Source organism: Clytia hemisphaerica, unplaced genomic scaffold (assembly GCF_902728285.1).
Source record: "Clytia hemisphaerica strain Z4C2 unplaced genomic scaffold, Clytia hemisphaerica genome assembly, whole genome shotgun sequence".
NCBI classification, from domain to species: Eukaryota; Metazoa; Cnidaria; class Hydrozoa; order Leptothecata; family Clytiidae; genus Clytia; species Clytia hemisphaerica.
Window position 1 is genome coordinate 410311 of NW_027103384.1, and position 101638 is coordinate 511948.

The following is a 101638-nucleotide window of genomic DNA, read 5'->3' on the forward strand; positions in this document are numbered from 1 at the left end:
TTTCATAGTCTTCCTAAAAGAGTTAACATCATACTCATAACTAAGTAATGAAAGCGGAAAAGCGGAAAAAATTACTTGGTAAACTTTAAACTAAGCATAGGAAAGCAAAGGGGAAAGAGAAGAGATAAATGCTTATCTGGAAATCAATACCCCATGTTGAGTTATATTCAAAGAAAATGTATATGAGATAAGATAAGAATCTTTTGTTTCGTTGTAACATGTAAATGTATGAAAATACCTATTGGTTTCTATTGAAATGTTATGTTCTTTAAAATGGAAGAAATAATTTTTTTTAGTTTATACCACTTTAATTTCAGAAAATTATTTGGACGCTGCTATTTTTAAAGAAAACCTATAGAATACATAAGGTAATATATTACGTTGGTTTATAAAAAACTGTTTATTCGGGTATTAACTTTTTGTACATCTGCTTATTATTTACAATCCTGTCTCACAGCCCGAATTGAACTTTTTTCCTCAATGGGGTTGAAAATTTCCATCGAAATCCCATGGGGATAAAAATTGTTCCAAGGGTAAAAAATCCAGTGGGGATGGTTTTGGAGTGCAATTTTTAAAGATGGAATTTCAAGAAGGGATGAAATCAAAGTCAATTTCCCAGTGGGGCTTAAAGGGTAGGGCGATTTAGGAGGTACCCGATTCCGCGATTCCGCCATTTTTTTCTCCAATTTCCATCAAACCATTTAAAAATGAACCAAATTTCCACCACCAAAAACTCCTTTGAAATTCAAGATTTTTTAAAAAAAATTCCGCGAATTTTGAATATCTCTCGCCAATTCCGAAATTCCGCTTGTTTAATTTTTCGTCTCCTTCGGAGAACCCAATTTCCGTAAATTTTGGCTAAATGCCACCACTCCGACCAAAAAAAGGACCGATTCCATTCCTCTGCCAACCATGAAAACCCCCTTAAATTTGAGGATATTTTTCCACCGGGGACGAAATTTTTGCTAAATTTTTCACTGGGCTGGTTTTAGGAGAGAATGGCGCTTTAGGGGGGGGGGAGGTTAAGGGTAGGGGTTTGTTAAGATCCCACTTTAGATCTCAAGATTACCAAAGTGCGATAACCTTATATATTTGTTGATATTGATAGATGGAGATAAATTTGTATATCATCTATTTAGTTTGTACTTTTAACCCTTTAACTGCCGTGCGTATTTTTTAAGGTTCGACCTATTTGCCACGGGAAAAAAATAAGGTTCGACCTATTTGCCAGATGTCAGCATATGCCGACATGGGCAAGAGGTAGCGATTTTTACTTCATTTTCTAAATAATATATGAAGTATCAGCCAAGGACAATAATTTTGAGTTGAACACTGTTGAATAGTTATTTTTCAACATAGAAAAGCTTTTAACTATTATCTTTTTTCATTTCAAACCATCTAATACAAAATCTTTGTAGAAGTGTTAAATTTTGCGGCAAAGAAATGGAAAGTGACCATGTCAAGGTAGAATATAAAATTGGCTAAAATTACTTATTGTCCACATGAACAATATGAGCAATCTGATTGGTTCCAAACACGGTACATAAATGCTGTATTTCATATTGTACCATGCAAGACAAGACCGTATTCAAAAAAGGGGTCCGGTAGGAGAGATCATATTTTGTATGACCTGATGTCAGATTGTGATTGTTTTCTGCTACACAAATCCGTTACAAGAAAAGGGTGTGTTCCTGCAGATTCAAAAATCCTTTGCAAAGGAAGATGTGAGCTATCAAACTTGAAAAGAAAATTGCGGCGCAGATGTTTTCTGTTTCAATAACAAATTTTAACTAGGTAATACTGGTGACTTAAGATTGAAACAAGATAAAATTTTAAGTTTTCAAAGGTTTTCATAGAAAATCTTTCTACTTTCTATTGATTTTTTTTTATTGTCTTGATAACACTTCTGCCGTTACCGCAATTCTTCCGAGATAACAGATTTCCGCTCCAGTTACGTTCTCATTTTTATTCTTCAAAATATTTACAATAGAAGGATGTAGTGATTGTTTTGAGTTTTCTTTCCATATTTTCCTTTTCATTCGTATCCTTTGAATAATATTATTGGTAGTTAAATTGTTTGATATTATACTGATACCGCAGTGAATATATCTTCAAAATTGCCAGCGGTCATTCAGTATGCTCACATAATCAGACGAATCGGAGCTTGAACTAAATTGTTTTTTTACAATATGAGTTTTATTTAGTAGTGATATATGCGTCGTCGTATCATAAAGCGTGTTCATGGCTCACCCAGTACAGAAGAGACAGTAGATGCAAATGTCTAATAAAGGTTTAAAGTTCAAGAGGGGACCCTCTTTCAGTTTTTTGTCATATACAGAACTCAAATATTTTTCCTTTGCTTCCTTTCCTTTGAGTTTAAGCTAATTTCCGAGATTTAAAAAAGGGGGTCACTGCCGCCTCTGTCCGAACTGTGAACTACCCCTATAGGGTATAAACATTTTACTCTTAGTAGCCAATACTTCCAAGAAGTTTTTTCCAAGCAGTTCCAATAGGCAAGCCATATATTTTTTTCATTTTGTTCACTACTCTCGCTACGCATACTTTTATGGTCTATTTTTCACGGTTTTACGACAAGACGGTGTCAAGAAAAGACGTGCCAATCGATTTTGGATAGCTAAATATAGGTTCTTGGACTTAGCGTCATTTTGACGTTAATTGTGGAAAAGTTGATATGTGAGTGGCCCCTAAAAACCATGATATTCCAGTGCCGATCCGATCTGTGCGCGCAATCAACGGAGAGAAAAGTAACCATGACGATAATCCAAGATCTTGGATTAAGTTCAAAGTTGATATTTTTATTCCCCTCGTTGAAAACACAACTAAAAAGTGTCAGCAAGGCTCTTTAAAAACAGGACTTTTTTCGGGACACCCTGTATTTACTCTTCATCTTTGATTCTTTCTACATTGATCAGATTGACACATGCGCGATAAAATCTATATAATTGGTCGTCAGAGGTTGATATGTTCTTTGAAAACTCAACCTCTGATACTCAAGGTACTAAATACCTCAAATGCACCCTCTGAATAAGAACAGGATAAGAATAATTTGAGGCTCAAAGTGAAAAAATAGAAGAACAGATGAGCCTCAGGCAAAACTAATAGTTCTTATAAAAAAGAGTGTACTTGCAAGCAACACCAACATTTTGATAAACTCGATACGCTTTAGGGCGGGTCACCCAGGATCTGTGAGATTAAAAGTGGACGTCTCCTTAAACGGTTGGTAACAGAGACACAGTTTTTATCGTCGTCGGACATGACGTCATCAAGCAAACTTTGAAACAATAACAATCAACAATTATAGTTTTTTTGAGAAAGATATTTTTGTATTTTCAACTTTTAACAAACAGCTCTATTTCCAATTTTTAAATCACTTTATCATTTTCTTCATCAAGATAAGAAACTAACTTTTCAAAAATTTTGGGCCTGATTTTAAGTGGATTAGATTGAAAAACAATCTCTGTTTGAAGATAATAAGCTTTTTTCACAAAAAGTGGTCTTAATTTTCAAGTTAGTAAACAACCTGCTACGCCAAAAAGCATAAGCATCCAAAGTAACGTTTATCATTGCTTTAAAACTTAAGTAATGAAAATTGGTATGAATCTTTGAATGAAAAAGGTATTTATTAAAATGTTAAAGGTTTTATTTTTACATAAGTGTTCCTGTTTCATATCAGACACATGTTCGATATTGGGACAGTGTCTGCCTGTTGTTATATTGTGCTGATAAGCAAGAAAATGTTTTTTCCTCTTTCTGACCACTCTTGCTCCACACCCATATCAATTCAATATTAAATAGCTTGTAAATTAAAGTTGATGAGTAAGCAAACGATATTACTCTTTTACGCTATCTTTTTAAGAATTTTTATGATGAAATTGGCCAACAAATTGATGAATTGAAAAAAAACACCATTCTTACAAAAAAGCGTGTATTTAAAAACATGTTTTTAACAGTTTTTAGAATAAGATGATATCGCTTGCTTACTCATCAATTTTAATTCACAAGCTTTTTCACATTGAATTGCCACGGATGTGGAGTAAGATTGGTCAGAAAGAGGAAAAGAAAAACATTTTTTTTGTTTATACCAGCACAATATAACAAAAGGCAGACACTGTCCTGATATGAAATATGTGTCTGATATGAAACGGGAACATTTATGTAAAAATAAGACTTTTAAAGGAGTATACGTTTTTTATTATAAGAACATTCAAAACCATTGAAGCCTTTCGGATGTTCTTAACTTTTTGAGTTTTAAGGCCTAGAAACGCAGGCCCGTAGGAAGCAATTTATTATTGAGGGGGCATAAAAGTTGAAGTCGAACAAAAACGGCGTTTAAGCTAAGGGTTTGGGGCTGGCCCTGGTGGGGTACAGGGGGCGAGGCCCCCGTTAGCTGGCGAATTTTCTAGAATTTTTAGATAAAAAGACACTATTTTTGAACTATTTTCCAACAACAGATTGAAACAATTTCATAGCTAACTTTTTAACCATATACAGCCTGGAAAATAACTATCTTTCGGTGGCCGAGCAGACAGGTTCGATTATTTTATCAAAACAAAAAAGACAACAATGAAAAAAATTATTTTTGAAAAATTATTGGGGGCAACTGCCCCTGCTGCCCCTGCTGCCCCCCCCCCTACCCGGTTGCTACGGGCCTGGAAACGTTATTGATTTCCCGATTTTGGTGTTCTTATAAAAATACATTTTTCTCTCAAAACCACAAGGCGTTATCTCTGAAAATACGAAGAAAAAGAAAAAGACATTCATTATTTAGTTTTTATCTTTGTGCCTGCCGACTATACCAGCAAATGAACTTAAATTTATCAGAGATCTTTCGATAACAATTGGTTTTGTTATTGATACAGTCTGGTAAAATACCGGAAAGGGTATAAATACAGGTTATTTATATTCCTTTTCATAAAAACAGACGACGTTTTCTGATTGGACGAAGTCACAACAATCCCGACTGGATTTCTTTTTTAGCTGAAAACAATAGAGTTTGCTCACCACACTATACTTTCGATTTATTTTTTTCCCCGTAAAAAATGTTCCACCGCGCCTGTGAGCCTGTGAAGGGTGTTCATATGAGTAAGACTTAAAGGTTTTGCTCTTAAATAAGAGTGATATCGTTTGCTTACTCATCAATTTTAATTTACAAGCTTTTTCACATTGGACTGACGCGGATGTGGATTAAGATTGGTCAGAAAGAGGAAAAGAAATACAATTTGTTGTTTAATTCAGCACAATATTAGCAATATTACACTAGGGAGACACCGGCCTGATATGAAATATGTGTCTGATATGAAACGGGAACACTTAAAAATAAAACCTTTAAACTAATAAACACTGCTTTGACAATAAATGACGGAACAAAGTAAGACAATCTCACCAAATGTTTACACAGCTAATATAATATAGTTTTGGAAAAATTATTCAAGATATTTTTTCACATCAATCAATATTACTTCTTCTTTACGCTTTTTGATGTTTCTGCACATTTGTGATATGATAAGATGCGAGTTGCGAGTTACAAGTTACGAGTTACGAGTTGCATTTAAAAAAAAAAATCGCGAGTTGCGAGTTACAACTTGCATTTTAACACACAAAATTCGATGTTGGATGAAATTCGACGCACTTGCGATGATTTGATTGATGGAAAATTAGACTAGCTTTAGTTTCTAAATTGGGAAGCAGTTAATACAACATGTTTTCCTGCCTTTGGTTTTTAGACCCAGTAGGACCCTCTTTTGATTGAGAAACTACCTCCAGTGTTGGTATAAAGCTCGACTGATGGATGGCTATAGTGATTGTCATTTGGCTCCCTTCACTCCTAGGATTTCAGACCGTAGAAAATTTCAAATCTCCCATGTTGTAAATTTGCCATCTTCCATTGGTGTTTGATTGCCAGTTGGCATACCCCGAAAAAATCTTAGTTGGATTACTGTTGCAGCGGTATAAAAGCTTGAAAATTTACAGAAAAAAGGATAACTTTTTTCGAATTTTTGTTTCGATTAGAGCCTATTAGAAAATATACAGTATTTATGATGACGGGCTTCTCCTTACAGAGAATATCCGGTCCTGTATACACTCTTCTCGAGATGCATAAATTTATTGTTGTCCTCGTTTTCAAACAGATTTCATTGCTATGAAATTATACATTTAAACCAATTTAAATTCCCAAAAGGCAAACATTAACTCTAAAACAAAAGTACTTGAAATTCAAAATGTTTCATGAGGTGTAAACAACACAATTATCATTGTGAATATGTAATTTTATAGCAATGAAATCTGTTTGAAAAGGAGGACAACAATAAATTTATGCATCTCGAGAAGAGTGTATTGAGCGCCTCGGTATTTGAGTCGTCTCGTTGGAACCATCTTACGCTTTAGTTTACACTGCTTGTCGGCTTGCGAGACACCGACGGATCAAGTGCGTCGATCCGGTGTGAGCCACTAGGGAACAAGGCCGGCGCACTCTCACCTCATCCACCATGAGTTGTGGAATCGATACCTAGCACTGTCACAGAGAGGCTTCTTGAGTTTCTGTCTACCCAATTCCCCTCATATGGCATAGGTTGGCCCAGGAGAAGGTAAATTCACTTGCCAAGTGAATCACATCACCGAGTGCGAATCGAACCCCGACCTCCTAGACGGCAGTCAAGTTGATAGCCGCTACATTACTACAAAACACACAGTATGTTTTTCTTTGACTGTTTGTACTAGTTTTTTGGGTTCAGTTTTTATACATTTTCTTTCGCTTCGGAGAAGTGAATTTAGAATCTTCATCGACAGATCTGTATTGCTTTTTTCATGTATGGCGTGTGAAATTGTAGCAACTTCGGTCTAAAGTATATAAGTATAGAAATTTCGTTGAGTCGAAAGATTTCAAAGACTTGCTAACTATGCAAAGGGATATTTCTGTCTGAATTACACGCTTTAAGAATGGTGTTTTTCAACAATGGATATTCTTAATTTTTTGGGGAAAATCATTTTAAAATATTCTTACTTCATTCTCAGGTTAGGATCCTAATTCAGACTAGATTTAACATTTAATACATACGTCTCAAGCATAAAATGGCATTTTTGTGAAACTAGTGAAGCCTTACTTAATAATTGGCAATTCATAATTGAAAATGCTTTAGAAATGGTATTATTAGCTTCAGTTGTCAAATTCCATGATGGTAATATTCTTAGCATATTCTTGATTTTTGGCAACTTTATCTTGAATATTCTTATAAAATATATTCTTATAAAAAAGCGTGTAATCGGTAATGTTTAACTCAAACTCATTTAGCTCTATTCCGCCGCTCCTTGGACCTTCTGAGATCAAAGGTAAAATGGTCAATAAAATTGAAATCGAAGTTTTCTTTTTCGGAAGGAAATATTATCCAAAATGAAAACATTTTCATTTACAGTATGTGTCAAAGTTGAGTCGCTGGTATAATTATTCTCTTTTAGTTTTAGTAAAATCTTTCATTTTATTTTAGTAAACTTCTTTCTGGTCCTTTTTTTTTGCTGTTACTTTTCTATTGTGTAGTAAATCTTTCAAGTAAAAGTTGTTATTACATATTAGAAAAGGAAAAAAAATCATACCGGTAGTATACATTTTTTTAAACTGAAAACTTCAAATACAATGATTTAGTTAAATTAATATACGTGTTATTTGTGATTTGTAGTGAACACTCTAAAAGTCATCATTAGTTTAAATATTTTGAAGGTCAGCTCAAATAAATGTTGAAGTCCTCATTTCTATTTTTCTTATAAAAATTTCTTGTACTTTTTGATGAAAATTTGATTAGGAAAGATATTAAGAGAGATATCTTTCTCATCAAATATTCTAATTTATATCTCAATGGATAATTTTCTTTTTTTATTTCAACTGGATTGCTTCATTGTTACTTTGTTAATGAATTTTACCACACAGAATATTATATTATATTATTGAAACTAAACAGGTTCGGGATCCAATTTGCACGCAACTAAATTTGAAATTTGTGAAAGTTTTGCTTTGCACTTGGCTGATTATCAGGTTATAGCATTATGAGCTATTTCTTTTGGTATGAAAAGTTGGGCATCTTAAATTTTGTGAGTAGTGATCTCTGTATTTGAAATGGAAACAACACTGTGTCACAGACCCGCTGGGACCCCAGCCCCACTGAAAAATTCGGCCAAAATTTCGTCCCCGGTACTAAAAATACCTCAAAATTTCACCCTACTGGGAAATTGACTTTAATTACATCCTTATTCAAATCATTGTAAAAAAATTGCACTCCAAAACCATCACCACTGGATTTTTAAGCTTGGAACAATGATAGAATCTCTATCTCCATTGGGATTACGGTGGATCATTCGACCTCCTTGACGGCAGTCAAGATTGATAGCCACTATACATTACTACAAAATACACAGTATGTTTTTCTTTGACTGTTTGTACAATTTTTTTTGGGTTCAGTTGTTATACATTTTCTTTCGGAGAAGTGAATTTAGAATCTTCATCAACAGATCTGTATTGCTCTTTTCATGTATGGCGTGTGAAATTGTAGCAACTTCGGTCTAAAGTATATAAGTATAGAAATTTCGTTGAGTCGAAAGATTTCAAAGACTTTCGAACTATGCAAAGTAAGAGGGATATTTCTGTCTGAATTACACGCTTTAAAGGGACCCCTCGTTTGTTTGTGATATTTAGGAAATCAAACTATATTGGTCCAAAAACCCCTAACAACATATTCAAAGAACATAAAACTTACTGCTAGTTCCTGTAGAGATATCGAAAAATTCCTCTGAAAATAGTATGGCGTCTCCGTCTGACTGAAACCAACACAACCGGGGCTCATTGGGAGTTCTGAAGCCGATATCGATTCTCCATAAACCTGCAACTCGACTCCAAGCAAAGGGTTTTTCTTAGGAGAAGAACGCGGATTCTAGACTGTTCAAACCAGAGCTGGCCTCTACACACGTACTGTAATATTCTGGTGCATTTGTGTCAACAACTTGGTGCGACAAGAGCGCGAGAAAATTCGAAGGCCTTCAGAAGCCAGTTGAAATTTCGGAAAGTTGAGTGAACATCAAAATTTATAATTTGTAATTATGGAGCGAAGAAAGAGTTTTACATGCTAATACTTTGGGAAGTTGCTTTTCATATGATTATGAAGTGAGTGTCTTGTTATCATTTTTAAGCGAGGGGTCCCTTTAAGAATGGTGTTTTTCAATTATGGATATTCTTAATTTTTTGGGGAAAATCACTCTAAAATATTCTTACATCATTCTCAGGTTAGGATCCTAATAAAGACTAGATTTAACATTTAATACATACGTCTCAAGCACAAAATGGCATTTTTGTGAAAGTAGTGAAGCCTTACTTAATAATTGGCAATTCATAATTGAAAATGCTTTAGAAATGGTATTATTAGCTTCAGTTGTCAAATTCCATGATGGTAATATTCTTAGCATATTCTTGATTTTTGGCAACTTTATCTTGAATATTCTTATGAAATATATTCTTATAAAAAAGCGTGTAATTGGTAATGTTTAACTCCAACATCTTCATTTAACTCTATTCCGCCGCTCCTTGGACCTTCTGAGATCAAAGGTAAAATGGTCAATAAAATTGAAATCGAAGTTTTCTTTTTCGGAAGGAAATATTATCCAAAATGAAAACATTTTCATTTACAGTATGTGTCAAAGTTGAGTCGCTGGTATAATTATTCTCTTTTAGTTTTAGTAAAATCTTTCATTTTATTTTAGTAAACTTCTTTCTGGTCCTTTTTTTTTGCTGTTACTTTTCTATTGTGTAGTAAATCTTTCAAGTAAAAGTTGTTATTACATATTAGAAAAGGAAAAAAAATCATACCGATGGTAGTATACATTTTTTTAAACTGAAAACTTCAAATACAATGATTTAGCGGTTAGTGTAAAACACAGGTCACAGGTCACAGGTCACGGGTCGCGGGTCACAGGTCACGGGTCACAGGTCACAGGTCATACAAATTACAGACCGGAAAACTGTAACGCACTCGTAACATACAACCCATAACATACAACTCATAACAAAAGTTCCTGAAAATATTATATGTAATGGAAATGTAATATCAAAATATGGTATTTTAGAAGACTTAAACGACAAATCATCAACCCCAAAAATTGACAACAAATGACACTTAAATTATGTAAATAATGATGTTATCTCAAAGTATGAGGTTTTGTACACCAATTAACAATAAAATATTTATCATGCGCAATAGGATGCCGACGCTGCAAGTGGATATAGATTGACAGGTTTTGAAAACAATAAATACTCCAAGAGAGCTGTTTTAGAGAGATGAAAATAGTGACGTCATTTTATCAAAAATACGAAGCAGGGGATAAAAATATTAAAACATTTGTGAAATATAATCCCATTGACGCTATTTTCATCAATTCTTGTTATCATACCCAAGGCGATGCAGGAGATAAAATGAGATATGACATTAGTGATTGTGAAATAGCTATTTTCCTGTTAGGGGCTGTTTAATGCAAAGGTGAGATCGATATTCGAATATTTCTTTATTCTTTGTATATAACATTCGTAACATGCGTATAACATTGAAAAGATAACTTTTTTTGCATGTGTGATATAGATGTAATATATAATACAAGTATTACAGGTCCGTCTTATACACGGCATAAAACGCGACATCACGTGGTAAACACGTGGGTAGATTTTTAGCTTTAAAATAGTTCTAGATCAACAAAATACTTTTGGAATTATATCATTGACATTAACAACTGTTTTTCAAACATTTTCTTTGTGTTTTACAGTAATCAAAGCTGACCTGTCAACACTGACCTGTGACCTGTGACCCGTGACCTGTGACCTGTGACCTGCGTTTTACACTAACCGATGATTTAGTTAAATTAATATACGTGTTATTTGTGATTTGTAGTGAACACTCTAAAAGTCATCATTAGTTTAAATATTTTGAAGGTCAGCTCAAATAAATGTTGAAGTCCTCATTTCTATTTTTCTTATAAAAATTTCTTGTACTTTTTGATGAAAATTTGATTAGGAAAGAATATATTAAGAGAGATATCTTTCTCATCAAATATTCTAATTTATATCTCAATGGATAATTTTCTTTTTTTATTTCAACTGGATTGCTTCATTGTTACTTTGTTAATGAATTTTACCACACAGAATATTATATTATATTATTGAAACTAAACAGGTTCGGGATCCAATTTGCACGCAACTAAATTTGAAATTTGTGAAAGTTTTGCTTTGCACTTGGCTGATTATCAGGTTATACCGGGTGCGCCACAAAAAAGTTTCTCTCTTTAAAACTAATTTTCCCAAAATCTAAAAATTTTAAAAAAACCATTCCTATTCCATTGGAAAGAAGAAAGATAAACTTAAATTTTGATGGGTCATTTATTAAATTTGGTTGATGAGATCGAGAGTTATGCTATATTGAATAAAAAAGTTACTTTTTGAAAGTGCTCAAAAACGTTGAAAATCGACCTATCAAATTAAACAGAAAAATAATAACATAATGCATCAGTATTTTCGTTTCAGTCATTAAAAATGATAAATAGGTGTCTAAATGACCGTTTGTTATATAAAGGAAGATAGAATTTTAATAAAAGGCAGAAAATTCGTCGAAAAAAGCCAAAAAATCTGGTAAAATTCATAAAAATACATCAAATATGGGTTTCAAGGTACATCCAGCCTTACATATACTTTATCCAGTCTAGAACCAAAAATCTGAGGAAAATCTCCTTAAAAGTAAATTGAAATGATTTTGATGAACCTTTTAAACCCTTTCGTTCCATCAGTTTCAAAATTTATGTGTTTAATTACTGAAAAATGGTCTTAATCATTTAAAGCCTCTTGCGATTACCAATTTTAAAATAAAAATTTGATAGGTCGATTTTTAACGTTTCGGGCACTTTCTGAAAGTAACTTTTTTATTCGATTGAGCATAACTTTTGTTCTAATGAATCGAATTTATTAAATGACCCATCAAAATTTAAGTTTATCTTTCTTCTTTCTGATGGAATAGGAATGGTTGTTTCTTAATTCTTAGATTTCGAAAAAATCAGTTTTAAAGAGAGAAACTTTTTTGTGGCGCACCCGGTAGCATTATGAGCTATTTCTTTTGGTATGAAAAGTTTGGCATCTTAAATTTTGTGAGTAGTGATTTCTGTATTTGAAATGGAAACAACACTGTGTCACAGACCCGCTGGGACCCCAGCCCCACTGGAAAATTTGTCCAAAATTTCGTCCCCGGTACTGAAAATACCCCAAAATTTCAGCCCTACTGGGAAATTGACTTTGATTACATCCTTATTCAAATCATTGTAAAAAAATTGCACTCCAAAACCATCACCACTGGATTTTTAAGCTTGGAACAATGATAGAATCTCTATCTCCATTGGGATTACGGTGGATCATTCTATCTCCGCTGTGGGAAAAAAGTTTTACCAGGGCTGTGAGACAGGGGTGTATGGAATTTTATCAAAAACTTTATATAGCTTTGCAAATAAATTTTGAAGCATTATGACCTACATCAGACATCAGACTTTAAATATTATTTTACCAATTTTCCGTTTGAACCTATAAATGTCATGATCCATTGACTTTGGCCACGGAAATAGATTACTCATCGGTTACATACGGTAAGATAGCATCATTGGCTCCCCGTATTGGTATCAATGAGGAGTTTTTGCAACGGAGTAAAGATTTTTCATCGGTTATCTAGCGCTACGGCATGCATCTAGCTTAATTCTCTATTTAACGTAAGTGTGAATCTGAAACCAAATTTTGTGTTGTTATCTAACAGACCCGACTCTTAGTAATGCTCTTGGTCAACTTCAGTTTGTTTTTAATCTGATTAGCTGATAATTCCGTTTTCGAGCTACAAAATTTTATCTATCATGGTCTGGATTTCTTTCGGCATAGTCTGAATTTAAAGGTTACAGAGTAAGCAGCACGTTACAGTATCATCGACCTTTGAGATCAGAGAAACATTATGTCATATTTGTAGCATCTTCGAACTTTTAAGGAGAATCAGCCAAAAACAAGGCACAAAAAATAACAAGTCTGTCTCTGATGAAATATTAAGATAGATTTATTGCTACTTGTTTATAAATCAAAGCCATACAGATCTTATCTCTAAAACGAAGGAAGAGTTCGTTCTACTAACTGTACAAGTAAGAAAGAAATTACATACACGAGCATACTGCGTAAAGTTTTAGTGAAATCGGATACAAAGCCTAAACGCTAAATAAACAAACACTCGTTAAGTTCTATAGATAATCACTTCGTAAAACGTCTGCAAAAACTTGTCGACTGTCTTATGTGTACAAAGTATGGTCTTTAGCGAAAAAATGGATGTGCGTAATGCTTTCAACACAGCTCCACAGCAGAACAAGGACCAACCCTTCAAACCAGGTCAACTATCTGAGGAACAGATCAAACATTTCTTTAATAAGGGATGGCTTATGGTACCTAACTTGATTGAACCTGAAGTTCTCAATGGTGTTAAGGAAGGCATTGAGCGACAAATTGATGACCTGGCAGATCGATTACACACAGCTGGTAAAATTCAACATAAACATGAAGATAAAGGATTTTGCCAAAGGATTACTCATATTGAGTATGAATTCCCAGGAGCTGCTATATTGTTACACAAATCTGGAATACTTCCTGGTGGTGCGAGAGAACTTTGGTCACATGAGAAGATATTGAATATTGGTGAACAGCTTATTGGTTCTGGTGAAATTGCTGGCCACCCTGTTTGGAATCTAAGAGTCAAGCTACCTGATTACGAGGTTGGAGTTGTACCTTGGCATCAAGATAATTCTTACTTTGAGGATGAAAGTATGAAAACTATGATCCTAACCGGCTGGGTACCATTATTGGATACAGCTGAATTCAATGGTGGTATGCAGATGATGGATGGTACTCAATCGAGTGGGAAATTGGCTGAACATTTTTGTTGCGCTGGTGGTACCTTTTATTTGGAGATTGAAAAAGATGTGATCGAAGAGACTTTTGGATGTCGATTGGAGAATAAAACAGTATGTGAAGTACCGTATGGCGGAGTCCTATTTTTCAGTAATATGATCGTTCACCGAAGTTCCACAAACAGGTCAGTAGATTATAAATCCTTGCTTATCTGAGCATCGATTAATCGAAACTTTGAATAATTCGAACAGATTCTTAGGCCCTTTCAAACACCCCATTCTCACAGACCCACTTGAAAAATTGACCAAAATAGATACCGTCCCCAATGAAAAATTATAATTCAACTTTTGTTCCCACTAAAGATAATCAAATCAACCAATAATCCCCACTGCAAAATAATTAGCTATTTTTCTGAATTCTCTGACTTGAAAACAAGGCAATTTAAATTCCCCATAAAAAATATAAAAACGTCGATCCCCATTGAGTTTCAGTCCATTATTTTTACTCCCACTGACTGAAAAAATCTTTCCTGGTCTGTGAGAATGGGGTGTGTTCAAGGTGAAGCACCTGTACACCCCTGTGTCACAGACCCGCTAGGCCCCCAGGCCTACTAGAAAACTTGGCAAACATTTCGTCCCCGGTAGAAAAAATACCCTAGAATTTCAGCCCCACTGAGAAATCGACTTTAATTTTGTCTCCACTCGAAATTCATTGTTTTGAAATTTCACTCCAAAACTATTCCCACTGGATTTTTTAGCCTTGTAACAATGTAATTTTTATCCCTATTGAGATTGAAAGGAAAAAGTTTCACCGGGGCTGTGAGACAGGAGTGTACTCTTAAAGTGCTTTTTAAGGATCTTACTGTAATCAAAGAAAATATTTTTTCCAATTCCAGTTCAAATGAACTTTCGAACTTTTCTTATTACTCCGCGAATTTCGGCTTTTGAAAACATGTACACTGAAGAGATAGATCGTAACAAGAGCTTTCCAGTACAACCCAAATTTAACCAGTTTTGTAATATTGTGATAATTTAAGGAAGGGATGGTGCAATTTATGTAGAAATGAATGAATTAAAAGCTTACCTAAAATAACCATTTAGCTGGTTTTAAGTCACTGGTGAAAATAATTTTCTTCTATCAAGTAAAAAAAACCTCAGAGAAGAATATATTTCTCTTCCGCGGAGCAAGAAAAATATTATTGATCAAGAAAACAAGAAAAACAATCTTAAGAAAAAACTCTTAAATCATAAGAAAAATAAACTCAAATTAAGAATCATTTTCTTAACTGGTGAAAATAATTTTCTTCTAAGAAGAATTGTATACTTCTCTCAAGAGAATTTTTCTCTTCTGCCCAGCAAGAATATAAGAAGGCTTTTCTTCAAGCGAGTAATTTTTTTTTGAATATTTAGTGCATTTTTCTTTTCGAAATTTTCTTCGGTAAAAAATTCTTTTCTACAATGCTTATTTGTCTTATTGTTGTCGAAAGAACGGTAGCTGCTCATTTTAGTTCCAGGTCAATTCAATTATTAATATTATGAATTTCTGTTGTATTCTGTATTTGTATCTTTCACTTTAATTTTAATGTAACTGACTGAAATACTACATGATTTTAGTATAAATTGATTTAATATTTGGCAGCTCTACTCCACGTCATCAACAGTAATTGTTAAAATCGGTCAATTGATAGTTACAAAAAGCTTTCATCTCTTTAGCCTCGTCAATCTGAAAAACAATCAAAATGAGCATATTAAAATTTACTTGTTTTGGAACCTGGATTGACCTATGAGTAGAAACGAGAGCCACTAAAAAGCTAATACGATAGATATAAGCAGGAATTCTATAAACAAAGTAAAATTAATCAGATAAAAATACACCAAAGATTCGAAAGTGCATGGCAAAAGTAGTTTTTACCTACTTTGAATGTAGGTAACTTGTGGTAGCTTGGATGCTTTTTTGGCGTTATCTGTTCTATGATCGTCACGTTGTTTTCTGTCAGCTGCGTCCAGTTACCATCGGTTGTCCTGAAAAAAGGAAAAGAGAGAACGACAAAGAAACTTCGATTTTTGTAACCCTGATCTTAATTGAAGCAAGGACAAAAAATATCTTACGTATTTTACAAACAAAAAACAAATCTGACGAAACATGATGTTTTAAGTCATTCGAGTAAAAGGATAACCCGCCAGAAGGCTGGCAAGCACAACAAAATTAGCTCCCGTCATAAGGCTAGCAAGCACTGAATTACGTTTACTCAAATAGAAAAAAAATTGATGATTATTTTATTTGTATAAGTTTTAGGTCATTCGAGTAAAAGGTTAACGTGCCAGAAGGCTGACAAGCACAACAAAATTAGCACCCGCCATAAGGCTAGCAAGCACTGAATTACATTTACTCAAATGGAAAAAATTGGATGATTTTATTTGTATAAGTTTTAGGTCATCCGAGTAAAAGGTTAACCCACCAGAAGGCTGACAAGCACAACAAAATTAGCACCCGCCATAAGGCTAGCAAGCACTGAATTAGATTTACTCAAATGGATAAAATTTCACGATCTTAATGGTAAAGGTTTTAGAGATTTTGGGGCATTGGAATGAAAGGTTAATCAATGAGACACAAGCACAACAAAATAAGCACCCGCCAGTAGGTTGGCAAACAATCAATAACACTTATTAAACAAGAATAAAATAATAAACTGCTTAACTAGAATTACCTCTAGGGCTCTAGGGGAACAGATTTAAGATTTGGTCCCTAATATGTATACAAATTTTGAAATCATAAAGGAAAACTAAAAAAAAATATTCTTACCATTTTCAAAAGTCTTCCAATCACACCACATATAAATTTTTAAGAGAGAGATATTACGCTCGTATTACACTTTTTGTAAATTCACATTTGCTGGAGCCACGCTTGGCTAATTCAATTCAGATAAATAGAGCTTTTGTTCAAAAGCCACAATAGAAATAAAAAAATGTTTTAATTCCATTGTGAAGGCCTCAGGAATATTCTGAAGAAAAAATTACTTTCGATAACTTTTCAGAAGAACTTTTTTCTTGAGAAAAATTCCAAGAAAAAATTTCTTTAGAGAACTCAAGTTTTCTTCTCATAAAGAAATCTTTTCTTTGAGTTTTGATCTGAAAAATTTCAATAATATGCTAAGATTAATTAACTCGTACAAAGTTTTTCCCATAGATCAATAAGAATGTTTTTCTTTAGGAGAGAAATGGTATCTCAAACAAGAAAACCTTTCTCCACTAAGAAAAGTATTTTCACCAGTGTGTACTTGGTTCTCAAACATGAATATATATTAAAACATTTCAAGACATGTTTAGGGATATTTATCAACAGATTATATGAAACAAACAAATTCTTAGACCAATTAATGTTTTTCACAAGAAAAGAATATTTACCTTACACGTATTTATTGATCGATATTGCAGATCAAACGATGTTAGATGGTCTATGGATTTACGTTGGCAAGACCCAAGACAACCTACCGGCCGTCCATCTGATGAGAAGTTACCATTATTTCGAAGCCAACAGACCCCTGTTAAAGAAATCGATTGGTCTGTTCTCACCAACCGACAACAGAATGATCGAAAAGTGTTTTTAGAATCTGAGAAATTGGCTGAGGTGGAATTCGAAACAAGACTCGGTGGCCCGTGGATGAAACGGTGGCCCATCAAACATCATAATAGAATACAGATTATGAGAATAGCAAATTAATAATATCCTGAAAATAAATTATTTTGGAGCTAGGTTGTAAAATCTCTTAAAATTCTTTTATCCTATTATCTTTAATACTTTGGCATTTTCAATTCCTGGCTTCTATTTCTTAAACAATTACGTATATCTTCAAATACTGTTTACGATACTGCTGCAACACAGTGAAGCCTTGAGATGTTGTTAACTTTTTGAGTTTTAAGCCTAAAAATGTTCTTCATTTTCCCCATTTTGTGGGTATTTTTATCCATTTTCCTGAGAAATCGGATGTTTTAGTCCCCGAAGCCTTAAAATGTTCTGAACTTAACTTAACTTGTTCTTAACGTTTCGCCATCGAAGTCTCGTTTTCTTATATAGTTTGTTCTTATAAAAAAAACGTGTACCGTATTAAAGTCTGATTCAAAAGATTTGGACAGTCGGAAAATTTTTCAATATTGCTCTTGGTGCAATCGAGTGCGATGAAAGATAAAATAAAGTTGATTATTGAATTAATTTTAAGCCATTGTAACATTTCAAAAAATTCGAAAATGAAGTTGAAATCATATCATTTTTTATTATTTTTTATCTTCATTTTCGCACGAAAAACTTTACTTGGGGAGGGGGTGCTACCCTTTCCGATTGACTGATGTTGGCGCGGCTGAGGCTCATTAAATGAAGTCTACGTTCAACTTTTAGAAAATATTTATTTTGTCCAAAATTTGCAGAAAAAGTAGACCTGAATGCTGGACTAAAATCTCTAAATTTTCTCGATTGGTTTTATGATTTCTTTTCAAATTTTTGCGTAGGAGTCATCTGAAAAAGATTGAATCAGTACACTTCAATCACGAAATTGTTATGAACAAGTAATGAACATTTTAAGGCTTTGCAGAATCGAAGACAACCAATTTGTTAGGAAAATGGTCTAAAAGATATTCACAAAATGGTCAAAATAAGAACATGTTAAGAACATCCGAAGGAATGTTGAATGCTCTTATAAAAAAACGTATACTTTACAAGATCAGAATCAAGAGCTTTGATAAAAATGTCAAATGTAGTCTTGGTATAAAAATATTTTATCAGGGAATTAAGCATCTTTTTATCTTTTACTTTTTTAGTACAGGGTATATCCTCCATATGTTGGCGAATTTGACAACCCAGCTGGCACACAACGTTGTTTTAACGTTCAAATAACGTTATTTGGACGTTATGAATGTCACATGAACGTTGTTTTGAGGTTGTGTGCCGGCTGGGAAACATGTCAACTAACCGATTTCTTTATACTTTCAGTTTCATTCCAAATGAATAGTATTCACTAACCAAAAGAATATGTCTAATTCAACTCAAAGGGTTTTATTAGATTAACAAAATCTTGATGAAATAGGTTTCATTTTGAAGAGGAGTAGTCCCAAGCTTACGAGGTTAAATTCACTTTTTTATTTCATTTTCATTTTCATTTTCAAATTTTTGCTTTTTTTCATTATATTTCTTATCTATTTTTTTGGAAACCATTTTTCATTTTTCAAGTGAAAAAGACACAGCGATAGTATAGTATAATAGCTACACGTTTCTTTATAAGAAAATCAAAAAAATTTTAAGCCTTTGAATGTTTTTAACTTTTTGAGTTTTAAGCCTAAAAATGTTTTTAACATGCTCTTATTTTCGCCATTTTTTGAGTATTTCTGTCCATTTTCCTAAGAAATTAGAGTCAGAGCAAAGCCTGTTCTTAACTTCTAACATTTTGACCATCAAAGCCTAATGTTTTTATTTAGTTTGTTCTTATAAAAAACGTGTATTTTATCATATGCTAACCACAAACATAAATGTTAGTCTTTTTCAAGTTTTGTTTTTCGTTTGAAATTTCTTCACTCGCGAAAAATCTTATAGTCCTGTTTGTGTATACCAGTGTTAGATTCGGGTGTTTTGAGGGAAAGAAGGGTTTCAATAGACACCTACTCATTTTTATGAGTTCTTTGTGTACACCGTTCTTAATTGGTAAACATTTCAGGAAAAATAGGGAAATTTTACGGCTTTTATGAAAAAAAGCTAGAAAACGTAACTATGCGTTAGATATTCTCTTGGAAAAAAAATCCGAAAGTAATTGGTTCGGTAAACTTTGAAAAGTATTAAGTCAATGTAAAATACAACATGAAAGCGAAATTATTAAATAACATAAATGATTGCGATATTACCCTGGTGGTATTTTGTTCTGTTTTCTATTATAGACGTATAATCTTTTTGGATTGGTTTAAAAGTTGATAAAGATAAGAGGAGCCCCTAACGAGGGAGAACGCTGTCATCTTTTACCCATACAACTTGTATGTAAGTTAACACTCTCCTTCTTGCTATCACTTGCCGAAAGTTCCCAATATTTAATACTTTCTTGCATATCTCGCAAGTATAGTTTCAAAAAAGGCTTAATCTTGTTTCGACTTTATTAAATCATTACTTGAAAATGAATATTAAGTTGTATTAGATTTTGAAAAGTCACGTTTCGAACCACAGTTATAGTTTTACTAATGCTAACCTAGGACAAATCATGAAAATTTGAATTCTGGAAATAGATTACAGATTTTTAGGTAGGTAAGTGAAAAGCCCGGGGGTGCACTCGACTCAAAAACGATCATAAGTGCGGCCCAAAATTCGGCCTATGAAATCGGACCCTTACAATGGAGAGAAGTTAGCAAGATTTGAGCAAATTTGAGAGAAAAATCGACCCTTACGGTGTATTTTCTTGAAAAGTTTTTTACACCCTTAAAGTGCAATTTTCTAATCTTTGCTGATACAGTGCACTTTAGGAAGCTTTGAAAATATACCCTTAATGGCCGCACGTATGGTAGGTCATTTACCTTGAGTGCCCCCCCCTGGGTGAATGGTTAACTACTGATAAAAGTTTTTGGCAAACATTCTCTTATAAGAACATCTAAATTATTGAAGCTCTCGGATGTTCTTAACCTTTTTATTTTAAAGCCTAAAAGTTTCATCTCACACGAAGTGCGTTAATCAAAATTTTCTTTTGAGCCAAATTAATAGCCTGGTCCCTCCTACTTTTATTGATTTTTAATCCATACTGTAATTAAGTTTACCCTAATCCGAAATCTATAGAACCGATTACCATGCTATTCGTCAAACTATGATATGTTGTTTTTGCTTTAATACATCATCCATCAAGCTTAGTTAACGTTACGTTAAGAAGCTTTCGTTTTGAATTTTAGCAGAGATTTGTAAAACTAAGCAAAAACATGTAATGAGCTGTAATGGACATTTAGGTTTACTATTCATCCTGGTTCAACGATATGGTAAAGGTTAGTGTCCTTATTGGGTTTTTTTGTGGAAGCAAAAAGACAAACTGTGGATGAGTCTGTCTATAGTACTTCCAAACTGTTGCAAAATCTCTCTGTTTTTTTCTAAGGTTTCGTTTAAAAGCGATGACGTAATATTTTGATGTAAAGCATGGAAAAATCGTTATGATTTTCAGTTTCAATTTTTTTTAATAATGACGAACAAAACTTTTTAAATCAAATTTCAGATAAGAGTAATTTGAGATTTAAGGAAAAAAGTGATTATCGTAACGACATATTTTCTGATTAGCAGTTATTTTTTAAATGATTCGCAGATAAAGGAAATTTCAAACACCAAACCAAAATCAAGACATATGTTAGGATTGTCTTGGTACATTTGATTCAAGATTCTTGTTTTTTACACCCCTGTCTCCAACCCCGGTTTTCCAACCGGTGGTCAATTGTTATTGAGATAATGGAAATTTTCTAATTTCAAACTTTTATTATTTTCAAACTAAGAAAATTCATGATGGGTGGCTAAAGAGTCAGTTTCTTCTCTTGGTTTGCTTGCTAAATGAACGAAAATCTACTTTGCTCTAGCTAAAAAAAGGTTCGAATCAAAGAAAGCGTTTTTGAATATTTCTTCTGACGGGGACTGAGAAATAGTTCGAATTAAAGAGAGTAGTTATTTTTTAATGTAAGTGGATTCAACTCGATAACCTTTTGGTAATGCCTAGTTGGAAGTGATCCAATCGGTTCTTTAAAATTCACTTTTCTACAAATCTTCTTCTTTAGTTAGCTATGGGAAAAAAATATAATTAATTTCATTCTGTAAATTTATTGGATGTCTATGGAATCTACATTTTCAATCCATTTCGATTAAGTAGTGAAATTATGAAGTTCTTTCAGCCTTCATTGGGGGGGGTTTCATGGTTGGCGGAGGAGCGGAATCGGCCCTTTTTTCGGACGGAGTGGCGGAATTTGGCGAAAATTTAGACGGAATTACGGAAATTGGGTTCTCTGACGGAGACGGAAAATTAGACAATTTTAGTGCGGAAAAACGGAATTTAGCAAAAAAATTTGCGGAATTTCGGAATTGGTAAAACATTTTCAAAATTTGCGGAATTTTCGACAAAAATATTGAATTTCAAAGGAATTTTCGGTGACGGAATTTTGGTTCAATTTAAGACGGTGTGACGGAAATTGGAGAAAAAATTGGCGGAATTACGGAATTGGGTACCCCCTGAAACCCCCCCCTTCATTTAACGTCAGGTTGACAAAGCGAAAACTAAATCCCCCGGCTAAATCCAACTCTAAATATATTTAAATTTCTTAATTTCTTTTTCCAGTGAACAAAAAAGATACAGTAAAAACGAAAAAAAAGAATCATCGTCATGGCTGCACCTCCCGATATTTTACAACTCTCTAAAAGTCAAGTGCATTTATTTGAGAAATTTTGTTGCATCTATGAAGCCCTAAATGGACAGAAGATCGAATCACAAATACAAACAGTTCAATTGACAACCAATTGTTTCAAATCAAATTTCACACCAATGGTACGGTGGAATCAAATCTTTTATTTGATGTACAAAAGCAATATGACTTACAATGAAGGTTAGTTAAAGGACATCGGCTAACGTATCTCCTACCATTTGCTCATACAGGGTGTGCTGAACAAAAGCCCTGTCTCAGAACACAGGGTCAAGTGGAAAGTTTTGTACACCATTTTTAAACAAAAGAAGGAACTACATTTTTCTCTTTCTGTGCTGCGCGAGCAAAAATTTTGAGAAATTCTTTTGTTTATCACCTGCTTTGTCAGCACACAGGCGGCGCCATTCTATATTATAAAAATAATACCTTCGAAGCATCCAAATAATTAAGTTTGAATTTTGAATTGCATTCTTTCTGACTTTTTTGTCTTGTCAATGACCATCAAGTCTGGATTTTTCAAATCAGAGGAATGTTAAAAGATGAAAAACAGCTTTTCTGATTAAACTCAAAGATCACTTCTATTGAAATCCCTATTGTAAAAACGTTAATTATAGGTCATTAAATGAAAGTCCAGAAAAGACGGCTCGCCATAAAAATCGGACGGTTTCTACATGATTTGACGATAAAAATGAAAATTTATTTTTCCTTTTTTGCCGATTACTAGTTCAAATTTTAAGAATAAGGAGCAATATTTTACCAATGTATAAAAAAAGAAATTCTTAACGCAATGATATTAAATTGGTTCTTGTAAAACTGCCAGAAGTCGAGTAAAATCAAGATGAAGTTATAATTTTCTCGAGCTCTAGCTTTCCATATTATGGTGCGGTTATATCAGTAGAATCGCTAGGAAATTCTGAGCAAGAAGATATAGGTACCTTTTCGTATAGGAGAGGTGTACCCAAAACATAAGCCCTAAAAGTTAGCGCATAATCAGGCTTGAAACAAAAGAATTTTGTCACAACACCTTAATTATGCAGATTTTTTATAGCGACAACAAATCAAACCTATTTACTCGACATAAACTCCCTTAAGGGCAAGAGACCTGGTATATGACGAGCCGTTTTTCCATTGTTTTCAAGAAGCTGTTTTTCCAACTCTTTACATTCCTCTGCTCCTACCGTTATATCCTAATTCGCTTCGCTCAAACGGATATAACTTATTTTCTTTTTGAACAAACTAGGGAATCAAAGTATTCAATATGGATTGCCGTGTATTTCGAAAGCACTGAACACGAGTAATCATAAGTGACTAGAAATAATAGAGTATACAAATAACTAGTATATTGGAAGCAAAACCTTTCCTGATATAAAGAGAAATCAAATGTCTGTAAAATTTTACAATCCTACAGGCGTCGTTAGCTGAATAGATCTTTTTGCTAATAGACCGTCTTCACCCCGGATGAAAAACCTGTCTCTCCACGTAGGCGAAAGTAGGAGTTCTCATTTTGAGCTATTTTGACAGGGGAAAATCGTAATTTGCTAACGCCCTGTTAAATATTCCTATTCAAATAGTACAAGTGTTTCAACTGAAGAAAAATATAACATGTTAAATATTTTGCTGATTATCAGAAGCTACTTTCGTTTAAGACTAGAGATTAGGGTGTGTCAGTGAACTAATACACGCACTGATAATCTAATTTTTTGTTGGTCATTTATCTTGTATGAGGATACGGTTCACTGATTTGATACGATGAAAAATGGCTGTTAAGGTACCTCTGGGAATTATATATATATCTATAAATCAATATAACTTATATCCATATGGGACTACTGTATTGAGAAATCGTGAGATCATATAGTTATTAAGGTTCCTTGGAGAATATATATCATTATCTGTTAGCCATAAAGCTTCTATTCATACGGGAGTAATGTTAGAGAGAATTAGCTAAAATGTTTGTAACTATTCCCTAGTGTATTCATAAAAGAAAATACATTTTGCTTATACAGCATTTTTAAACAAAAGAAGGAACTACATTTTCCTCTTTCTGTGCTGCACGAGCACAAATTTTGAGAAATTCTTTTGTTTAGCACCTGCTTTGTCAGCACACAGGCGGCGCCATTCTATATTATAAGAATAATACCTTCGAAGCATCCAAATAACTAAGTCCTCTCATTTGAATTGCATTCTTTCGGACTTTTTTGTCTTATCAATGACCATCAAGTCTCGATTTTTCAAATCAGAGGAATGTTAAAAGATGAAAAACAGCTTTTCTGATTAAACTCAAAGATCACTTTTATTGAAATCTCTATTGTAAAAACGTTGATTAGGTCATTAAATGAAAGTCCAGAAAAGACGGCTCGCCATACAAATCGGACGGTTTCTACATGATTTGACGATAAAAATGAAAATTTGCTTTTCCTTTTTCGCCGATTACTAGTTCAATTTTTACGAATAAGGAGCAATTCTTTTACCAATGTATGGCAAAAGAAATTCTTAACGCAATGATATTAAATTGATTCTTGTAAAACTGTCAGAAATCGTGTAAAATCAAGATGAAGTTATAATCTTCTCGAGCTATAGCTTTCCATATAATGGTGCGGTCATGATGCAGTTATATCTGAACAAGAAGATATAGGTAAAAGTATATTTTCGTATAAGTGAGGGTGTACCCAAAATATAAGCCCTAAAATTTTGCACATAATCAGGCTTGAAACAAAAGAATTTTGTCACAACACGCTAATTATGCAGATTTTTTATAGCGACGACAAAAGAAACCTATAAACTCGACATAAACTCCCTTACATTCCTCTGGTAACAGTAATAGACCTTTTCATAAATTACTTCACGAACATCACTGCCTCATGTTCAAATAATTACCATGGTGATTATGTCTCTTGAGACATTAAATAGAAAGTAGTTTTAATAAAATCCGCTGGGAGTTAATCACCTTTGCAATAATTTCAAAACCAGACAAGTGATGTTCGTGACGTAACTCATGAAAAGGTCTATTACCCACTCATTAATAAAATTGTCGTCTCCCTTTCAATCAATCTATTTATCTTGATTTGATTAAATAGAGTTGGGATTTGTCCTCACAGTTTCTATGCTGTTCTAACTCAGAGTAGGTATATATACAATTCAAAATAATAAAGATTTTTTATCTCCTCTTTTATACAGATAAATGTATGTCAATGTGTCGTGAAGAAGCAAACACCATTAGTTATTTCTACCACGTGGCATATATCCTCATGTTCATCCTAACAGTCAGTAGTAATCTCCTCGTCATCTTCGCAATCCTCAAAACAACAAAATTACGATCCACCATTGCAAATTTATTCATCCTCTCACTCGCTTTCAGTGATCTTTTCGTTGGATTATTCATCATCCCAATCAAAATCAAGAAATCGTTAAACAACATGCATTTTTGCTTGAATGATGAATGGTGCCGATTCTACATCACCACAGACAATGTTTTCTTTTCAATATCAATTACAAATCTTCTTGTTATTGCTATTGATAGATATATAGCTTTACATTATACATATGCATACCCTCGAATCTTAACTCGAACACGTGCCAAGATTGTTATTGCAGCGCTCTGGTTTTACGGTATTATATGGGGATTCCTTGCAAATATCCCTTGGGATGATTCTGGAAATGATGCAATAACTATCAATAGAGGATCGTGTGTTTTGGAAAACTCGTATTATATTTATTCTGTTTTTGTGTTGGTGTTCAGTATCCCGGTCATCGTCATGGGTGTCATCTATATCCGAATCTTCCTAATCGCACGACATCACGCTAATGATATCGTGAACTCGACATCGTTGTCACATAATAACAATAGTAAACAAAATGGAGACACGCATCACGGAGACATTTCCCTCATAAAAGAGAAAAAGCCCAAACGACGAAGTATTTTGAAAGGGATTCGATCGTCATTTACATCAGGGTTCACAAGGAGACACGATTCAGCACAATACTACAAAATGATTTTCAAAGCTAGTAAAACGGTGGCTACAGTTTATGGCACATTTGTCGTTTCATGGGCTCCAGTTTGCATTATATCGGCCACGTTACACGCATGCGTGGAATGTTTTGGTGCTGAACCGACGGAATCTGGTCACAAATGGTACACAGTCGTGTTCGTCAATTTCCTACCTATTTTAGCGAGTATGGCAAACCCTTTTATTTATGCAATTTTGAGTAAGCAATATCGCCGTGCATTTAAAAAGATTTTACTTGGAGTTTATCCAAAAAGCTTCAGATGGATGCGGGAACAAAGTAATTCATCGAGTAAAGCTAGTAAAAAAAGCTACGCGGAATCTGTACTTCTATGAATTGAGACATTTAATCTTTACTAAAACAGCAGAAATGTGTAAATATAAAATGATAAAACAATATAATTCTCTGATCAATCTTTTGCTCAAAGATTCTCAATGATGGAGAACAATTGAGTTTTTCAGTCATATTTTAATCTAGAACGGTCACTATTTTTTGTTTTAAAATAATCAATAATAGTGTATAGTGTAAAAAGGACCTTCGATTGTGTTTCCCCTACCATGTAAGGATATATAATGGATAGTATATTTGCATTAGCAGCCAGCAGTCTTTGGTACCTGCTGTGGATTTTGATACACTTTCCATTGGTTATGATTCTTTGAAGCTCCTTATCCACCCGAAATCATCAAATTCAATTAATTTTTTTTATACAATTCCTCTTCTCTTTTCACCATCAACAGTATGATTGCTCTGTGAAAAAGTTCCTGTAAAGCTGCTTCTTCCAATAAATCTTTTGTTGCAAATATTCCTTTTTGTCACTATATTTCTTTTTCTTATTGGGGTAATGTAAATATTTTACTGAAAATGATAATTTCACAACTATACAATAATTTACTACAGAAGATAGGAAAACAACTAATTTTGATCTAATTATTCTTAGGAACATTGTACAACGAAAGCTATAATGTACCATAACTCGGGGAAAGTGTGAACTTAAAAGATAACTTAATACTTTAAATTTCTGAGGATGCCAATCTTTTTATTCTCGTCCCTAAAGCGACTTAAACACCACTTCTTTTTTAACAATATGGACCACGTTCCATGCGTATTATGGCTTTCATAATTTATGATGGCGCTAGATAATTCGCTTCTATAACTTAAATAAAGCCTGATTGAGATTTGGCCGACAATCTGGGGGCAATTGTTTGGGGTGATTTATTCGGAGGGAGGGGGGGGGCAATTGTCAAGGGGGAGGGGGTTAAATTGAAAGGAAAAGGAACCGAAAAGGAACATAAGCTCACTACAGCCCTATATCAGAGCCATGGAATGAAAATTTCCATGAAGATCTAACTGGGGGTCTAGAAATTCTATTGTTCCCAGTTTAAAAAAAATTGTGGGAATAGTTTTGGAGCAATTTTTCTATCGAGTTCAATTATTCCCGATGAGGTTGAAATTGTAAAGTGTTTTTTCCACTAGGGACGAAATTTGTACCAAATCTTCCAGTGGAATGGGTCCCACCAGGCCTGTGATACAGGGGTGAATTCAATGTATTCCAACCAAAGAAAAATGTAAACATATTATACACAATTCGGATGTGGAAGCAAAGTAATTCATCAAGAAGTTAAGAAGTCCTCTTATGACGTCATAATTTGAGATTTATGACGTCACATACGTCGTAACTCGGGTATTCCGGGCCTCGTTTGTTCTTTGATGTTTGACAGTGTTTTCAGTGTTTTTTTCCCGTGGTTACTTTATCCCCGATTTCGTTTACAGATTCAATCGGGATTTCTGATTTACGCCCACACCACCACCCGCAAACACCTTAGAGTGGAGAGATGGGCGGGGGTTAATGCACTATTTCAAATCATCCATTCTGCACTACTTGACCTAATCTAAAGAATCATCGATCCATTCTCCATGTACCACGCTCTGCTCTGTCTCTGAAGGGGTTTTAGAGCAGAGTATCGGAACCACCTGTTCGGTACCCTGAGTACCAGAGCGCAGAAGCCATGTTTTCATTGAGAAAATATCAATTATTATCGATATTTTATTTCTTCGAGCTGTGATACCCGGGGGTGGGGGGGGGGCACACAATTTCGAAAATATGGAATGTGCTTTTCAAAATCGTATCCTTACAGTGCAGCTCAAAATGGCTGAAAATGTACCCTTTCAGCAACCTCGTCCCCGTGTATCCCAGGCTTTATTTACGCTACTGTAAAAAAGAAACTTGGGAAAATTTTCTTTATTATTAAAGAAAAACTGAGAAAAATATTTTTGTCAGCTGTAATTATCAGGCAATAGAAACTTTTTCAAACAAACGAGAAGTGAAACCTTTCTTTTTATCAATTATTTTGAATTTGTTTTAAAATTCGAACCTTTGTAGTGCAATCTCACAGAAACACACCCTTACAGTGCATTTTGGGATGCTGAAAACCCCACCCTTAAGCGCGGCACATGACGTAGGCCAGATCATATGAGTGCCCCCCCCGGTGTGATACTCACGGTACCTGTTCGGAGATATTAGAATGACCGGGAGCGGGAAATACTTTTAGAATCCTGCCTCAAAAATATTTCTGAGGGTAGATTTTCTCTTACTTAGGTTACAATTCCAAAAAGATTTTTTGTCCAAGGTGTTTTGGTGGCGCGTTATAGTACACTCTCACTAATTTAAACTTCATTCGAATATTTCTATAATTCGAATAAATTATCCCCTTTCACATTCGCATTCTAGAGAGAGTAGAGATTTTATTTATTCGAATTTATTTTCGGCGAATCTAGACAGATTTATTTGTGGTGCTATTGCACTTATTTGAATAACATCTTTTTTGCGGCGATAAATTTCAACCAATATTAGGATCGTAAGATATCAACTTTTTCAATTTCATTTGCAGTGAAAGAGCTGGAGTTTTTGGTGACCCCCAGAGTGAAACAGAAATCCACATCTAAAAACATTTTATAACAACATTTCCATCTTCAATCTCTATAAAGCCTGTCAAATTTCACAACCTTCACAAGAAGAAATAAAGGCATGCTTTGTACTGCTGACACAAAGTTGATGATTTTCTTTTTACTCTCGGGTACCTAATAGCCGTCCCCCCCCCGCTAATTAATTTTTCGAAAATTTTCCACCCAGGACATTCTTATTCCAACCCCCCCGCTTATTAATTTTTGGGAAAATGTTTTTGAAAGTTCCCTTTTTTGTCTTAATTCTGCTGTATTAGCCTCCTTTTCAAACATTTTCCACCCAGGACATTTTTATTCCAACCCCCCCGCTTATTAAATTTTGAGATTTTTTCCAACCCCCCTGCTTATTCCAACCCCCCCGGCTATTAGGTACCCGAGAGTATAAATAAATTAATAAATTATCAAAATATACTATTTTCAAACACCAAAAATAAAAATAAAATATTCATCGGATTAGGCGAGACGTAATTAATTTATTGTTCTGCGGGCCCTCTCAACCCTGTTTTTCCCGAAATAAAAAAAAATAATGAAATTGAATTTGCAAAACTAGAGGATAGACTTTAAAAGTTTTTTGCATATATTTTTAACTGAACAAGTTGAAAAAGTTGGAATTCATCCCACAAAACTTAGATGAATTTAAAATACAACAATGGAAATGTCACCAAAGGCACTCATCAATGAAGAGGAAAAGGTCAGCTGCTTCAAAACGTAACAAATCGATTTAGATTAGATTAATTACGATTAGACCGACTCTAGATTTTAAGAAATTATTTTTGAATCATACCGACCGACCGACCGAGAGACCGACCGAATTATAAATCATAAAATATGATAACGATAGGACATTTGGATCAGTTGATCAAGCTATCCATCGTAAAATTAATCCAATTTGAAAACATAGTTGGTATACTGTATACCAATACAATTCTTCTCGCCTTCTTTACATGGTTGATAATCATTACCGATACAATTGTCATAGGATTTCTCACCGTTACGGAAATAAGTATCTCCTGCTTCTGGACCTGACCAACATTCACCTAGAAACGGAAAGACAAAAACAGTAAAAAATAATGATACACTCAGATCAAGTAATGACAATAATTACCTAATGCAGAACATATAGAGAGCAATTAAAATTATAAACCTTAAAATCAAATCAACCGGATATGCTTGAGATCAACCTCGTCCCCGTGTATTCCAGGCTTTATTTAAGATAAAACCTTTACTTTGATGCTTTCAAAAAATAGATTCAAAGATTTTGACGCAAATTTGATTTTTCCCTACTGTGCTGTGCTGTGGGATCTTTGAAAATTTGAAGTGATTTCAAAAAATTGAATATTTGGAGCCCGAAAATCTGGGTTACAAACATTCGAAAAAGTTGCAAAGTTTAATAGAAATTACTAAGTAGAAAAAAAACCGTGACATATGTAGAATATTCTTTCAGGGGAGCAGCTATAAGAATAATAACTCCTCCGGTTGATTTAAAACTTTCTAAACGACAGCATGTGCCGCCAATTTCAAAATCAGACCCTTACAGTACAGCCCTTTAGCAATGCATTTTATCGAACATTTCTCACCCTTACAGTGTAGTTTTATTACCATCCAAAAATGAGCCTGAGATGTCGACACAATGTGCCCAACAAAACAAAATGGGTTTGAGTGAAAAATATAAAGATACATCAGAGTTTTACTGTCCGACTTGCGATTCAGCAGTCCCAAAAACACTCTTACAGTGTTTCCAGCTAATAGAAGACTCTTGTAGAGTACTCTATCAAAAGAACACCCTTCCAGTGCATTTCGAGGGTCTCGAAAAACCTACCATTAAGTGCTGCACATGCCGTGGGTCGGCCATATAAGTCCCCGCCCTCCCCCGGTGCCAATACTCAATCACAATGTTCGCAAAATTCATAAGTTTGAAGTTCAAAGTTGTGCATGAAAATCTCAGACTTAAGCTTCTAAATAATTTCAGTACCGTAGGAAGCATTTTCATTTTGGGGGGGGGGTGTGCATAGCACTACTTCGTCACATATCACTAATTCGTCTTTTATTGTTATTTTCTCTTTTACGTCATAATAAATGCATGAATAATCGCATAAATTATTTCTGATTGATCTTGAGATTAGAGGTGGTTTCTACTTGCTTTTTTATTGTATTGTTCTGTAACACATTTATAGCTGTTGAAATTAAACAAAAAAATTGTTCTTTCATGTGAAGGTGTTAATAAACAAATGAAACAAGAAATAGTCTATGGTTGATCTTTCCATGATCTCTTTTTTTTCTAAAGGTGTTTTTAGATAAATTAGTTTTCACAGTGATCTATCTGTGGAAGTTTTAAAAATCGAAATTTTTTCAGCTAGTTTCTTTCGTATCTCTAAAAGTGATGATAAGGTAACAAGCCAAAATGTAGAAGAAAGAAGTTTTTTGATACATACATCAACCAGGTCACAAGTTCTGAGACACTTTCGTTTTCGACAGATCACTCTATCCTATCCTGATCACGGTTGGCATCCCTTAAAATCGGTCATACCGGTTAAAGGTCGCCGTAAAAATCTCAATAATATTTTTAGGGTTAAGGTTCAGAAGAAAGAACACCCTAAAGCTTAAAAAAAATTGAATGCTCTTAAAAAATCTCGTCGGGCGTTTCGGCCGCAAATGTACTAAAAGTGCAGTTTGGTGGGGTTTTATGTGAAAAATATCTGAATGTTTAAGGAGTAAAGAGTCGCGACAAAGTAGTGTTTGGTGTTTTGGTGCAAACTATGAGCATCTTTGAGGGTAAAAAAAAGAGTGACCAAGTAGTGTTTGATGTTTGGGTGCAAATTAGGAATATTTCTTGTGAGTAAAAAGGCGTGACCAAGTAGTGTTTGGTGTTTTTGTGTGAAAGTATGATCATTCCTAATGAGTAAAAAGGCGTGACCAAGTAGTGTTTGGTGTTTTTGGTCGAAATTATAAACATTTTTAATGACTAAAAAGACGTCACCAAGTAGTATTTGATGTTTTTGATCCAAACTATGAACATTTCTAATAAGGAAAAAGGCGTGACCAAGTAGTGTTTGGTGTTTTTGGACAAAACTATGAAAAAATTTTCATGAGTAAAAAGTGCTTCGTGTTTTTGGTCGAATCATAGTATAAGAAAGCCGCGGCTGGAATGATAACATCTGAATTTCTGTTGTTCTATCTCTGTCGTATTTGATGACTATTTGTTGATCAAGAAATCAGTAATGTAGCATCTTTAATGGTAAATTTTAATAGTTTGTCGTTAATACTTACTTCTCAGTGCGTTTTAGACATTAATGATATGCCCTTGATAATACACTTGTATTATAAAATCATTGTAAAGGAAAAATCAGTAGTATGTATATGATAGTTCTACTCCAGCATGCTCAAAGTGAGTGACTCAAGGTGTGAAAAACGACTCAATGTGTGAAAAATGACTCAATGTGTGAAAAACGACTCAATGTGTGAAAAACGACTTAATGTGTGAAAAACGACTCAATGCGTGAAAAACGACTCAATGTTTGAGAAAATAATGCTGAAAATGTGTGAAATCAAATATTCCAAATAAAAAACGACTCAATGTGTGAAAAATGACTCAATGTGTGAAAAACGACTCAATGTGTGAAAAACGACTCAATGCGTGAAAAACGACTCATTGTGTGTGAGAAAATAATGCTGAAAATGTGTGAAATCAAATATTCCAAACAAGACAAGTGTGAAAAACGACTCAATGTGTGAAAAATAATGCTGAAAATGTGCTCCCACAAACCTAATTTAAGCTATGGGTAAATATTCTGTCTTTTTCATTAGCGAGAAAAATGAGCTTCGTTCGAGTTTGCTCTAAGATCTGGAATACTTGGTTCACTACTAGAGGATTTCTTTACTCCCTTGGATTTATATTTCTTACGCTATCCCTCTGTTAAACAATGGCAGCACCAAATCAAAAAAGAAGTTTATCCTGTTCAGATGCTCCAAAGAAGAAACGGTGTTTCAAGAGCAGAATTTCAAGGTGGAAGAATGACCGAACCTTAAATTTCAATGTCGAAAACTACTTTGATCAAGAAGAGGAATTCTTTATCATAACTCAAAAAACTTAGTGGGCAACATACCAACTCGGTCATTTTCTCTCCTGACAAAGCCATTTTGGAATGGAAACGAAAGAAGTTCAAGAATGAAATGCAAAACGTGTTTTTTAAGATCATGCGAGAAAAAGTCTTGCAATTGCGGCGAGAAATGTGCGAAGGATGTTTGGAGGACTACCCAAGTCAACGTCATCACTACTGTCTCACAACGGAGACTAAGCAATTTGTAGAAGATGCATTTTCGAATCTCCTTAAAGTGGTCGATGAAGAGGAAGCCAACGAAATTTGCAACAAGACGCTACAGATGAATGGTGAAATCAAATATTCCAAACAAGAACTCTTAGTTGATGAACAATGGGTCAGAAATTTGAAACAATTAATTTTAAAATATTTAAATTGTTAAATTATTTTATTACTCATTATATACCGTTACATAAAATTAGAAAAGAAATAAATAAAGCTAAAGAAATAATCAAATTGTTGTCTTTACATCTGTATTGATCTCTTATAGAAAAATGAATGTCATCAATATAATAAATCAGCGTGTTAAGATAATCCACGTGTTCGATTTTCTTTTGTTGGGTACAGTTCTTTACAACTTTTGCTTTCTTTGATTGAATTGGGACCAGTCTCTTTTTATCTTTGTAGTGAGCGTGATATTACATTGAGTACATCTTCGCTTTTAACTTGATAATACTCTCATTCAGCAAAGCCTTAAAAGTAACTCACTTTTTTAGTCTTACTTACATTAAGGCAGTTGAGCTTGACGAAAGCCTCAAATAACTTCAATAAAATACCTTGAAGACTTTCAAAAAGCGAACGTTCCCAAATTCATTCTTTACAATTAAAAATAAGACGTCATTGTTTTCTTTAATCACAATTACTGATGCCTTGGTCATTTTGTTATTACAATACTCCATTTCATTTATATTTATACATTTCTTCTAGCTTTTGTTAGTGCTAGAATCCTTGACCTGTAAACAACGTAGCTGAAACTTATTATCATGATGTTTCAGTAACCCTACCTTACGCTAAATACTTGACCTCGGGTGAAATGATTGACCCAAAGAATAAAAGAAATAAAATACAAGTATAATCTAATCAGAGAGCAATATATTCAGAGCTTTAATGAAAATACAAGTGTCCATTACAGAGATCGATTCGTTTCATTCTTTCATTTCATCATTTGAAAATTGAATTATTTGTCGATGAATCAAAAACCGACGTTTTTCAATAGCAAAATCCAATGCTTCCTCAAAGTCCATATCTTCTTCGTCTCTAACTCTTTGCAAAGTTTGCATGATGGCTTTATGAGTCATATTCTTTTTCATTGCCCGGAGAAAAAGGATCTTGTATTTATAAATTTCATTAATTGATAAACCAGTCTCTTCGCATTCGTTGAACATGGTCTCCCAGATATTTATTGTTTCTTCATCACCTTGAGATTGTTCACTGTCATCAGAATCTTCATCATTGGACATTGACTCACTGTCTGGATGATCCTCATCTTCTTCCTCTTCAGATTCTTCAGGGTGGGCTTTTGCAACATGGCGATTGTAGTTGCTTTTTGTGGAAAAGGTCTTTTCGCAATCGTCACATTCATACATCGTCGCCCTTGGTTTTAAACATTATGAAGAAATGGAATCTTGTCTTGCCAATTTATAGGCCAAATGCAAGAGGAATCCGATGTAGGGTTTCTCTTTAGGATCTTGGATTCTTGTTCTTCAATTGAATACGCTCGTGTCTTTTTTTTCTTTTCTTTACAATCGATTTTGGGACTAAGCTAGCTTGATCTTAATTTACATTTCCTAGTCTATTTTATTAATCATTTTGGGACTATCACCTAATCTTTGTTTGGGATTACCTAATCCCTATTAAAGATTACCTAATCCCTCTTTGGGATTACCTAATCTAAGGGAATCCTTTTTGAGATCACCTAATCCATGTTTAAGATTACCTATTCTTTAATTGGGATTATACTGAATCCATGTTAATATGTTTTGGAGATCACCTAATCCCTGTTTAAGATTACCTAATCCTTCACTTAATCTCTCTTTGGGATTACCTAATCTCTGTTTGGGTTTACCTAATTCAAGCTAATCCTTATCTCAGATCACCTAACCCTATTATAAGATCAACCTAATCCTTCTTTGTAATTACCTGATTCAAGTAAATCTTTTAGAGATTAGCGAATCCTTTTATTAGATTATCTAATCCCTCTTTGGGACCAACTAATCCTCATTTGAGATTATATAATCCCTAAGATTTTTTCTTCCAATTCAAATCATTAACTGAAATCGCTGGGCGGGGAACGCCTTCGGCGTTCCTTTTTAACAAAAAGGAAAACCTCTGGTAAGTGGCGGTACAGGGAACGCCGGAGGCGTTCCCCGCCCAGCGATTTCAGTTAATGATTTGAATTGGAAGAAAAAATCTTAGGGATTATATAATCTCAAATGAGGATTAGTTGGTCCCAAAGAGGGATTAGATAATCTAATAAAAGGATTCGCTAATCTCTAAAAGATTTACTTGAATCAGGTAATTACAAAGAAGGATTAGGTTGATCTTATAATAGGGTTAGGTGATCTGAGATAAGGATTAGCTTGAATTAGGTAAACCCAAACAGAGATTAGTTAATCCCAAAGAGAGATTAAGTGAAGGATTAGGTAATCTTAAACAGGGATTAGGTGATCTCCAAAACATATTAACATGGATTCAGTATAATCCCAATTAAAGATTAGGTAATCTTAAACATGGATTAGGTGATCTCAAAAAGGATTCCCTTAGATTAGGTAATCCCAAAGAGGGATTAGGTAATCTTTAATAGGGATTAGGTAATCCCAAACAAAGATTAGGTGATAGTCCCAAAATGATTAATAAAATAGACTAGGAAATGTAAATTAAGATCAAGCTAGCTTAGTCCCAAAATCGATTGTAAAGAAAAGAAAAAAAAGACACGAGCGTATTCAATTGAAGAACAAGAATCCAAGATCCTAAAGAGAAACCCTACATCGGATTCCTCTTGCATTTGGCCTATAAATTGGCAAGAAAGATTCCATTTCTTCATAATGTTTAAAACCAAGGGCGACGATGTATGAATGTGACGATTGCGAAAAGACCTTTTCCACAAAAAGCAACTACAATCGCCATGTTGCAAAAGCCCACCCTGAAGAATCTGAAGAGGAAGAAGATGAGGATCATCCAGACAGTGAGTCAATGTCCAATGATGAAGATTCTGATGACAGTGAACAATCTCAAGGTGATGAAGAAACAATAAATATCTGGGAGACCATGTTCAACGAATGCGAAGAGACTGGTTTATCAATTAATGAAATTTATAAATACAAGATCCTTTTTCTCCGGGCAATGAAAAAGAATATGACTCATAAAGCCATCATGCAAACTTTGCAAAGAGTTAGAGACGAAGAAGATATGGACTTTGAGGAAGCATTGGATTTTGCTATTGAAAAACGTCGGTTTTTGATTCATCGACAAATAATTCAATTTTCAAATGATGAAATGAAAGAATGAAACGAATCGATCTCTGTAATGGACACTTGTATTTTCATTAAAGCTCTGAATATATTGCTCTCTGATTAGATTATACTTGTATTTTATTTCTTTTATTCTTTGGGTCAATCATTTCACCCGAGGTCAAGTATTTAGCGTAAGGTAGGGTTACTGAAACATCATGATAATAAGTTTCAGCTACGTTGTTTACAGGTCAAGGATTCTAGCACTAACAAAAGCTAGAAGAAATGTATAAATATAAATGAAATGGAGTATTGTAATAACAAAATGACCAAGGCATCAGTAATTGTGATTAAAGAAAACAATGACGTCTTATTTTTAATTGTAAAGAATGAATTTGGGAACGTTCGCTTTTTGAAAGTCTTCAAGGTATTTTATTGAAGTTATTTGAGGCTTTCGTCAAGCTCAACTGCCTTAATGTAAGTAAGACTAAAAAAGTGAGTTACTTTTAAGGCTTTGCTGAATGAGAGTGTTATGAAGTTAAAAGCGAAGATGTACTCAATGTAATATCACGCTCACTACAAAGATAAAAAGAGACTGGTCCCAATTCAATCAAAGAAAGCAAAAGTTGTAAAGAACTGTACCCAACAAAAGAAAATCGAACACGTGGATTATCTTAACACGCTGATTTATTATATTGATGACATTCATTTTTCTATAAGAGATCAATACAGATGTAAAGACAACAATTTGATTATTTCTTTAGCTTTATTTATTTCTTTTCTAATTTTATGTAACGGTATATAATGAGTAATAAAATAATTTAACAATTTAAATATTTTAGAATTAATTGTTTCAAATTTCTGACCTATTGTTCATCAACTAAGAGTTCTTGTTTGGAATATTTGATTTCACCATTCATCTGTAGCGTCTTGTTGCAAATTTCGTTGGCTTCCTCTTCATCGACCACTTTAAGGAGATTCGAAAATGCATCTTCTACAAATTGCTTAGTCTCCGTTGTGAGACAGTAGTGATGACGTTGACTTGGGTAGTCCTCCAAACATCCTTCGCACATTTCTCGCCGCAATTGCAAGACTTTTTCTCGCATGATCTTAAAAAACACGTTTTGCATTTCATTCTTGAACTTCTTTCGTTTCCATTCCAAAATGGCTTTGTCAGGAGAGAAAATGACCGAGTTGGTATGTTGCCCACTAAGTTTTTTGAGTTATGATAAAGAATTCCTCTTCTTGATCAAAGTAGTTTTCGACATTGAAATTTAAGGTTCGGTCATTCTTCCACCTTGAAATTCTGCTCTTGAAACACCGTTTCTTCTTTGGAGCATCTGAACAGGATAAACTTCTTTTTTGATTTGGTGCTGCCATTGTTTAACAGAGGGATAGCGTAAGAAATATAAATCCAAGGGAGTAAAGAAATCCTCTAGTAGTGAACCAAGTATTCCAGATCTTAGAGCAACTCGAACGAAGCTCATTTTTCTCGCTAATGAAAAAGACAGAATATTTACCCATAGCTTAAATTAGGTTTGTGGGAGCACATTTTCAGCATTATTTTTCACACATTGAGTCGTTTTTCACACTTGTCTTGTTTGGAATATTTGATTTCACACATTTTCAGCATTATTTTCTCACACACAATGAGTCGTTTTTCACGCATTGAGTCGTTTTTCACACATTGAGTCGTTTTTCACACATTGAGTCATTTTTCACACATTGAGTCGTTTTTTATTTGGAATATTTGATTTCACACATTTTCAGCATTATTTTCTCAAACATTGAGTCGTTTTTCACGCATTGAGTCGTTTTTCACACATTAAGTCGTTTTTCACACATTGAGTCGTTTTTCACACATTGAGTCATTTTTCACACATTGAGTCGTTTTTCACACCTTGAGTCACTCACTTTGAGCATGCTGGAGTAGAACTATCATATACATACTACTAAAATCAACACTAAGAAATTCAAACAAGCACAAAATGGCTAGGCTGAAAGAACTCAAAAATTAATGAGGTGCCTCGAAACGCCTTCACAATATTTCAGTGAAATCTTTTTAGAAATTAATGAAAAAGTACATCAAAATTTCAAGCCAGCACCTTCAAAATTTATCATTTAAACTGACAGGAAAGTTGTCATCTTGAATATAGTTCTTATAATTTCAATTTTGGCGAAAAACTATTGTTTCCACAAAATACCCCTAATATTTGCCCAAAATTAGTTCAAGTGTTCTATTGGGTACAGATTCAAAGATATCTAGCAACAAAAACACTTTTTGTGAAGGAAAATAAGAGAAAAATTTCAAAAACTATCTACCAATAATAAACTGAGCATCTTGATGTTCTTATAAAGCTCGGAGACAGAGATGGAACAGCCATTAACTGAAAAGACAATGCAGTACATATTCCAGCCGCGGCTTTCTTATACTATGGTCGAATTTCTGAATATTTCTAATGAGTAAGAAGTTTAACTTTCAAGTCATGTGACCAAGTAATGATAAAATTTTGAATTTATCTGCAAAGTCTAACTTTTAAATCACGTGACCATGTAATAAAAAAATTAATTTTGCAAAGTTTTCAAAGAACGCTCCTACGACGCCCCGTGACCAAGTAAGGATACATTTTTTTGACTGATCTGCAAAATCTAACTTTCAAGTCATGTGACCAAGTAATGATAAAATTTTGAATTAATCTGCAAAATCTAACTTTTAAATCACGTGACCATGTAATAAAAAAATTAATTTTGCAAAATTTTCAAAGAACGCTCCTACGACGCCCCGTGACCAAGTAAGGATACATTTTATTGACTGATCTGCAAAATCTAACTTTCAAGTCATGTGACCAAGTAATGATAAATTTTTGAATTAATCTGAAAAACCTAACTTTTAAATCACGTGGCCGTGTAGTGGGAATATAAATTTTTGCGACATTTTTAAAGCACTCTTACGCAATGCATCGTGACCAAGTAAGGATAAATTTTTTTGCCTGATCTGCAAAATCTAACTTTCAAGTCATGTGACCAAGTAAGGATAAATCTTTTGGCCTGATCTGCAAAATCTAACTTTCAAGTCATGTGACCAAGTAAGGATATATTTTTTTGACTGATCTGCAAAATCTAACTTTCAAGTCATGTGACCATGTAATGAAAATTTTTTTGACTTAACTGTGAAATCTAACTTTTAAATCACTTGACCGTGTAATGGGATTATAAAATTTTGCGAAATTTTTAAAGAACTCTTACGCAATGCATCGTGACCAAGTAAGGATAAATTTCTTTGCCTGGTTTGCAAAATCTAACTTTCAAGTCATGTGACCATGTAATAAAATTTTTTGACTTAACTGTGAAATCTAACTTTTAAATCACGTGACCGTGTAGTGGGAATATAAATTTTTGTGAAATTTTTAAAGAACGCTCCTACAGTACAATGCCCCGTGACCAAGTAAGGATAAATCTTTTCGACCACACATCAACATTGTGCTTTAGAATTTCTCTTCACAATATTACATGTATAGTATTGATTTGATTGGTCAGTTAAAGAAATGTAAAATGTCAAAATATATTTTTTATTTACCTATGCGCCCATCATTTTCACACCTAACGGTAATTATTTTATGTACCCTAGAAAAATATATCTGTCAATCAATTTTTCATATTTTATTCAAAGATATCTGTCAATCAACTTCTTAGCTTGCATAATAGCACATGTTACGTCGTGTTTAAATGATTAACAATAATCTAGTAGAAACCATGTATATTTAGCTGTTTACTTTTTAAGCATAAATTATGACGTAGAAGAGAAAATAACAATAGGAGACGAAGTAAGGATATGTGACGAAGTAGTGCTATGCACAGGGGGGCTGAAGTTTGGTGGGGAAATTTTGAAAATTGAGCTCTAGATTGCTTAAAAATACACTCAAAACATGCACATAAAAGACAATTATGACAAATTAAAAAAGAAAAACTTTGCATTTTGCAAAATAACCATTTTTGAAAAAATTATTGGGGGGGGGCATAGCCCCCCTTGCCCCCCCCCCCCCAGTTGCTACGGCACTGAATTTTGAGGTTTCAACTTATGTATGCGCTTACCGTAGAATTGAGTACTGAAGAAGGCGTAATTCAATTCTTTTGCTTTAGCAGCACATCGGCAAATAAATTCTTTGTGGTATGTGTTCCAGTTGTGCCAGTCAATCATCTTGCCTAGAAAGTAAGAAGAAGTTTTGCTTATTCAACTACAAACATCTTTTTATAACAAGTGATACTTTTATGGACCTACCTGGTTATCAAACTAATCAATTAACACTGAAACAATGAAACACATAAGACATAACTGGTCAAAATACAAAAAAATAAAGAAAATGAAAGCATATCTATTGAGAGAAACTCTCAACACTATTGAAAAAGATTTTTGAAAAAAAAATTAACAAGTGATACTTTTATGGACCTACCTGGTTATGCATTTAACACATATATAATTAATATCTACGTGAGCATGACCGTTAAACAATCATTCAGAACACACATAGTAACGATCTATTAAAATTAGTCGTTTGTTCCTTATAAAAAAAAAATCAAAATTTCATGCTCTTGAAATAATCTTTCATATTCAAGACTTCGTGAGCAAAAAAACATCTATCTCCTCAAAAAATTGATTTATTTGGCTAAGAACATTGATGTATGCTTAATAATAGTGATTCTTATAGATAAAGATGCGTTTTTTGAGCTGAAAAATTCTTTTTTTACAAAAATCTGCTTGAGCCATCAAAAAAATCAGAAAAATTAACGATCCAATTTTTCACAAAGTCCAAAAAACCCGTTTTTTAGCCGTTTTTTGGCAATTTTTTTTTCAAAAATCAGGCTCCGTCACATTTTGGCCACCACCATTTTACACCTTTGTACCGAAAATCAAAAGATTCCTATGATTCAACCCTGAGAAAAGTTGGTGATAGACGAACGAACGGACGGACGAACGAACGAACGAACGAACGAACGAACGAACGAACGAACGAACGAACGAACGAACGAACGAACGAACGAACGAACGAAACGAACGAACGAACGAACGAACGAACGAACGAACGAACGAACGAACGAACGAACGAACGAACGAACGAACGAACGAACGAACGAACGAACGAACGAACGAACGAACGACGAACGAACGAACGAACGAACGAACGAACGAACGAACGAACGAACGAACGAACGAACGAACGAACGAACGAACGAACACATGTTAATTTATAAGACCTCCACCCCACCGGGGTAGGTCAAAAATGCATTTTGGTCTAGGCTCACTCGTTGTCAATTTTTCTTTATTTCAAGCCTTCTTAATAATATTCTTTACTCAGTTATTGGCTTAAAGGAGGCTTAATGTCAGCATTTCCTTAGCCATTTCTGAAATCTGTGGCATGAATTGTTTTTGATTTGTTCCTATAGGTGTTTGACCAAAGCTGAGCAGTGTGTTTTTTTTATGAAATAAAGTTCTTTTAAAATAGAATTCATAATCATGGATAATTCAGATATTCAAAACGTTATTTTTTTAATCAAAAGATAAAAAATACAGGCATAGAGAGGGAGGGACGTGTGATATGGGCTCAGCTTCTTGTCTAGTGTATCATCAGCTTTCTAGTCTATCAGTAATGTAATAGCGCCTGGGCTATACAAAGTTGAAATGAGCTTAAAGGAACGAAAAAACACACAAACAAATAATTGAAACTCTGGGTACAAGTGGAATAGCACAATGGAAAATATATCTTTACCATTCCATGCCCGATGCGAAGGGTCTCTTTCAGTCAAGATCAACTCTGGAAGAGGTCTGGGGTTAGCTTGGTCGTCATGGAAACAACCAATGGAACGGTATTGAACGAAACATCCACCGTCATCTAAAAGAAGTTGACAATTATATCAATTGATAAATGTTTCTTAACCCTATTATTATCAGGCTTTTTCGGATTTTGTATTCTCAAGGAGGGGGGGGAGTGTTTTCCACCAGCCTTGCATAACTTTTGATCTAGGAAAGGTATGGACTTGAAATTTGGCACAAATGTTCTCTACCATAAAAGGAGTTCATAGAAAAAAATTTCGGTTGATGACGTCATCATAAAGGTGATGACGTCATCACAAAGTTTCACAATTATCACTGACCAATGAAAAAGTACTATTCAATAAAATCGCAATTAAAGTTGAACGAATGGAGATTTTTCAGTTCTGTTTTGAATTTCCAAAAGCCAAAAAGAATATCTATAACATATTTGCCGGTTTTTAACATACTAATAAAATCGATACAGAAAATGAGTAAATTTTTTCAAAAAACAATGACGTCATTTTTGATGACGTCAGCAGTTTTAAAAATTTTTTAAATATTTTTCAGAATTTATCATTGATACCTAAAACCTGTCAAAATTTGAAGTCAATTCGATGCCTAGATCAAAAGTTATGCTAAATTTAAGATTTTGGGATTTACAGGGTTTTAGCTGGATTTTATGATATGCCTGCACTAAAAAGTCATAAAACCTGATCTGGTCGGTGTATAATTGTAAAATTTGGTATACATGCTGCTAATAGGATTATATTAAAAGTCAAAAACTTTCAGAGTGTTAAAAAAAATTTTCAGTGAGCTATTAGCAAAAGAGTGCCAGCCTAGTGGAAAACACCCCCCCCCTGATAAAAATAGGGTTAAATAAAGTAACTAGGGAGAAGGAATGGCAGCAAGAAGGAAAAAGAAAAATCACAGACTTGTATTGTAAACATTTCTCTTTCCCAGCTTTGCTATTGCAGCTCGCAAACATTGTTTGCATAACATATTGTTTCTAGGGAAATGGCCTACTAAAAATGTTGGTTGATGGATCATTAGAAAGTGTATCCTTTCTACTCTTTTCCTGACATTTGGTTCGTCTTACAATCAGTACTATGGATGATTTACGAGTCAGTTTTATCAGATTGATAGCAATTAAGCAAGCTTCCTTAGTATAAAACACTTACGTTGCGGACCAGGGTTCGTTGGGCCTAAATTTTAAAGAAAATACAAACAGTCAAGTATAAATTTACATCTTATAACTCATGAGACTTATAATCCTATGAGACATAGAGATTTCTACCACATTGGGAGCATTAATTAAAGTTGTTCTGACATATCAATTGATATCGTATATGATTTGCTCTTTTGGAAGGCGTAAGATGACTAATGTCAATAGAATCCCGGTGCCGAAAGCATGAAGACTTTTTAACCACCCAGATGCCACTGGTAGCTGAGTTACAAAAAGCAATTGTAGAGGCAATCCAGGGGTCGATCAGGGACATGCAAATTTTGTAGTAAACTAATATTCATTTTCACTAATCGCAAAGAAAACTTACATTGGAATGAAGCATGTTTTTCGATTTCTGGTTTTTCTTCACATTTCTTTGGCAATCCATCACATGACAGGCTTTCAACTGTGGTTAATTTGCCAATGATTTTTCGTTCTCGTGATCGTTCACCACAGGTAGCTGACCAGTCACTCCATTTCGACCAATTACATTCGATTGTTGCACAAGAACCTAAATACAAAAAGAAAGTATGGTAGATAATCGTGAACACTTATAGACCTATCAAACCTTAATTGTGCGAGAAAAGGGGTTGTTTGGTTTCGATTTTAACAGGATCGAATGAAGTCAAATTTCTAAAAACATTTAGCATTACCACAGAACCTGTTCCCATTAAAGCATTAGGGTTGGTTATTTACTAGTTGTGAGTGAGTGTTGGTCGATGTATTCTACGTGAAATCATTACCGTGGAGGGTATGTTATTGATGTCCTTTTAAAAGAGTTTGTTTTTATCATAAATATACTATCTGTAGAGCACTTTCATAGAGATTTACAATTTGGACAATTTTATAAAGGCTAAGTGACAGTAACCAAAAGCCAAGAATTTCATATCTGTTAAAGACGACAGCTGTGGTAATTCCCCGAAATTTCTGGATATGGTCAAATATAGTACATAGGGACGTTGAGCTTTGAAGTAAGCACAAACCCAATTTAATAAAACGTGACCACAAAAATCGTTAAAAAAGAGCGAGCTTACATTTTTCATCTTTCGATTCTGTTTCTTCAGCCTTTGGACAAGAATGTTGTAAGCCTTCACACGTGTCCTTCATGATGGTCTTGTGAATGACGTTGATTGGTCGAGAGCGTGTGATTCCTTTACCGCATGGTGCCGAAAACTCAGACCAGTCCCCTGGTACACATTCAACATAATCACATTTACCTAGATCGAAAAAATAAAGAGACACAAACTTAAAATAAAGATATACGGTATATCATTGGGATTTACATTTTTAGAAGTTTCTTGAATGTTGATACCAAAAAAGGCAAGGCTAGCAAGTAAAGAGAGATTACAGTTACCTAGGAAAGTTGATTTTTTAATAAGGGAACGACACATTCCCCGTATAATAGGAAAATATCACATCTCTCTGATTCTAATAGCGCTCACGAATTGCGCTCACGAATTGTACTAACTAACGTCCATCAGTTATTTAATTTTTAATAAAAGTTAAAAAGTGGTGCAATTATCTCTGGTTACTACGATATATGTCTAATGTAACATAGAGGAAAAACAAAAATGATTACATTTAGTGGATCTTTCCTCAACTTCTTCTTCCTTTTCACACGTTTGTTTCAATCCATCACACGAATATCGTTCTTGAGTTTTCACCACAACGTTAATCGGACGTGATCTGGAAGCATCGCCACATTCTGATGACCATTCAGACCATTGACCAACGTTACATTCAACATAAGAACACGTGCATTTAATATTTCGATCTTCTGTTTCGACGTCTTTCTCACAAGTTGTTTTCACACCTTCACATGAATATTGTTTCACTGTTTTGGTGATGGGGTTAATACTTCGCTCACGTTGGGCTTTGCCACATTCTGCGGACCACGAGGACCACGAGGAAGCAACACAGTCAACAGATTCACATTCACCTAGGTGAAAGGGGAAAGAAGTATTGGAAATTAAATGTAACTTTCATAAATAAACAAGTAATCGCCAAATTATCTGCTTAGAAATTATGGCAAAAATTGCTTCATAATTCATATTACTGTATTACACAGATTATAAACATGGCTTCAGAAGGTAACTAAACGCTGCATCATGTTTTAATATCACAAAGTCCTTTGATGGTTCATTGTAGTTCGATTAATGTAGCCACTTGTCAAACTACAAGATCCACCTGGTCTTGGAAGACATTAGCGAGTTTATGTATTCGAGATAAATCGAGGGGGACGGTATAAAGCAAAGTTAACATGTCTCCAAAATCACCGTCCACTTTGCTCGACGACGGTAAAAACACCAAAATACTGTCGTCTGTTTAGGTGAGCAAAGGCGATATAAAGCTGTACATCAACTATCGACTTTGTTTTGTATCATTTCACTTACCGTCGCCCTCGATATCCTCCGATACATAAACTCGATATTAAAATCGGCGTGAACGCATTAGGAAACTTACAAAGTTCTTTTCTGGTTTCTTCTTGTACGTCATTTGGACATGTTGTTTTAACGTTACTGCAATCTAACCGTTGAACAGTCTTAGGTAATGAAACTGACTTTCTTGATCGTTTTCCATCACCACATTGAGCTGACCATGAAGACCACTCACTATATGAACATTCCACTGTGTTGCAAGTGCCTTGATATAATATAAAAAAAATGAAGGTTTAGTACTGGATAACAATAGATGAGCGTCTAAATACGATTTACACTAGCCCCAGTATAGATTTAGCTATGTAATTAAAAGAAAAATTACGGTTCTAACAATTTCTCTGTCGTATGCAATAATATCATGAAGGGCTTTTCCAAAAAAAAATTTGAATATGGGAGGTGGAGGATATAACAGTTTTCAGTGATTTACCCCCGGACAAAGTGACTTTTGGCCCCCCGGACAACGAGTTTTACCCCCCGGAAAAGCATCAGTTGACCCCCCGGACAACCCAAATTACCCCCGGACAGAGCAAATTTACCCCCCGGACATGGCAATTTTTGCTACCTCCGGACAATATATCCTCCCCCCCCCCATGTACGGACATTTTCTGGAAGAGCCCATTACACATAAACATATTTAGATTTTCTAAGAAAATGTTACTCCCTTACGAATTCCAATGATAATTTCACCTACATTGAGTTGTTCTTTTCTCCACTTTAGTATCAGGATCACATTTTTGAGCGAGTCCATCACAAGAGAATTGTTTGATGGTAGCTGCCACAGCAACCAATGAGCTTTCACGTTGCGCTATACCACATGACGCAGACCAATCAGACCAATCAGAACGCTCACATTTCACGTATGAACATTCGCCTACATGGAAAACAAAAGCATTGATATAGAATCGAACATAAATAAACTCAGTTTTCTTCAATCCCAAAGCCCTACATTTTCAAAAAAGCAAACGTAATGAAAGTCAGTTATTGAGACAGTATCTGATAGTAGGGGGGGCAAACCCTTAGGACCCATGACATCTTTTATGCGACGCGACCAAACCTGGTTTATTTAAAAGAATGAAGTATTTAAAGAGTTTTTCGCGAGAGAATTTTCTGCTAAGCCCTATGAAAACTTTTAAGACTCGTAACTCGAGGAAATTGACTTGAAAAATTTGACGTCGTCACCGGTCGATTTACTCGAGTTACGTTTGGAAATCGACTATCCACTTCAAAGTCCTCTATATCGTTTTTTGAGAGGTTTTGGGACTTTGAAATTTCGTCAAATTAAGGGGTCAAGGGGTTTTGCCTGTGACGTCAGTTTTTGAGTCCTAAAAAAATTCATTTCCCTAGGCCTTAGCAGCAACCCCCCTCGCGAAAAACTCTTTAAATACTTCATTCTTTGAAATGGATCAGGTTTGGTTGCGTCGCATAAAAGATGTCATGGGTCCTAAGGGTTTGCCCCCTATTACGAGGAGAGTTTGTTGGAGAAGGCTTCCTATCTTTCGTAAGTTCTTCTCTACGAGATATTGAGCACCCATTTAATGGTTGTTTGATATAATAACTTATTTGAAGATTTTCCAATGTGTTTAGAATATTTACTAAAATAAACGGTACGGCAAATTAATACTTACACAATTTGTCTTGAGTTTCGACTTCTTCTTTCTTATCACATTTGGTGATTAAACCATCACAAGATTTCTGTTGAACAGTTTTAGTCTCAGAATTGATCAATCGCGTTCTCTTCATTGATTGGCCACATTTCTTGTCCCACTCGCTCCATTTTCCTTCGACGCACTCAACATAATCACAAGTACCTGAAATCATAATGGTTAACAAAATTTGTTCATCTATTACGAGACACAATGTCGTCTCAGCGTTATGATTACGTTTCGTGTGAAAAGTAAGCTGGACTAATTCTTATTCCGAAAAATATCATGCACGGCATAATAGTAAATAACTTTTCCAAATTTTTGTTAAGCTACGTAATTTTCGCTATCATGAAAACAAGTGTTTGATTCTGTAGAGGCGATTCCTTAACGTAAATCGAACGTTTGTTTTCATAATGGCGGAGATCACGTAACTTAACGAAAGATGAAAAACCTCTACAAATAACGTGCTTATTCAGAAAAATATCGTGCAATGAAATAACACACTAACACACTATCTCATATAATCCGATAAATCCGATAAACCTATTCTTATACTATGCCTAGAGGTACTGATAAAGCTAGAGATAGTAATATACCAAGCAAAACGTGTAATAGATACATAAATAAACATAACAATTCGCTTACACATGGTTGACCGTGTTTCTGATTCCTCATCCTTTTCACAAGTTTGTTGTAAGCCATCACAAGAGTATTTCTGGATGCTCTTCACTACAGCATTGATAGGACGTGATCTGGAAGCATCGCCACATTCTGATGACCATTCTGACCATTGACCAACGTTACATTCAACATAAGAACACGTGCATTTAATATTTCGATCTTCTGTTTCGACGTCTTTCTCACAAGTTGTTTTCACACCTTCGCATGAATATTGTTTCACTGTTTTGGTGACAGGATTAATGGCACGTTTTCGGCTAGCCTTGCCACATTCTGCAGACCACGAGGACCATTCAGCAGCGACGCAATCGACCGATTCGCATTCACCTATACAAAACAAAGTCACGTGAAAATTCGGAAAGAAATCTTGCCATATAATACATTATGAATTTTCAAGAAACTCCGGAATCATCATTTTTGATTATATATTATATTATATTTTTGATTATTTTTGAAAAAAGAAACTTGAATTCTCTCCCTCTCTCCCTTAGGTCCATGACATTTGCGAACTGTGGTGATGGCGTATCAGCCAACGTTTGCCCTCAGATGGAATGATATTAAACTTTGTGATATTTTTTTAACTTTCGCCAGACTTTTCAGAAATACCCTAGCGAGCACCTCCCTAAAAACCGAGATTTTTCATATCGTTTCTTAGTGAGTTCCACTTTGACGATTTTCGAAAAATAGAAGCCTTTCAAGTGTTTTGACGCAAATTCGATTTTTTTGCTACTGCAGGAGCTTCGAAATTAAAAGCGACGTCAAAAAATCGAATGTTTAGAGCCCGAAAACCCTAGCGAGCACCTCACTAAAAACCGGGATTTTTCATCTCGTTTCTTAAGGCCGGTCTCCACTTGCGCGCGCTGCAATCGCACTTTTTGGCTTCAATCCTTTTTGCTTGGAAAAAAGATTACGTCATAAAAATGTAGCGCGCGCACGAAAAAAAAGTTGAACACATTTCAACTTTTTTTTCAAGCGCGCGATCGTTACGTCATATCGCACCAATGGAGTTGCTTCATTTTTCTTTTGACCAATAGCGTGGAAGATTTGCTCGAAGAAGAGCGATTGCAGCGCGCGCAAGTGGAGACCGGCCTTTAGTGAGTTCCACTTTGACGATTTTCGAAAAAAAGAAGCCTTTCAAGTGTTTTGACGCAAATTCGATTATTTTGCTACTGTAGGAGCTTCGAAAATTAAAAGTGACGTCAAAAAATCGAATGTTTAGAGCCCGAAAACCCGGGCTCAAAACATTCGAAAAAGTTGCAAAGTGGAATAGACGTTAATTGCGTAAAAAAACGCGGGTGACGTCTAGTATAGGCTAGAAAACCCGGGCCCAAAACATTCGAAAAAGTCGCAAAGTGGAATTGCGTAAAAAAACGCGGGTTACGTCTAGTATAGGCTAGAAATACCCAAGCTCAAACCCAGTCCCTTAGTTCGCTTAGTTCACGTTCATCAGTAAAATTTAAAAAGTGATTTTTGTGAGCCTTCGCGAGACTTTAAAGAAATACCCTTAGGTTGGCACATACTTCTTCTCGAGTTCATAAAGAAATACCACTGATCTTACATAATTGGTTTCTCTCCTCCACATCTTCCTCTTTGCAATGTTGATTCAAACCTTCACAGGAATAGCGTTCCAATGACTTCTCAATAACGTTGATAGGGCGCGTACGATGACCCTTTCCACATTTCGTGTTCCACGATGACCAAGTACCTGAGTGACATTCCAAATAAGTGCATTCACCTGATTTGGAAAAGAAACATAATTCTTACAAAAATCATAACTCTAAATTTCATCATTTGAAATTGATAGACTTATAAGCAAGATTTTATTCGAGAATACTCAGTGGTCGAAGCAAAATTTTTTATCTCAGTAGAAAAATAGATTAAGCATGACAAATTAGCCCAGGTTTTCAAAATTTTTCTGAATTTTAAGGGCGGAAAAATCTCTTTTTATGCTTTGCTGAGACGGAAATCCGTCTTAGACAGAAGAACTAACACTGTAAAATAGACATTTGCCAATTGAATTTTTTCTCTGAAAATTGACTAAATAAGATGGCTAATGACATCCTCTGACAGATTCGTGCTTCTTAAAGAAACATCATCAACGCTTTCAGACTCCTAAACAGTATCTAAACACGACCTTCTTACAAAAATGAAATTCTTGTGACAAGGCATTTACTAAACCTGTAACGCATACAATACAAATAATCAACCGCAGTAAACCTTAAAGGAATTATCAGATGATTTTTGATATTCGGCTTAGAGATACCTTTTATGGTCCTAAGAAACACCTTCAAAGTTTAGTTTATGACCCAATTACTTTCCAAAGCTTTCCAAATAAGTCTGTACACAATCTTTACGTTGAATTTTTATTGTTTTTAAGTAGAAATTTGAAAATTCTAAGTCGAATATATCAGCTTTGGAAAATAATTGGGTCAAAAACTTTGGAGGTGTTTCTTAGGACCATAAAAGGTATCTCTAAAGCTAAATACCAAAAATCATCTGATAATCCCTTTAATAACTTACACAATTGATTTCGTTCTTGCGTTTCCACCTCACTGCTACATTCTTGTTTCAATCCATCACAATTAAATCTCATTGTGGTCCGTTGGACGGCAAGAATTTCCCTCATTCGTTCACCAGATCCACAGTCTGAAGACCATTCAGTCCAGGGGCCTGGTACACAATCGACGTATTTGCATTCGTCTAAAGTATAAAATAATAAGCAGATATTCGTTATTCATGTAAATCGCCTCTTCACATTTAGGGTGCTTGATACTGATGTGGAGCGAACTACTTCATTAAAAGAACTGTATCTATTGTTCTAAAAGTCCAACTGATGATTGCATCAATGATGCAAGAATCTAGCGGTATTGGTAGAGAAAAAGTACTATTTCTTTTAATGAAGTAAGTTATTCGTTATATGGAACTCATGCCTCTTAGCTTTTAGTCATCATCTCAGTGACCTGGATTTGTCATGAATTAGAGCATAATTCAAAAAAAAGTATTCCACCGGTAAATATCACCATTAATCAGCGGTAACACGTTCGCTGCCGACTAAAGTATACAAAATATCGTAAATAGGGTCAAAATACGGATAAAGGTTCAAATGGACAGAAATTTATGTCAAATTCAAGGCATACGAGCAAAAGTCGAAATGAATCACAATGAATCCTGGTTAACACTTACGTGATTTTTGTGGAGGTTCGGGACCTGGAGAAAAGAAGGAAAATTATTTTAAAAGATAGCAACCAATCACATGAATCTTTTTGAGAAATGTTTCAACACAACACTTGAACCAAGATCGTGGCATTATTTTGTTTTCTCAACTGCTAACCCTGCACAATCTCTATCTTAGGAGAAATAAAAGGGTGTATTACCTGAGCTGAGGTAAACTTTATATATCAAGTATACTCTTAGTTGTCCGGTAAGAGTTAAGTTTTTGTCAGACTTTTAATCTCGGCGAGGCTTCCCTTGTTTAACCCTATTAACCCCAAGCTTTTTTGACTTTTGTATCTCCAGGGGGGGGTGGTAGAATCTACCATCCTCGATTATTTTCGATCTAGAAGAGCTATGGTCATGAAATTTGGTACAGTTGTTCTCCATCATAAAAATAATTTCAAGGAAGAAGAATAATTTGATGGCGTCATTCAAAAAGCGATGACGTCATCACAAAATTTCCACCTGTCGGAAAAAAGTCCAAATATATGGTTTACAAAAATGTCGTTCACAGTCGAACCAATAAAGATATTGAGATTCTGTTTGAAGATTCTGAAAGATGAAAGGCTGCCCTTTAACATAATTGGCCGGTTTTACATTTTCCGTGAAGATTTTTTCTTAAAATCTATCTTGAAGATGAGTAAAATTTTCAAAATTTGATGACGTCATCATTTTAAATTTTTTTTTCTCAAAGTCACATTGTCAATGCCTATCACGTGTCAAAATTTGAAAATTATTGAATAAATAGATCAGAAAATGTTTGAGTTTTAATGCGATTTTAGCTGGGTTTTATGTCATGTTTCAAAATAAAGTCATAAAACCTGATCTGGAAGACCTATGACCCTAAAGCTTTGCACAAGTACTCTTAAGAAAGATTTTATTAAAAGTCAGAAAGTTTCAAGTCGTCTTGAATCCAAAATAGGGTTAACGAGATGATATGGAACTCCTATCTGAAGGATCTGAAACATTTCTCATGCAACGAATATTGCAAAAGGGTAAAGTGAACATAATAGTCTTTTGTTATTTAAGAAACTGCAAATCAGGTGGCTTCTTTGATTGGCTCTCCGTCATTTAAAGTATTTGGATAAAATCTACGTAGTAAATAGCTTAACGGGGAATTTAGATTTTCTACTGATTAAGATATAACAAACGTGTACTCACAAGTGATTCTGATATTTTGTGTTCCATTTTTGAACACATCACAACTCTTTCTCAATCCATCACACGAAAGTTTATGAACTTTTTGTATTTGCGTGTTGATACTTCGTAAGCGTGTCATAGAGTCACCACACGTTGCACTCCACGCTCCCCATTCATTCCACGAACATAATGCCTGGTCACAGCTACCTGTTGGTTAGAGAAGATAAATGAGATGATGTTATAAAAGAGGTCCCTGGATTGTTAAATACAGTCAACTCTCTCTGATTCGAACCTCTTCTATTCGAATCTTTCTATAATTCGAACTAGAATATTGGTCCCCTCAACTAGAAAGTAGTTTAAAATACTCAAATTGAAGATCGAGTTGGAGAGAGAGGGGGTCAACTCTATATACTTATAGCCTCCGAGGATGAGCAATATTTAAAAACATTGGACAGGTAGAGAACCAGTCAGATTTCATTAAAAACGCGCGATGGATAAATATTCTTCTTATAAGCACACGGATGATATTAGTACTATAAATTCTTTGTTGGTCTATTGATATTCATATATATATTTGGCGCGGTGACGCCACAGTGGTTCGTATGTCTATTGTACGGAGTGCTTACGATGTCGGATCTAGTCACATTTCCCTATTTTGTGATAGATTCTTCCGTTAAGATAGAGGCTGTTCAGAAAATCCCCCGGGTGATTTCCCACCGAGTGAATTCCCCCTGGTGATTTCCCACCGAGTGAATTCCCACCCAGCATATTGTCTAATGAAAATTGCATGTTTAATAGGAATATGTCAGCAACATAATGTTGAAACAACGCTGAGTGATAGCATATATGATGGTGGTGGATCTCATTTCAATCTTAATACAGCAATTCAAGTTGCAATAAATCAATTTTTGAATTTTGAAAATTTGTGAAAAACTTTTTACATGGGATTTCCTTTTCTTCGGTTTCTTCAGTCTTTGCACATTCAGTTTGCAGACCATCACATGACAATCTCATCAATTCACTGGATTCCTTCTCGATATTTCGTTTCCTGGTGATTTTACCACAAACGGCGCTCCATTGTGACCATTCCTCAGGTACGCAATCCACCTTGGTGCAATTACCTAAATTTCGAAATAAAATGATTTATTAAAAATTATTTTCTGGCTCGGAAAACTGAGTTCGTTCACAATCTTCAATGTTCATTAGAAAATCAACCTGTCTGTGAAATAAATTTAAACAAACAAACTTTAATGGAGACCAAGCAAAATTCCGACTTTTTAACACTCTCTAATTCGATTTTCAAGGGGAATGGCTCTATCGAATAAGGGAGTGTATCAAATGGTAGTGCGTTGTTCATGGGTGTCTCTTGTTGACGTGATTTTCAATATTATCGAATAATGTAAGCGCATCTAATAGTAGAATGTCGAATTATAGAGAGCGTCAACCGTACTATTCGTTTTCAAATTTAGTATATGATTAGATAAGACCTTGATAACATTTATTACTCATGATTAAAAAAAATATATATTTAGCTTACACATTTCACTGCGTTTTTCAGTTTCCATCGGTGTTTTACATTGTTGATTTAATCCATCACATGAATATTGCTGAACAATTTTTCGTGTAGGTAACACAACACGTCTCCTAGTTCCCTCGCCACAGAAAGTGGACCACGTCGACCATGATCGAGGTACGCAATCAACGTATGAACAGTTACCTGGAAGGATAAAATTGATTCTGATTGAATAAACCTATATGAATGCCAAAGGAGTTCATCAAAACTCCACTCTTTAAACGATAAACGATAAAAGTGTCATTTTAGCTCCCTTGAAACATAAATACGAGGCAGTAGCGACCGTAGTGCAATGGTTAGAGCATCCGGCTACGGTGCGTAAGTTCGTGAGTTCAACCCTCGGTCGGGTCACATCAAAAATGGTAGTTCATGCCTCTCTGCTTGATGCTCAGCAATTAAGAGAATGATCGAGGGTAAAAGAATGGCGCCCTCCCCTACCTTCGGATATATAGCTATCGAAAAAGGAGCCTTCGGAGGACTTACGAGGCAGTCCTTGTTCGTGACGTAATTTATGAAAAGGTCTACATGTTGTTTCTTTTTGAGCCTAAAATATTCTTGAAATGTTTTTAATTTTGTGAGTATTTTTTATGGGTGTTTCAGAGTCCATTAAGCCTCAAAAGATTTTCACTTCTTCTTAATATTTTGGCCTTCGATGTTCTTACATAGTTTATTCTTATGAAAAACGTGTATTCGTGATTAAACCTACATTGTTTAGCAGTCTCCTGTGATTGGTCTTTGAAGTGCACACATGATGTCGTGAGACCAGCGCACGAAACTAATTCTTTGGATAATTGTTGTGTATTGACAGATCGAGTTCGGGTGACTTTTTCACCACACTCACTACTCCAACTTGACCATTCGTTATAAGAACATGAAACGTACTTGCAGGTTTGTGTGCCTATAAATAAACATTTAATCAATTTTAGAACAAAAGGACTCTCCAAAGAAGATTCGCGAAAGAAGAAACTTCATTTTACTACAGAGGTATTTCAAGGTTTTGTTAAAGTTGGGTAAATTATCGAAATCCGCCATCATGAAATAAAACGTTGATAAAGACAACCATCGAAACGTCGTACACACTGTGTTTTTTATGTTCACTTATATAAAACACTAGATAGAGCTACTCTGTATTTTTTTAACAACGGCAAGTGAAGCAAAATAATCCACCATCTTTGCTGAAAGTAGATCACAATAGAAACCTTGGTTTTCACTGTTGAAGCTTTTTTGACACGGTAATGACTTTCAAAAAGAATTTTGAAGGATCACACAAGCTAAATTGTGACGTCATTTCGTTCAAAATTGCGAATTATTTTGCTTCAAATAGGGTATGGAAAGCTCTATCTAATATTTTAGCTATCTGTGGTTTGAATTTGTAGAATCGATTGATTACGGAAATCGAATGCGAGAAAATCATTCATAATAGCGGCAGTCACGTAACTTAGTCTAAATCACAAGAAAATAATGTAACACGAATCTTACATGGTTCTCGAGTGACAGATTGTCGTTGGACAGTCTCAGTCTCGGTACACCCTTCGGTAGCACGTGCTTCGCTACACGTGAACGCTTCAACAATTTTCCTTTGCTTGTTCAATTCTCGTGTACGGCTTGCTGTTCCACAGGTGGCTGACCAACTACCCCATGGTTTCCAAGAGCACGTCTGAATATCACAAGGACCTAGCAAGGTAAATACAGAAGGCGAGCTGATGTAATGACAAAATACCAAATTTGTACAAAGACAACCTGGAAACAGGTATTTGTATCGGACTAGGTTTCTGTGCATCCTCTAGCGGATAAAACTTCTATACAGGAAGTATATCTTTAAAAGGTCCATGCAATACACGGGTTGCAAGATTATATCAGTGCAGTCAAAACATATGATTACTCGAAAAAGTTTACGTGATTATATTCCCATGTTACTTGCTTTACAACTTACAGCTGATAACTTTATTAGTGTCAATGAATTCGAACCAATCAGAAAAAATGCCATGTAACAAGCACATAACAATTTCGAGTAAAAGCGTGATTTGTCTTCACACTTTAATTTTGAAACCTGTGTATTCAGACAAGGATTGGACTACACTTCTTTTTTAATACAAACTAAATAGTTTTGAGGAGGTTAACATGGGAAATCACTAAATGTTGTTGTACTAATGAGGTTAATTATTTTGACGCAAATCACCGCGACGAACGAAAAACGCTCAGGCTAGTGAGTTTTAACCAATCACATTGCGTATTTTCACTAGTCTGTTGGCCCCGGCAAATATCTCCCTATACTTAACCTCGCTAGTGAAGACCTTGCAAAAAAAATACCATGAAGATAATATATCCTTTAGTTGAGTACAAGGAGACATTAACATAGAACAAAGTTTGGTTAGAAATGACTTTGACTCCAAGAATACCCAATGGTTACGTGTAAACATGATGTCCAGCTGAAATCTTACATTTTGTTTTTCTGTCTTCCATTTCAGGTTGTTGTTCGCAGGTGGTTGGGACATCTTTACAAGAGTATTGGGCAACCTTCGTCATGGTAGTCTTAATCGATCTGGAACGAGTAGAAGAACCACATGTTGCGGACCACGTGGACCAATTCTTCCAAGTGCAAACAGCTTTGGAGCAATTACCTTGTTTTTGGAGAAAAAATAAAGATTTAGTTGAATTGTTTCTCTCGATATTTACATCAATTCATTCGTGACTTATATGGTCAGTCAGTGGTGAACATTTAAGGTAAAAAGTTTGTATGTATTTTCATTGGGCCTTTCCAGAAAAAAACCGTATACCCCCTGTCGAGGAGGTCCATCCCTCTGTGGCTGGAAATGCTGTAACCACCTGAAATTCCAGGCAATTTCAGGTTTAAACCCCTCTGGAATTCTGAATTTTAGTAGGATTTAAAAAGCTACCCCTATATGGAATTCCAGTTATTGTTGACAGATTTTTTTTTCGTCCTATGGTATTCCGCCAAATATCAAACCTTACCACCTTGGAACGTAAATGGACCTCCTCAACAAGGGGTATACGGTTTTTTCTGGAAAGGCCCATTGAAGCTTCTCCTAATCCAGTGCATCGATTGTTAGCAAGATCCCTCGGATTCCTCAAATAATCTGATGAATTCTTCATCTTGTTTTCTCTCAACGCCAGAGTTATCAAGAATATTCTGCAGCCTTCCGAAACTAACATGTTTTCTCAAAAGAAAAACTCTTGAAAAATAGTATATTTTGTTCCTTCAACTCCGCTTACAATGATGAAGGTTTCCTGAGTTCTTAAAAATTTAGCCCTAATCCTAATCCTATTTCAAACAGTATTTTTACAAGGTACCGTAAGTTGGTCTAATGTCGACATCCCTCTTCTAGTTCCGACACCCATTTTTAGTGATAAGAATAATAGTAAGGTAAGAATCACTGATAGACAAAAATATTTTCCTCTCTGGTCGCTAAGCAAAGAAATATAGTTTCCATAAGCGATTCCGACCTTTCTACTATTCCTATCTCTAAAGAAGGGTGTCGGGATTAGAAGAGGAATGTCGACATTAGATCAAGTTACGGTAAAGAATTCACCGAAATTATTCTCGATATTCCAAAATAAACTTACAAAGTGTTTCCCTTGTTTCTTCTTCAGCATCGGATGGGCAAGTCTGTTGTAAGTCAACGCATGAAGATTTCTTAATAGTGGCTTTTACTTCAGTTATCTTTCTGCTACGTTTAGCTTTTCCACATTGTGCGTCCCATTGGCTCCATTGTTCAGCCTTGCATTGCACGTAAGGACATTCACCTGTCAATCCAAAGGAGGGATTCTATTAGATTACTGAATATGCTAATCAGGGATGACAAATTCTTTCAGATTTAACATATAACTTTGTTTTAGATTAAGGATGGTTGACCTACTATTCAGTATGGAAATTTTAAAAACATTCTACTTTCTAGGGTACACATGTTTGCAACAAGCTATTGTTTTTGGATCAACTAAACTAAAATAATGAAAGATTTCCGCTAAACAACCATCTACCTAATTCATTTTTAAAATACGAATAGAAAACTTCTAAAACCAAATGGAAGATTTGAACGCGTAAAGAAAAGTCTCCAAAAGTTTATGACCGTACCGATGGATGTATAACACTTGACAAGATCCATAGTCATTATAAAAAGCCCGGTCTGGAAGGCTTTTGTTTCTTTCCATTATTAATTGTAAGAGCTTGCTTACCTTGAATTGATTTGTTTTGCATAGTTTTTGGTCATGTGATTAAAAAATAAACCAATCCCAAGAGTCAAAAATGCGGTAACGTGACCAAAAAGTATGCAAATCGTAACTGACCAATTATTTACACCAAAAGAAAAGTTGACAATAAAGCTAAAACAATACATTACCAGACCAGGGTTTTTTATAATGACCATGATAAGATACTGGTAAACCCTTAGTAAAAACTTACAAAGTGTCATTCTTTCTTCAGCTTCATCATCGTTAGGGCAAGTTTGCTGTAAGCCTTCGCATGACATCTTTTGTACAGTTTTTTTGACAGTTTTGATGTCACGTTTTCGTTCTGCTTGACCACACTGTGCCGACCAGAAAGACCAAGGTCCAGGCTCACATGTCACGTAGGAGCAATCGCCTAAGGTATGCAAAATGTGTAGAATTAGGTAACACACATTTTAAAGCAGTAAATAATAGTTTAGGATACCCCTGTCTCAGTAACCTGGTAAGAACCTATTAACCAGGGGAAAAAGTGCTTACTTCGCAACATTAAAAAAGAACGACTAATTTCAAGAAGAACGACTAATTTCGCCATCCCCAACCCCAAGCGAAAGTGACAAGTAGACACTTTCTCTATGTGCCAGTTTGAAAAAATAAAGAAGCTAAATGTCAATAGGGACGGATATTCTCCTGTTTCAAATGTCAATTGTCTAGTACAGCTTACAATCCAATGAGGGATCACGATAGTTCTAATGTTCGCTTTTCTTTCTTATTTTGGGTGGGTGGAAATGGGAATAAGATTTAGAGTGTAGTTTTCCAATGGGAATAGCACTATATTGTACTTTCCCAATGAAAACGATTGTTGGACCGAGTTTTTAGGGTGGGTTGGGGCTCTACCGAGACTGTAACACAGGAATATTTCAAAAGACAAAATGAAGACTAATATTATATATAATTAGTCCTAAGAATAAATTCATGATGTGTACCACTTCTTTGGCTAGAAATTATTGTATAAGTGACGTAATGCCAGCAAGACATTGAAGAGCTATGTATGTATCTTGAATTTAAATTTGAAAAGCCAAATAATAGAAAGCAACGTATATAATTTTCTGCTTACAAACTTGAGAACGTTCCTGATAAACTTCTGTGTGTTTGGAGCAATCTTTTTCCAATCCGTCACATGACTCGCGCCATGACGTCATCATGTCCGTATTCAAGTCACGTGACCGGTTCACTTTTCCGCATTGAGCGCTCCACATGGACCATTCGGAATAACTGCATGACGCATATTTGCATTCTTTCAAGCCTTTGGAAAAGAGAACAGAGAATTTTATTTGTTCGAATCAATGATAGATTCGAATTATAGAAAGTATTTTAAGAGACTCTCTCCTTGACGGGGACTAGAGACAGGGTCGAATTATAGAAAGATTCGAATAATAGAAGTTCGAATAACCGAGAGTTTACTGTTATTATACTCAGTCCTTTGAAAATGGAATATTACTACTATATTTTTTCTCCAAACCACTAAATCATGATTCAAAAAAAAATAAACAACACCAAAATTTTGATTTCATTAAACATTAAAAATTTTAATAAAATCAAAATTTTGGTGTTGTTTATTTGTTTGAATCATTACTACTATACTTACAAGGATTTTTAGTTACTGTTTGTGTTTCAGTACTATTTTCCATTAGTTGACATCCTTCTTTCGATTGTAATTCTACACAGTCATAATCATAATTGAATTCGTGATAACTTCGTAACATTCGTGTGCGTTTTACATCACCACATGTTCCGGACCACAAGGACCAATCACGCCAATCACATTTTTTGACACGGCATGGACCTGAATAAAGCATAGAAACCACCAAATTTAAATTATGAAACCTGAAGTCCATCTATACGATTTCAGTGTCCACTCTTTTTAGCTACCACGCGCAAACCAACTCCAAGGGAATTTGTCTACTATAGTTGAACAGACATGGTTCCCACTAAAGTTTAAAAACCGTTTCATTCCTTACACTGTATCTTAAGGATTGATATAGACACCAAAGTAATGGAATATCAACAATATAAACACTTTTGATTATATAGTTTATGGCTCGTTAGAAAAAGTGTTGACAAACAAAAGCATTGTGGGTGAAGAAAAATATAGTCATCTTTATTTTTGAAAATTAAAAAATTACATACACTTGGTAGATTGTTTTTGACTTTGTGGCTCCTTGGTGCATGGTTTCTGGTTCAAATCAGAAGGACATTTAGCTATGTATTGTTTGGTTTCCTTCTTCTCGATTGGATATCTCTTTCGGTTCATATTTTGTCCACACGTGGCTGACCAGGCAGACCATGTTTCCCAACTACAATCGTAATGATCACACATGACTAAGAAAGCTAAAAAAAGGAAAAAACACAAGGTATTACTTTTTGAATGGAACATTAAATCTCGAAACAATGTTCTTTTTTATATGTCATACTAAGAAATTTGCGAAAAGCTAGATGTGCTTTGGAGATTTCTTTTCGAAGTATTCGATTGATAGTTTGGGTAATATTCCACTGGCAAATACAATTGTGTTATAAATATACCCTTTCCTACCATTAGCGCAAAAATATTTCAGAGTAAATCAATATAGATATATGCCCTCCGAATCATTCGGAATGGGTCCTACTCCCGAATGAGTAGGAGTCACAGCGCTGACAGACGCAAGCTGCCAAGCCATGGCGTATGACACTTGAGCGACACTGGGAGAGCGATGCTCAAACGAGACCGAACCTTATGAGTGTCATGGCACGTCATTTCACAATACCAGTCTAATCTACACACACTCTTATATCAGAGTAATGGTACCCAATTCCCCTCCCATATGGCATGATCCGGGCGAAGGTATATTCACTTGCCAAGCGAATCGTAGTAACACGGTGGGTATCGAACTCGGGCCTCCCAGGCGGGAGTCAATGATGATAGCCACTATACCACTATCACTACGTACATCAATATCGAGACAAGAATGAGGTCTTTTACTACTTCTACTTACATGAACAGCTCTTCAACGTTTTACTTTCAGTTTCACGACTTTCGCAAGAAGTTGGTAGACCAGCACAACCACCAAGCCTTTCTTTAACGGCATTTTCCGATTTCGTTAGTGCACGCGTTCGCTGCGCTGTTACTCCACAAGTTGCGGACCATTTGGACCAAGCACTGTAAGTACATATCTTGTATTGACATTTGACAGCTGAAACGTTTAAAAAACAAAGAAGTAATTGTTTAGACCTGATGAAAGCCTGTACTAAAGCAGGTCGAAATATTTATTATACATAATGACCATGATAATGTGATTTATATTAAGAAAGTAATTTTTGTATTTCCCAGAATTCCTCTTCTTTGCGGTTAAAGGATAGATTGTATATTTTGATAAAAGATAGCGGTTCGGCATCGATAGTTTCTTGACACAGAAACATTGATCCATTTCTTATTCGTTGCCTAATTATCATTTGGTATCTTATACCAGTGTTTTTTTACTTTCAGAAATTTTAAATTTTGTATGCTTTAGACTAGCAGGACGAAACACAAAACGCTCTAAAAACACTCATAGCCTGTAAACAATAGGATCGAAATTCTCTTTACCCTTATAAATCAAGTGAGCTACACTTTAGAAACTCAAAATGAACAAAACTCAAACATTGTAAAATATTCTTGTTTAAATTAGCCGTATTTCAGCTATTTGAAGATAAAATCTGTATTAGATTTTTGAAAAAACCATAAAACTATTTCTTACGTGCGCAACTAGCCCGTTTAACACTCCATAATGCATTTTTCAATTCCGATAAACTACCAACTTTGAAGACATTCGAATCATCAGTAGCAAGGGCTTTCAATTCCGTTTGATAAGCTGCACCAACGCCAATTGCAATGATGTTAACCCCTTGTTTACTGAGTGCGTCCGATGCTCTTTTGATGTTTGAAGCACCCGTTGCACTACGCCCATCTGTCACCACTAGTAAGACCTGTTTGATAAAAATGAAGTGAAATTTTTGCAGTTCACATAAGAAAATAGCGAAATTATGTATCTGGAATTCTCTACGGCTACGGTTAAAGTGGCGGGTGAAAGCAAGTTCGATATTTGACGTACGGCATTATGTCGACTTTGCTTATACGGTGTTTTGGTGTTTTTCCCGTACAGAGCAAAGTAGACAACGACATTTCGCCTTTGGTGACAACCCGCACGGGCAGATCCGCAACCGTAGCCGTAGAATATCTCCGATACATAATCTCGCTAATATTCCTGCCAGTGCTGCACCGGACATTGCAATATTGTGCATTGGGCAAGCTAAAATGCAATTTATAAATGTAGTTCTTTAAATAGTTTCACGTGACCTGCGTGTTTTTCAAACATATACTACATCAAAAGTAACATTTACCAGAAAGATTAAAAAACATTTCCATTCGAAAATAATATCACTAGATTTAATCCTTCAAGGTATCACATTCTTTTGACTGCAAGGGAAGATCGAAGATTCGCTTTTAGCCTTCCGCTTCTATTCCCGGGGGAGGAGGGTGCACTTAGGCAAGTGAAAGGTACGGGTATGTGCCACCCTTAAGGGTGCCTTTTTGGGACCTTAAAGTCCCTGTAAGGGTTGGAAAAAAAACAGAAAATTAAATTTCAGTCCCACTAAGGGTCAGAAAAACAGGAAAATTTCTACTGTTTGATTCTTAAAAATCAAAATTTGGTCAAGTTAGGCCCAATAAGGGTCGTAAAAATTATGAAGAGTTGAAAGTGAGGCGGCACATACCCGTCAGCTCGCAACCCTAGCACCCCTCCCCCCGGACTCCATTGTTATCGTCTTACCTTCGATACGTCTTTGCGTTGTCCATTAGCTTCCGAAAACATATGTTTTTGAGCAAGTTGTAAAGCTTTGACAGTTTGAGTGCCACCCTCTGAAATTGTAAAATGTGATAATGATATTGTTAAGACAATTTCTTTGGAAAATTCAAAGTTTAAAATCATCATTTCTTATTTTCCTTGGATAAACAAAAGGTTTACAGCAATATGGAGTTAACGCGCTTCCTCTATTGCTGGTAATGCTGCCAGGGAAGAAAACATGGTTGAAAGTTATGTACATAGCACTGACTTTCATATATCCCTGAACCAAGCTATATCCGCCATCTTTGATCGAAGTCTTTGAAAGTTGGTACCCGCAAAGAAGCCATTGTAGTGTTTCAAACTTTGCCTACCGACAAACGGCACTACATCACTAGTGTACAAGTGAAACTAGATCTAGCGCTCTCTCCGAGGGAACCAATTTAAAAAAAACTCATAATATTTTGCTTGACCGGCATTGAGTAGCTCGGTCCAGGGATATATAAAGGTCAGTGGCACATAGCCTTAGATAAATTAAAAAGCTTCAATAGTAACTAACAAACTTTAATATCCTTTTAGCCATCTCTAAGATTCCCAAATAGGCCATTTCACAGTCGCAAAGCGTAATGGGTAATTAGGACCACTGCGCGCTAATGACGACTTTATATTGGTCCAAAGTGTCGAAAAACTTTATTTAGATTATTGCGTCTAGCCAACTGGAAGTCGTTACTAGAGTGAAACCAGTCCCGATTACCCATGATTAATTTCGACTTAATTTCCTGTAACAACGCAACTTACTACTCCATCTTAATCCATCCAATGCATTATATAATGCTTTGCGATTGTATCCTTCATAATCATTAAATTTGAATCTTAAGCGTGCAGCTGAAGAGAAAGTGATGACTGATACACGTGTGTTTGATGGACCAATGGTTAGTTCCTTTGCTAAATCCTTGATGAAATTTGTTTCTTTACGGTAATTGGTATTTGAACCGATTGACCCAGATTCGTCCAATATTGCACCGAGATCAAGTGTACATTCTTTTTCTGGTGTGTTGTACGCTGAAGGAGAATCAAGAGCAGAAAGATCAAGCAAATTAAAAGACCTGTACGTACATTCTAAGTGCGTTCTCAGATTTGTTAGGAATAAATTTGGAATTATAAGAATTTCATAAATCGAAGAAAGACACGTGCTCTTAAAGTTTGTCAATTTTGGGCCTTAGAATATTTTGAAAGACGATGAATGAGTTTCTTTTTAGATGGAACGGTAAAAAATATATTATCTTTCAAGTAATGTCTCAAACTTGCAAGATAGTGGAAGGAAACCACAACAAATCTCGAAAATGGTTAAGACTCAAGTCCAAAAAACCATTTTTAGGCATTTTTAGCCCAAATTTGCCCCAATATATTTTTATTCCAAAATCAGGCTCCGTCACTTTTTGGTTACTGTCATTTTACATAACTATGCAGAAAATCAGAAAAAAATGATGGGCCAATCCCGAGAGAATCTGGTAACAAACGAACAAACGAACGAACGAACGGACGAACATTAAAGGACCTCCGAGGTGGGTCCAATTAAACAAAGTTTCTGAGGCTCAGTATGGCTCTTCCAAAATCTTATACGGAGAGGGGAGGGATGAAATGAAGCTTAACAAAACTCACGTGGGCATTTATCTAAAGTTTTCTGTTCTTTTTCCATATTCTCGCATGACGTCAAAAGTCCTGAACATCCACCATGCTGGATTTTAGTTCGATTGTACGCCATCTTTAATTGACGTGACCGTGACGTAGCACCACATGTTTGTGACCATGGCGACCAGTTTTGGTAAACACATTCTTTGTACTTGCATTCAATTTCTAGGTAGCAAACGATGATAAATTTCGATATGGTTCTTTCTTTTGCTCTTTTGAAAAATCCTTTCTAGTCACAGTTGAGTTTCTATAATTCGAACACGGGCGAGTTAAGGAAGTTTCGAGTTATGGGGTATATTAGGAGTTAGAGAGGTAGTTTGACCTAAAGAGACTCTGCTGTATTTTTCAAAAGAAGAGTCACCAAGATGGCAAAAACCGTACCTTTACAAACAGCCGACTGTAATTTTCCCAGGATGCCTTGCAATGCATTAATGCTACTAATTCTCATCACGTGATCACTGCTCGAAGCAATCGCATTTAATTCGTGAGAATTGACATTATTGCCGGCACCGACAGCAAAAATGTTGACATGATTCTTCTTTAGATCATCAGCTGGCTTTCTGACCGATGAAACACCGCCGTTGCTACGGCCGTCTGTGATAACCACCAGAACCTGGAAAAGAAAACAACAAAGTGAATTAGGTACCGTTATTTTAGTATATGGCTTCAGGACGAACAGTATTATGGCATTAAGAGATATTTGCAAACATTTGGATCAGTAACGGTTGGAAAGATTTTCTAAAGTACAAGTTGCTATTGTGAAAAAATTAACACTTTTCCTGTTTTTCCCATCTAATCATCAAAAGGTAACTGACCAAGAGATGGAATAAAAAATTCCGGTATTTGGGTGAGGTACTTGTTACACACATAGAGACTACTTTAACATCAGAACTACTACAACGTACCTTAGAAATATCAGGTCTTGCTCCACTTTCCACTGTAAACATTTTGCTGTTGGCATCCTTCAAGGCTTGCATCGTATTTGTACCACCACCTAGATAAAAAAATTTAAACAAAATTTTATTTTGAAAGTTTGAAGTTTACGGAGTGATGGCATTTATTGGGTTAATAGTAGCCCGGTAAATGGATCGCGCGATTAAGTGGCCCTCTGGGTATTTTAGTTGTTTTTGAAAGGTGAAAATAGGATGAAGCAATACTTTTAATTGAAAATAAGGGAGTTCAAATCTGTTATTCATGTTTGATAGACCTTTTCATAAATTACGTCACGAACATCACTTGCCTCGTATTCAAATAATTACCATGGTGATTATGCCCCTTGAGACATTAAATGACCTTTTTATGAATAGAAAGTAGTTTTAATAAAATCCGCTGGGAGTTAATCACCATGGCAATAATTTCAAAACGAGGCGAGTGATGTTCGTAAAGTAATTTATGAAAAGGTCGATTCCCAAATTTTTCAGCTTTAAGTATTTTTTTAGTTGTTTGGACTTTTTTATCAAAATGGCGACCTCGTCAAATGCTCCTAACCCATTTCACTGGACTCAGCGTCATCAAAATTTATCATAAAGCAAAGTTCAGCCAGAAGTAGACTCTACTTTAGGTTAATAAGAGACAGTAAAATTACAAGAGATATAACTTTGTAGTGTGAACATACCTTTACGATAGAGACGATTTAAAGCTTGGTGTAAACCATCCTTATTGTATCCTTGGTAATCTCTCAATTTGAAATGGAAACGGACTCCACTTGAATAGGTGATCAGAGAAACACGCGTGTTTTTGACGCCAATGTTGAAAGGTAAAGTCATCTGTCGGACAAAGTCAGTCTCTTTCTTGAAGTCGCTTACGGAAATTGAACCAGATTCGTCGAGAATAAAACCAAGATCAAGTTTACATGACGCTTCTATAACGTGAATAGTGGAATATCAAATGGGTGTAAATCCGAACCAAGATAGACACCCCTGTAATGACTATTGACAATATGTTACTGGTTGGTTGTGATTGATGCATTGTAAAGAAAAACGAGAAAGGTAGCTCCCCCATTGCAGTGATGGCGCATATCATGAATACACCTTTTCGACCGTAGTCGCCAATTGTCGCGCGGGCATTTTTTTGCCCGCTTTATCCCACTAAAACCGCCCCTGTCCTTTTTTCACACCTATAGACAATATAAAAATGTGTCAAAAAAGGATTGGATCGAGTTTAGCGGGATAATTAAATAATTAAGTGGCACGCGCGACTACGGTCGAAAAGGTGTATACTGAAAGTATGGTAACGAATAAATGAAGTATAATAGTCCGTCCACTTTCATATACTTTTTACAAAGCACTTCTTCCGTTTTTGATAGCGTTCGTTAATGATTGTCCAGGAATAAATGTGGATAGACTATATATACATCAGGTAGGGAAAATAAAACAGTGACCTTTTTAGTTGCGCTTTATCTTGCTACTGTAACCTAATACATTCTAATTTCCATAATATTTTGAGGACACTTTGAATATGAGTTTTCTATTACATCTAATGTTCAAGATTAGGATCGTTAACAGACCGTATTCCACGGTATTTCAAATCGCGGGATGTGTTACGCTATAAATTAGATCCTCTAAGGTTTACGAGGTTCTTTTGACACCTAAAAAAAGTTCAAAACACTTTGCACGTTATACCCGTCAATAGACCTTTTCATGAATTTCATCACGAACATCACTTGCCTCGTATTCAAACAATTACCATGGCGATTATGTCTCTTGAGACATTAAATGATTTTTTATGAATAGGAAGTAGTTAATAAAATCCGCTGGGAGTTAATCACCATGGCAATAATTTCAATACGAGGCAATTGATGTTCGAAACGTAATTTATGGAAAGGTCTATTCGCATATCTAGTAGCTTGGAACATTTATTGGTTACTTACTAGGGCATTCAACGAAAGTTTTTTCTTCTTTTTCATCTGATTGACAACTTTTCGAGTATCGATCACAATAGGAGGGGTTGTAGAAATAAGTGATTTTGTTGACGGCAGATCGTAATTTTCGTGATCGATGGCTCTTCCCACATGGCATTGACCAAGTGGACCAACTGTTATAGTTGCATTCTTTGTATTGACATTTCACTGGATTTGAGAAAGTTATGTAATAAAAAAAAGAGTTTTCTTTCTGGATAAAAGTAAGAGAATATGGTCAGGGGAATTTCTATTTAACTATTCAAGTCCATTAACGTTCCGAGAAGACTTTTGATAATACATCAAATTTCCTATAAGCAGATTCATGTAAAAAAGTCACGAAAAAAGTCGAGTAAAGGTTTGATCGGCTGAGACATGTGAAGATTACCTCCTACTTTAGACATTTTGAAAAAAATATGTTTATGTGTGCAATTTTCAGCCAATACACGGGTTTCGAATTAAATCTGGCGCGAGAGAAAAAAATCAAGTAAATAAAAGGAGCGATAAGGGGAAATGCCTTATAAAAGGTTGATAGATTTCCTTTCTTCTCTTTTGAAAGCCAGGTGTTCATTCAAAAGATGTTTTTCTATTTCAAATTCAATAAAAGAAATATGATTAAACGATTGACTTTTTATTTTAATGTTTTTTGTTTTCATAATGACCCATAAAGTCTGTCAAAATGGAAAAATGCGCTAAAATTGCTTGATACACGGCCAATTTTCGTTCTGTTTACTTGATATTTTTCGTGCAAATTTACATGGGATCAAAGCTAAAGCTAAGCAAAAATTTAATTCGAAACCCGTGTATCAGACCTTTACTCTACGTTTGTTCGTGACTTTTTTTTACATGAATCTGCTAATAGGAAATTCATGTATTAAGTCGTTCATTTACCCGAATTGCCATCTACGGCAATTCTTGGTATGGCGGTAGATGTGACCTACACTACGTTGACCCATTTGTTCGACTGAGAGTGAGAGAAATTGCAGATGAGTCTCCATAACTCGAACACATGGGGAACACAAATTTGTTCGAGTTAAGGAAATCTCGAGCTAACGGAGTGAAGTTTATAAGGTATTGTTAACTGAAGGGGAACACAAATTGGTTAAGAAAATCTGGAGCTAATGGAGTAATGTTTATAAGGCATTAGTAAATGAAGGGGCCATAAAACTTGTTAGAGTTAAAGGAGTTATATAGAGAGTTAAAGAGTCATACTGGGTCATACCTGGACACACGGATAATGTCTTATTCTGATGTAAATAACTTGCACATGTTTTGGTGTACGCGTCACATGCCGCTTCATCTTTCACGTTAACGACGGCATTACGTGAGTATCGGTAACGTCGTTGTCTCTTGACGGAACCACAAGTTGCGGACCACGAGGACCAACCAAAGTAATAACAGTTTTTGTAAGAGCAACGAACTAAAGGGTGGATGTGGATTAAAAGTTGAATATATGGTTTTAAGACATTCTAACTTTTGCTTGAAAACAAATTCTGTCTTGTCAAGCTTATTAAGTTGCGCTCAGATTCCTAACATTCCCAAAAGCAAACAAAATTTCATGCCCTTTTTAAAAGAGCTCGCTATAAATCAAATGGCGACAACGGCCTACGAGACAAAGCTTGCAGATATTCGAAGTCTACAAAGAATCAGTGTTTCAATTCCATATACATCCTTTGAGGACTGGAAAAAACAGTAAAAAAAAACACAAATAATCTAAATTTCTTACCTGGACATTTAGCCAAATTCTTGGTTTCAATTAGATTATTATCACAAGTAGTTTTGTACTTTGAGCATTCACTGACAGCTTTGACGGTGTAATAACTGTTGCTGGTTTTTCGAAGTCGTCTTGTTCTTTTGACACCGTTTCCACAAGTAGCTGACCAACTTGACCATGAGTGATAATAACAATTTTTCTTTAAACACCGTACTAAAAAAGAGGAAATATATCAGATAGCTTTTTCATTGATTTAATAATAAAAAGGAATTGAAGGGATAATCAGATTGTTTGAGATTTTCTGCTTGGTGAGGTCTTTCATGGCCCTGAGCAAAACCTCTGATTCATTTTGTCTAGCTATTTTCCCATAGTCGAGATATTCAATCTACAAGTTTTTGACTTTTTTTAACAAGAAAACGATAGAACTTTAACGTGAGAGCCCGGGGGAGGGGGGTAGTAGGTTTACCAACTGACGGTCTGTGCGGCAAAAAATTTCTTTTAGAATTGCACCCTTACAGTGCAGAAAAAATAGGTAAAATTCATACCCTTACAGTGCATTTTTTCAAATTTTAAACTCTTTTAGAGCAAAATAAATCAAGATTTTCGAGCCAAAATTTGCAATTTTTCCTAGATTTGCTGAAATTTCCACCCATACAGTGCATTTATCAAAAAAGTCCACCCTTACAGTGCATTTCTGATATTTTGAAAAACATGCCCTTAACCACCGCACATACCCGTCGGTCAATTTGCCTGACTGCCCCCCCCCCGGGCGTGAGAGCCGTGTAAGAACCAATTTTAAGTTTTCTTTTTTAAATTGCGGTACTGTATCTCGACTTTGGAAAATAGCTAGGCCAAATTATTTGGAGCTCATTCACTTAGGATTTCTCTATGGGCAAAAATATCAAACCATTTGATTACCCCATTAACTTGTAATAAGCGAAAAGTAGGAAATAATTCATAGAATTAAAATGCTGATTATTTGAAAAGTAACAAATAACTATCTTATTACTTGGGCATTTAGCGAGAGTCTTTGTTTGCTTGTCGTACAATTCACATGATTTTGGATAATTGTCACAATCTTTGCTTTCTTTGACATAAGTTGTGACATCTCCAGAATAATAACGTTTTCGAGATCTTTCGACTAATCCACAAGTTGCGGACCACGAGGACCAGCGGTAATAAAAGCAACTCTTGTGTTTGCATGGCACTGAAAAAAAAGTAGAAAAGCAAAATATATTCATGTATAAAAACTTGCATTCGATACTCTCTCTCTAGTCATAATTAGGTATAAATAGGTATTATAGGAATCATAGAGTTATATCAGACCCTTTGATCGAAGATTGTTTACTTAAAAAAGTACGCTGTGACACAGTTGACACGTGAAGCTAATGAATCGAAATTTGACCACTATCTTTAGGCTCTTCATAAAGAAAAAGATTTCACTCACCAGGGCATTTAGCTAGATTTTTAGTTTCGATAAGTGTACTATCACAAGCAGTTGTGTATTGAGCACATTCACTGACAGCTTTGACCTTGTAATAAGAATTGCTTGAATATCTGAAACGTCTTGTTCTTTTGACACCGTTTCCACAAGTAGCTGACCAACTTGACCATGAGTGATAGTAACACTTCTTGTTCAAGCAGCGGACTAAAGGATAGTAGAAAATTTTAAAATATAAAGTTGAAAAAGATATTTAAATAACGAAACAGATTTGCTTGTCAGGTTTGTGCATGTTAAATGAAAACAATTCTAATAGCGTGATTTAAAAAAAAAGCCAATTATAATTCTGCTGTCCAAAAACCTATCCACTCTATCATTCATCTATAACATTGACAAAGTTAGAGGGTAGTGATCTTACTTGGGCATTTAGCGAGAGTCTTCGTTTGCTTGTCGTACAATTCACATGATTTTGGATATTTGTCACAATCTTTGCTTTCTTTGACATAAGTTGTGACATCTTTTAAAGAATAACGTTTTCGAGATCTTTCGACTGATCCGCAAGTTGCCGACCACGAGGACCAACCGTAATACGAACAGCTCTTGTGTTTGCATGGGACTGTAAAGAAAAACCTTCATTATCTCAAAACCTTCTTGCATTCTCCAGGACCTAGGTCGTTTGTGCCTCGGCAAAACAGAGATCAGGACCCGGGATGCATTGGCAGTCAGGGAAATTGACCGACGAGTATGTGCGGCGGTTAAAGGTTTATTTTTCAAAATAGCAGAAATGCACTGTAAGAGTGGAAATTCAGCAAGTACAGGAAAAATTGTTAATTTTTAGCCCGAAATTCTGATTTTTTTATCTAAAAGAAGATGGACTGTAAAAGGTATGAATTTCACCGATTTTTTGCTGAACCATAGCACTTGGCAAGTGAATGCTCCTTCACCCGGGTCAACGCGTGCCATGTGAGGGGAATCGGGTGCCATAACTCTGATACAAGAGTATGGGTAGATATTCCAGACATTGTTGTGTACTTGGTGACACTTGGGAGGTTCTACACCTGCGAGGACATCCGTTCTCCTGTGTAGTTCGAGTGTCGTGATATACACAATGGCTCGACAGCTCGCATCTGCAGGGTTGCAATGTCTGCTTGCGCTGTGATTCCTACTCCATCGTGGATAGGACCCATTCCGATGCATCAGAGGGCATATCTATCTATCTATCTTTTGCTGAACTCTAAGGGTGCGATTCTAAAAGCCAATCCCAATTTTTTCGCCGCATATACCGTTGGTTCGTATACCCACTCCCCCCTCCGGGATCAAAAGAACATCAGAACTTTGAAATTTTCTCTTACCTGGACATTTAGCCAAATTCTTGGTTTCAATTAGATTATTATCACAAGTAGTTTTGTACTTTGAGCATTCACTGACAGCTTTGACGGTGTAATAACTGTTGCTGGTTTTTCGAAGTTGTCTTGTTCTTTTGACACCGTTTCCACAAGTAGCTGACCAACTTGACCATGAGTAATAATAACAATTCTTGTTCAAGCAACGGACTAGATGTATTAAAATCATCTTCAAAGGTAGTCCAGCCGTGGTAAATTAGAATCATGGCTCGCCCCCCCCACTTTTTTCTTTTTTTTTTTTGGGGGGGGGGGGGTGTAAATCTAAAATCGGCCTAAAAGTTGGTGGGAGCTGTCTCATTTCTTAAACTCAGGGGGACCTAAAAAAGTGGGGGGATCTGAAGGGCTGCACTAAAGTTCTGGGGACTAATTAGGAAATTGTAAAAATATTTTCTTTGTTGGTTTTAATCTGCTGTTTTTAAATATTCTACTGTTTTATTTTTATATGCGCGAGAGGGGGGTACACACACCACAACCTTGAAAGTACTTTTTGCAGGGACCTGTCCCTTTACATTTCAACTGGGACCTTAACCTTAATGAAAAGTGGGGGGACATAAAACTTAAGGGGGACCTAAATTTGTTGGGGGGGGACCTAGAACCCCATTCGGAGCCATGAACCTGTAGCGACCGTAGCAAAAGTAGAGCATTCGGCTACGATGCACAATGCCGTGGGTTCAATTCCCCATACTAAAGCACAAAAATAGTACTTGATACCTCTCTGCTTGATGCTCTGCAATTAATAGAAAGATCGGTTCGCCTCCGACTGCGATCGCAAGGCTTAGTAAGTAAGTCTGCGACTGCAGTCGGAGGCGACCCGAAGGCTCCTCTTTCGATAGCTATCTACCCGAAGGTAGGGGAGGACGCCAATCTTTCTCCCTGGATTACTACACTTACCCTTGATCCCTTCTCTTAATTGCCGAGCATCAAGCAGGGAGGCATCAAGTACTATTTTGAGAATCTTTATGGTATGACCCGACTGGGGGTTGAACCAACAACCTTGCGAACCGTACCGGATGCTCTACCACTGCACTACGGTCGCTCGTAACTTAACTGTACTAATCATCCTTAGTCAACCCTGATATAAACATTTTATTTTTATCCAGAAGATGAATCAACTTCAAAGGAGGTTTGACGGGTGTCAAAGCTACTGTCCTAAGGACCACTGACCTTTATATACCCTGGACCAAGTTTCTCAATCCTGGCCAAAGTAAATCTTTGATCTGAGTTTTTTGGTACCCTAAATGGCGGCACTACTTAATAGCGGTGTGAATGCATCGAGAGCGCTAGATCTACTTTCCCTCGAAAACTTTTGATGATGTAGCGTTGTTAGTTAATTTTTAACACTGCAATGGCTTCTTTACGGGTACTAATTTAAAAATGTTACAATGATTTTGATACAGTTAGACATCCGTGTCTTGACTCCACATTATCATTAAAATCTATTAGAGGCACTTTCATGGAGTTGTTGTTTTTTGAAGTTATGAAAAATTGGATGCTAGAAATTATACAAGTCTATTTTCTTCTATCTTCCGAGAGTGCTCAATGACATCAGAGCCCGGGGGGGGGGGACTCATATGATCTGGCCTACGTCATGTGCCGCGCTTAAGGGTGAGGTTTTTCAGCATCCCAAAATGCACTGTACGGGTGTGTTCCTGTGAGATGGCACTGCAAGGGTCGAATTTTAAAACAAATTCAAAATAATTGATAAAAAGAAAGGTTTTTACTTCTCGTTTGTTTGAAAAAGTTTATTATTTGATAATTACAGCTGACAAGAATAATTTTCTCACTTTTTCTTTGAAACAGAAAATTTCCCAAGCTTCTTTTTTCACGCAGATTTACAGCTGAAAAATATAGTGCACTATAAGGGTTGAGAAATCATGAGAAAATGCAATGAAAGGGTACCTTTTCAGCCATATTGAACTGCACTGTAAGGGTACAATTTTGAAAAGCAGATTTTGCGCGGCACATACCGTCGTTTCGAAATCAAGTAGCCCCCTCGGGTATCAGAGCTTGTTCAAGTTAAAAGAAAGAGACTTTGATTTATAATGTAGAACTCTAAGTTTAATGCCGCCCGTATGGAAGACAGAATTTCAAACAAAGAAGCCATTGTATAGGACTATTTTTCAAACGATCTTCATTTAGCTGATGATTGTCGTACATACAGGCGGCATGAAACTTAAAGTTCTAAATTCTAAATCAAAGTCTCTTTCTTTTAACTTGGATGCTAGAAAATTAAAAACTACTCACTTGGGCATTTGTTCAAAGTCTTTCTTTGTGTATCGTATTTGTTACATGTTTTAGGGTATTTGTTACAGTCTGTACTTTCCTTGACATAAGTAATCGTGTCACGTGTGTAGTATAGTTTTCGAGAACGAGAAACTGAACCACAGGTTGCAGACCATGATCCCCAACCGTAATAGCTGCAGTCCTTGTGACGGCATGCAACTATAAAGAAAGTATGACATTGAAATTTAGAAAAGTGGCAACAAAGTAAACTTTTTTCGAGAAGGTTTTCTCGAGAAGCAACTAACTGGCACACAGGCTCTTTCAGACATTATTTAAAATCATTAACGCTATGAGCAATAGATGGATATTGCTTTAGAGTTTTAAGTTTGCTTGGTAAAAAAGAAGCTTCACAACCCTAAATACCAAATTTACCAGCTGAAGAACGCGCTTGAAGGGAAGTTCCCTTAACATCATCTTTCAAGTGTAAAATGAAGAACCACAAATATTTCACCCAAAAAAAACCATTACCTGGACATTTAGATAAAGTTTTAGATTCCTTCTTGTATTGCTCGCAAGTCTTCGTGTATTTATCACAATCTTTGCTTTCTTTTACTTCAATGCTTCTATCACTTGAGTAATAAAATCTTCGTGATCTTTCGACTGATCCACAAGTTGCAGACCACGAGGACCAACCATGATAGTAACAGTCCTTGTATTTGCATGTTACTGCAAAACAAACAAATCAAAAAGAAGAATTGTACACAGAAGGGTTTTTTAAACAACATAGTAGAGCCTATAAAAAGTTCAAAACTATAAAAGGTTCTAAACAATTCGTTTACTTACCAGGACATTTAGCCAGTGTTTTGTACTCGTATTTATAATTTTCACATGATGTTTTGTATTGTGCACATTGGCTTGAAGATGCGACGGTTACTGTAGAGCTTGACGAGTAATAATAACGTCGTGAACGGTAAACACTTCCACAGGACGCAGACCAGCTACTCCAGCTGTAGTAATAGCAATTCTTGACTGTGCATCGTGCTGATGAATATACTAGAGAGAGAAAATAAATAAAATTCATGATTTAGCTTTTAACCGGAATACATCTGTATGTCCCCTGAAAGCGTAGAGAGACTGGGTTACAGCTCTTACAAGGAACATTAACTTCATTGAAGTTACCGCATTGGTGATTTCTAGATACAGCTGAGTCTCCAAAACTCAAACACGCGCGGGGAACACAAATTTATTCCAAGTTAAGGAAATTTCGAACTTTCGCTAATTCGTACTTCTTTTATACAAATTGTTTTTTGATTTGAGCTAAAAATTATTAGTTTCTGTCGGGTAATTTAGGTACCCTCTATGATTCGAATCTCTTTGTAATTGAAACACTTTAGACTTCCCGTTTGAGTTCGAATTAGAGGGAATAGACCTTTTCATAAATTACGTCACGAACATCACTTGCTTTGTATTCAAACAATTTAAATGGTGATTATATCTCTTGATACATTAAATGATTTTTTTTATGAATAGAAAGTAGTTTTAATAAAATCCGGGGAGTTAATCACCAATACCAATAATTTCAAAACGAGGCAAGTGATGTTCGTGACGTAATTTATGAAAAGGTCTATTAGCTGTAACATCAAAACAAATCAAGATAAGATAAGAATCTTACATGGGCATGCAGCTAGTTGTTTAGTTTCTGATTCTTTTGATTGACAAGTTGTTCTCAATCCAGCACATCCACTGACTTGCGTTTTACTCCTACTCGACGAATAATAAAATGATCTTGTTCGAGTGGCTTGACCACATGTTGCAGACCAACTACTCCAACTTCGATAATGACAATCCTTGTAATGACATGTCACAGCTGTAGAAATAGGATAAGTAGGTATCAAATCAAAATTATGGTTTATTACGGTAGTGTTAGACTATAATTCCAAGGGGGGGCAGTAGCGTAGGCAAGAGGGGCGCAAAGTTTGTGTAGGAGTGCAGACTTTTATGACACAGTAATTATTTTTTTATATTATGAATAGATAATTATTGTGTCATAAAAATCTGCTCTCTTACATAAATTTTCGCGCCCCTCCTGTCTACGCTACTGGGGGAGGGGGGGGGGGGGGTTGTAATGAATGGGTCAAGGAAATGTGTAGTCTGATTGTATTGTCGGCGTCGGCGGAGCCGGGAGTAACGGAATCTATCGTGTATTCTATTTGCGCTAGGTCTGATCGAATACTGAAATGGAGCGCCACACCTACGCTATTTTACTTACCGCCTAGATTAGATTATCCTATCTAAGCTATTCAATTGTAGAGTGGACGGGAGCTGGGGATCGAACCCACAATCCTTGGATAAGAAGATAAATGGTCTACCGACTGAGCTATCAGACATACGAAATCATATCATTCATAAAGGATGGACTGTATTAAAGGTTTTATTTTTACACAAGTGTTTCAGGTTTCATATAAGACACATATTTGATATCAGGACAGTGTTTTGCTATTGTTATGTTATGCTGATATAAGCAGAAAAATGTTTTTCTTTTCCTCTTTCTGACCAATCTTGCTCCGCATACGTGTCAATCCAATGTGAAAAAAACTTGTAAATTAAAATCGATGAGTAAGCAAACGCGATGTCACTCTTATTTAAAAACAAAACCTTTAAAAACTGTCATAAAGAAAATATTTGTACCTTTGCAACTGACAGACTTGATTTTGGAAACGATTGAGGTCAAATAATACGCATTTGTAACACTGAAAATATTGGAGTAACTTCCAGAGATGATGTTCAATTCATTGTTATTGATTCCTGAACCAACTCCAACTGCCAGAATGTTGACACCAGAATTACGTAATGTATCAGCTGCAGCTTTTAAAACACTACTTCCTGATTGGCTCTTTCCGTCTGAAATCACCACAAGGACCTGAAAAAAAGGTAAACCCCGAAACAAGAGTAGGAAAAAAGTGAAACAGAATTTACATGAACAAAATTTCTTTTAATCGATTGGACATTTTTCTTGGATTAGAAATCATGTATTGTGGTCAGGGGTGCCCTTTCCCTGAGATTAGGAGGGAGGCAAATTTTTTATTTGGGGACGATTAAAAAAAATGCTGGGGGCTAACTCAATAAGGGGGCTATGTTTTGAGTAATCAAACTGAGGTATATTTTATCTTTTATGAGATGAGTCTTTATCTCCTGCCTTAAAATTGCGCATCAATTTAGCTTTTTTCAAGCTAAATTTTTTTATTTTCCCTTTCGTGGAGGTGGGGGCTTTTTAAAATTTAGCTGGGGGCTATTTTCATAGCCCTCCCCCTTCTAAAAATTGCTAGGGGCTGGACCCCTGTGCATTCTATGAAATGTTACTCTATACAAAAAACTGATCCACTTTCTTCTGAAAAAACTTCTTTCTCCGATACTTATACAGGGGGTGAACACAGTTTACTCTGTCCAATTAGAATCGTAAAGTACTTGAAAAAGAGGAAGATTTTGTCTGCTTTCGTTCTTCAAATAGTAAAGTGAAAACAAGGATTTTTCTGTATATGAATGATTAAAAATCCAAAAGTTTATCACAAAAACTAAAAGGAAGATCTAAGAATGGGCTCTTCCAGAAAATGTTCGTACATATATAGGATATAGTGTCCGGAAAATAGTGAAAAATCAACAAAATTTGCCTTGTCCGGTGGGTAAACTTGCTCTGATTGGGGGTAATTTTGCTCTGTTTGAGGGTAATTTCAAATGTCCAGGGGGTCAACTGATGCTTGTCCGGGGGTTAGACCTGCTGACCGGGAGTTAAAAGTAACAATGTCGGGGGGGGGGGGTGAATTTCTAAAATATTTTGTATCCTCCACCCCCAAATTCAATTTTTTTCTGGAAAAGCCCAATTTGAAAAATCAGGAGAAGAATATTTTGTTAACAAAAACAGAATGTAGCATGAGCTTACGTTGACTTTATCGTGTCGTTCACCGCTACTCAGGGTGTACATTTTGGTTCGTGCCAAATCCAACGCTTTGTTCGTGTACGTCCCCCCACCTGTACATAAGAAAATATTAATTTTATTACAGTCTGTTAAAAAAAATTGCAGTGAAGAAATTCTTTGTACAGGGAGAAGATTGAAAAGATCTTCACTTTCTTCATTTTCATTCTTCATCTTCAATTTCAAAAGTAATTTAAGAAAATGCTTAAACCTATCCACTCAAAATTATCTTTTCAACGAGGTAATACTGATGATTATATGTTAATTTTCTAACCAAGAGCAATGATTAAAATGAAACGAAGTATAAATAAACTTTTAACAGACTTTAGGATAGCAATAACAAGAGAAAATTTTATCTCGATGGAGTCGTATAGAAACGACATTTTTTCGAACGCAAACAGAATCTTCACTGTTAACAGTATATGCATTGAGTTTAAAGCCCGAAAGGCTAGAGTAGAATCTCTAACCTTTCCCAGGCAAGAAAAAGTGAAGCCACTTATTTCCCATCCAGAACACGCCGCAATCCTTTGTTTTCGAGGACTGCATTTTTTTAAACCTTAGCGATAGATTTTACTTTCAACCCGGTGTTTGTGGAAGTCGATGGTATACAGTACCATTTTCCTAGGAAAAAAAGTACTCCCGAAAGTATACATCCAAGAGGGCGTCTTCTCTCTAAAGATATTCACTTTTTCTTAAAAATTAAAGATCTTATGTAGCAAGTACAAGTTTAGTGGTACAAATTTTCTCAGAAAAAAAATACCGGAGAGTGGGAGTGGGAGTACTTATTTTCTGTTACACCGGTTAGAGTTTTATTATCATATAGAAATATCTATAATCGAACACTTAAAAACAAAGATTTTCAAACCTCGTTGGCGGATTCGTGGTAGATAATAATCCAAGCCTTGTCGACTGTATCCATACCAATCTCGGAATGCAAAATGTTGAACAGCATCACTTGAGAAAGTTATAATGGATACTCTAGTCTTGTATGTATCAACGTTAAACTGTTGTGTTACTGATTTGACGAAGTCGATGGATTTTTTGAAATCCGTACTGGTGATGGAGCCAGATTCATCGATAATGAAACCAAGATCGAGATCACAATTCGCATTGGTGCTGTAAGGAAAAAGAAAGAAAACATTGTGGTGAAAATCGTTTTAACATTTTCTGCACTGACCTCTACCGATAAAGTCTCCTATATTTAGGAAGTATATAGTGCTGCATTTCATTAGTCTGAATCGCAGACCTCTATAGTGGGAGCGTACGAGGGTTCTGGACACCGAAATACCAACAGTTTTTCACAAAATCACTGCAATACCGACACATGTTTTACGAAATACCGACACCGTCATTTTTTCATATTATTTTTCAAAATTCTAATATGAGATAAGAGGATAAGAGGAATTTCTGAGAAATAGCCCTTGATTTAGCACAGTTTCTCCGACGAAAAATTACCGTATCACCGATTGAAAATTATACTGAAATACCGACGCAAAAAAAGGTCAATACCGACACTCTGGTACGAGCGTACCAGAGTATATAAGAAGCACGTTAGTAGGTTACGTTTGGTTTTCACGTCTCCAATTGAGGTTTAGCGCAAGAACTTATGGCAAAATAGTACTAGATATGTATAAGCGATAAGGGTCATCTGCAGTTCCTGTTAGGTCTCGAACGTCATAAACATTAAAAATTGATTTTGAAAAAAAAGACTCTTCGGGGTTGATTCTTGCACGTCCAGAACCACTCTATTTAAAAAAGGAAAGCCTACTACTCTCGGGTACCTAATAGCAGCCTCCGCTAATTAATTTTTCAAACATTATCCAGCCAGGACATTTTTATTCCAACCTCTTATTAAGTTTTGAGATTTTTTCAGCCCCCCGCCCTCCCGAATATTAGGTACCCGAGAGTAAAAAAGATTATAACAACAAGGAATATCATAAAGACGAGGAGAGAGTAGAATTACGTGATGTAATTTCTATACAATTAGGCGTACCGCTGTCGTATATTTTGATAGCGAGAGTGTCACTATGGGTAACTTTTCTTTTAAAAATTAAAACAGTACAAGACTTGGTTTGACTGATACAAGACTTGATTTGACTGAGCTAAAACAACAGTGAGACTAATTGAGATGAGCACGTGTTTTTATTAGAGGTAAATCACCTTCTATGATGAGAATCTTGCTTGAAAAAAATAATGTGAATGCAGCTCTGTTTGCGTTAAGCATAAAAATATTTATGGTCCACGATGTTCCTGATGATTAAGCCTTTGTTGGTCTCAAAATTATTCCCCGTTTTAACGTATATGGTATTTCATTTTAACTGTTATGAACTGATCTGAAAATATTGACAATCGTTTGTATATACAGTGCAGGAACGACGCAAAGGGTACGGCAGGTACGGCGGCCACCGTACCAGATTTTCACAAAAAACCCCGAAATTTTCTTCTTCGTCGGTAAAACCGCTATAAAATCGCTATAAAATCGCTTAATTTTCCTCATTCGCCGTACCAGATATAAAAGGCTTCCACTGTGCCTGCAGTGTCGATACTTCATTTGAAAGGCTCAGTAACATAGGAACCTTGAAACAGTCTCCCAATTATTTTCACGGGGTCCATTTATTGGTGGCCAACTGACCTGCCTATCGGATAATTTTGATATGGACGAACTCCTTGGAACCTCTACCTTGTTGCCCTAACGCGTTAGACCACTGGACCAACACACCCCTGCTCTGACTTCATTCTATATTGTTCTCGACAATGAATGTTCGAAATAGATGGAGGTAGAGCTACTAACTGAACAATAGTTTCAAAGATAAAAATGCAATCATCTTTTTCGAAAAAAAATATTATACAGTAAAACCTTTAATCAATGGACACTCTAAAAGGCGGACACCTCTGATTAGTGAACAATTCAATTTTCCCCGGTCATTTCCTACTCAAATCGTCATAATAAAGTTTCCAAAAGGCGGACACTCAATTAGCGGACAATCCATTTAGTGGACAAAGTTTTCTGCACGAAATAGACGAAACCCTACTTTTTCCTCTCTAATTAGCAGACATCGACGGTCAAACTGGTCACAAACTTTAAAAATTTATTAAAGATTTCACCTCAATGTAATACATAAGGGCAATATCCATGATTAGATAGGATTGATTTATCCAAACTATTTATTTCTTATAAAAATACTTGAATGTTTCATTAAACTAATTGTTTAAAGACGAGCACTCCTTTTATTCAGTCGGTGAATTTTCTTAAGTAATAAAAATGATAAACTGCAGGACCCTGAAGACTACTATGATTCATAAAAACTAAAATTGTCACATTTGAATTATCATTTTCTTGTTCTTCCATGTCCTAGTGTCTCTAAATACGCATTTAGGTCCAAAATTTTACATATTTAACCCCTTAATAGTACGTTATACCAAAATTAGAACATAGATGAAAAGTTTCTAAAATGCGGACACTTTTAGTTAGCGGACACTGACCCTATTCTCAGATGGTGCCCACTGTATTGAGAAATTTATATTGAAAAATGAATTTCTTGATGTCCTCATTTTGAAATCATTTCACCCCCTCCCCCTTCAACAAGTAAAATCTTACCTAACCACCAAGTAATTAACTAAAATTATTAGAATATTAAGAATCTTCATTTTTCTGTCTGTCTGTCTGACCTCCGTAAAGGAGTCACTTGAAATAAATCCACAAAAATTATCCGAAGATATAAAAAGAGACTGTAACCTGAAACAAGGGGGTAGGAAAAGATGAAAGTAGCTGGTAAGGAGTTTCGAATTGAATCCTCGTATGTAATATACTTTAATGGTATTACTGTATTAACATTGAATCGCGAAAAGATATGAAATTGAAAATTAAATGAAGAAATCACGACTGTATATTGTGAAGAATGAAAACAGGTGAATTGAAAAAAGGTACAGTTTTATTGGATTTTTTTATAAGAATTAGTAAATAATGTTTTTAGGGAAACTTTAGAAGGATGGATACATGTCGCAAACATTTGTCAACCATAAGCAATATAGAGTAGAGTCCCGTTTAGTAGATAGAGAGCTGTTCCGCTGTTCCTCCTGCATTGTAAGACGCATGCGTAATTTGTGGTTCTTTTAACCATATGTAGTTAACTCCCGTGATAAACAAAATGGAATGAACTCGTAAGGGTAGACAAACTAACCGGGTCGGGGTTGTGGACGGCGAAATTTGTTGTTTTTTAGGAACTTTGTCGTTCTTTTTGGCTATTTTTAGTAAATGTAGGATTCTTTAGAAACACCCCCTCTCAAATATTAAAATGTTTTGTTTATTCGAAGTCAGATCACGTTCCCCTTGTGGATCTGTATACTCAACTTGGTCAAATCCTGAAAAAAAGTCAGTTATTGAAACAACCCCGTAAAACTTACTAACTGGAGACTTTCAAGTATTCTTGCAAAACTGGAGATTTGTGCACCACCATGAGATTTTGATTTATGATTATGCGAAGCCCCCTGGAAAATGTGAAAAAGGGCTCGAAGCCTCTTCATAATGTATGAACTTTTTATATGGACACGTCTTTTAAACAACTAGCGATGAGTACTACAGGACCATTACTTGCTAAGGTCAACTGAGATAATTTGATCTTCGAGCAGATTCCAATTACTCCGCGCATGGGACGTACTCATTCTAAAGGTCGTGCCTTCGTAAGAGGATATGCCAATGATGTGACCCTCATTTCACGCATTCACGCAAATTTTTCTAAAGTTTCACGCAAACTCGATTTTTCAGAAAATCGAGGAAATAATTATTTGAAATCCGGAAAAATCCTGCACATTATCAGTGGAAAAAAGAGAAAATACACGTTTTCAACCACATAATAGCCCAGATCCACGCAATTAAGTGGATTATTTTCCAATTTTCACGTATTCACGTAACCGAAAAAGCTCATTCACGCAAACCGGGGGGGGGGGGGGGGGGCTCATTATGGTTTGATGATTTTGATCAAGCGTCTATCATAAGCATAAACAGTAAATCCAGTCGCTTCTGTTTTTTGGCCAAATGGCTACACGGTTTTGATTGTTACGACTCGATAGGATAACCAGATCCGGACATTACACTTATCTTTAGCGCAGAGCATTGTGTGCACAGAGAATAGGTGTTCTGTTACGATATTTCGTTTTTCTCTCGTTTTTCTTAACCATTTAAATGGTGTGGCGGTCAAAAGAAGAAAATCCTAACCATATCAGGGGCGAGTCGTGTCGTTTGCCAGTAGTTCGTGACATCCCTTAATGGACTACAGTATTTGAGGGACCACAAGGATTATAAGGATCAAATTAGTGACTCATTTATTTAAAATGATTCTTATAAAAAATGTAAATGTAATTTGTTCTTACACATCAAAAGTTTAATCATTTTCAATCCATGATTTTTTCATATCTTATCGAAAATTAATTTTTCAAATTGCAGCTGAGTCAATAAAAAGGGATTTTTTCTTTTGTTTTATTAGTATTGTTGTTTGGAGTTTGTTTGGGTTCAAATTTTTGATTATAGAGGATAATAATCTATGTCTTTTGACACAGACCTACAAATTCATGGAATTTCTTAATTATTTTGAAATGGTTCAAAAATGTGGGTTGCGCGGTCGAAATGAAAAGAAATCCTCTTGAAATTTTATCTGGATGTAAAAGATTTCAAGTTTGCCAACATATAGTAATTTAATAAACATTTTCCAAGGTGTATGGCAAAGGTTTTAACAAAAAAAATCTAACAACCTCATCAGTTACCCTGGGATTATGGCAATCTTTTAATAGCGCTACTGCACTCCTAAATCATTTAGTATGATGGTCCAGGGGGGTAATGTCCTTGGCAGCCCACGGGGATGATTCAATGGATTTTGGAAAAATGGACCCTATCAGAAACAAATTCCCGACAAAACTTAGATCTTAGCAGACGCAAAACCTAAAGCTCTGCCAAATGCAAAATTTCAAAAATTTTCCGTACCCTGAAAAGTGGTAGGAATGGCCAAAGAATCTACCCTGTCAGATAAGAAACTTTCAAAATTTAGTGAATTTACGATTTTACACGCTTTTTTATAATTATAGGTCTTGTCACCAAATCATTATGCCGTTATATTGACTTGATAAAAACATTATATTTGACGTCCATCAGACCTCAGAAAAAGTTGGACCAATACAATCGAATTCTCTTTGGAGTGGTCCTGGCATCACAAATGGGTCAAATTAACTGAAATTAATTAGTAATAATATTAATCTAAATCGGGTTAATGAAATGGTATATCTAAAAAAAATTATATCATTTTTACGAGTATTACAAAAATAATTCTTTAAAAATAAATACATGAAAATCCTTGATATAAAATATAAAGAAAAGATTCGGTATAGACCAGGGGGGGGGGCACGCAGTTACTACAAGACAGTATGACACTCACTACCGTGGTGGTATTGTATTCAGAAGTTATGAAAACAGTTACTACACAGTGTAGTAACTGCTGTTTGGGGGTGGTGCCAAACACTAACGCTAGAACTTTTGGTGTAGTAAGTGCTTATATTTTAATTCTTTTTAAAGAACTTTCAAAATTTTTCACCAAAAATGAATTTTTTCGTGAAAAAATTCTTTGTTAAAAAAAATATTTTTGTTATAAATGGACGAAAAAATAAATTGAAATTTTTCTCAGACCCAACTTTTAAATTATGCTTTCCCTAATTATCATTAAAATGTTTTCAACAGCTCTTAACCAAGTAAATTAAAAGAAAATCTAGCACAAAAATGGCTTTAGGTTGAAAAATAATCGCAATTTAGGGTAATTTCGAGCATGTATTTGATGATATCACTCAAAAACAGGGGTGGTACCTGGAAATCTTTTCTGAAAACAGTTACTACCAAGGTGTAGTAACTGCAAAGGGTGGTGGTCCTGAAAGAAAGTGTTGAAAAAGCACTTACTACACATCATGTCTTGTAGTAACTGCGTGCCCCCCCCCCTGTATAGACACCAAAATATACAAATCCATTTAATATAAAGATCACGCAGTAGTAAGCTTGTATCAGACCAAACACCAACTGCATACACCAATTTTTATTGCGCAAGAAAATCTGGTACTGGCCAATTATCGTGGCGAATAAACAGAGGATCTTTTCCGTAGGCACAGGATTTCTTTCATCGCATTCCGGAACTGTTTATTCATCACTCCATAAATGACAGGATTCACAGCACTGTTAATAAAACCAAGCCACATAGTAATGGTGTCCGCTATATTGTTATCATCGGAACTACCAAACATCCGAATCATATTAAACAATACATACGGCGTCCAACAACATATAAAGACAACCACAATAGTGACAACTGTTTTCAATAAATTCATCTCTGTCGGTGGGATGTTCTGGAAAGATGACGCCCGACGCGCTCGTTTATGACCTGGTGCTGAATTATTCCGAGTATTATCTATTGGTACCGAATTCTCTCGGGTTATTAAAGACTTCGGCGGTATTTGTTGTGCCTGAGTTTTATCATTTTGTATCACGGAACCGACACATGTTTTATAATCATTGTATTTTTGATCGTATCTCTTCATATCTGATTTCGAGCCATTTAGCGGTGGGCTGTTTATCAGGGCGTGTTCATTAGCTACTAACTCAATGGAGCTGATTGTGGACCCAGTAGGGCTTGCAACGACACCTACATTTTTACTGATAGCCGATACAGTGCTATTGACTCCCATACGTTTATTAGTTCGATGTAACGTTAAAAAGATGAAAAAATAACATACAACCATTATAATCACATTTAAGAATAATCCAGTAATAAAAACAACCAGAGTATGTGAAGTCGTTAAATGAAATAAAACAGTACAGACTTCTTTACCGTCTTCGTACCCTAAGATGCCCCAATTGAATAATGGAGTCATTGCCAGGAAAATGCATATCAACCATGAAGCAACGATACAGGTAGCTGCTTTCTTTATTGTATTCATTCTTTTGGTGCGTTTGACGACATAGAAATACCGTAAAACACTAGTACCAGATAGTGAATACACTGAAGATAAAGTTAGCGTCACTTTTAAGATTCCAAAAATCTCACATGCAGTATAACCTTTTGCCCAATGACCGTAATATATGTTAATTAATGCTGACGTCATGATTAGAGCGCCTTGAAGGAAATCAGCAAACGCCATATTGAATATGAAAGCATTTTGAAAATTACGTAATGATTTGCATTTGAAACCAACGATGATCATAAGGCAATTACCAAATACTGCGATTAGTTGTATGATCAGGAGTGAGATGAATTTTAAGATTCTGACAGTATCCATATTGTGTATGATTATTTGACATACTGAAATGTTTAGATGAAAAAAAAGTTATATATAGACAATTCTTATTAGAACAACGAGGCTCAATTTTGGCAGAAACATAAAGGGATGGATGAGGGTTCTGATTTCCTAAATACCGAGATCTCTTGTAGCGAATGGTTTAGACATTCAGGGTAAAATTGTTTCAATAACGATGTTTTTTTAACCACTTTGCAAATACTCAAATTTAGCAATCTCGTCATTACACTGAGATTTCGACGTAAACATCTATGTCCGATACCAAACTGATTTTAGGATTCCACAATACCGAAAAGTATTTATAGACTTCCTACCGAAGTAAAAACGGTCGATTTCTGCCGTACCCTATAAAAAGCCCCCCCCTCAATAAAAGAAACAATTAAGAACAATCTAAGCCAGATATTTCTGAAATTGTTAAGGAAATACTGATTTTAAGCCACTTTTTAAAGTCAATAGATAAATAAAGTCAGCATATTATGAACATTTCAAGAACGTTTAAGCCTGATAATTACTATACTAGAGTCTACTTCTGGCTGAATTTTGCTTTCTAATAATTTTTGATGACGCTGACTCGAGTGAAGTAGACTAGGAACATTTTACGAAATAACAAAAAAAGCTACTTGAAGTTTAAAAATATAATTAAGAATGAGAAACAAACATTATTAACAGATTTTGAATCCCTTATTTTCAAATAAAAACATTGCTTCATTCTTTTCACCTGGCAAAAACAACGAAATTCTGAAGCAAAAGCATATTACCATATACTACCGGGCCACTTAATCCCGCCATCCAGTCTATAAAAAAGCTTTATGTGGACTCCGGGCTAGAAGAGTGCGAAGCAAAATAATATAAACAGTGTAGTTAAAATGGAGAGTAAGAAAATCGTGCCTTGGAATAATTACTTTCAATGCAACAGTATGGTAGTTACAAAGACAAAACTAATTTTATCAAGTCATGAAATCTTTGACTATAGTACCTTTTAGACTATAGTACCTTTTAGCCTACATTCTTCTAACCTTATAAGTATCGAGCTTTAAATTATTTTTTATTCGAGATGTTTCTTGTTTAACACCTGGTCTTTCTAAAGTGATTTGTATTCCAATACCGCAGAAGGCTAACGCATGCGTACACTGTCAATTCAATTATGACGCAAAGCTAAAAATTTCATACCTAGGGTTTACAAGCATCTAAGTAGAGCAAGACCAGTAAATAGAAAAAATATCAAAATATAATTCACAGCTTATCTTATCCAGGCTATCTACATCCTAGTTTATTTTTCTTAAATCAGCAATTTCCTTAAGTTTTCTCAGAGTCACTAAAACATCCTAAACTTTCCAATTCTTTTAAGCTTTAGAAATCCACCCCGCAGTATTTTAAAAAATAGCTAAATTATTGGTAAAACACACCCAAACCCTTACCACTACCGCAGTTTTTTTAAGCATAAAAAATTCATTCTCGCCAAAATATGTTCCCTCATTTTACCAAGTTTTCACTTGCATATATCAGTAACCATCTTTTTTTTTAAGAACAAACTATATAAGAACATAAGGCTTCGATGGCCAAAATGATAAGAACAAGTTAAGAACATTTTAAGGCTTTGCGGACCCTAAAACATCTATTTTCTTAGGGAAATGACAAAAATACTCCCAGAATGGTGACCGGCTAACAAAAAAAGAAAGATTTATTGTTCATCGGTCTGAATATTTTTACCTGTCCTGGAGGGCTAATATTCTTGGTAATCAATAACCGACATTGCAAAGGATTGACAAAACTAGATTCCAGAATTCGACAAAGTAAATTCGTCATTTACTGGTCTAGCAAAAACAAAGCAAAAAACAACTGTCGTGTCGCAAAGTCCAAAATCTTCAAAACTGCAAAGAATTTGTGAGAAACTGAATAACGAGCGCAAAATTGAGCACAAATATTTATAAACCAAAGAGATGGGTCATACACGTTGTTTTTTATATATAAGAACAAACTATATAAGAGCATAAGGCTTCGATGGCTAAAATGTTAAGAACAAGTTAAGAACATTTTAAGGCTTTGTGGACTCTAAAAGGCCCAATTTCTTTAGAAAATGGACAAAAAAGACTCCAAAAATGGCGAAAATAAGAACATTTTAAAAACATTTTTAGGCTTGAAAGCCGAAAAGTTAAGAACATCTGAAGGCTTCAAAAATTTTGGATGTTCTTATTAATTAAAAAAAAAACGTGTACTAAAAGTTGCAGCCTATCTAATGAAAACAAAGTGAACGTAAAAGTCAATGTATATTTGTGTCAAAAATTATAGGTGAACATAAAAAACACACAACTGTGCATACACAACTGTGTTTTTTATGTTCACCTAATGAAAACAAAGTGTTTCCCTGCTGGTCCAACCAACAAAAACGTCAAAAAAGTCACGTAAACCAAATCTCCAAATCTACAAAGAATTATAATTCGAAAGAAACAGCCAAAAATTTGATCGCGAATTTGCATAACCATATGGCGAAAAAAGAGGGCCATACTAAAAGATCTCTCAAGCCTAATGAAAACAAACTAATTCCCTCCTTCCCCAATATCATATTGTCACCACAGAAAGAAAAGAGATTTAAACAAAAAAAGGTGAAGATATTTTTTCCATGAACCTTCATAGAAACTTTGTTGGATTGACTAGCAATTAATTTTACCCCATATCGAAAATCTGAAATGATCTTTTTCTTCTTTTTGCTCCGGCCTAGGAGCCTTAAATTCTCTCTCGTCCGACGACGGTCAAGACATTTTTTGTTTGTTTATCTAATCCGATGATCTATTCCGATTTGATAAAAACGGATTTTCCAATAATACTGTGATTTGATTGGCCGAAAGTATTTAAGAAAAAGATGGCTGCCGAAAGTGGACTAGCTGACTGTGTAGCAAATACTGGCAAATCTCAGTGAAAAATTGATCATTTTCATCATTATTCATAATGTTTTGGACATGATTTATGAGAAGTTTGATGCATATTGGCTCTCTAACAATGTGGAAAGACTTTGGAGAAATTTTGGCTATGAATCGTCAGCTGATCGAGTGCTTAAATCTTGCATATATGGCTAAACAAAACCATCAAACTCTGAATTTGAAAACGATCTGAGTAGTTTTTGTGGTGTTATGTTTATGGCTGAAAATGATCCTGTTTTGCATTGTTGACCGTTCCTTTTGTTTTGATTCTTCAAACCCGACACAGATTTTTTACAAACGTATCACTACAGTATGAGAATTCAGTAAAGGATACTGAAACACAATTCCTGTGAAAATTTGAACAAGAATGGAGAAATTTTCACAGTATTATGGCTGAAAATGATCGTTTTTGGACTTTGTCTCGTAATTTCAATAATTTCATCGCGGCTTGCGATTTTTCATACCCGACACAGATTTTTTACAAACATATCACTATGATAGTTCAGTAAAGGATACTAAAACACAATTCCTGTGAAAATTTGAACAAGATTGGAGAAATTTTCACAGTGTTATGGCTGAAAATGATCGTTTTTGGACTTTGTCGTAATTTCATATCATCGCGGCTGGCGACCGTTTCTTTTGATTTTTCAAACCCGACACAGATTTTTTACAAACATGTCACTATGAGAATTCAGTAAAGGATACTAAAACACAATTCCTGTGAAAATTTGAACAAGATTGGAGAAATTTTCACAGTGTTATGGCTGAAAATGATCGTTTTTGGACTTTGTCGTAATTTCATTGCGGCTGTCGACCGTTCCTTTTTATTTTTCAAACCTGAGACAGATTTTTTACAAACATATCACTATGAGAATTCAGTAAAGGATACTAAAACACAATTCCTGTGTAAATTTGAACAAGATCGGAGAAATTTTCACAGTGTTATAACTGAAAATTATATTTTTTGGACTTTGTCGTAATTTCATTGGCTGGGGCGACCATTCCTTTTGAAGAGTTTTCAAACCCGTAACAGGTTTTTTCCAAATATAACACTATTTATTACATACACACTATTGTACCATTTTATTTGGTTTATCCTACTCTCCTCCAAGTATTATCCCAACAGAAAAAATAATGCTTAGCTAAAAGCTGTGGCCTCTAATTTAGGCTATTTTTCTCCCCAAAATTTTATCCGGACAATCAAATCAACGCAGATCAACGGCGTATCATGGCTTCGCTATTGGCAAGTTTAGAAAAAAAAAATTTATCAAGAACTTGGAAATATTCACTTCTAAATGTTTATCTCCTTTAGATCCAATTTTGAACTTTTTAGTCATGAATGAGTGGGCGGGGGTGGGGTTGGTTCTTTAGGCAAGAAAGTGCATGTGTAATCACTTAGAAGAGCTAAACTTCCAGCTGGTTTATTTATTTGTTAAGATTATTTCTCATACTCGCTCTGCAATAGAATTATTACTTTGCTTTCTGATCTGTTCTGATTAGTAGTTTGTGGGCAACGTTCTGACACAACTAACTCAACAAGCTCATCTTTCACATCTTTTAATCTCTTAAGCCGGAGCTTCCAGCGCAGCTGGTTTATTTGTTTTTAAAAACGGGAGTGTGAAAAAATAACTAATATATTAAAATATATGTGGAGGCCTGAAAAAAAGTATTAAAATATTTTCAGAATTCGAGGGCGAGGGATGAACAGAAAAAGTGTCTAAGAGAAAAATTACTGATTATAAAACAAAAATTCGAAAGAGCTTGAGTACATGGTAAGAATTAGATAATGATAATATAATATGTACAAGGAGACAGATTCGACATTTTTACCTAATTCAAAAGCCAATTAAAACTCTGCAAAGACGAAGGGAGCTAACAGTGTTGGTTATTCGAATTCAGTTAAACACATCTCCCACACCCTGACACAAAGTCGATTATAGGGATTTCGATATATAGCCAACACCAGGGCTGAATGCATACCGTTTGAACACAGACCTTTTTCTAGCCGCGATAACATTTTGACTCCATAATAAAATTAGCGGTGAAAATGTAACTGAAAATTTTTTTTGAAATATTTATCCAAATAACGTGAAATTTTGCAAGTGTGCACCAATTATTTCTTTTTCACCTCATTTTTTCCCCTCAAATTTTAAGAACGACTCAACGTGACATTTATTTTTTGGGGTGCATAGGATCAATTTTCTACCACCTGTAGCGTGTATTTTACAGACCCGCCTAAAATTGCCCCTTTTGCCTAAATCTGTTCTAGGGTACTGCATCTAATGCTATTGACTTTAAACTTTGACAAGTGTTAGGTATTGATTACAAGATCCGTAAAATACCAACCGCTCACGTGACTAAATTGATTTAAACTCAAGTTTAAATCCTAGTCTGTAAAATATCAACTAGGCAGGTGGCCGAGCCAAAATTTTTCTAATCATCTTTGTTTATCTATATATCTACCACTGGTCAAAATGATCATAGCACTTGTCAAATTTGACCGAGAAAAGCCAGGAATGGCAAAATTCAAATGCCCTGAAGGGTGAAAATACCTCAATTTTGCTCTAAAGTTAAAACTGAATTAAAAAGCCCTCCCGAGGCTCAACAAAAGTTTATTGTATCTTGTAAAAAAAACCAGTAATTGATACTGTCGATTTAAAGCAATGGTAAACTCATTAAAGTAGGTAAAATTTAAACATATTATTTATCATCATCTATCTATGAAATGAGAATTTCTTTGATTTCATTAGCCCTTCCATACTTTTGAGAAAATAACCATAGGCGTAGCGAGATACCCTGCAAAATTTATGAAGGAGTGCAGACGTTTATGACAAATTCATGATCTTTTGATAAAACAAAGACAATAATTACAGTGTCGTAAAAACCGCTCTCATCCATAAATCTTGCAGGGTATCTCGCTACGCCTATGTAAAACCCAGGAAGTTGCACTGCTTTTAAAAGAAAGTGCTAGAAATTCTAATTAAATCCAAAGATATAATAAGTCAAAAAGATACAACAGATCAAAACACAATATGATACACAAAATTCTATCAGAGCTTTTTAAAAAAATTTCACAATCTAAGCATTTCTATTAGAGAATGGCAGGTCAAAAACATTAAAAAAACACAACAAAATTAATCAACTGATCCTGCCAATTATTAATTTTTTTCAGATTTTTACAAAAAAGCACAGCGCTAGTGCTATTTAGCGAGGAAATTTCACTATGTATTTTTTTAACGATTAATCTGCATGAGATCTCCCAATGTATATTATTTTTATCTAAAGAAATTATTACAATTCTTTCCCCTCAATAAAGTATCATTATACATTCATTACAAAAGCAATGTGAGTATTAAAACCAAAGTAAGTTATAAAAAAACAGTTTTATTGTATTGTGTTGAAAAAATATTTTAATATAGGCCACAAAATTTAATTATGGTTATGTTTGAAAATAGATGTCAGCGACCCAAAGCTACTCACGTAGAAGCAAAGAAACGAAGTCACGTAGAATTGCTAAACTTTTTCATTCCCGGGAAAACTTTCCTTATTACCATTTTACAACGGCCAACAACCTGGGTAGGTACAAAAGTACAAATTGTAAAGTGGCAAGTCTCAACATAGTCCGTATAAAAAACCCCGCTCTGGAAGCCTTTGGTTTCTTTCCATTGTTTCCTACTTAAACTTGCGTTTGAGAAATAAGTTTGTTTTGCTCGCTTTTTGATCATGTGATTAAATCTTAAACCAATCCCAAGAGGAATACTTGGTAACGTGATTAAAAACTGAGCAAATCGATTTTCATCTTTTGATATTAACAAAAGGAAAAAGTAACAAAAAGTTAAAACAATAAGCTTCCAAATCAGAGTTTTTTATACGGACTATGTTCTCAAGGCCGTTGTGTGTTGTTTACGCATCTATACGCAGCATTTCGGCCGGTATGTCCGAAAGAAAAGCCGTAAAACGATACCGGAAATGCCCCGGGAATGTTACCCTGGGAATGAGAAAATTTAGCCAACCTATTAAGGTAGAAAAGTTTTAAGTATTGGAAAATTTCGATTATCTCACGTAGAAACCCTTTTCATTCAGTCTGGTTCACTGCTCTTTATCCAAATCTCTAAACACGAATTGCGATTATAATTATTTTTTTCAAAGCTTTATCCTGTACTATCGAAACTTTGACACTGCATCATCTATAAATCATTATATGATATAATAGTGCTAAACCAGTGCTAAATACTTCCTTTCGTTCTAAAAAGTGAATGCTAGAGCTCAAAAATGTTTAACGGCTTAAAAATATTTTTATCCCATTCACGGGTTACGATTAATAGTTTTAAATCTTGTTAAAACTGTATTTTTAATTTAATCGATTATAACTTTAATTATCAATGAACCAGTGTCGAAAAATGATTTCATAATCTTTGTCAAAAATTAATCTTTGAGCAGATTCAGATAATCTTAGCACGTTTTCATTCTAAAGGCCATGGCTTCGTATGAGAATCTGTCGAGGTTGGCACATCTTTTTCACCACGATCACAATGGGCCTTTGAAGGTGGTGATTAACTAAAGTAAAACTTTTGCACCAAAATCACAAACGTCAATAATATACATAAAGATTAAACCTCAGTTTCTTTTGCTTTGACTTTAAAGAAAATGGAACGATTTCGCGGATTTTGATGTCATCTGCGAAATTTAATCCCAATGGAAATTTGGAAAAACGCCTTATCCACGAAATCTTTCTAAACAAAACTCAAAAAATATCAAATAAATACTTTTTGAATGTTTACTGAGGCATTATAACCAACATGCATGATTTGACAGTAAAAGACACAAAATCGTGAAAATATTGTCACGCAATAGTGGCATCCGCGAAATTAAAGTTCCCGCGAAATGTTAAAATTTCGCGGATAAACTCAACTGCGAAATTTAATCCCTGCGAAAAAGTAGTCTGTATAGCACACCAAGTTTCTACCGAAATTTCGAAATGGAGTACGAAAATTGAGATCCTACAAACTTATTACAGTGAACAAGCCGTTTCACGTTTGAAATGAATTATGGGTAAGCCGAACTGATTTTGCCCTTATAGCGGATTTCCATTGGTTAGATGTAAAAACATCCAAAATTTTAGACCAACAGAAATTGGTAATCAAAACGCCGAACGCCACTGATTCTCTTCGACCGTAAAATGGCCTTTTTATCCCTGCGTTCGCAATCCCACAAAAATAGTTCTCATTAAATTGTGTCCGGGAAAAAATGAAGCCCGGTTTTTAATGACCGAATATCAATCAGAGAACCATCAAGTACCATTTTGAGCCCATCCCCAAAACCTTGCCCGTCGTTAGCCGGATGCTCTTCCCTCTCATGCTACGTTCTTTGAAAATACTTTTAAGCGAATAGAAAATGTCATCTTTTTGAATAGAAGGAACTTTAAGAAAAATATTTTATTTACCTGAGTGTTATTATGTGAATGACGAAAATCCAATAACAGGTTTTAAGGATTTACAATTTTCATGTCTCTTCTTTTAAAATGTCCACCAAAAACACAAGCAAAGCCTGCAAAAAAATAAAGCAAATTAACAATTTATAGCTCTTGAGTTGATGTATCTTGTATCCAAACAACATTCGTATCAAAACTTTGATAATGTGTCGAGGGTTTAGATAGTTTTCAATTCGGGTTTACTTTAACCTTTGCAAAAATCCCCTGTTTTAAAGTAATAAAAAGAGTGGTTCCAAATACTACTTAATAGAGGTTTTACGTCATTATGGAAGCAAACGTTCGAATCTGTAGAGGCGATTCGTAATAACGTAAATCGAACGTTTGTTTCCATAATGGCGGAAATCACGTAACTTTAAAAACACCTCTATAAATCAAACTAAATCTACAGTAAATCATGATAACCGATCTTTTACTTTAATCTCTCAAATTAAAACAAGTGTCGATAAAAAATTGGACCAGATTGACTAATAGCATGGTACTGTTCCTTTTGACCTAAAAGAGATATGGACGTCCAAGAATCGAGAAATTGGCTTCCACCAACTAACCCCGTTGGTCAACAATACAAACCGAGCCACTACAACTAAGGTCTAAATAGTATATACAAACTTACGGTAAAAATTTTCGGCAAGAAAATTTGTAAATCTTTCAAGGATTCCAGACTTGCAATCTGCTCACTACACGAGTATGATCGTTGACTTTTGTGATAAGCGTCATTGTGTCTTGGTAAGTGCAAATCGATCCCATTATAAATTAGTTATTTTTATCTGTTTGCAATTAGTTTTTCCTATTATGTAATACAATTTATGGTTAGTTCTAAAAAAAATCAAATATATTCAACATTATGTAAATCAAGTTGTGCAGAAATTAAGAAAGCTCTCAGATTTGGAAACCCCATCACCATTAAAAACCCCATCACCATTAAAAGGATCAAAAGCGAGTTTATGTATTTGCGCTTTTGATGACGCCAGATTGACTGAAGTAATTTGTATAAATTAAAATAACCTGCAGTTTTGACCCGCAGAATCGAAGACGGTAGAAGCAGTAGCGTAGACAGGAGGGGCGCAAAATTTGTGTAGGAGAGCAGGTTTTTATGATATTGTAATTATTTATTCATAAGGCGAGACCAATTTAATTTGTTGTTCTACGGGCCCGACCGATCCTATTTTTGCTAAAATAAAAAAAATAATAATATCGAATTTCCACTACAATATATTTTACACACTAGTTATTTGTAAGAATTAAACTTGAATGAAGCTGAAAATTGACTCAAGAAATTGAAAAATCATAAAAAGCATTCCATACACTAAAATTTTATTATGATCTTCATCGAAGATAAAAAACAAAGTGAATTTTTGATCCAGATACTTTTTGAAAAAATTTTCTCGGTACCTTTACCAACCCTGATAAATGAAAAATTTATTCTTATTTTGCCGACCGACCGACCCATATTTTTCTAACGATCTGTCCGTAGAACAACAAATTAAATTGGTCTCGCCTAATATAAAAAGATAATTACTGTGTTATAAAAACTGCTCTCTTACACAAATTTTGCACGGCCCTCTACGCTACTGTAGAAGTACTGATTTACCGGGATCTAAACGAATCAGAAGCTAACCATCTTTGTCTCCGAAAAAAACACAGGTACATAAACACGCTAAAGTATTGGGTAGGATTGTATTAAAATGAGCCCAGTCAATCACTTGAAGCAAAAAATTTTGATAGAATAATCTAGAATTTAGTATTGATTAAAGTCAGTTCCAAAAAAAATTGACAGTCGTCATACTTTGATTCAAAGCGTTGAAAACATTTAATAAGATCTAACGCCTTGTTCGAAGTAATTTTTTTAAGCTTCAAACTTTGGAAAAATAGCTGAGAAACAAAGAAAGAAACCGTTTTTAGTAATAAGTTGGAGATTTGATATGTGATATTTCACAGAAAAGTGCTACCAAGGGTATTTCGGGTCCCATATCTTCCGAAGGACTTTTCTGTTTGCCTTGAAATTTAACAAACTTCTTAACCTAAGGTCGACCTATCACTGGTGTAAAAATGAATGTTATAGCATAAGTAGAAAAAAAGCTCAATTTTTGCAATCGCAAATTTAACCGCTAAAAATCGCGAATTTTTCAACCAAAAAATACATTCAAATATAGCGCTTTTGATTCTCTAAAACAAGCAAAAAAAATTCCATAATTATATTTGACTCTCAAAAGTTACAGGCATTCTTGTTTCCACTGCCAATTATATCTGGACAGACTTTACCTTTCCAACGAAATCTCTTTTAAAAGGAGCAATATATAAAAAAGGGCGAGCCCTTAAACAAACTTTCTGTGAAGCAGATACGCTATCAATAAAGTCGATAAAATGTAGCATATTCAAAACCCATATACTAACCAAGAAAGATCTTGAAATTTTAAGGAGACTTTATAAGTTTGTTAAGTATGTGCACTTTGCTACTAATTACTACAAAAGTTCAACATTTAAAATTTTTATTTTGAAAAATTATCCAAACCAAAAAAAAATAACTATTAACAATATCAATTAAGTCTAAACAAGATCTGTATTAAGAAACTTATACTTTGAAAATTCAATCATCGAAATCACCAGGGAAATCACAATACACATGGATTTTCCTTCTCATTTTTCAACACAATGATTCCATCGCCTACTCTAGTCCATAGAGCAGCTCTATTGTTAATATTAGCTTGATCTGACCATAACTTGTCTAGAAAATATGTACCAGTTTCTTTCTCAAGTTCTTTACGAGAGCCAGATTTAGAATATGGTAGGACAGCAGACATTATAATTGCAGATTGTGGATAATGATGCATATCATTATATTCATCAGCATACGTCATAAAAAGTTCAGCTGCATCATATGGAAGATTCTGAATACCTTTAACCACAACAAACTTCTGATTTCCCCGGAGACTGCTTTTGATTTTTTCATCTAAACGTAACCTTGCATCTTCACCAATATAATCATTAGACGATATAGATTCAAACGGTTTGTCAGTGTATGCTTCGCCAATTTTCTTTAAAAAGCAATCCATGATGTTTTTGGAATCCTCAAAAGCCACAATTAAGAGTGAAAGAGGCCGTAAATCTTGCTTATTTTGTGATTCTACCTTTTTCAGATGCCTTTTACCACTGTTCCTCACAAGTCTCCAGTATTCAGGGAACTGATCAGGAAAACTTGTTTTCATTTCCTCGACTGACTTAACAAATTCATCAGTGTCTCTATAGCTATGACCCAGAGGAATTGTGGGAGGGTTCCATGTTAAAATCCATGCAATTAAGCCACAAAGCGTAATGAATGCTAAAATGAACCGTAAGGCTTGATTTCCATCAACCTAGAAATAAATTTTGTGTAAATTTAGTAATAGTAATCACCTGTACTGACCTGTACCTTATTAATAACAATAATTGTTTATCAAAAAGCACAATACCAGGCCTGGCCATGAACAATATCTTGCGCTTGCCAAAATAGCACTCCATAAATAATAGGGGGGGGGGGGTTCACTTTTTACGGTACGACGGTATTGGGGCTTTTTTCCCCCGGTAAATCGGTATTACCAGAAAAAAACGACGGGATTACGGTATTTCATTTTCTACCGGTAATTAGCGGTATTTGACCCAAATTTTTGTCGGTATGATGGTATTTAAGATCCCTGAAAACCACCCCATAATATGTCATGGATTATGGTGTGCTATTAGCCCTTGCAAAAGGGATTTTGTACATACTTTTGATTTTGCCATATACGGCCAGGCCTGCTGTGCATAGCACTACTTCGTCACATATCCTTACTTCGTGTCCTATTGTTATTTTCTCTTTTACGTCATAATATATGCATGAATAATCGCATAAATTATTTCTGATTGATCTTGTGATTAGAGGTGGTTTCTACTTGCTTTTTTTTATTGTACTGTTATTTTAACCCTATTCAACCTAGGCTTTTAGGGGCGGTTCAGAACTAGGGGGGGGGGCTTTTCCTGTACCACCCCTTAACTTTGGCATACCGGATAACATCCCACTTATCCGGTATGCCGGAACCCGGGAACCTAGGGAACCTAAATGACTACCTGAAAAGTGGGATGGGGGAATGGAACCCGAACAGTGGGATGGGGGACCCGGGAACCTAAAGTGGGAACCTAAATGAACACCTGAAAAGTGGGATGGGGGAACCTGGGAACCTAAAGTGGGAACCTAAATGAACACCTGAAAAGTGGGATGGGGGAACCTGGGAACCTAAAGTGGGAACCTAAATGAACACCTGAAAAGTGGGATGGGGGAACCTGGGAACCTAAAGTGGGAACCTAATTTTTTTTTTTTTTTCATTTTTTTTTTTTTTTTTTTTTTTATAGCAATATATTTCGCAGGTCTATTGCCCTCTATGAAACAGAACTTTTGATTTTACATTTTATAAAGTTTTTTCTCCCTTTCTTTTATCAAACGCTCTTTGAAGACTTGTATCGATGGTGCTTCAACAATATCTTCTTCTAGATCATTCCAAGGTTTCACACTTCTGTAAAAAAGAGAGTTGCTTTGGTAGCCTCTCATACCGTCATTAGCAAAGTTCCTTTGAAGCTCGTAATCATGCTGACGTCGTGGTCGTGTTCGAGGAGTAAATTTCTCTGATCTTATAGACTCGTCATAAATGTGGAGGTTCTTGAAAACTTACACCATATCACCAACTTGCCGCCTGGTCTTTAGGCCAGGTAGATTGATGAGTCGTAGCCGATCTTCGTATGAGTAGTTTCTATAGCAACTAATTAGCCTTGTAGCTCTTCGTTGGACGCCCTCGATTGCATTGATATGTTTGATTAGCCTTGGAGACCATACTACATGTGCATATTCCAAATGGGGTCTGACAAATGCAATGAAAAGCGTTCGAAACATATCTGGTGAGAGAAATTCGAAGCTCCTGCTAATCAAGCCAACGATAGAGTTAGCTTTCTTGATTTTACTGAATATATGGGCTTCAAAGGTCAGGTCACTATCGATTATCACTCCTAGATCTTTTTCTTGGTTAATATGTTCTAGAACAGATCCTGCTATGGTATAGGGATGGACATATTTGATGTTCCAAAATTTACCCAGTGTTAAAACATGACACTTGTTCGGATGAAATTCTAAAAGCCAGTCCTTTGACCAAATTTTAAACCCTTAGAGTGCACTTATTCTCATTTTTGCTCATTTCCACCCTTAATGTGTACTTTGGGAAGCTTGGAAAAAAGGGCCGCACGTACGTTAGGTCATTTACCTTGAGTGCCCCCCCCCGTGGATCTATGCTTATGTGTATTGAAACGTGGCAAGCCGTGCAATATGTTCTATTTTACTATCAAACATTTCTAATTAATGAAGACAGTGTATTCACACGCTGTACTGTTTGGTTGGTACAGAAAGAAAAACGAGCTAGAATCCGTTAAATGCTAAGCAACCCCAGCCCTGACCCGAAAATTGGAGCTGCTAATAAAAAACAATGTGTATTGCATCAAGAGTGAACAAAAACTAGATCGTAAATAATGTTTTACTAGATTCTGTATTCAAGCAAATTAGATCCGTGAAAAAGAAAGAAGAGGCTCTAAGTTATCCATCGGGCTATGAACGAACTTCTAATTCCTTCTAGATTTGAAGGTATGACGGTTTAAAGTTTAAAGTTTAAAGTCAATTAAGTCAATTTAATAGAAAGAACCTTTCAAAAAGATGCACTATAAAACGGCATACCGGATAAGTGGGATGGGGGAACCCGGGAACCTAAAGTGGGAACCTAAATGAACACCTGAAAAGTGGGATGGGGGAACCTAAGTGGGAACCTAAATGAACACCTGAAAAGTGGGATGGGGGAACCTAAGTGGGAACCTAAGTGGGAACCTAAATGAACACCTGAAAAGTGGGATGGGGGAACTAAACCTAAGTGGGAACGAAATGAACAC

General features: G+C 35.3%; 5 protein-coding genes and 1 long non-coding RNA gene across 7 annotated transcripts in view; 2 read left to right on the forward strand and 4 right to left on the reverse strand.

The window, feature by feature from the left end:
• Positions 1–13079: 13079 nt before the first annotated feature.
• On the forward strand, positions 13080–17712 carry LOC136824793 (uncharacterized). Its single transcript, XM_067080771.1, has 2 exons — positions 13080–14144; positions 17395–17712. The coding sequence occupies exons 1-2, from the start codon at positions 13363–13365 to the stop codon at positions 17678–17680; spliced, it is 1068 nt and encodes a 355-aa protein (XP_066936872.1). The 5' UTR covers positions 13080–13362; the 3' UTR covers positions 17681–17712.
• Positions 15500–16756, reverse strand: LOC136824794 (uncharacterized). Its single transcript, XR_010849169.1, has 2 exons — positions 15876–16756; positions 15500–15682 (listed from the first exon to the last, which is right to left on the reverse strand). It is a non-coding gene; the product is annotated as an uncharacterized lncRNA (long non-coding RNA).
• A 4575-nt stretch (positions 17713–22287) lies between the features above and the next one.
• On the forward strand, positions 22288–27041 carry LOC136824796 (adenosine receptor A2b-like). Its single transcript, XM_067080775.1, has 2 exons — positions 22288–22548; positions 25543–27041. The coding sequence occupies exons 1-2, from the start codon at positions 22329–22331 to the stop codon at positions 26703–26705; spliced, it is 1383 nt and encodes a 460-aa protein (XP_066936876.1). The 5' UTR covers positions 22288–22328; the 3' UTR covers positions 26706–27041.
• A 2670-nt stretch (positions 27042–29711) lies between these two features.
• LOC136824795 (uncharacterized) lies at positions 29712–82673 on the reverse strand. Of its 2 annotated transcripts, XM_067080772.1 has the most exons (48): positions 82569–82673; positions 79836–80086; positions 78938–79026; positions 77689–77920; positions 76673–76867; positions 75844–76053; positions 75529–75726; positions 75022–75219; positions 72727–72927; positions 71793–71990; positions 71381–71581; positions 70943–71140; positions 69946–70146; positions 69442–69639; positions 68193–68390; positions 66939–67184; positions 66229–66317; positions 65705–65936; positions 65294–65488; positions 64430–64693; positions 63620–63708; positions 62549–62777; positions 61808–62005; positions 60966–61166; positions 60424–60621; positions 59893–60081; positions 59014–59193; positions 58179–58358; positions 57035–57214; positions 56073–56267; positions 55300–55491; positions 54558–54737; positions 53962–54141; positions 53042–53227; positions 51851–51874; positions 51188–51367; positions 50226–50402; positions 48635–48994; positions 47972–48154; positions 47038–47217; positions 46372–46551; positions 45488–45847; positions 44943–45125; positions 44237–44419; positions 43865–43888; positions 42643–42765; positions 40970–41080; positions 29712–30368 (listed from the first exon to the last, which is right to left on the reverse strand). In XM_067080772.1, the coding sequence occupies exons 1-48, from the start codon at positions 82616–82618 to the stop codon at positions 30211–30213; spliced, it is 8847 nt and encodes a 2948-aa protein (XP_066936873.1). In that variant the 5' UTR covers positions 82619–82673; the 3' UTR covers positions 29712–30210. The 2 variants fall into 2 exon arrangements, with proteins under 2 accessions (XP_066936873.1, XP_066936875.1); XM_067080774.1 differs by lacking the exons at positions 70943–71140; positions 71381–71581; positions 71793–71990; positions 72727–72927.
• A 3272-nt stretch (positions 82674–85945) lies between these two features.
• Positions 85946–96484, reverse strand: LOC136824797 (alpha-2A adrenergic receptor-like). Its single transcript, XM_067080776.1, has 3 exons — positions 96315–96484; positions 95657–95760; positions 85946–87300 (listed from the first exon to the last, which is right to left on the reverse strand). Exon 3 carries the CDS (start codon positions 87275–87277, stop codon positions 86072–86074), a length of 1206 nt encoding a protein of 401 aa, XP_066936877.1. The 5' UTR covers positions 87278–87300; positions 95657–95760; positions 96315–96484; the 3' UTR covers positions 85946–86071.
• Positions 96485–98173: 1689 nt separating this feature from the next.
• Positions 98174–101638, reverse strand: part of LOC136824798 (uncharacterized) — a 17432-nt gene continuing 13967 nt past the window's right edge. Inside the window, exon 5 of the mRNA XM_067080777.1 lies at positions 98174–99054. Within this exon, the coding sequence (XP_066936878.1) occupies positions 98314–99054 (741 nt within the window). The 3' untranslated portion in view covers positions 98174–98313. The remainder of the gene's footprint in view (positions 99055–101638) is intronic.

Bases quoted from the DNA above. Each gene is read 5' to 3' on its own strand.
- LOC136824793 (XM_067080771.1), top strand. From the start codon at position 13,363: ATGGTCTTTAGCGAAAAAATGGATGTGCGTAATGCTTTCAACACAGCT. The intron at 14,145-17,394 runs GTCAGTAGATTA...TCGATATTGCAG, and splicing joins CACCGAAGTTCCACAAACAG to ATCAAACGATGTTAGATGGT.
- LOC136824796 (XM_067080775.1), top strand. From the start codon at position 22,329: ATGGCTGCACCTCCCGATATTTTACAACTCTCTAAAAGTCAAGTGCAT. The intron at 22,549-25,542 runs GTTAGTTAAAGG...TCTTTTATACAG, and splicing joins CAATATGACTTACAATGAAG to ATAAATGTATGTCAATGTGT.
- LOC136824795 (XM_067080772.1), bottom strand. From the start codon at position 82,618: ATGAAGATTCTTAATATTCTAATAATTTTAGTTAATTACTTGGTGGTT. The intron at 72,928-75,021 runs GTGAGTAGTTTT...TAATACATCTAG, and splicing joins GACTTTGAACAAATGCCCAA to TCCGTTGCTTGAACAAGAAT. The intron at 62,006-62,548 runs GTAAGAAATAGT...TAAACGTTTCAG, and splicing joins TAAACGGGCTAGTTGCGCAC to CTGTCAAATGTCAATACAAG.
- LOC136824797 (XM_067080776.1), bottom strand. From the start codon at position 87,277: ATGGATACTGTCAGAATCTTAAAATTCATCTCACTCCTGATCATACAA.